The sequence below is a fragment of the Gobius niger genome, assembly GCF_951799975.1.
Source record: "Gobius niger genome assembly, chromosome: 4".
Taxonomy (NCBI): Eukaryota; Metazoa; Chordata; class Actinopteri; order Gobiiformes; family Gobiidae; genus Gobius; species Gobius niger.
This window is the reverse complement of record NC_136855.1, coordinates 18708979-18853157: the sequence shown is the minus strand read 5'-3', so window position 1 is coordinate 18853157 and position 144179 is coordinate 18708979. Positions and strand designations below refer to the sequence as shown.

Genomic DNA, 144179 nt, shown 5'->3' with positions numbered 1-144179 from the left:
AATGAGGAAAAACCCTGAAGGAAACGGACTTGTAAAAACGCTGGAGGTCGACGGACATATAACATAGATTGAAGTGTGTCCCTGAGCACTTCCCGTCCATAGGGCAGGGTCTGCTGACTGAGCGGAGCTTTCATACAGTACTGTGCAAAAGCAACGGACCGGGAGGCATAGACGTAATATCAATATACAATGGAGTCCATAAACATCTTTCAAGGCCCTGGTCCGATCCCGCAATGGTCAAGATATAGAACACGGATCTGAGGAAAACTCTGCCAAGTTTTAGTGCCGGAGTTTCAGACTGTGAGCCAGTGGGAGCCCAGTTACCAACTTTGGAGAAGAGATTTGGTTAATCACGAAAAGGTCGGCCATTCATTACTCTGTTCAAGGTCCTGCTAGTCTCAACTCTTTATGAAAGCTCATCTAGAGACGAGTGCTGCAAACGAGCTTCATAAGTATTATGATAAATGCAATTTGTTATTTTATTGACATTGTTTGTTGTCATGTAATGCCTCCCATGTGATCTCTCTTGGTATTTAAAGCAGTACTAAGTAACTTGTTTACCTTAAGAAATCCTTTTCGTAGTCCCTCTGGGGGTAATACAAGTGTTAAATGGATGATTGGGGGTCTTTCATCTCCCCCTGGTGTCTCTGGCCAGAAAACCACACTTGCAACTTTCCTGCCTCCGGGTTAAAGGCCCCAATACACACTGATAGAATCACGAAGAAGAAGCCAACAGGCTAACGGGCAAAAAGCTAACTGCGGGCTAGCATCACTTAATTTACAGCCAGGTTTGAGTGAAAAAAACTATCTCCATTGTGTAATTGGACGTACAATATCCCCCTCTCCCTTTGTCTTTTCTGTCAGCGTAGTATTTACTCTCACGGACAATTAATGAGTAAAAACATCTCTGCGACACCTGCAGTGGCCTCTAGGGGCATGAGTTATTTAGTACTGCTTTAACACACCTGTAGGGTTGCCGCTTTTTACCTCTCTCCATGCCTGAATAAGGGACTTTTACATTTGCCTCCTGTCCAATAGCGTCCATTGGAATCTCCTGCAAGTGTAATATAGTACAAATTTGACCCACGCTTCAATGCCCACCTCCAGACCTTTACCTAGCTATGGGTGAAGCACATCCACACAAAGGGAGACTACGCAAACTCTACATGGTCTCAGTTCCCATTACTGGTCCACCCACGGTTCCAAAACGTTCCAAAACTTAAGTTCTCTCTGTACCCCTGTAAGACCTTTGCACAGCACTGTTATGAAAAAAGGCCTCTTCTTCACCAGCACCAGTAAATGGTTTAAGTATAGTAGTAATGAGCGAGACAGAGTTTACAGTCTGTCAGTTAGCGCGACCCTGCCTCTTAAATCACACGCTTCTTCTTCTTATGTACAGCAATAGAAACAAGGCGGGCCCGTCAAAGCACTGGTAAACAAGATCGTCGCAGCACCAAGCGAGTCAGGTTCGACGGTATGGCACTAAAACCTGTCACGTCTATAACTGAGAGGTTGTGGGCAATATCCTGTCTGCCGGAGATTAACCCTTTAATTACACTGAGGAAGTCGATAGAGGAAGAAAATAACATACATAGATCACCTTTTCCCCCCTGTAAAATACTGGCTAGAGCACAGCAGCCCATAACATCAGCGATAACTCCTAAATAAACTGGAGACACTTGTTCTCCTTTAAAGTACCATTCTTTCCCACTCAAATGCTTCCTGGTATTAACACCATATACAAGAAATAGGGTGCAAAGGGAACATTTCAGACAAATATTAAACGAATGCAAAAGTTACAGGTAACAGGATGTGCAGGTACATACAAGGGACAAGTGTGGGAAACTCACAAAATGGCAAGCAATTACAGTAACGGCAGCGAAGGACACGTGCAACTACAATAATATGACAATGTGTAAAAGGAAAATTGAATGCAGTAAAATGTCTATTCAAGTGTGACAACTTTTTAGCTTTTGCCCATTAAGACTCTATCATTATGACACCACAAAATGAAGTTAGTTAGGGCTGCACAGATACTGAAATATGTTCATATCCATATGGGAAGAAGCCACAGTGTTTTGCAAAATCACTGTGGTCCTTCATTTGATTGAGATTTACACATTTTTCACAATTTAAAGCATAAAGGCAGGGCCAAAATTCGCAATTTAGTTTTATTTATGATTTTCCTAATTTAGTTGTTTTAGTTCTGATTTTGTATTTCTTTAAGTCTTAAAAAACTTACAATAGTGAAATTCCTGGTTTCATTTAATGGAAGCTAAGTGGTAAATGCATCTTTTGTCTTATCGTGCAGCCCTACACGTGTGTTGGAGCTGTAAGTGTCCTCCACTTGAGTCTAGATAAAAAGTCAAACAGCACTGAACATGGGAAACATTAGTCACACAAATGCTTTAAGATGAACGGCTGTAGTTAGTGCACCAGAAAAGGTCGTCCCTAAAGTTCCCCCTCCGTGTTTTGAGTTTCGTCTTCAGTGTAATTCATAGATATCTTTCTGAGTGTACTCTGTTAATTCTCTGTGTGTCCTTCAATGAGACCTGAGGTCAAAGGCAGGATTTGAGGTAGAGTTGAGGTAGTTACCCATAATGCATCTGCAAACTCCTGTATAAGATTGGGACCCAGCGACCAGTCCCGTCCAGCTTCTTGATCAATAGAGAACCACTTCCAGTGGTCAGTGTGGAGGAGGGAGAGGCTGAGCAGCAGCGGGGCTTTTGGAAACAAAGCCAAGTCGAGTGTGAACTGGGAAAGGCCACTCCTTCTTTATAAAAGGAGGCAGAAATATGAATGATTGAAAGCTAAAACACTGCAGTGCCAAATCACGGGTACGAAATACACCGCAGCCAATTCAATTAGGGATAAGCTCATATTTTTGGATAAAGTTTTAGTCTTTTTTTTCTTAAAAATAAAATCTCATCTTTATATCTCATTGGACCAAGATTAATAGAATAATTATTTAGAGTATTTTGGTAAAATTTGTGCTTGGTTTGTTGCTTACATGACATACAGTGTATGTATGGATCCATTCACTCCACTCATCGCCGCTCTCATTCACACACTCATACATACACTGTATGATGCTGGTACATTATTTCATCTTATTTCCAATTGAACACTATTATATGGATCACATCTCATTTCGCAGGAAATACTCCTGACAATAGAAACAGCAATGCAGTGTATCTCCTCTAGTCACAAAGACTAGGTTCAAAATGTGGAAAACTATTAAAAGGCGTAAAATGGAACAGGACAATTAATATTCAACAAATTCCTAGCATACTATAATTCATACAACAGTGTTATCTGTCGGCTTGCATGAGGTACTGACATTGTATCTACAAACACCACTTCATCACCAGCGTGTTCACAAAAGGTGAAGAGGGCTTTTCATTATGCAATAAACAGACAAACACAACAACAGAGACAATATTAACAATGTTATCTGAGGTAGAACATTCAATTCAGCATTTGGAAGTGCTTTATGTTGGACACTCGTTTTGCTTCGAAGAGCAGGAGAAGAGAGACGATTCACGACATCGGAGGTAGTACGGCAACTGGTCTTGTAACTTTTCCTTGTCGAACCGAACTGTTCCTCTGTATTTTAAAATAACCATAAGCACGAGGGAAGCTGTCCCCAGAAGCTTCCCACAAACACATTCATTCCGGCTGAGGTAGGTTTTTGTTGAAGCGCAAGGTTCACACAGCCAAGTTCTATTCCCTGTATGAAGGCCGAGAACTCATAAAAAATGCTGATATTTTGCTGAAGAAATGAAGTCCTGAGAGAAGAGAGTTATTTGAATCCCTGGTAAAAGGTGAGGTCTCGTGTGAGCACGAAGGTTCTTCATTGGTAGGTGAGCGCAGGCAGCAGAGTCTTTGACATCCACATTAGAAGACCAATAACTTATGACATAGAGTTGATAAAGATATATATACTGTATATATATATATATTTATATATATATATATATTTCATAAACTTAAAAGAGAAAATGAAATCATTGTACAAACAAGGGGCGTCTCTTCTGTGTGCTGCCCTTCACCAGAAAATAAAAACAATCAAATAGAAATAAACTGGCCTGCTGTTCACCTGGAGCTCCATGAACCCCAGGCCAAATGCCCCTTCATTACACAGTCCTAGATCCTCTTTACTTTACCATTAAAACTCTTTGCAACAAAAAAAAAAAAACTTCTCGAAAAGGAAACACGTGTTGACCTGAGTGAGAGAGGAGTCTAAGGTGGCACTGTTTTGCACCGTGTGAGTCGGCCTTCATACGAGTTAGCCTTGGTCCTGCCGCACCGCTGGGGCCGCAGGAGGCTGGTGGAAATGGGTCTCTGCTTCTCGCTCCACCGAGAACTCATCCAGGAGGATGGTGGAGAGCTGGGTGTCGTTTGGGGCGGCTGTGTGGTTCAACTGTGCAACACAGGACAAGCAAAAGAGAAGCAGAAAATTGTTTTAAGACGACCCACAGGATCCACAAAATCCAAAACAAAACTGCCAAATAAAACAATATATCACACATTCTTATCTCCAACAATGCAATTCTAATGTTTCGCTCTTTCAGCCTGGCTACAAAGGGATGCTTCTAACTATAGCACTTACCATATGTGTGTCTTGCCCATTTGTTTGGTTGAAAAGTCTCTCTAACTCGTTGCTGTCGACTGTCTTCTTCCCCGCTGCGCTGCCGTTGATCTCCACCTCCCTCCGGGGGGCGCCGTTCAGCCCAGCGGCCCCCTGGGAAGAGGAAGACGACTCGATGGCCGCGGCGTGTCCAGCCTGGGGGGTGGCCTGTACTGTCTTGCACATCATTAACCTGGAAGACCACATGCAAGCACCAGCACTTAGTGAAAATTACACAGGAGGATATTGTTCTTTTACCATCTTAAAAATAGATGCTTTTCGCCCCTCACCTGCCGCGGTAGCTGAACACCAGGAAGAGCACGCAGAAGATGATGCAGGTGACTCCGATGTGGATGCCGATTATGATGCCTGTGGTGGATGTTTTGCTGTGTTCATCCTTCACACAGTCACACGGGTCATCCAGAACTACAAGAGCACAACAAATTGGTCACACAACTCACAGTTGGAGAGAGACAGGGAAGTTGGAGCGGGAGCTATAAAGACAATGTGCTGAGGTGACATTTGATTGGCAGTCCACTATAGTCTGGAGACAGTAGCTCTTTTTTCTTTTTTTTTTTTACAGTGGGATAACTCTATTATTTAGCAACTGGAGCTACGTGTGGGGTCGGGACAAGTCACTGCAGAAACTGGCTTCAGAAAGGAAGTGGGTTTGGCTCCACCAGGCGATGTGTAGTTTTATCAGAGGCACCTGAATTCAGACTTGTATTAACGGTACTGAAAATGAGTTGGTAATGAGTAGGTAATTTGTTTTAGTTTTTTAGCACAGAGCATTGGGCATTAAAGCAGTACTAAGTAACTTGTCCCTTTGTGGGTAATACAAGTGTTAATGGGATGATTGGAGAAAACCACAATTGCAACTTCGCTGCCCTCCGGGTCGGAGGCCCCAAATACACACTAATGGAATCACGAAGGAGAAGCTAACAGGCTAACGGGCAAAGCTAACTGTGCCACTTAAACAGTATTTCCAGCCAAGTTTGAGTGAAAAAACGTATCTCCATTGTGTAAATGGATGTACAATATCCCTCTCTCCCTTTGTCTTTTCTGCCAGTGTAGTATTTACTCTCACGGACAATTAATGAGTAAAAAAACGCAACATGCTATCACACCTGCAGTGGCGCTTATGGCCTCTAGGTACTTTGTACTGCTTGAACTACATTTTTTCTTCTAATCTTAGTTATGCCACTGACTTTTTGTGTGTAAAGGTAATAAGCTAAAAACAAATGCATCCTCAAACAGTGCCCCTTTGTTAAAATCCACATTAGATGTCTTTATTGCGGTCCTAACCCTTTTTGCATACATTGAAAACAAGCACACACAGTGAAAATAACAGAGGGGGGCAAATTACTTCAAACCTTCAATAAAGAGGCTTATAGGGGGTTAGTGTGCGGTTGTGTTCTGTGCAAAGGGAATACCGGATTTCTCCAAGGCTTCCCGGAGTGAAACAAATCGAACAGTGGCGTTCCCATCTCCGTGCTGGTTGTACGCGAGCAGCTTTATCTCGTAGACGAGGGCAGAATCTGGATGAAAGCAAAGGAAGATTATCAGATGTTGTGTTTTGTTTTATACAGAGAAGATCACAGTGGATGATGTTGGGGAGCTTTGATGTCAAATTACCCAGAACATTAGACAAAACAAGCCCCAGTTGAAGGCAACAAAGGACCACATTGTGCACGAGTCGCACAATTGTTGGATACTGACCCAGCTGAGTGATGCTGTAGTGGGTGACGTTGCGCGGGAAGCTGACGGGACCGGTGAAGGCGGGAGAGTGAGCGCGGCGGTAGTAGAGCTTGTATCCCTGGTGCTGTCCGAGTTTGAGGGAGGGGTCCCAGGACGCTTGGACCACGCTGCTGTTCAGGACCTTTGTGTAGAGGGAGGGAGGCGCTGGCACTGCACACAAGCACAAGCACGGGATAAGCACAAATTAATTCAATGCTTGGCGCGAGAACTACGCCACACAGCCAAAGCGGGAAAGAAACAGCTTTGCGGGGAAGTCAAGATGGTGTGATGAAATTGCTGAAAGAATCCCTTTAACATATTTAAAATGGGTTGGAAAAACACTGTTTGTAAAGCGTAAGATGTAAACCTGCCTAATGTATAAGGTATTCGGTATTTTGGATACATTTTCTTGCAATAAACTGCTATAAAATACTAAAATACTTTGCAGCAACATCTAATGCCACTTGCAGTATGTTATTTTCAGACAGAACAGGCACGTACAAATCACTTAAATGGATAAATTGCCCAATGTATGAATAATTTCAGGCTTGACTGTACGGAGCAAACCGGGTTGATAAAACAACATGGCGATGGGACGTCTAACAGCAAACACGGGAGCTATTATCTCCTTCTGAAGCGTGAATTACGACTCACTTTGGCTCAATGTTGCATATAAACTGCGACAAACGGTTTCATGCAACGGCCGGGTGGTGTATAAATACAAGCGCATTCCCGGCAGTGGCGGGGATGCAGGCTGCGCAAATAGATGTGTTTGTAGCTCACCCTCCCCGTGCGTGCTCTCCGTGACACTCTCTGATGGTTTGCTGGCCCCATGGGAGGTGTAGGCCTTGACGTAGAAGGTGTAGCTGGTGGAGGGCTCCAGATCCCTGATGATCTGCTGAAGCGTCACCTTGCTGACCGCCTCCTCGTACTCCATCTCGGCCGGGTCTGACGGAGAGATGATGGAGGAGGAGGAGGAAAGAGACGGGACGCGGTTAGATCGAGGGCGCGGGATGAGAGGAATAAAAATGGAAAACAGGTTACAGGAGAAGGGTAGTGCTTCAAAGCCGCGAGACGCCCGATGAAGGGTAAAGCCAATATATACGATCCGTTTCTGTCATTATTTTATGGTTATGGCCTATTCCACTGGTTTTATCGGAGCATCTCTCTTAGGTAATAGCTAATCCAGTTTGGCCCTGGGAGCAGAGCGGTGACTGCGGAGGAAGATGAAGGTGGTAAAAATGGGAGTAACGTTGAATGCATTAGAGCGTTTTATTGCTCTTAATCCAAAGACACCCAACTATAACTACAGCCTTTCTCCGGCTCTTAAGGCATCGGGCCATGGCATCTTGGAAAGGTAATTACAGCAGATCCTATTGGTTGCCCCCTCGGGTCCTTAATTAGCCATCTGACAGAGGTACAGAGGAGAGAAGCAGCTGGCACACAGGGACTGCCTCTGTCACACTCTCACAACAAGCGCCGGAGCAAACATCCTGCTGCAAACTGACACAATCTGGGGCTCTCAGGAAACAAGCAGCAAACACAACACAGAAATCACCCAAGACACAACACATGGCCAGAGATGTATAGATATAATAGGGGCTATGTATCAATCCAGGTTCATGCAAGTTACATCGAAGGCTTTTTAACCTCTTAACCCCCGCCTGAACCGAGCACATTTTCTCTAGTTTGGCAAAAAGCTTTAAAAAAAAAAAAAAAAACATCAAATGAGTGACAAAAACAAGGATGAAAAGGGCAAAAAAATAGTGACAAAAACGTAGCAAAAACAGGACAAAAAAGCAACAAAATCAGCAATAAAAAGCAACGAAACAACAAAAAAAGAGACGAAAGCGCAACCAAAACGCATAAAAATGTGAAAAAAATGAAAACAAAGTTCCAATCACTTTTGCAAGTCTTAGCTTTCAAATGAGACGTTGTACTGTTGCTCTCCAGTGGAGAAGCTTTTAGATTTGAGTAAAGCCGAACTGACTTGGTTCAGGGTGGGGGGGTAAGAGGTTAATGCCATTTTATGCTCAAATACAATGTTCTTCATGCCACAAACGCAAAAAAAGTGGCAGTTTGCACTAAATGCAAACAAGTGAGTAAGTAAATAAATAAGGTGACAAAGATGTGCTCGGTGCCATATCTACGAATAGCCGAAACAAGAAGTAAATGAAAAAGCCCATAGTAATGTTACACTGTGTACATGTTCAGGTGCTTTAAGTGTTTACCTGCAGTCCGGCGGATGTGCAGAACGTATCCGATGATGTCTGGCGTGTTTTGCTGAGGCTCCTTCCAGGACACCAGGATGGAGGAGGGGGACAACGCCTCCGCCTGGACCTCACTGGGCACACCGGGCAGCCCATCCGCCCACAACACCGTCAACCGCGCGCTGGCCTGCGTGGAGCCCGCGCTGTTCTCGGCAATGCACTGGTATATGGCCTCGTCCTCCTGGCTGATGCTATATATGCTCAACGTACTGTGGAGGCAGAGAGGTGAGAAGAAAGGGATGAAACTGGGTTAGTTCTTGTGATGAGGGAACATACCGTATGGAGCACACATGATACGTACAAGAAGTCATAGCAAATTCACAACTCACAATATCCTATTGAACTAAACCTCCAGGGAACAACAGTGATCGGACTCTGGTAAAGTTACAGACAGCCGATATATCCTTTAACCTTCACATGTGGTGGCAAAGGCCATGTGAAATGTTATAGCAATAATACTGTCAGAGAAAATTACCAGCGCGGACACAAAAGAACTTCAGTGTGGCTGCATTCACTATGCCATCAAGTAATATGCTGTATTGGATCTGCATAGTTGAGACGGCTTCATAGAAATAGCTTTAATTTTTAATTATTGCAATGGCATTGAATCAATAGAATGCATAGGGTCCTTGTCATACATACCGGATGAATCCGAGTTCAGGAATAGTGATAAGTACCGGTTACAAAAAAAAAAAAAAAAGCCTGGCACGTCTCGCATTTTCCTATGTCTAACTGCGTGTGTCAGTCATCTGCTTATAAAAGATATTAACTCCCAGGAAATAGACACAGTTTCAGCCGCCTACACAAAAATAACAGCATTTCTTCAGTCTTCTTCCTGTCTTTGGAAAAACCACAGCTCAACTCTTGTCTCTGTCCCCATTTACCTATGGCTTTGACTCCCACATTGCTGTCTACATCGACACAACAAACAGAACCCGAGCAATGCCCGCATTCCATAAATAAATATATGTGTGTGTGTTTATTGAGTAGGAGTTATTAGCCGAATGCATAGGCTGTTTTCATCCTAAGGCAGAAGGAAAATAAAACATTTAATATACTATGAAAATGAGGCCCGAAGGTGCCTCATTTTCATACTTTTTCCACGCCATTTTTGAAAAACCAAGGCCATGGCTCCTGAATTTCAAGCGCACAAAATATGCAACATAAACATAATGAACACCTGGGGAGTTAAGCCCATATCGCAGCACAGTGAACCAGCGCCTGAGACCTTGTGTTTCGAAATCTTATGCAAAACTAAGGTGCACACAGTCAATTGCCCCGGAGTTAAGCGTACCCCGCAGCATTAGGCTAATCTGTCACAAGCCATTTCGACAAAACCCGTCAAAAGCATTGCCATTCTCTCTGACTGACAGCTCCCATCTGCAGTGTATTCAATCAAAATGCATGAAAGCGAGGCACTGTGGGTGCATAGGGGGAAATTAATTTAGAGACTCCTGTAGATGATCCCCATTTGATGTTTTCATATGAAATTCGTTTTTTTTTTTATGTGTAAAAAACATTGAGAAATATCCAATTTAAGGATAAAGTCAGATCTATGGTTATTTTTGTTGACATGTTAGATTGTTCAGAGGGGATTTTGGATAGCTTCTTCTTTTTGGGAGGGTTAAAACCAGAACATTTTCCGTCTGCAGGTCTATAGGTCTAAAGAGTTTAAAAATGTTCAAATTAAGTTTTTTCCCTTACATGTTCCATCCATGTCTTTGTAGAATGAGCCCAGACCTGTTCACCACAACTGCCTCAAAAATCCTGCACTGTCACTCAAAAAGTTCTTAATTCGGGTCCGAAGTGCCGTCATGCACGAGCTTAATATAGAATCTGCAGTTACGCGTAAGACCTGATGTGGCAGTAGCGAGTATAAAAATGACCAGCTTACATCTAGTCCCTTTAAGGGGAGAAGTTGTTGCTTTTTAAGGATGCATTTGGAGAAAATTGCCCTTAAAGTTAAAACTGTCCTTAAGGAAACATTGAATCTATGCAATATTTAAGCAACTTATTGGGAAGATCAGGCAGCTTATTTGTCTGTAGGTGAAATATATACGTTTTTCCTGCCTTGTCTCCCTCAGAAACGCCAAAATAAAAAGCGTGCAATTTCTCGAAAGGCAGAGTCCACCCGTCTGGACCTGTGAAATGGGACATGGGGAAGTGGCAAATCAACACAGACAGCACGAGTGACCCCAGAACAGTCATGAGGGTGCAGCGTGTTAGGATGGATTTGTACGGACAAGGGGGACTCTCCATGTGGGTCAGTGGGGAGCGAATCATTCCATTTCCCTTTTGCAAAATTGATGCGCGGGTTACAATTACCCCCGTCTCTAATCTGGGTCAGCGTCCAGGCAAGTGCATATAGGTTCGAAGAAGCCATTATTCTCGATATACAGTAGGCCAGGTGGATTCAATCTGGATAATTATCGGCTCTTCCCCCCCTTCCCCCCAGAGAGACTGACTTTTGACCCTTGAGGCGGCTGTGGTGTGCCCCTTTGCCTCAGTCACTCCGGCTCGCCTGACAGCCTTTCAGGAGCGGGATAGATGGAGTGTTTGCAGGCAGGTAGCCGTTACGGACGCTCACCGCGCACAAAAGCAGCCCTCAGGGATCGACCGGCCTCAATGCCCCCGGGCCTCATCAGAGGAACAGGAAGAGGAATTCCAGGACAGTGTTTTTTAGAGGCATGTCCAGTGTGTGTGTGGAGGTTCACTCAGGGAACTTCATAAAAGATTCCACATCTGCTGTCAGGCCTTCGTTACAGATACAGATACACAGAAGCCAAGGAGCGTGACGCCAGGGGGTATTGATCACGGATTCTGCAGCCAGACTCTGCAGTCGCTAATACAAGTCGAAAACGCTGAAGTTCAAAGATTGAAACGTTTACCGGCTTCTGCTAATGAACAGCTCAACGGTCTCACATCAGCAGCCACCGAGGAAGAAAAGGAGGAAAGTAAGATACGAATGTGTGCCAAGTCATTTCCTCATCACTGCAACTTGAAACATGCGACACAGTTTAACTACTCTCTTTACAGTAAGGAAACTTGTTAAGTTTAAAGTACTGTATGTACAACGGAAAACTGAAAGTAGGGCTCTACAAATGACCAGAAAAACGTAATTAAGTGGCAAAGAGGTTCCATTCCTGGGCTGCTTGGTGCCGTTCTGTGAGAAGTTTTTACAGCGGCATGCGTTTTTCCTTAAAGGTCCTCTCAGGGGGATGAAAAAAAAAGTCTACTCATGGACCCGTAAGTGCTGTCCTGGTGGATTTAAACAACCTTGATTTAACTTTTTTTTCTTGAGACCCACAGAAGCCCTGATCGCTGTCGACTGATAACGTGCGTGTCCTGCTGCTCTGCTTTTTGTCAGAACTCTTCACAATACGTTCAAATGTATGCGCCCCGTCTTACACATATGTGCAGTGTTTTTGTTTCACTGAGGTAAATCCTTAGAGATAAGGCGTCCCTAGCAGTTTGGTGCATAAATTCCCCTTTAGAGTTTAAAAAAAAAAAAAAAAGCGACACAGAGGCGCACACAGAAGCCGTTTTAAACAGACAGTGTGTTCCTGAGAGATAGTGCGCTCTGCATAGGAAACCTTGCAGCGGGGTATTATTTTGTTCACTCTACATAAATATTTAACAGCTGAGCGTGGCCACCAAAGATCTTTACAATGTGCAAAGGGGAACAAAGGCGAAAGAGAGTGAATGGTAGGAGAAATTGAAATTTGGGAAGGGTCGGTAGCTTGAGCGCACGGATTTCTTTGCTGGTCTTAAAAGCGTCGGGCCAAGCTGTCCGGTGCTGACAGGTTGACACCATCATTTTGTCATCAGTTCAAGGTCATTTGCCAGATTGATGGATCGGGCCCAGGGCCAAGGGAGTGGCTCTCGGAGGGGCCAGGTCTGTTGTTCAGCTGCCGACACCGTGTTTACACGCCGTTGTCTCAGGGCAGAGCGGCCAACCCCCTCCGCTGCCATCCTGCGCCAGCCTGGCCGTTCTGGGGTGTTCAGATTTGAGAGAAAAGAGAAAAACGTGGGGACAAAGGAGGGGAACAGGAGAGGGAGAGGGAAGGAGTGTGTGTGGAGTGGGAATGGGGGGGGGGGTTGGCTGTCTGTGGCCTGAGAGGAGGGACGGGCCCAGGGATATGACTGATTACTGCAGGGGTCATAGGTCAAGGCCAATGCCCAGGCGGAGGGGGCAGGATGGGGGGATATGAGGCACCCACTGAGGGGCTGCGCTGAAAGAAAGAAAAGGAACAAAAAGAAGCTCTTTTCAAAGGATTTTGGATGAAATGTCTAGTTTTGCGGCAGCTTTAGATGCTGCCCATTAATTATTAAAAACCCCGACAAGGTTCTATAGAAAAGTGACGCTATTGGTTTTCTCGCAGTTCTAATAAAGATTAATTAATACATGCCATGACAACGGGCAGAAATAAATCATCAAACGCACAAGATTGTATATGACTGATGGGAAAATAATTCATCCTTTGTCTTTGTAAGAATGAACATGAATGATAAATACTCTCACATGGGTGCCAATCAGTGAGTTGTGTGATCTGTCTTTTTTTTTTTTTTACTCTAACACTAGTAGAGCCAACAAATTCCCTTATGATTCAATATGGCAGTATTTATTACAGCACAGAACTTTACTTCAGCTCAGCTCTGACTTCTCTGTTATTATTTACAGTCTTATCACTTGCTTCTCCTTTACCTGCAAAAGCAGTGATGCGGCACGGCTCATTTTTCCCTCATTGTTTCCCCCAGTCCTCTTGTGCCCCGATATTAAATCTCATACATGTTTTATTGTTTGGTCCAAATTAGAAAAGTGCTCATTAAATGCTTTCTCAACAGCGCGAGTCACCACCAGGGACGGTTTAAATGCTCATATAACAATTAATCAGCGGCAGCACCACATTAAGAATAATACAAACACGCTGGCTCCTGCTCTTACAATCACAACAAAGTAACGTGAGATCACAGCTGCCGCGTGCTCCGACGTTACATGTGCCTGTTTAAAAAAAAACTCAAAAAACAAGCCGAACGCCTCAGTAATAAGCTTCAAATAGCCACCGTAGCATGTTTTTCACACGCCTGCTCAGCAAAGCCTCCGGTAATGAATGGCCGAGCAATAATGGCAACAGGGTGCGAGGCGAGTGTCGGCATTGGCTGGAGACGTGGGAGCATCTACGAGGAGCCACATGTGTATATATAGGAGCAGCCAATCAGGTCATCTCTGCCACTGTTACCAGGTGAATAACCATGTGCCATGTGTGTGCAGACCCGCTGCAAACAAGAGTGGGAGAGGCTAGGACGGGATTTGAAATGGCAACGGTGAGGCCATGATGACAACAAGCCAGTGTGTTTGTGCCAGTTCAAAGCCCGGATAAACTGCGGCTCCTTGAGGAGTTCTGGCTGGCTACAGTATCCTCTGAATGCCTCTGTGTGTGAAAACAATGAAAAGTAATGGCACACAAAAAGGTTTTTCTTCAATCCCTGTGTCCATTCACTATGCAGTAGATGTATATAAAAAGGTGTTCTGCTTTAGTGTGAATTGTCGTATTTGATTATGTAGGTGTACTAAATGAATGATGGCCTGTTGCGCGGCTCCGGCCTGAGCAGCATTGTGATTAATGCGTGTGCATGCATGTGTGAGAATGAAATGTACAATCGATCCCCCTCTTCCTTCCTGCCCCTGTCCGATGTGCTCTTGAAGGTCAGCTGCGTGAGAGATGACCGCTCCCACCAACCTGAGAGTGTGCGCTGTCCCTAACACGCACAAACACGGGCTCATTAGCATCCCGCGCACCTTCATGTATGTATTTTTAAGAGCGGGATTATTGGGCTGCCGGGAGCTTCCTGAATATTATTTGCATGTCATTATACTTTTGTTTTGGCATGGTTCAGGAGGTGAAAAACGCCCCATGCCACATCAGTCTATATATTTAACAACCTGCACCACATTTGAATAAAAACACTATTAAGTTGAAAGGTTTTCTGTGCTAGAAGCTCTTGACTAGAATTTTCCAAGCTCGGGCCGTAACCTCCAAAAATCACCAACAACTCAGGACTAAAAAATGTGGCACAACAATGAATATTTATTTGAAAACATTACATCAATATTGAATTACACTCAGATTTCTTGTTGACGGGCTATGTTAATGAGCATGCAGGAGACTCATGCATGTAAATTGTAAGTTTGTTCTTTAAAGTGAGACATGTGCTCCCATTAGATGTGCTCTTGTCACTGTATAGGACTCTGTTTGAGCCTCATTTGAGTTATTGTAATATTATATGGAATAATACATACCCTACATATACTGAGAAACTAAGAGCTACTTCATGGTCCACACGTAACTCTCATACAAATCTCTCTTCCACAGACTAAAGCTTCCTGAATGTAACTTTTACCACAATGCATGTTCAATGTTGTCAACAGGTTAAACATTAGATTGTGTGAACTCATTCCATAAAACTCACCTTCTCACACACACACCACACTAGGCATAAGCTGCTCCTAAAAGGTAAATATAGGAACCTAACCAGTGCTAGGTTTAGTGTATCTTACAGTGGAATCAGCTGGATATTAAATTAAAACAATCTGCCTCATTATCTATATTTAAAAAGACACTAAAGCAACAACCACTGGAGAGATACAAACCCGTGGGATCTGCGTCTGACGTTTAAACCCCTTTCTCTTGGTATATGGATCAAATTCAAATTGAGGTACAAAGGTAGAGGTAACTGTGTTCTCTAAATACCCTCAAATTAAACAACGGTTGACCTGGCATCTAAAGTTGGACCCCCCGCCCCAACTTTAGGAACTCCTGCTCTGAACTTTCTAAAAACAAGTGGTTTCAAAGCGCCGATCTATTGAGTTCAGATAAACACTCAGCAAACATCCAAGAATGATCGTTTCAACATTTCACATATTGACTGGCCATGACATTTTCAGTGAAGCCCCGCCTACAGGTATTATTGTCTATCTCTGTAAACACACATCAACAACAATAAGCCTTGAGCCACGATGCATTTATCACAATGTGGCCTCATAGCATTGGGAAAGTATGAGAGTGAATCATCTTGATAGACCTTTCAAGAATGCCCATCAGTCTGTAATGTTATCTTTAGTGTAACGGCCGTCCACCAGCAGCATCAAGCTGTACAAATCACATCATGCCAGTCTCTGGGAAAGAATAGTGTATCATAGACATTGGAACTTGTTGGACTGATATCATTAACAGACAAATGTTCAATATTGGATCTTTGAGTTCAGGGTAAATCCTTTAGTTGGGCTGTATTAGACGAATGTGTTTTCCCTTGAGAGGAGCCATATGGTACAGAATCTTTATTACAAAATACAGAGACGATAGTGACTGTCCACTTTGTTTATTAACCTCTTAACCCCTACATGAACCGAGCACAGTTTCTCCACTTTGGCATAACCCAAATCTAAAAGCCACAAAAATTTGATGAAAAAGTGACGAAAATCGGACAAAAAAGCAACAAAAAATGACAAAAACACAGCAAAAAAGCGATTAAAAAAGACACAATAAAAACTTGTGATATAAACGCGGCAATAGAGTGACAAAGACACGACTAAGGAGTGAGGAAAAAGCAACAAAAAATCAACAAGAGAGCCACAAAAGAGCGACAAAAAGGTGACAAAAATGCGATGAAAATGTGACCAAAACAAGACAAAAAAAATATGAAAACGCGACCAAAAATGCAACAAAAAAAACCTTACAATTGGTTGTGGAGGTCGTAGCTTTCAAATGAAGCGTCACACTGGCCAAAAGGCGGCAAGCTCCAGTCGAGAGGCTTGTAGATTTGGGCAACGCCGAACTGGAGAAAATGCGCTCAGTTAAAGAGTAAGAGGTTAAGTGAATTGGGGACATTCAATAAAGATCAGCACTTTGGACTTTTCTTCATATTGGTTAAGGCACAAGATTTATTTGGTCTTTATTGAAAGAGAAATTTAGATTTTTTTTTCTAACCCATTGTACATGTTTTAGTGGTAGGGGCATCTAGAGAAACCTATCCAAACACTGAGAGAACTTCTGGTCGCTCTAAATGCTGCAGTAGTCGTAGTACTAGTAGTGATTTCAAATAATATTGCTGTTTTGTGAAGCCGACTTAGCGTTGCACACCTTTGACCGCGCAGATAATCACACATAATGCACACAAAGAGGTGATAATGAATCACGTTGTAATGTCCACCATTCTCTTCTCCAAACTGCATTTGCTCGTCTACTGTAACCCACTTTACGGGCTAATTAGCTAATGGTAGATCCTCGCGCCGGTGGCCTGTCTCTTAAACCAATCACAGGCCACGATTCTTGATGCATGAGGTCCATATCATAACGGGTCGCACTGCATTAATGGCGTGGAGTGGAAGCGCGGTGATGTTCAGACTACTCACTCCATCTTCCTCGCCGCCTCGTTTGTCAATCCTGCAGACTCATCATTTCTCTTTTGAACATCTCTCCCTCGCTCTGTTTTTTAATAGCTTCGTCTGGCCTCTCATTTGTTTTGTCTCTGCCTTTGTTAGCGCATCGCTTCATCTCTTGGACTAATCTAAACTAGCAGTGGTGGGAGGGGAGATGCTGCATGTGAGTGATGTCGGTGTCTCCCTTCCCTTCACTCAGAGCGCCCGGGTGCAACTATTGATTTTCCAAGTGCATAATTTTATATATCAACTTCACATCTCGCTTTTGTGAATAATAACACTCACAAATAGTTCGCTACGAGGGTCAACAGGAAAAAATTACTTTGGGAGTACTGTAGTGATGACAGATGCTGAAAAAGACAGTTGAGCTTATATTGTGATCTTTGTCCAGTATATGCCATTTAATTTTTGCTTCAGTCCCAAGCACGAAGGAAAAATAGGATGAGGAAGTGCATCTGATTCAAATACTGCATTTACAAATCATTGCACCAAGAAGCCAAACACAAAAACGACAACACTATTTTAATGTGATGTATTTCTGTACCGTATTTTCCGGACTTTAATTCACTCTGGAGTATAAGTCGCACCAGCCTTGGCAACTAACTGGGCATGGAGGCGTAACTGCACCGTTGACAACCCTCTCCCGGCATCACGTTGTTCAAGCTCTCATTTGCGAACTCATTCCTCTCGCTGTGGCCATTGAGCTTCTAGCTCCCGATTAGCTTTTTTGTTATCTTCATTGCAGTAAGAATAACCTCTCCTCTCTCGGTCCCTCACAAGTTTCGTGATTACTCTACTTTTTTTTCCTGCTGCTTGATTACCGTTTTTTGAATCTTCCGTGGTACAGGAGTAGCAAATACTGGTACACAAGCCTAGAGCGCCCTCAAGTCCCACCTGAGTAAACTGTGCTTACACCTAAAAGGACCACATTTCAAATATCATTTCAAACAAGCCAAAAGATGAAAAGGGAACATGAATGAAAAAAATATGTTAACCTTAATCAAACTATTGGTAAGACACGCTCAAATTCAGAGCATAACACAATGACCATGGACATAATGTTTTTGTGTATATGCAACCTTTTAGTCCCACAAAAGACATTGCACAAGCTTCAAATACCTTGGTCAACGCCACATATACAACTACAATAACACCTTAACCATGTTAGTTGCTAACAAAGTGCACCACTGGTTTGCGGCCCCTGCACCACATCACATTCCTGTTGACTGTCAGGGGAAAACATCCAACATCACGTCAATAGCCGGCATCGCACAAAAGGCTGTTTTAAACTTGGGCTCAGGTTATTGCAGCATAATAGCAGCAGCAGCAGCAGCAGCAGCAGCAGAGCATGCATGTGCTTTAGGAGGAAGTCGGGAAAAGACTAAATTGAACATTTGATGATGCCGATGAAGAGATCAAAGCTGCAGCGATTAGCTCTGACATCCATGTTAGAGGCAGAGGTCCAGGCCGAGGAGGAGGAAGCAAGAGCGCAAGGAGAGAAAGTGCACTAATGATGTGGAAATGTCTTCGATTAAATCATGAAATTCTTTCTTCAAGTAAACCTCTGCTCTGTTCTGCATGCATGACGTAATCTACTACATCCTCTGGTATATGGACCCAATATGAAATCCAAAGTCTTCGTTCTATATGAATATTTGTGGTTATTTCCTTCCTGTGTCTCTTTTCTTTCTCAAAACTGTGTATATTTAAAATCCTTACTTGCAAATACCCTTTCTTGCTACCAGACTACCGTTTGATTTTAGTAGTTGTTGGACAGTTGGAATTGTTGCTTCAGACTGTATCTGTCCAAAAAGCAACGTTTTGCTGAGGTTTTCATTTTCTTGGGAGATTTGATTTACTTTCTCAATATAGGACATTTTAAATCTGTTATTACTTGACGGCTGAAACTGCGTGACAACAACATTATGTAATCCCATTGAAGGCCTCAGTCTCTTTTTGCCTGGTAAAGACCTTCAGTTGTCATGCATCATGAGTGATGATTACCTGTTGTTGTTCCTGAGTTTGACGTGTCCTCCCGGCTCCAGGATCTGTCCGTTCTTGAGCCAGGTGAGCTGTGGCTCGGGCTCGCCCTGGGCCTGGCAGGTGAAGATGGCCGTCGTGCCCACCGGCCGCGCGACGGACTGAGGGGGATGGATAAACTCTGCTGGAGCTACAAGAGACATACGGACAAAAAAAACCCCACAGGTTAGCATTACAATCTTTACACTAGAAAATTCAGCTAAAGCTCCAAAAAAGAAGCATCGAGAGTGGCTTGGGGTTCACCAGCCACCTCCAACACCTCACTGCAGGACTGGGAAATCAGTTGAAATTGCTATCTCAGCTTTGATCAATCTCAATTACCGCCATAGAGCTTGTTAATCATCAGATCTACACAGGCAATTCTTTAGCAGTGTAAAAAGTAAGTGCTAAAGGTGCTTAGATAAAACTGTATTGATAAATTACACCAACAGAATGAATGTAAATATGATGAGGAAAACATATAGAGAGTGTGATCAGTCCTACAGCTGTGGTCGATTAGCAACATTAGCTTCTTTGTGGGGAAAGATTTAGTAACAACAGCAGGTACTTCATTGCAGCGATACCAGCATTGACAAAGTAATTAGACAGGCTACATCGGGTGAAGTTTAATTCGTCGTTGCGCACTTTTATTCGAGCTGACGGACAAAAGACCAACCGTATCATCTTCTTTGTACTCATTATTGTCCCAGAGGTTATCGCCGATATGATAAGCTGAATTATGCATGCCCGCATTAGCCATGGAAATGTGTTATGTTAATTAATATATCTCTAAAATAATCGCTACTGGAGGGCAGAGAGAGGAGGTGCTGGCGCTGTCACACACCATGAGGAAGCTTGGCCAAAATCCTGTGAATATAGTCGTTGGCTCTGGACAGGAGCCAGTCAGCCGCAGCATCTCCAGCCTAATTGTGAAATTACGGCTTCAACACAGATGCTGCTCGGAAAATGCACTTCTCATCGGGGGCGGCTAAGAAGAACCAAGAGCGAGAGATGTTTTTCAACGTGCTTGCAGCGCGCTAACAACAAGTATCAGGAGAATACTTCTTCTGCTATGTTGAAATTGAATCTAATTTAGTGTATGGGCCAATACATGGTCTGAGTAATTGGCGCCGTGCAGATGTCTGTATATACTTCCCATGGTCTTTCACCGGTCTTCCTTCATATATGCCACTCTGACCTCAGCGTGCTCAAACTACTTCCTTCCTTCCTTTTCTCTTTCTGTTCTGAAATAGTAACCTTTCACCTTATTGACGATTGTTACATCATATAAGACTCAAAGAAAACCTCTGATAGGACTGACCTCTCTTACAACATGCAACAGTATTACCCACAAGTCTCCAAGGCCAGTCTAGCTGTTGCTGCTGTGATTCTCAACTGGTGGAGCTTTGGGACCTTTAACGGTAAACTTATCAAAAGCAATCCAAATAAAACGGATAAATGTAACAAAAGAGCGACAAAAAAGCAAGGAAAAAGATCAATTTATATCAGTTTTGCAGGTCTTAGCTTATAAATGAGGCGTTACACTGGCCTATACGCACTTCAGTCAAGAAGTTTTTAGATTTGGGTAAAGCCGAACTGGACAAAATGTGCTCGGTTGAGGCTATATAGACAGAGATGGTGTCACAGGACAGTGCACAGGTGTCAACGCAGTAGAAAAGGATATTGTTTACCTTTAACCAAACAAGTGATATGTTTCAACACTGTTATTTGGGAGTCCTATTGTTAGTATTCTATCCTAAAATAGATAAATTAGCAGTTGCTTTTAAATCTAAATGTATGTGTAGTAATCATTTTATAACGTGGACTATACTTTGATACTTTAACAGTAAAATAAACACAATTGTTGTTGAGATTTTTGCATGAACACAATATTATAAAGCTAGTTTTGGACAGACTTGGAGAGCACCTCTTTTCTCCAACCAATCAGATCTTATCTCTCAAACAAGTTACTTCTGTGGACAGCTTGATCAATTCGTCACATGATTTCTTGTTTGCTCCCGTGTCCTTCTTCATCCATTGCGCCCCGAAGACAAAATGGCCCCTGACACTTTTCCGATGTAAGCGTTTGGGCCGTCCCCGTGAATCCAGTGCTGCGGCCCGCGGGCGCATGAATGGAGGGTGCTGACACTGTGTGATGGCTCGTTCATTTATCTCCCTCTTTATTCTCATTTTCTCAGCGTGCCTTTCTGTTCTTTGAGGCCTGTCTCAAAGGTGAAGGTCACGGGGAGCTAGGGGGAGGATATTGATTTGCACCTGTAAGGCTCTGGGTTAGATCAGCAGCCCAGTCCATCCATCTTGCTCTCGTTTTTTTCTCTTTTGGCACAAACACACACTCGACTCCGCCCACTGCTTTTGTTTCCCCCACGTCTGGTTTTGGTACCCCATATAGGAACAAAAATGAAGAGTGCTGAACCTAATTGATTTGCTGTAGCTTTACGTTTAGGGTGATGCTTGACGATTTCATAAGTCTTTCTAGTTTTACACACAGGTGGGTGTCTTTTTCAGGTTGGAAGTAACTTACAAACTTCCGTCTTGTGTTCAGACAGTTTTAGAGAGAATACTTTTAGGGTCGGTATTGCTTTTAAACCACTGCTTTCTGTCTCACTTCCAGTGCAAACAACTTTTTCATCCACATATTGGTTCCCTATACCATATGCGAATTAACTGTACAGCCTTTGTCTAGAAACGTCAATAACCAAAACAAAGACATTAGCACCTAATTAACATCGGTGGTGTGTCCTCTTTGTGACCGCTCGGGAGGAGGGCCCTGTCTGTGAGTTGATGGGCAGATAAAATGAACTATTGATCAGCATCGCTGCTGTTCTGGGCTGAGGCAAAGCTGTGGCCCCTCTGATCAATATGAGAGAAAATCAGTCGCCCGAGATTTCCGTCCTGGTGACAATTAATGCACGGGGCCACCCACACCTGAGTCCACGCACATGTCAGAACCAATCTGTCTGCTTAGAGTGATTCATCAAAGATCAGGTCTACACGTGGGAGATGTGCAGCACGGGCTACGTAGTAAAGCTCGACTAATGGGCTCGATAAGGCCAGGCTAAAAAAGATTCTTGGGTGGTGTTTGGATTTTTATTTCATTGTGTGTTTGTAACAGAATGGATTTATTCTTGACTCAGGGTTACAGGTCAATGTTTGGTCGAGTAAAATAGATCTAATCCGGACTAACTGACCACAAAAAAGCTGTATAAAGCTTTCATTACTGTGTCGCACATTGACCACTGATACAACATGAGCTTTTTACATAACACAACGTGACAATGTTCCACTGCAGTTAATTTATTCATTCACCTTCCTCTGCTTATTCTGGACAAAGGTCGCAAATACCTGGAGGATTTACAGCCCTGGACATTAGTTATACAGTCATTAATATTTAACTAAGCTCGCAGAGTACAGATATCATAAAGTAAAACTGGAGTTAATATTGAGCATGTTCTTAATTTTATGTCGCAGTTCTGTTATTCTTTCGGCCTGAAACTATCACTTACCGTATACGAAGAATAAATCACCCTGACCTTTACATCATCTTTGGATAAAGATATTCCCAAAGCAAGAAGGAAAACGTCCCAAACTTACATTATTTTAATACCCTGCCCTTTCGCAGGCAGTAATTCAGAGAAGACATAAAGTAGGTTAAATTTATGCAAAACCTCAGGTTTGTCAGATCTACACCTCCCACCGCTTCAGAGTGAAGAACTACACTGAATTTGATCACCACCCACATGACACAAAAAAAGTTGTAAAGTTTGCCAAATAGAAGTAAATAAAAAAAAGTTGACTGAACTATGAGTGCAGTTGAAGACAGAAACTGGCAGAGTGTCAGCTTTTTCATGGTGAAAAAGAATCCTCAAGATGTTCTGGCCACTCACAAAAATAATCAGGGCTTTCATCTGCCATCAGTTGATCTAAAAGTTCAAATTTTATTCAAAACATTGTAAGTTTCCAAAGGACACAATTTGATACATTTTCTTAAAAGAGAAAAGAGACTTTTGGGCTGAGCGTTAGAGCAGTTTTAAAGTGTAAATCCTGCTCACTGTTTCTTTCTCTTTATATAATGTAAATGCATGTGAAACGTACATTGAGTAGAATTGAACAGAGAACTCATTAAAAGATGTTAATTGGTGAATAAAAGTAAATCTCATGTCCCCAAATATCACACAGTCTGGCACATTTGAAACCAGCTATTAAGGTACTGATTCAGTACCTTAATGCACTTTATGTATTGTGTAGTTGTTGTCCTTGCCTGTTTTGTCTGTAATATACTGCTGTGTGTTTTGGCTTATGTGTTTTATATTTTGTAAGTTCTTGTCTTGTTTTTTACGTCATGGAACTGCAGATGGAAATTAGCCTTGAGCTAAATCCGGCATATTTGCAGCACTAGCTGTCTGTTCATTAATATGCACTGTCCCATTCAAATAAATTAATAAATTAAATGACATGAAATGAGCTGTCCATTATTTGAAAATAAAGCCATTCTTTGGGACTCACCTTGAACCACCAGTCGTCCCTGAGCGGTACGGCGCACTCTGGTCCCCGGTTTATTGGCGGCGCACACATACACCCCTGAGTGCTGGACCCCTACGTCTGAGATCATCAGGTTCCCTGTGCCCAACACCTGGATCCCCTCCACTCCGATGGGACGGCCGTCTATCCCAGAACAGAGAGATATGTGGAATATGAGCAGAGAATGACAGAGGGCAAGAGAAAGTGTGTGGGGGTAAACATGTACTGTACTGAGTGCAAACCTGGGCTGCCCAACAAAAATGGGTGAACAGACGGATTTGGACTGAGGGACTGTTGTATCATTTAGGGAGTCAGACAGGTGAGGCTGTGGTCAGTGGATTGATATACTGTAATGATGCATATAGGGTGGGCAGGTTTGTCTGTGTGGTTCAAACCGATACAGATGAGTTTGTTTTGTTGGCTAAACTAATGTTAATTCCAGTTCTAACACATACGTTTATATACCGTTATGCATGAAAGGAGTACTACAAAGGCATGGGTACTCAAAGGTGAAAACTTAATTTGACAAAGCATGACAATATAGTAAAATTATTGTCTTTTTCTTGTATGACATCATGGAACACAACATAGCATTTCTTTTAATACTGTGCAACATCCCTGCAAAAGACTGAAGTGGTCTAAACTGAAAAACAAACAGTGTGGAGGTAGATTGCTTTCTTCCAGTAACAGTACACAGGAGATTCTTGAGCAGTCACTGGAGACTGCAGACTATACTATACCTGCTACTTCTAATCTTTTATCTCCTCACACAATCCTGGCCATGCCTGTACTTACATGATAAACTCACACTTTCCTCTGCTTCCTATCTGCCATCGCACGCCCAACAATGACTTTGGTCTGCTTTTGATATTAGCTGTGGGGCCATGGGGGCAATTTAATCCCATCTATGACTTCCATGCGCCTCTGCGAGCTCTGTTGGCCGTGATTGGGGAGATTTCTGGACTCTGCCGTGGGCACGCTTTTATGCCCTACACCGTGATGCATGATAATATGGCCCTATATATGATGCGCACTGAGTTGAAAGGATGCCAAAGCTGTAACATAATGTACGCTTTTTGATATTGGGACTATCTGCTGAAAGGATTAATAGGTGGACAAAAACTAAGTAGTTGTCAACAGAGCAGAAGCAAATGAAAGAATGACACAAGGAGTCCAGCAAACCATTCAGTAGTGGGCTATGTCTTTAAAGCAGCTATACCTGTTTTTTTTTCTCTTTTTGCAAGGTAAAATTATTTTTGCCCCATAAAAGCATAAAAAATCAGCCTGATGCGTGAAGTTTGCGCCATATTATGATACGTTGATGTTCTGTATGGTCAACCCAAATAGTCAATATGTGACGCCAAAGGACGGCCGTGACGATAAAAATACCCTTTTCGTCACATTTTGACTAAAAAGGTTCAAAATTAGGTATCGTCTCTTTAACTTGCATCGGGTGTTGATTTATAAAATACTATCTACTCATTAATGAATTTACATTTTGTTTGTATTTCGTGTAGTTTTATCTTACTCTGCTTTAAACAAAGTTAAGGAGTCTAAAATTGCAGGTGACCTAAAGTACCACCAGAGCTTTAATCTGTTATAATCTTAATTGTCTTTATTTGCACATCTGTATAAACCTTTTTAATCTTAATCTTTTCTCCCCAAGGAAACATTTGTGAACCTTTTGACAATGGAAAGGAAAATTATTATCATTCTAATTTAATTCAATTCAATTCAAACAAAAGAAAAGAATAATAAAGAACATATTTAGTAACAATGGAAATGGAAAACAATGCTGCTGGCAGAACTGATCATAGATTATTTAACGTGAATAAGATGACGTCACTCAGGAACCACAATGGTCTTTATCAAATGTCTTGTTTTGACGAGAAACAGTTCAAAACTTAAGATGAAGGAGCCTCATCGGAGCGTTCTTTTAGCATGATTCACAAGACAGCCATTAAATCCTTTCGGCACGATCAATAAAGGTGAACGTCAGTCAGTGCAGACGAGCCAGGCTGAGCCCAGAGCTTTTGTCTCGTGTGAGAAATATTGCAGATTGGTCCGACAGCTTGTAATCTGCAGTGATAGATTATGAAGACGCACATATTCGTAATTAATCATGACAAATTATTGAGGTGAAATAAATCACATCTTGTTGGCAGCAAAGTGGCTTTCATTGTCTGCCATCTTTGTGTTTTATTGAAATGTACGCATTATCTCTGACACTAACTAAGGCGAGGCAGGGAGGAGGCGACAGAGGGGAAGTCTTTGTCTGAACAAAAGTGGGTTTGTTCTTTTCTGGCCTTTTTTTAAGAATATTTTCTCATCCTTCTCTAAGCTTTATCCATTTCTCAGAGTCGGGCCCTGCTAATTAACTTAGTGTCAGAAAAGAAGGAGCGCGAGCTAGCAGGGCGGCTGCGCCACTCAATGAATGGCGGCAAACAAACTGTGGCATTAAGAAGTGACTGATGTGAAACTATCAGATTCATTATGCAGCTTAGCCAGGCCTCCCTGCCGTAATCTAATTCATACAAATCCCATCGTGTTAGCTTTTCATTCTAGCAACGTTGTGTAAGGCAATACCCCCAATCTGATTATGCCTTACTGCAGGGGGAGGGGTGGCAATTTACATTCGGTGCAGCAAATAAGATTGGATAATAGGTAAAGAAAATAGATAGTAGATTGAAAAATTGGTCACGACAGACTTTGAGTGATAGTTGAGAAAACGCAGGGAAACTCATTGTATCTGTCTCCACTCCTTGTGGCAATTACTCTGCAGTGGATTTAACTTCATGAGCGGATGAAGCATGAATTTATCAACACACTGGCAAATGCAATGTTGAACCCCAAAGCCTAATGCTGAGACCAACGGATACTGAATGTGATCCACAAATGTGTTTAATGTAGAAAAGCCCAGTAATTACAGAGAGATTGTCTAAAAACTAGGCCAAAGCAGCAAATTAAAAGATAAATTCCACCTGAACATAACATATGTAAATTTCTTGGGCACAGTGCATGACACCAAGTCGATGATAGGCTCAAGCAGCACGTGCATACTGTAGTGGAAATGACCCTGAATGGAAATGAGAAGTCACATGCATGGACGCTTGCTGTGGCGGTGCGAGCCCCTCTTAAAAAACAACCCCCACGAAACACACGCACTAAATGTAAAAGACCTTCATACATGTGGTGGTATATGCACTTTTTTTTACTTTGTATTTTAATCCAACACACAAGTTCAATCTCTTTGGGATTGTTGGAGTGCATTATGAAAGCTTTTAGTCCGTCTGTGCAGACTGAAGAGAAGAAAGATGACAAGCCCTGAATTATGGCAAATCACAGAGCAATCATTTTGCATTATATATAATAGAGATTGTTGAGTACGTGAGTCACATTGTATTTTCCCGCAGTAGACGTAGTTTATAGGATATACTATATAACAATACTGTAGAGGTGTCAACACTGACTTCATTTAGAAGCATATCAACCTAATAGTAAGATGAGCGAACAAGTCCATTACATTTAAAACAATGCATTTATCAAACAAGCTTGGCATTATCATTTACGTGCCATTTCTTAATTGTGGCCTCAGTAATATTCTTGGATAATGTTTAATATGTTGAAAAAGAGGCGTTAAAAGGTCTTTCTTATCGTTTTTACCAGCCATTGAGTTAATACTAAGCCATAATAACATGCGCTGATGTTTAGCTCCAGGACTAATCGTGGTGGATGATAATTGCCATATATTGTGAGCCCTTTAAAGGATTTACAATACTTTTAAACACCCTAGTATTGGTATAAAGCATTTTAGAAATTAGAATGCACACACTATTAGGACACATACTCTCGAAGGGGAGTGGGGGGAGTTTTGAAATAAAGTGATACTAAAAATTACCCGCCAGCTGCAGACCCTGTCATCATTTGTAAACATTGGAGATGTTGTGCGGGGTTTAACCTGAGGCAGTTGTTGTCATAGTAGCGATAAATTGTTGTTGGATATATCAGATAATTCATTTACAGCCTGAATGTTGTTTCCCCTATCCACCTAAACACACAACAGGACCACATTTTAAAGCTGATGTCACTGTTGATGTACGCAGGGAAAACGGGGTATCGGCAACAAATGGTTTGCAATTCGGGCAATTTGAGCTCTGAAATGATCGAAACAAGTCTGATGACACTTCTCTGAACTTTGAAAAACCACATTAGATTTCCAGTATTACTCAAACATGCAAGAGAGGAATTGTTTTTCATGAGGAGCCACATTGAGACACGGGTAAATGATCCCTTTAAGATATAACGTCCTAATACTGTATACATTAACTGGTCATACCTAGCCTGCTCCAGGACACGATGGGCCGCGGGTACCCCGTTGCGATGCACTCCAGGATGGCCGTTTGGTGCACGGTGAGGGTGAGGTTCTCCGGGCCGACCAGGATCATGGGCTCTTTGTAAACGGACGACTGGGAGGCTGTAGACGAGAGAGGCAGTGGACAGCAGCGGTGAGTTTGGTGCAGGGCATGCTTTAATTGGATTTCTCCACAGTGCATTAACTCAATGTACTGTATCTCCGCCATCGGACAGGCCAACAATGAAAAGCTGTAAAAATGCTGTAGCAGATAAAGCGAGAAGAATGGGGCCTGGCTGTATTCTTATCATGAAGGCAGGAAAACAGAAGAGGTTGGAGGCTGATTCACACATGCTTTTTACTGTTAATGAATGGCACTGTATGCGCGCTTTATGGAGATGTGGCTTTTATTCTCTGCTTTTACTGAGCGTACCTGAAATGGTAAGGAGTGCCTCTGTGCTGTGTTTGACTCCAGCGCTGTTATGGGCCACGCAGCAGAACTCCCCACTGTCCTCCTCACTGACCCCAGTGATCTGCAGCACTCCTGTGGGCAGCAGCGTGTACCTGCACAACAGACACAGCCATTTCCAAAGATGCAGTCAGTGTGGTGTCATTGTTCAAGTTTCCTTCTATTGTTGCACTCTTTGGAAAACGTACTGAAGCCAGATTTTTTCACGGACTGCAAATGCACAGTTTAAAAACAAAAAAACTCAAGGATTGAAAGTGAATATCAATACACTACTGTGAGGGGGAAAGAAAACAATGGTGTCTGAGATAGGCAGGAGTCTGGATGTCTCTGTTGCTCGTCATATTGATATACAAAGATACTAAGAAGTTTTTTAATAACTGTACGTTTTTTAACCTCATAACTCCCACATGAACCGAAAACATTTTCTCCAGTTTGGCATTACCCAAATCTAAACAAAAAAGAGCGACAAAAACACAATAAAAAAGCAACGAACACACCTGACTAAAGAGTGATGAAAAAAGCGACAAAAAACGTGCTGGAAATAGGGCTGTCACAACTTATCGTTCAGTAAATAACAGATAAGCAATATATTTTTTGGCTCGATATTTATCGTCTGTACATTAATTAGCACTTCCCCTTAATTTATTCTTTGTAAAACTTTGATTTTTATCTGATAAATTGAGTTACATTATATTTCATGTTTATTGCACCTTGTGTGGTGTTTTAGGATATGATGAAGTGCTTTTAGAACAAAGGTTTACTGTCATTTTTATGCCTGAGAGTTGACAGTATCAAGTATCGTTAGAGTCAATAATATCATTTATCGCGATACTTTCCTGCCTCAATATATCCAACTTCAAATTGTTTATCGTGACAGGCTTAGCTGGCAAAGCAACAAAAAAAATCTACAAGAAAGCCACAGAGGAACCACAAAAAGGTGATAAAAATGCGTTGAAAAAGTGAACAAAACACAACAGAAACGCCTTAAAAAAAGGACAAAAAAAGCTCCGATCAGTTTTGTTGGTCTTATCTTTCAAATGAGGCGTTACTCTGATCTATCTGCTGTAAGCTCCAGTTGAGAAGCTTTTAGATTTGGATAGAGCTGTCACGATTATAACGATATTGACTTATCGTTCAATAAATAACAGATAAACGATGCATTTTTGGCCTCGATATTTATCGTCTGTACATTTATTAGCATTCCCCCCCTGTTTTACGGGGGGGGGGGGGGGACTTAGATTTTTAACTGATAAATTGAGTTACATTGCATTTCATGTTTATTGCACCTTGTGTGGTATTTTAGGATATGATAATGCACTTTTAGAACAAAGGTTTACTGTCAATTTTATGCCTGAGAGTTGACAGTATCTAGTATCGTTAGAGTCAATAATATCGTTTATCGCGATACTTTCCTAATATATCGAACTTCAAATTTCTTATCATGACAGGCCTAGATTTGTATGAACTAGAGAAAATGCATTTAGTTAAGAGGTTAAATACTGTCGTCAAACCAAACACATGACAAAAACTCGTCAGAACAAAAGTTATGTGCAATGTTCTTATGTGGATTGTGCAAAACTGACTCAGAATACAGCAAGTAATGAGCAACTATGTGAAACTAATATTCATATAAATTAACAAAACGTTGTTACAATTGCGTGTTATTAAAAAAAGGCAAGAGATCACTATGTTCAGTGTCTTCCCAATGACAACATTTCCTTGAAAGTCCATCTCTTCAGTGCTGAGACAAACTTCTGACAAAGGTCTGAACTCTGGACCCACCTCTGGTCACTGGTGTCCACTGGCTGTCCGTCTTTCTCCCAGCTGATGACAGGCTCTGGCAGCCCGTGGATCTGGCACTGAAACCGCGCTACTCCTGCCTCCTCTGCACGCACCGACTCTGGCTGGACGTGGAAGTCTGCCATGGCTGCAAGTTAAGAAGAGAGAAGAGGTGTTTTTTTAGGTCAAAAAAATACGATCACAGCAACGTGGTGATCTCAAAGCCTTCCTGCCCATGCAAAACATCTATAAATATAAGCCTGAAACTATGTATATAAAGAAAGCCCCCAACAAGTTTATCGTGCCCTCAAACATATATTAATTTTGTCAGCGGGGGACCAGTAAAATAGCTTTGCTTGGACACAGTTTGAGGCGCGCGTGTGTGCATTTATTACCATACATTACACAAGAAAGTGGAGATAAGGGATGATGATTCCCAGCATGTGAATACTGACTGGCTAAAATGAGGTTGGTTAAAAATCGCTGTATAGACTGCTCACGCGGAGCTCCAGTAATGGTTCTTGAAATAAAGTGTGACTCTCATCTCTGGAAGTGCACGCTGCTCTGTTAACTCGCCCCTACATTCAGCAGATAAATGAGTCTACACAGAGCGATGCCAATGAGAACACACTAAGGCCTGCGTAGAGTTATTGCCTGTAAAAAAAAAAATACTCCATTTGTTGTTTGCAAATAAAACCTTCCCTAAATAACCTCCCGATAGTGAGGTCGGATCCAATCTTGGGGGTGTTGGAGTGGAAGTGCATTAGCAGTTGTGTTTTACAGCACGTATTCTTCAGATATAAAGCCATATCGGGTGTGAATATCTCTACAGAAAAAGGCGTTTGTGGTGGCAGTAAGTGATGCTCTGAGACAAAACGCAGACTGAGATTGAGATCAAAAGAACGTGAAACAGAGAGATGCATGGCAGTGATTTAGACAAGCTAATCTCTATGCCTGTCACAACAATTACAACATCAATCTGTCATTCAATGTAGATGAACAATGATTTGGATGCTCAGCATTTATCATATACCTTTACTTGTACTATTGGAACTTTTGTTACTTTTGTTAGGGTTGAATATTCTTGGTTTCTTATTTTCTACTGAGGTAAATAGTGTTTTACCATAGCCTCCTACTTAATATAACACTCGAATGGTTTGGACTGCTGCTATGTGTATATAGAAAACTGTTCAGTGTCATGGGGGTGAGAGCTGGTTCTGACAATCTTGCTGTGGTTTCTCCCCACTCTTCACCCTGAACTGTACTACTCAATAAAACTTTTGATTGTTTATTGTCCATTTTCCTTCAGCATTATATCAAACTTCAGAATATGCTAATTGTGTCAGACTGTGTCCAGGTCAGAGAAAGCTATGGTTTGACTTGAAAATTAAGGCTTCAACACAATAAAGCACCTCTGCACAGATCGTGTCCTATGTGCCTAGTTTTGTCACACTTATAGTGCAACTTGGATGCAATGTGTGTTGAATATTCTCAGATGTGAATCGGCCTGGAACCCATTTGAATCAAGATGTGCAGAAAAACAGCAACACACAAATTAGTGTTCAGCACCTCAAGCTTCAAAAATAAAATGTGTTGATGATGCTGTATTAAAAAATGAAATACTAAAAGACTTGGCCCAGTATTCTCAATTTAACACAAACTACAGTTGTTTTCTGAATAAATCACAACTTTTAGATTTAGAGATGAATTTAAAAAAATGCACATTATTTCATCCCCTGGCAAAACAGTGCATTGTGAGTATGTTCTCCTTGGCTCAATGCACTTATGATGCATGAACACATTCAATCCGCCATCACTAACAATGACAACAATAGAGATGTGGCATGCATACTATCTCACGGTCACACCACGCGCCCCTTTTTGAAGTGCTAGCTCGATGTACATATATGCACACAACACATGTATATATAGCCATGTAGCGGTAACTGTATTTGAATAGCGAGCCTCATCCAGCTGCACTTCACATATAGTATCCAGCCCCGTGCAACAAAGACGGCATCTGAGGTGGAGCCCACGACAAACTCAATTAGTGAGAGGGCTTTTCTTCCGGCATAGTTCCCGTATACGTTTTTCAACTCAAGTGTACTTATTTAAATGTCAACTATAATTAAATGGACGAAGGAGGACTTATCTGAACACAGTTAGCATAACAAGAAAGATGGGCCCCTTATTATGTGATAACCTCATGTTCTTCCCAGTAGCCAGGCATGAGATGAGGCAGCATGACCCAAAGCGTATTTACAACTAATACATCTCTATGTCCTTGCTGTTTTCCCGGCTTGCGATGTATGTGCATACACTTGATCATTGTATTATTGTCACAAACACGCTCTGCCTTGTGTTTGCAGGGTGCTTCTGAATCTTTTGGTGTCATTAATGATTTGATGCTGAGTTGTATGTTGGAAAGCACAGTCAATAAGATGAGGTATGATGTGAACAATCAGGTGACATTCTACTTGCAATACAAGGCGATTACTTTTCTGGAACAGGAAAGCACCACTGTCTAACATCGTAATGATTCCACCCTGGTTCCTAATGAGAGGTGTGGCATTCGCCACCGCGACATGACCTTAGCCCTGACTGGAAATCAGGAGTGTGATGAAAATTTAACCACGCTAATTCATCGTCTTCCTGTTTCCAGGCTCACACTGAACACCTATATACATCCAATTAGAGTTCTGTCTGCACATATAACATCATCTGAAACCATCTCAAATCTAACACGAGAATTTCCTGATAGAAGGCCACACTTTATGAGTCTCAGTGGAGCATTTCAGTTTAAGTGCTCATCTCAAGGGCCCCCTTTTTCCACATGGGACTCAAGAGTCTAACCATTAGGAGTTTTAGGCCGGTCACAGTCTATTGGAACAGCATTGCAAAGTTGACCATATTTTATAAGTCAACAGCACATCCTGAACTTGACACAAGAAGTGCTTCCCTGCTGCAACAAACCCAAAAACCCCAAACCACAACTTAGCAAGTTGTGATTATACTGAGACGTGAGCATAATAGGAAGAAGACGATGCTTTGCATGTTTTTCTTTGCTCCTGTAGGTGTTGGCAGGGATCCTCTCAGTCTTACAGCAGCACAAAGCCTGGGGCAGACTCTTGCCGAGCCAAAGCCCTGAAGGCATCCAAAGAATCTTCTATAACAAAATGTACAGAAACCAGCGACTAATGTCATCAAAGCACAGCGCTGTCCTGGAATACAGTTGTAAATTAAGACACACACATGCATGAGTGCACACATGCGAGGCTGTGCACGCTGCTGTTTGTACACCCCCGTCAACAGAGTACTGGGGACAAGCAGCGAGAGCCAGAAATGCACTTGAATGCTGTACAACAAAGGAGTTAAAAAGAGGACCAGTACCCACAGGAGCTTTCTTAAGCATCTTTGCCAAGTAGTCATGGTGTCCATCGACAGCCCCTCTAACGGGCCCCACCCCTGGCACTCATGCATAAAACATGGCCCCACTAAGAGGCCCACACCCCTGCTTCTATCGACATACACATCCACAGAGACAATTGAAAAAATTACAATGGGTTTACTTATGCAGATAAACACATAGAGAGGCCGCTGAAGTTGTAATGCAGCGTGTAAAGGAAAATAGCTTTTAGTAATCTGCTTTGTGCACCTGCTTCTTGCTGTTAAGGGGTTATAGAGTTTAAAGTGATGGTCAGAGCTCATGCACATACAAACACATGCAAAAGAGCTGCTTCAACAGAATCTCTGAGCTAAATCGATGCAGCTTGCTGGTGTTGGAGGAAAAGGCGGACACACATGAGGCACTATCACTCATCCACACAGTCCGCTGCAACACGCTGCTTTTCTATTGTTTTTCACTCTTCCTTTACACGCCGCTGACAGACAATCACACATGATTAAAGACTGTCCACTAGCAGCATGACGCTGCTGGCTTAAATGGAGCAGGTCTAATTACTGCAATAAGGGAGCGAAAGGCTGGAGTGCATACTAAAAAGAAATCCATACAGAAGTGCACAGCGAGGCTGTGCACCACATGTTTGATGCTTCCTCAGTGACAAGCACAAAAGAAGAATGAGCGATGTAGTAATATGAGGGAAGGTCAGAGACAGCAAATGTGCAGCGTGGTGATTTAAACAGAGAGCTGTGCTGTAAATCAGCCACTGTCACAACTCTGGGCATTTAATAAGAGCCAACAAGTGAGATGCACTTCCCATTATGTGCAACCGAAACATGATAAACCAACTGCACCTACTCTGTTCACGTGTATCTCTCGCCCTCGAGTCTCTGGGAGACACAAGGCTGAAATATTCAAGCGTGTATGCATTTACAGTTGCTGATTATTGGATTTGAGACCAGTCAATATCGATGAGTCTTCCCATCCTTCAATTCCACACCACTGCTCATGTACAACAGACCCGCTCCCTTCCACAATCTCATCTCTACCACAGCTCACATGTATCTAATGAAGAACTGTAGATTATACGGTGATTACTTGAATGACCCTCTCTGAATTATTTTTTGCCTAATAGCTCCAAAGTAATGATCCTTTTCTTTATAGCTTTGTTAAACACACTCCCACACACATACATGAACCCGCGAATAATTAACAATCAAGATAATGTCTGTGACAACTCTGCCTTCTCAAATGAAACCAGTCGAGTGGCGAGCCCCTTTTCTTATTTTCCTCCTCTAAGTGCACTCACACACGGATGTTGTTCTGCGCCGTGGATGATTCATTGATATGACAGAGGTAATGATGCCAGGAGAAGGGCCACATATCCCGCAGCAGCATTCAAACCTGCTGCAATTGTGGATAGCTCCAGTAACCCCATGTTCTAATGTCATTGCCCCCCATATCCCCCTATAGGACACTAGCCCCCCCCACCCCCCTCCTAACACTCCCCCCAGTGCATTTCAACCGTTTTCTCTCTTTGCCCCTTAGGCCCCGCCCCCCGCGAGCCCTCTCAAGCCTTTGATATCATTAGGCACATGTTGTTCAAACAGTGGTGATGATTGCCGGGACCACCCCACCCCCAGAGCTACCATTCCCCATCCCCTGTGTCGCGGTAAACCAGTAACATACAGATAGCGGCCCATAAATAATAAAGATGCCCCGCACAGTGCTGTGCGTTTTTCCGGCGTGTAGAGCGCGCTCTTCAACTGGCTTTAAACAGGCATCACCTAAAATAGCGAGCTCTGTACCGGGACTCTTGAGATGGCATTTTAATGCAGATGTGATATTTTATTGGCTCCTTGCTTGCCTCTAGCCTCCCACCCCCCCCCCCCCCCCCCCCCCACTCAAGCAGCCCATATCCAAGCCATGGGCACTTGTGTGATCAATCTCCTGCTTGGTGGTGCGTGATGCTTATTACCTACGATACAGGAAGGGCTCCGAATGCATACGGCATCCCCTGTCTTTCCCTTGACACACTCTGATTCGCTTCTTTTGAAGCTTTGGCACATCAACACCTCACTGTGTCACTGCCTTAGCGGCACATCTGGGGCGTGCAGGGCTCAGGTGGCTGACGTACACAGGGAAATAGGGACAGCGTTGGCCTTGTCAACCAGCGCCTGTGATAATTTCTATTGAAAAAGACGCACAGCCAAAATGTGGGTATATTCAGTACAATAAAAAGGGTTAATACTATCTCTAAAAGCACGCACTATCAAACATACAGTCCCGCGAGGGCAAAACCCTTTTCGGCGTGACCAACAGGCAGATATAGGCTGAAGTGCATTCTTCACCCAGAGCAATTGTACAGAAGCATTACCATTACTCGGCTGCCCAATAACATATCAAGGTCTTAAGGCATAAATGAACACAATGCAAGTGCTCAAATCATTGCCACTTTCTACATCTTTTCAAGGCCTTCCACAAGTGAGAAATCCGCCTTGGATCAATAAAATTTGCAGCATCCGATCTACCCCACTGCCCGATGTCGGTTTAAAAATAACACGCTCAGAAGACGAGCGCTCCGCAAGACTCTGTAAGATTATTCCAATGCATATTTCATGTCTTCTCAGAAATCATATTCCCAAACACTGGCCGGAGCCATGCACGACGCGCGTCATAGTGGTGATCTTTCTGCGTCACGACAAATGGTGTATTATCCCACACAGATCAGCTAAATGTCAACCAAAGGACACGGACAATCTGCCGACTTCAATTAATGACCCGCTTCTTCTTTTGAATACATTTCCACTGTTTTCCACCACCTCGCCTCCCCATTGCCCCCCAGGCCGACAATTTCACTTCCCGCTCAAGACAGTTTTGCACCCCATGTTGTTCTAATAGGGCCTTTCGCTCTGGCTAGTTTGCATTAGGCTTTGTGGCTAAGTAACTGTCCTTAGTATATTGAGTTGATCAATACGGGAGAGACTGTGCACTCAGTTAAATATAGAAAGATTGATGGGTCTTATTAGGGCGCCTTGTCGGGGCAGGGAAGGGAACACGCCGCAATGGTTACTGCTCACAAAAATGCTTCATATTCTTTCCTCGTTTACAGGCGCAGTAAAGGAAATTGTCCCTTTGAGCAACACTAAAAGCATTATTTCCTGACTGTCAAAGCGTTCACACAAAAACGGGTTGTTTTTAATTTGAATTGGTTATTGGAGATGCTGCAAGTTGACAACTGGCTCCCGGCAAAGGTTCAGACATACCTGGGCATACTTCTAATTATAAAGACATTTTGGAGTAATTGCTTTTTATAAAATATGGCTTCAGGGTGTAGTCAATAGAAACAAATTGCCCTCCATTGTAGTATTCTGAATCTTACAATCACAAACAAGCCCCTGAGAGCTGTCCTGCACTGCATTTTAGCATACCTTATCAGTCATTGCTTGTGAAAAAAAGCTTGTTTGCTAGATTAATAGTTAGTCATAAAAAACTATTACTACTCTGCATATTAACAACCTGGTTTTCACTTGTAGAGCTAATCTTCTATAAAATATTGGCATGCAATTTGAATTCCAATATCTTATTATTTCTGGATATTAACATCAAATTAGTAAGCAACACTAAAGAGATGTGCAACAGTGCCCCCAAAGTCTCCTTGCCGCAATACTCCCAACCACTTACCCCCCCCAGTGCCCCCTCCCCTTTCCCCGCCCTGGGACCCCTCTCTGCTCCGGCCCTGTGCCCCGCATCTCGACACTAAAGCCCCAGACAGTCACTTCAGCATGCACTCCCTAATTAAAGAGGGGGGCTATTAAAGCACAACAGATGCTGAAAATTAAGGGATTATTTAAATGACTCACAGCCTGGGATTGTGGGTAAGATTAAAGAAAGTGTGAGATCGAGGCCAGGACAAAAGAGAGAGGATGTGCTAAAAATAACAGGTGAATTAGGTTGACCAAACTCACTTACACAAGTTTTATTTTGATGTAACTGCGATGAGTAACTGTGGCTTTTTAATCAGCCAAATAAATGTGCCTACGAATCAAACAAAGTCGAGAGTTCATGTGTGAGAACAAAAAGCATAGGTTTTTGTATCATGTAGCGTTCGACTGCATACTCATTAAACAACTTCAAACCACTTATTTAAATCAGAGCATTGGCTTAACCACACTCAGTGGGGACTCTCTCTTCTTCACCTTTCCAAATAGAGGATTTTCGCAAACGTCCTGTCAGATCCCTCGCCCCACGCAGAAACACAGATGTCTTTCTTTTAGACAGCAGGTGTGCCAGGGACTTTAAATGCAAGTGCTTTTGTTAGCGTCGCGCTCACATGTCCAGCCCTTTGGCCCATCGCGGTCTCATGAGGGCTCATCCTGTGTGCATAATATGCCGCTAAAGGACACACCCAAAGGGCGGCCATACAAGGTCCAACGCACAGTACGCTAATGTTATCTTTCAAAACCACTAAGAGAAACCGCAGCTCAGACCACACAGAAACAACTCAGAGGTCAATGTCGAGCAGCTACTGGCTCCTCTGACTGCTCCTGGTCCTGCAGCCAAAATACTGGAGTCTAAACTGAGGCAGCGCTGCCAAAGGGACTGCCCTGTTGCACTATAGGCACTATAGTCATTAACACTGAAGGGTGAAAAGAACAACTTAATCATTTGTGTAACATTTAGATGGTGACAATAAGCAACATTTAGTCAATGATCTCCAATCCACCCACAAGAGGTCAGAAGCAGTGTGTCAGTCTGAAACCCAGAAAGATGGAGGAGCTTATCATGTACAATTAAACAGTCGTTATGTTCTGTTGATGACACAATGTCGAGGTAAAAATAAATAAGCAAAAAAAATGTTTCCTTAAGCGCCATAAAAAATGACTCTTACAAACCATTTCAAGCCCTGACAAAATGCTCAGGTCTTCATGAGACATTTGCTACAAGGTTCTTGACACCCCTTCATTTTCTCACCTCCGGCTCCCACCCGACCCACAATGCCGCGCTCCTTTTGCCCAGGAGTCACAAATCTAATTATTATCACAAATACCTCCGCATGCATTCAAATGAGACGCTGTTCCCATTACGTTACATGGGCTTACATCAACCTAAATTATGTTCCTTCACTGTACAGACAAAGAGACCAACCTCCCGCCGTGTCAGCTCTTCCCAAAATATATAAGAGCATTTAGCAACATCTGGCGTTAAATCAAACATGTATATTCAAATGGAAATGCTATTAAATACTTGTCGTGCAGGTCTCCGCCTCTTGTTTTGTTAGAGCTAAACTAACTGAGGCGCGCAGACAGCAGTGACACTGAAAAACAACCGCGACGGACATTTGGCATCACAATTCTACCCATTTCTCCGCACATTACTTCCCCCTCATTAGCAGACAACAGTTTGGAAGAGGCCACCTTGAGGACCTCGTAAAAGTCAACTTCAATTTTTATTTTAGTTTTCTCCTGAGGAGATTTTGTGCAACTTCACCATCAATTTTTAAGTATATTTGCATCCTCTACAGTTGTGAAGGTTGTCTGGAGTTTGACTTTGACCGTGGTTAGGAGCAGGATTGGGGGGATCCCAGACGAGATGGATGACCCCACATCTGGCGCTCCCATGGGACGGGTGAAAGACGCGAGGCGAGGCGGGGCGGGACGGTGCGCTCCAGTGCATCTCACAGCACCCTGAAAACACAACGCTCCAAATGTCCCAAACGGCTGTGTAAATCTCTGCTCAGTCTGGCCCACATGTGAGAGGACAGAGGGTGGTCCTCAGATGGACAGCCCTGTCTCGTACCCAACAAAACTCAGAATCAAGGTCAATGCCAAGTATGTGGTGGCTTTACAAACACAACCTCATCATGACACAAACTGTGAACTGCTAGAACTATAACTTCTGAAGAAGAACTTGGGTTTCTGTCGTCAAAACCGCTAAATATTCTGTAATTAATTATTTACTGTATTCATGTTACTGACACATTAACCAATACAAATTTTAAAATGTAAAATGCAGGAGTTATCATTCACATAAAAGCATTTGAATAGCATGCTAAATATATTACTGTTGATTACATACATTGTTTTGGCCACTGTAAATCTATGTACAGAGGGAGGACAATGTATGTGAACACGTTCTGCCTAAATGTGGTCTGATCTTCATCAAATCAAAAAGAATGATTTAACAGTGTCTAAACTGTGTTTAAACTAATATCACCCAAATATTTACATTATACCATATTTTTATGGGCCATAACATGTAAACATTCACAGGACAGGTAGGAAAAAGTAAGTGAACCCAGGAATCTCGCTGAACTGCAGCAGTTCTGTAAAGCCAAAAGGTTAAATTATAACATTTGATACAGAACTCTATTGCACACTTTGTATTAAATTTGAACAAAGCATACAGTTGTTAGAAATAGCTAGATATACTGTATATCTATATTTTTTAATATTCATCCAATTTCTACTGCTGAAAAAATGCCAATGTGACCTCGTACCACCGAAGTAAACATAAAACTGACAAATCATTATCTGCCATTGTTAAAAACAAACTTTGTTGATATTATGTTTGTCAAGAACAAAAGGAAAACTGTAGAACTTTAAGTTACAAAATTCTCTCTGTCAAAATATTAGCATCTTGGTTCAAGAGTAGTAATGCCGCTCTGCAGTCAGCTCACATGTCAAGACATCCAAGAGGTCAGAAAGGTCTGCGAAAGACATTCTGTTTTAAATTCTTTTCACCTTTTCAGAGATTTACAGTACATTCATGGCTGACATTATTATGCGTCTTGTGTCAAAGTTTGGTCTTAAACAGCTGGATGCATGGTTGATTTACATACAGCGCTGTACGACACATAAATCTATTGAAGAAGGCCTTGAATGGACTATAATTACAGTTTTATACCCTCGATGTCTATTGAGCCAAACACAGAAGCAGAGTCCCATTTGCTGCTTTCTCAAATGTTGGCAGTAAATGCAGATATCTATCTCTACTGAATAGCACTGTTCTCTGCTTATCCGCTTCATGCAGGCCAACTGTCACTTCAGCCTGCTTCCCCCAGTCCCTTTTTGTCTGCTGGCCTTGCACCCTGATCCTAATCTGAAATAAGCACGAACTGTCAATTACTGCCTTTAAAATGAAAATGTATCCATTAGTGCACTGTCACTGGACTTTTACAGTAAATAGAAACAACGAGGAGAACCATAACCTGCCCTCAATGCCTCACGTATACACGTATACACGTATACACGTATATACGTATATACGTGTATAGCACAGTCTATTGTGGACTAGATAATCTTTTAGAAGGCAGCATAATGCATCTATAGTATAGATTTTGCACAAATACATGCTTGAATAATTCCTGTTGGTGTGAATTAAAATTGATAAACACAGGTGAATCATAAATCATGGGAAAATACAATAATCTGATAAATGTCAATGTTTTTCCATTTGACTAAATGTAAGAGAAACTCATTCATCATGCAGAACTAGTAACTAGTGTCGTCCCTGCAATGCAAAATTCCTTCATTTGCTTTGAATAATTGTAGGATAGTCAGTATCCCAGGAGAAAAGAATATTAGACTCATTTTGGACAAATATTAAGTATTAAAGCAGAACTCATGCCCCTAGAGGCCATAAGCGCCACTGCAGGTGTCGTAGCCTGTTGTGTTTTTTTTTACTCATTAATTGTCCGTGAGAGTAAATACTACACTGACGGAAAAGACAAAGGGAGGAAGGGGATTTTGTATATTGTGCCACAACCCAATTACACAATGGAGATCATTTTTTTCAATCAAACTTGGCTGTAAATACTGCTAAAGTGGCGCTAGCCCACAGTTAGCTTTGCACGTTAGCTTCTTCTTCGGGATTCTATTAGTGTGTATTGCACCTCTGACCTGGAGGCAGGGAAGTTGCAATTGTGGTTCTCTTGCCAGACACCAAGGGAGATTAAATCATCCCATTAACACTTGTATTACCCCCAGAGGGACTACGAAAAGGATTTATTAAGGTTAACAAGTTACGCAGCTCTTCTTTAACACACACCAAGCACATCCAGTGGCATTAACATAACAAGAATACAAAACCCAATGCAGAGGGGATATTTTGTTTGAAAAATGGCAAATGGCAGGATTGTGATATTTTGCAAGAATTCAAATAGTTATTGATTCAGTTGTGATTAATTGTGCAATCTTACATTCTACTTCACCTTATCTTAACATTGGACTGAGAGAGAAATCTTTAAAAATGCAAAGAGCTGGATGCAAAGTAGAAGTCTGTCTGTACTGGATCTGTGTCAGACTGTATGAGTTTTGCTTCAAATTCGACCAAAATAGATTGACTTTTCCACAATATTAAAACTGATATGCAAATGCTCCACCTGTAATTCCCATGTGGCGTTACAGAGAAAACACATTTGACAGTCAAGTGAAGGAACTGCGGTCATTGAGTAACACAGCGCATTAAGCCGCAGAGAGCTTAATTCATTTTTTTAAAGAAATGATCCATGTCACTCGGAAAGCAGTCTCCACTCAAACACGTGGACACACTTATTCACGCTCCACGGCTTAAACATGGTGCAGGTATGGACCCGCTCGCCAGCACCACTGACATGCACAAAAATGAGTTTCGCTTCGTCCCATCCACCACACGGAGGATCACTCAGGGCCCTCTCTGCCCCATCAGCTCCTCTGACAGCAGTAATGAGTTTCTTCTCGGTGCAAGCCAACTGGCACCCACTCAAGGGAATTTTTCAGCCTGAATTGCGGCCATTAATCACAATCCCGGGCAACCCTGTGCCATCGCATGTGTGGCAAACAGACATTGGTTCGCGGGGGGCAATGAGGACCGTCGCATAGCAAAGGAGGAGTGTATGCATCTCAGTAGAGACTAAGCGCTGATGAGGTAGGCCTGGGAAGAACCATAAAACATGTAATAAGGCTTAATAAAGGTTCTTACTGGGAGGTTAGTGTAGGACTGGGATCACCATTCAGAGGAGCAGAAAGGGAAGACCGCAGCAGATGCGCTAATCTGTAAATATGAGCTTAGTTAGTATGAAGAGAGCGGCTGGGACATCAATCACCAGCAACGACATGGAGGGAGACGCAGCAGCCAGAAGAGATGCAGCTTTAAGAAAGAGAGCTGTTGAATAAATCCAGGGGCTGCCTGCGCTGAAAGCTCACCGTATTCAATTCAGAGTAGGGCTGCTTGATTTGGGGGGAATCAAAACATTGTGTTTATGTTGCGCAATTGACGCTTTAAAATCAAGATTCAGCAGTATTATTTATAAGATTGGAATATCACAAGCATTTCCGAAAATGTTTGTAGAAGTCTAATCTACACAGTCAGCCGGTTATTCTCATTTTCAAATATTTGCAGTCCATGCAATTTGTTAATAGTTATCATTCTAATTACAATTTCTATTCAATTGCAATTCCAAATGCTAGCGCCCAAAGTTCTCTGTTTGTTTACAAGTATATCTAAATGCTATACACTTTTATTTTTGCTTTGCCATTTTGTAACAAGATGTCAATTTTGATTACATTCTCAGAAATGTTCAGCACAGGCATCAGGAACATGTTTTCAAATATCATTATCATTATCATGGAGGTAAATGACTTGTCCTAATAGATACTACTTTAACGGCTGAAGAGCAACTCTGTGACATGGGCATATTTTTTCATGGATGTAGGGTCCTCTCTTTCATCCCCAGTGCTTTGTTAGGTAAGGTAAGAAAAAAAGAAGAAGCTAACTCTAGAGACAGGACAGACAGACATGACTAATGAAGTTATGAGAGAATTAACAGCTAAACAATACTCCAAAGTCAGAGGGCAAAAACTGCCTTAATTTCAGACGGGACATTGTTTAGTGGATGTCCCGTCTTTGGACAGCTGGGAGCTCCAGCTTAGTCCCCCTATTCTTTGCCTCCCTCAAACCCTCTATTGATGCAACCAGCTGACTGTGGTCACCAGGGATATTACTGCCCCACACTGATCTAAGACCCCCTCGATACCCCACCCCTGTACCAAAATCATGATAATATGCAGCAAGCAGCATCCCCCCACTTCTTTCGTAGGCACATGTGCACTTGCCTCAGCCACGCCCACTGTTACCACAGTCCTCGCTGCGATATAGTGCAAATAAAGCCGCAGCAGGAGGAGATAGGGAAGGCCGTGTCACAAGCACTTAGCGTGACATGACAGTGGGTAAGAAATGAAAGCCCTTTGTCTCAGCTGCCTTTACCTACACCGCGCTGGAGGACAAAGAATGCACTGTTTACTAGGATTCATCAGATAGCGAAACACTGTAGACTTGAGTAAAGCCAGATAAACATCATTTAGGGGCAGGACGCCATAGTATAATGTGGAGGTGACTTATTATATTCTAAGGACATACACATACATGGTTGAGGATAAACAATACTGTGCAAGATGCAGTTTATGAACATGCACATTTGTCTTACTGACGTCTTTTTCTAGTGAACGCAAGAACAGTAGGTCAATAAGTTACTTTTCCATTGTACATTAAAATTCAGAGCGGTTGCATGGAGCATAAAGTCACTTCATTTTAAATATTAACATGCAGGGTTAGCCGATGCACATGAGGCCAAGTCAGGGCAAATCCAGGCGATATATGATTAGTTCACTTTGTGCCCTTTTATCACTTTAGGTTGGAAAAAACTATGGCATTGGATGTTTTTCATATTACAGCAAACTCCTGCTACTACTAGGTCCCAAATTACCAAAGAATAAAAAATGACCAAAGAATAATAAAGATAAACACTAACAAATCAATGGGGGTGTGATGAACGCTGTTTGAAATCTGAATAGCTCATAACAGTTTCATTGAAGGTTTATGGGTGCAAGATTGAACCCAGAAGTCCAATATTCAAAAAACAGAGAACACAAATCAAAATGCTTCAACAGCAGAAGAAAGGGTTCTCCAAACATGCGTGAAACAAAGCGAAATACTACTTGCTGCGGTTTTATGAAGGAGCAACATTACAACATGCCCACTATAAGTCAAGCATACAATATCTGAAGTTTTATTCCTTAAGTAAACATACTGTATATGTAATCACATCCTCCCTGGAGCCTGTATTGTCTGTTTAAATGGCCCTTATCCTTGACTCTGCCCTCGGTCTAACCAGTAGTTCTGCTGTCAGTTCGTCAGTTCTTTCCGCTGCGAGGGAGGAGAACCACTACACACTGTCAGACATAAGCACATATCACACGCTGCTCCAACCTGCCATAAGCCCGCTAACCCTCTAAAACTGTCTCCCCACTCACAAATAATGCCCACGCCGCCAAACGGAGAGGGCTATTACACTACTCGCATCATGTTTCATCTTTTCACGCCCGGGCAATGAAATGGTACGCCTTATACGACTTACTAACACCAGCGCTTCCATGAAGAAACACACATAAAAGTGATGCAAGACCGTGGCGAGACGGATGTCACAAATTCTTTATATGATTATCAGATAAACAGATCTTTGCAGCTTTGGGAGGAGGCGACGTGAAGGGCCACAAACACAAGCGTTTCACTGTATTGCAAATAGGCAAGCTGGCTCACCACCATATCTGGCCAATGCAAGTCTGACAAATAAAACCGAAATGAAACCAGGTCTGAAGGAAGACAAAATGAATAAAGTAAAATTTTCTAAAAGTAATAAACAATGTCTAAAGTCATAGTAAAGAATAAATAATGTATGCAAATTTGGTCAAAATTTAAGCTGAGGCAGGCACTAAACAGACCAGAACCTAAAAGAAAAAAAAAGATGAAATAAGGACAAAACAAGAAGACAATAAAGACCCGAGTAAATGCCTGTGCACCACCAGTATCTCCACAACCCGCAGCTTGAGAAGCACTGGCTGAACGCATGCTTTCCTAAAGGTCTTCAGTGAGATGTGTCGAGGGACACAGTGGCAGTTTTACCGGCAGATTGTGCAGTCGGTGACCGTGCAGAGGTTTGTGCCACAGCGCTCAAGCCCTGCGTCTGTCCGGGCTTATTTGATGTTAACCTTAGGTAATGTTCATGTTACAGTGATGAATTACGAGGTGCAGGTCAGGGGAGCACTTTTCTGGCAGGTTCTAATGGCAGAGGCGTGCTTCTTGGAGCCGAGCGAGCCCGTCCGCGACGTCACTTTCCGCGTTTGGAGCTGCCTGTCGAAAAAGCTGCCCTTGAAACAAAGCCCGCGGGGGTCGCGGGGTCAAAGCACAGCATCGGAATGGAATGTTCCTTCCTGGTTCAAGGTCCAGCCTCTAGAGCCAGAGAGGCCCAGAGAGATCACAAGAGACCACCGCCACATGCTCCATGGCTCTGGAGAGCTCTGCCTCTGCACATTTATCCCGTTGGAGTTTACTTACCGTGCAGCCCCTTCCTTCCTCTAAATCGCCACAGTTATGAGCCTCCGCGGGGTCATCTGAACAGTGTGGGGAAGCATGCCACATTGAGCGAGGATTCACAGTTGTAGCTAAGAGCACATGTTGGCACAGCGCACAGTGACAAATGTGTTACTAGAGTCTCAGCCATTATGCGCATCCTGGCATAGAGTCAACAACCTCTTCTGCAGGGTCAACAACATTCTTTCAAAGGGATTTTTCTTCATTAAGTGTTTAAAATGTGCTGAGTGCCAATGTTCATGTTTCAAGAAGGCTATTAAATCATTTGTCACCATGTTCTATCACAAAGCAAAACTAAAAAATACACATAAACCAAAAATACATGAGGCAAATTCAAGTAAAATATGAGTAATGAGTCAGCGTTATATGCTAAGTGCTGCTGTTTGTGTTTCCTACCTAAATACAGTATCATGTTCTCAAGTTATTTTGGCTCCTGCAAGTGATGTTTCCGACTCTTTTTGTTCCTCAAATTATTGCTCATGCTTCAGTTTCATTGATGGCTTTAGTCGACTTTAAGGTCGTGGTTTACATCTGAATCTGCGTTGTATTTTTAGAAATGCCACAGTGCGCGACAGTCTATTGTGCCAAATGTGTCACGAGCGTCACAGCCATTTTGAGCATTTTGGCGTAAACTCAACCAGACTGTCAGGGTTGTCGCCTCTCAAAGGGCACATCTTCATACAATATAATGAGCGCATTTGTTTGGGATCAGAAAGGCCACATGAAGTGGTTCAAAGGGTAACCCTATAGCACAGAGAAAGCCACACAAAAAAGTTCAATACTGTGCAGCCCTAAAATAGTGTAGTATCTGTTTCGCCAAGGTTTTGGTGGCAATGTGTTTCCCTAACTATGGACATTGCACACAGGTTGTCAGGAAGAAATTGGCCTTCCCTGAGATGTTTTATCCAACACTAGCAGCAACCTCTTCTAATTGGTTCCTGTGGAAGTTATTCCATCCCCAGAGGCTTCTCTCACACACAGATCTAAGCCGTTAACCCCAAACAGTTAAGTTTCTATCTGACAGCTATTGAAAAAAGAAGTCGCAATTATTTTCAAGTTTTGTATATTTTATTAATTGGCTGTATATATATATCTAATAGGATTTATGCTCACTGGAGGAAAGTAAAGGCCTGGCCAATGCTCGTTAGTCTAATGCTCTCATGCATGACACTTCTAACTTGATCCAATATTGAGGTCGCCCCTTTATTTACATTTGAATTGTATTAACATATTTAACTGTAGGCAAAAAAGGCTCAACGCTAGTCACATTCATAGCACCGGGAAGCCTTGAGGAGAATCCGTTTTGACAGAGACAAATTCCCGTCCTCCATGAGCGACTCAAAATGTGCTTATTTGGCTCTTGTGCGGGTAACTTGCTGCGTGGCGCGTTTGGAAAAGGGCAGGTTGCAGCGCTACCTTATTTCACTGTTAAAGCCAAGGTCACTGCCACTGCCCCGGGGCCAACAGACTGGGGGGATGGGATGGAAGGGGTCCCACCAAGAAGGAGTGCAGGGGGGGGGGGATGGGGGCCCTGGGAGAGGAGCATAAAACAAGGGGAGTGGTATTCTGCACTAATGCACATAGAAAGGTCACAGTTTCCCAGATAAGCCTAGCCTCTTCCACCGATGAGCCCCCGCGACCTATGACCCTGGTGTTTTCGAGTTAGCGCGAGAGTACAAAGGGGGGGAAGGAATGGAACGCTGAAGCCAGTGCTGACAGAAAAAAGTGGACCCCCACCCGGACGAGACGCGCCGGTCAGGAAGAACAAGCGCTACAGGCCCCGGTCACAAAACAGAGCCACCAGATTGTGCACATCTCCACAGCCCCTGCCTGTTCCCAGCCACTCTACCGGGCCACATTTCGCCACTAACAATAGGCTGGAGAAGAGGGCGCATGTACACACACACACACACACGCACACATACACGCACACATACACGCACACACACACACGCACACACACACGATGTAGAGAGGAGCGAGAGGTGGCTGGGGGCCCAACGGACCACTGCGGCCTGCCCATCACTGACTGCTCTTTGTCTCTGACTCTTCTGCTTATTGGCCACCAGAGAAAGATTTCCTGATCCCTGCTTAAACAAAATGGAAAACTGGACACCCACACAGAGGCCCAGTGTGTGACTCTGAATAACTTCGCCCAAGATAACATAATCCTGGTTTTCATTTATGCAGCAGCGAGCAGTAAATCTGATCAGCATAGAAAATGTTTGTTTGTAGCTACCTTAACTTTAAACTATTCAACAAAGCTCTTAAAGTTATCTGTATATCAACTATAATATACTACTAGACCTTTTATTTTATTATTCATATCTATAAAAAGCTGCTAGCAATTTCAACTGGTAAGTTTACTGTGAATGTAAGTTCTGAGCTGAACCAAGGGCTAACCAGTACTTGACCAAGAACTACGGTAAATTTCATCATCTTTCATTACATAGCCAGAAGCTCTAACAACCTTTTGAGCCAGTCTGGAAAATAGAGCGGTCTGTGTTACCTCAAAGGACCTATACACCCAGTCAATTTGTGAACTCCTGCATACTAGAAAACAGATAACACTTTCCAATCGTTAAATCGTCTTGTACTACGTATGCCCATCACTGTTCTGTGTAGCTCTTTTTTTCAACATGTCTGCCATAGGACAAGACAGGAAGTGGTGGAGTTTTGGTGCCTTTTTATAGGTGGACGATGCGGACCCTGTAAAGGCTTTTAACTGCACAATCTGGCTATAAAGGCTGTGTTAAGTTTAGTGAAGCGCGGTGACGGGGCAGCACCGAGCTCTGCAGCCAAGCCACAACATAAGCCATAGGAACACACAACATGCACACAAACACCCAAATCCCACATGTTTCCACTGACCTGCAGATTAACTTCTATAGTCCACCATACTTAAGACTCCATGATGTATGTACACATTGCTAATCCCTCCGCAAGACGAAGGGATAATTGCAATCGTAAAACATGGAACATACTAAATACTTGGCACTTTGGATTTGCGTAAAGCAGCCTGGTTAATAGGAGGGCGGATTGTAAAGGCAAACTCCAGACTGGTCCGCCCCGTCCCCACCTTTGGTCTTGGCCTCTGCTCCGGCTTCTTTCACCTTTCGCCTCTATTACTGAAGAATTCCTCCAAGGAGTCCTAAAAGCAGCACAAGGAATTTTTGGCCCCCTTTTCATTTGTTTGTTCGAGAATAGCTCGGGTGGTCCAGGGACATTCGGAGGACCAGCTCACAAGCACTCTCAGACTTTATTATTAAGACTCTTCTATGGGCACCAAATGTGGACAAATCCGTGCAACACAACCAAACTACACTGTACTCCCGAGCCTTAACGGACACTTGTTGCAGACCCTTTAATGTTTATCTGATGGTTAAGACTGTGCAAGTGCCACCATAATCAAAGGCTGGCAAATAATGCATTATTTAAACACTGAATTGAATTGAATGCAGTGTAAAAGATGCTGACTGGAGTAATATTGGTAGTATGTTCTCAGAGACCATTTGAACGCCAGCCAGATGCCAGATGTTTGTTCTAGCAAATGCACACATGTATGTTTGTGCCAGATAATGCAAACAACATGCACTCATTTACACGTTGATTTAGTCACATACGTAAACCTTTTGCCACTTGTTATTCCTCACGTAGAAGCACAACAAAGCAGATTATGAGCATGTTTGGCGAGAAGACTGTTGCCTGGAGGAACAGGCAAAACGCCGTGCGAGCTGTTCGATATCCTGAATCCAGCTGCTCTTCTTCCCAGCTCTGTTTAGCTGCTTGATTTGCCAAGTGATGCTGTTTACACTAAGGATATTTTTAGTATAATGGTGCCCGTTCTGGCTGGTGCAGCAGCATCCCCCTTATCTGAAGCCTCTCTGCTGAAGCCAGCTGCCTGTTGGAGCACAGCACATGGCTCATGTCCTGTCACCACCACGGGGCCTGCAGCACAGCGCTTTGGTTTCAATTCAATCTCGATTTTTAGAGATAAAAGCAATACAGGTAGTGTCAGATCAAAGCGCAAACATGATTCTTGTGCCTATAATGACCATCAACAGTGCAGCTCGCAGCTTGTTAGTGTGTGGTAATGGTATTATAAATTAATGAAGAGGCAGTTCATCCATCAGTTATTTATATAATGAGGACGCCTCAGTGTGTCTGAATGGAACATCATTAAACAATGTGTCCTCAAGTGAAAGCCATTGTCACAGTGTAATAAGAATAATCAGTAATGTAAGACAAAAGGCCTACTATGAGCCGCCCCGCAATGCCTTTCCACTGCTTCAAGGTCAATCACATGTCAGCATCAGGATAAACAGACATATCCACAGGAGACTGGAGAGAGGACATGTGCGCTGTTTGTCAATGCAAATATGCAGAGTTTTCATTAGGGATTTCACTGCTGTTTATCCAGCTCCTTTCGCACACGTGCCAACAGTGGCAAAGACACAGGTCTCCATTCACTCTTGAAAACACAACAAAAATAACCAAATAATCCTTCCAAATAAAGCAGAACGTTTGTGTAGGCAGCATCACGTGACTATTAGTTGGGCAGGTGTGCAGTAATTACACAGCACAGCTTCCTGGTGCCTTCTGGATGTGAAAAGATGAATAAATAAATGCATGTTAAAAAGTAAACATGTTATGCTGCTCAACAGATGGAGAATCTGACCACACACTTGTAATAAGTACTCTGAAATACACCTGACTTCACCTCGAAGACGTTTATTGGTAACTGTGCCAAAGACAAACGTGATCTTTAAGTTTTGAGGGAAACGTAGAGAGACAATGATTGATGTAATTTTAGGTTAGAACGAGCGGACGAGCTTAGAGTGTGAGTGCGGAGCATGGGGGGCGGGACTTGGCGCGCAGACAAAGGGAGGCAAAAGGGTTTGTGAAGATGTAAGAGCACCGCCCATGAGGCCACGAGAGGGGCGTCCCAGGGGTCATAGGGGTAAAGGGTAACTATACTGCCAATAGCCAACGATACAGAGGTGCTAGAAATCTCTGGGCCTGATCACACAACTTTAAGATCAAATATTTCTAATTACTACTTTGCTACGGTCTGAAAATGGTCACCTTGAAAGCAAACACCTTTTGCTTTTCCTTGTTAATATGTCAAACTCTCGTCAAAAACATACTGGGTGGCTTTTTCTAATCCAGTCTATCTTCACCCATTTTTTATTTTTGCTTTGGCAGATTTGCACGTTTGCAAAGTTAATTGTTGCATCACTGGACACTGGTCACCTTCTAAGTGCAACTACATTTGTATAAGCAGGTTGTATTTTCTGTACATTATTCTAACTTAAGTTATGCTACAAAATGATGAAGACTAAGGGGTCTAGAGTGCCTGCAAAGCCCACTAATGAGTAAGAAAATCACCATCACATGGGAACACGCATTTTTAAATAGTTTCTGATTTCCACAACGCTAAATTGGCCTCAAAAGAGAGCACAATTTCCTGCCTTGTAATGGGAAAGTCATGTGAAGAAGCCGTTCTCTAAATTCATCTTTAGCTTTCCCGCCTCACATCTCGTGCCATAAGCGGGAGTCATTTCCATTAGGACCCGTGAGAGGGGTTAAATTCACACAAACGAGAGGCATGTGTTTATGGTCGGACATTTTTACTAGCATCCTCCATCTTCCTCCTGTTCCATCCCTTACAGCCCCCTGGGTCCCTCGATTTCATTAAAGTCTCATTCAGAAGCTCGCCATTACAATACTGTACAATTTGCCGTGACAACATGAAGACTAAACAAGGAGGCAATCATCATTCATCAGACTACATACTGATGCGGAGGAAACGGCTGAACCGAGGCGCACACAATGACGTCCCGGCCGCAGCACAGTCGTTTCATTGACTCCACCTTTTTTGTATCTCACTTCATCTTGTGTTTGCAATTCTTTCTTCTTCTTTTTTGTTTTACCCGTCAAATGTTTCCCTGAGCTCAATTGCTGTCTCCCTTTTATAAACGGGGGGGAAATATATTATTTATTAACAAAGCATCAGCACTTTCCAATTAATTGCAGACAAAAAAGACAAAAGCAAGTCATTTCAATTGATCCTAAAAAGCTATTTTGTAACAGGGCGGCCTTTGTGGAGCGTTGCTTGGTGACGCTGTTGTAGTGAAAGTGAGGGGGGGGAGGGGAGCGAGCGCGAGCCGGAGCTGGGTCCACTGTAGCCGCCTTGTCAGTCACCTACATGATGAAAAGCTTCCTGGACCTAAGCTAATAAGGTACTGGAGAGAAAAGTGAGCTGAGGAAATGAGGAGAAAACACCAGATAGATAATATTTAGAAGAAGGGAGGGGGGAGGAGAGGAGAATTCTTTGACAGCAGGCCACCGATTTAGAGGGTCAACGGGGAGTCGGCCACAACACTAGCCCCCAGTGGCGAGCTCACACAAACGCTTGTCACGCTAAAATAAAAAGTGAATTTATGGAAGGGGGCAGGATAAGAAGGTGCTTGGGTCTTCAGAGAGGGCAATAAAGGGGATTCTTAATCACAGCACAGTTCAAGTGCGGGGGGAGGGGAGGGAGGGGGCAACAAATGCTGTAAAAAAAAACAAAAAAGACGACATAAACAAACACTGTATACGTTTAAATTCTTTTCCGGGAAATCATCAGCTTTGGGCTCATTTTATCGATGAGACAACTTGATTCAGAATAATTTATGTTCTCTAGTGAGGAAGCCAGGAAGATAAAACATTACACAAATTGCCCAAACGCCTTTAGCTTATTTCAAAAACAAGGGCAATTCAAAGGCTGGTATGAAAAAATTATAAACTGAAAAAATAGAGAAATTATGGCTGCAGGGCAACAGAAATTGAACAGCTAAAATCTCTGAGAGAGTTTACAATAAAGCAATGCATCATACTATAAATCAAATACCAAATAGTTCTCAAATCAGTAAGGCATCAGTCTTTATTGACAGTCCTGAAAGTGGCGCCCACAGTGATGTCATTACAAGGCAATTAGGGCCAATACAGGGACATTTTACAGTCACAAGTTCATATCTCATGAGCCCCTTTGAAGGGTCTCTGGGGAATTGTTGCAGCTCCTCGCAGAGATGAAGCCCAGACTCCATTAAGAAAAAACGTATCATTGTATCATTATAACAAGGGGTCCGCTCAATGCCCCACCAAAAATACTACCCTAAGGGTCAAAGGCCAGAGGTCAAACTGTGATATTCAGTAATCTGTCAGGCCTTAGCTGATCGATACAAGGAGCACAGCGGATCAATGGGAACAGTCAAAGACAATCATTGCAATGTGGATGAGTTGAACTTGGACTAAGAGTAAAATAAGAGAAGCAAAGTTCAGTTCTGGATAGAAATGAGGCTAAAAATAAATCAAAGTTGACAATACACACTCACACTCTATTGGAAATCCAATTGAGAAAATACTCAATATTGCAGAATAGGGGTGTAACAGTACATGGGAAACACTGAGCCGTTTCAGTTCAGCATCAGTTCGGTCCTCTTATAAACCGCTTCAGTACAATTTTGGTCCATTTATTTAGTAGCGCTAGTTTAAGTGCAGCAGAATAATGTTTCCCTCGTTTCACACGGACGCTATTGAGTGACGGACAACTCCTTGGGCTCATTTTGGTGTATTGATAATTTTGCAGCTTTACCTTTTGAGTGGTGGCAGACAGTGATTATAGTAATTCCTTTTTCAACTTTCCAAAGTAAAGCAAAGTATCTAAAAACACTTCAAAATTCCAGCGCCTAGATGAAGGTCTGGACTTAATAGAGCTGTGAGAGATGGACATCGTGGGCTTCCACTCGCAAACAACTTATGTGAGGTAAACATTAGCTGTATAGCTAACCAGCCACGGGTGACACATACGGCTTCCCCCGGACGTGCCTTTGTTGTTGTCGCGCACTCTGCCTGTCACTGCTCCTGTCTAATGATACACAGTTTGTTCTGTGTGAATCATTGAGCAAAAGCGTGGTTTAATGCTTTTTATGAAAATGTTTGAAAGATTAGGAAGTTGATTAAAGAAACAATCTATTTTTATGGATACATCTACAGAATCTAAATTGATCTCTTTAAATTATTTTTGTATGTTTTTAAACAATTACATTGTGCAAGCTCATTTGTTTTTTATATACCGTTACGCCTAATGTAGAATGTGGTAGGGAGAGTTTTATATTGATTCCCTATGAACAACTGTGTTAAGGTGGTGGATAGAGCCGACCTTTGAGAGAAAGTCCCTGCAGGGGGTCCTAAAAGGTTGCATGTGTTTGACAACGGCAGCACTGAACAGAAGTGACTTCTCCCCTCGGCCAGTGAGGCGTCGTGCTAACCTCTCTTCCCACTGGGTGGAAAAGCGGTATTGGCTACAACAGCACAGCAGTGTTCTGACTACACACAGCTCAGGAATCAACAGGCTGCACTGAACTATTGTCCGTCACTGTGTAAGAAAATATATAAAAGTGGGGCTCTAGAAAGTCTTAAGTCAGCACTGCACGCAGCAGCCTGATATCAATAAAGCCAGGGCTGCAGAGCGCAGCATGTCCACAGAGAACTGTGAGTCCATGATGACTTTAATTTAGAGATCGCTGAGACAGCCTCTGCATGTGTGTGCTGTGACAAAGAGGAGTACTAAAGCTCACACTGGACTGAGAAGCAGACAGATTGTCTCCTACAACATGGGTCGCCCAGCCTAATGAGCCCTAGCAACAATGCTGGGATGTTGATGCTGAAATAGAATGACTTTAAACTCAAGATATGGTGGTGAAGCCATAGAATATTTTTCTTGATGCCTTTGAAAAAGGCTCCTGGGTGAGTTTAATGCCCTCATATATAACAGTTCAGAGCTCAGCGTGAGTGCTTGTTAATGTGCAGTTCAAAGTCCAGAACTGTTCTGTAGTGGAGCATCACAAGTCCATTACCACAAGGGAAATATTGTCAGATTTTTCTGTGGATACAGCTGCTAACTTAAGCTATTCAACAGTGTACACAGAGCTATGAGCTGCTGACGATAGAGGGATGATGTGTGTTTTAATCTATAATAATACAGCACAGTAACAGTGCTCATGCAGTTATTGTTACTTACTGGCAGCCTGCACCCGTGCTTTGCGGCTCACGACGAGCCCAAAGGAATTCTGGGCCATGCATTCGTAGTCGCCCTCGTCAGACGTCCCATCAGATTTGGTTTTAAGGAAGTGGTTGATGAGTAGGGAGCCATTGATAAAGGTAGTGTGGTGCTGGTCCTGAGATAGCAGCAGGCCGTTGTGTCTCCATGTGGTGCTGATGGGAGGGATGCCCACCACCTGACAGTGCAGCATCAGGGGCTGCTCCTGTACTGCAATGATGTCATTGGGCTCCAGCGTGAAGGACAGCTCCGCTTCACAGCTCACGCCTAAAACACACAAACAAAGTCAAATAAACAAAACAAACCTCATTATTCCATAATATTTTAATAGCCTTTGAAATATAAAGTAAATATAAGAAAACGTCAAACCCAAACAGGCCAGTACAGGAATAAACAAGAGCAGTTATCGAGTTTGAGGAATTGTACACACGCTTGGAAATTATGACATAATACTCAAATCAAATACAGAGAATGATTTTATACTGTCCTTAATAATTAGACTTAAAACTGTGAATAACTGTTATACATTTTGGTCCATAAAAATGCAGAACAACTTCCAACACCGGCAGATGGTCAGGAAGCCTGTGGGAATTGATAAAAATCCCATTTCACTAACCTTATTTACAGCCGTGGTGAAACATAGATCAGTTTGCCCCCATGGATATGTGAAAGAGATCGCATTAAGAGGCAAACTATGAGTCGACAATGATCATGAAAAGTATTTTGAAACCATAACGCCTGCCTGTTTGTAGCAGCACAGGTTAAATGTTTTCTCTGCTTGCCTCTGAACAAACACACTTCATGTCATATCACAGTTCGCTAGCCCTTATACCTAATGAATTAAAAGGCTTGACTGAGCTACCTCCAGGCTACAGTCACAGGGGAATACTGCAAGGTCTATAGATCTATGCACTAGTTATTGAGTGTACCTGTATGTACGCAAGCAAAACCTTATGTAACTGTGACACCAATCTGAGAGTTCCTTATTGAACAAAGCAACACTAAAACGATTTTAATCACCAGAAGTATTAGTTTGATTTCTTATTTGTGGTTTCAGAGGAGCCTGACAATAAAAAGTGGATGCAAACACGTTGACCTAGCTTGGTACTATAAAGAGGGGCTTAGCGGGCTGTGTGCATATCATGTTACAACTGCTGATGGACTAAGCACTACCAGTCGCTGCCCCGGGCCGAGGAATCTGGTGGGACGGGGGGGGGCCAAGGGGAGCAGGGGTCAAAAACGAGGACCTCCAGCTCCATCCCTCAAATTCCTGCCCCAGAAAGACTTGCCCCGCTCTAGGTGCAGACAAGGAGTGCATTGACACACTCCCCTGGATCACAAACGCTCCCTAATGTAAAGGAACATTTCCACTCCGCTCATTTTGATCTGTATCCCTTCATTAGCCTCGCCATTTTTTTTTGTTCTTTTCTTCTTCACTCAGCGAGCAGCAAAATAGCCAGGGGACCAGGGGGGAAAACATCAGGGCTACCACTTAAAGGGAGAGAGGTATTTAACCCTTACGTGACAATGGACAAAAATATTACTAGTACAGCTATATTTGGGAGATGGTAAGCAGGAATGCCTATTGTGGGTATGCAGGTGATGTTACAGCATGGCTTAAAAAGCGAAAAAGGATGATCTATGTTGATCAATTAAATTTTATGTTATTTATTTCTACTGAGTTTGGAGTATTGAGGGTTTTATTCAGAATTATATATATATATTATGTGAGTGCATATCACTGCGACTGAGTGTATAAATGAGCGGCACAATAAAGCACACCTTAAAGGGATATTTATATTGACATAGGGCTTCATTTCCTAGTTATCCAGAGTGTTGTTGATTTCTGGAGATATATATATATATTTTTAATTCATGCAGTCCTTATATTTGAAGTTTAGTGGTGCTAGGCTAGTGCTAGGCTAGTGCATGTCTATGGTAACACGTAGCCTGGATTAAAAACAGTCTGACCCAAGCTCAGTGCACCTGAGGCAAATCACTTATAACACCAGACTACCGATATAAATGTCTGTGTTGACTGAATCATTTTTTAAATATAACCATTTTGCATTGAAAAGAACTTATATTTGAGCACATCAGGTCTCTGGTTGTAAGCTAAGCAGCTGCGGAGTGATCTGCTCGGTTAAAGGATTTACAGTAGTTTGTTTACTTGCGGCCGGCATTACTACACGGAGCTTTGTACAAATCAGATATGATGATATGAACGTTTGGAGGACGACTTAATGATTTTGAAGAGGTTTTTAATGCAGGTTACTAGTTACCATAGTCATGCACTAGCCTAGCACCACTAAACTCTTCAAATAAAAGGACTGCATGAGATTAAAAAAAAAAAATCTCCAGAAATCAACAACACTCTGCATAACTAGGAAATGAGGCCCTATGTCAAAAATCCTGAAATATCCCTTTAACCTTAACCTTAAAATAAAAAAAGCAAAAACAAATTCCATTTGGCTAAAGTTGCCATGCAGTGAAATTGTGACATTTGTTAATAGTTAGATTTATTATTTTAGTTCATGACTGAGTGCTTGCAGCCTAATATATGGCGCAACAAAAGGTCGATAAGGACGATTACCGTAAGAGGAAAGTATCTTGAGTAAAACCTAAAAAGTGAATTGTACAAATCACTGACTTGGAGAAGCAGATTGGTTCATATTGTAGGTGGTTAGATTTAAAAAAAAAAAAAAAAACATGATATAGGAAGAAAGAGTTAATGCTTTTTGCAGCCCTGTTTTCATGTTATTACTGTAATTCCCTGTAAATACCATCTTCATTTCAGATTAGGGTTAGGATTTGTCATTTTACTATGTTGTGAATTTGGTGTGAGATTTCTATTTAATTACAATCATTATGTTTCATGAATTAATTACACTTTAAGGCACCGTGCTTTTGCCATTACTGCATAAAGAAAAAATAGAGAACAGAATTATGACATGACGTAAGACAATGATGAATAATATCAAAGCATCACTTTCTCTGATCCACTATCTGGTGTCTACAGCCTGCACGCGCTTCATTCACATCTTACTGCTATCCCACTTCTTATGTAACCCTGAAAGACTGAAGGTTACGACCAAGCTCACAGGTAATTATTTTTAACACTTTATTCTCTGTCTGAAGAGATATAACAAATAAGCATCCAAAAAGAAAGGTGGCATGTTCAATGTATGCGCGAGAGGTTAAGGCGACTGCTTAAATGGATGTAGACGGAAGCGCACAGCTGCGACGAGAAGACGCGGTGGCCTCGCTCCAGAAAACATGTGTTATTGACGGCGATGTGCTGCCTACATGTTAAGGATTTTCATGGTTGTGGAAGATAGCTGGCATGTGGGATTACGGAAATGGCCAAAGACAAGTGTGGCTCATGCCCTGGCTTACGTCCTGACAGAGGACGGCTGGCTGGCACTGAGGTTTACTGGAGCCACACTGTAGTGAAGCAGAGAGATCACTGAGAGACCCGTGGAGTTCACCAGGGGCATCCTACACAAGAACAAGTGCATGAGTACTAGAGTGAGTGACAGAAGGTGATAATCTACAGATGATATGGTGTAAATACTGTCAAGTTTACACACAGACATCATCTGAGCTACATAGTGAACCTACAAATAAACACTTTGCTAGTGAAGTCTGAAAGTTGCAAGTAATGGAAACTGATGATGTGATTACTCAAGTCACCTTGTATAGCTTTCTGCCATGACCTGCACATACTTGGGGCTTTCCGATTTACACTGATTCACAAAGGACAATTTGGTTTTACTGTCTTGTAGCAAGTAATCTTAAAAACAAAACAAAAAATAAGCCTTTTTAAAACATGTTTAGATCAAATGGGACCAAATATAACCTTCTAATGACACAAACAGACCAAAATAAATAAATACAGCACAAGCATTAATTTTGCTACTGGTGTTTTGTTGTTGTTGTTAGTCTTAACCAAATTATAAACTATTCTTCCTCGGATTTATGCTTTGCTTTGACTACAGTAGACAAATAACCCACTGCAAAAAACAACATTGTCAGCATCTAGCTGAGCATTAGGACCACCTGTGGTATCACTGGCATGTTTGTTTATGTTTTCAGTTTTTATGTCAGTAGCACTTGTGACAAGCTGAATAATTTCCGGTCTTTGTTTCACATCTATAACTCTATAACTCTATAAAACATTGCCGTATTTGATATAGATTTATTTTATTGCCCCTCAGATTTAGCGACGTCTCACTAAAATGATCTGGACAGTATTGCTTATAATACATTCATAAAGTTGCTGATTCTTGAACACTGAAGAAAAGAGTGCCTACACTTTTCTTTCAAGGACATGAAATACAATGAAGCCTCATAAGGAAGACTGAAAATGTCTATATACTGCACCCAGCATCTTTTCTAAGAACTGCAGAATGAAGTGTGAGGCTGTTTAAAATGAAAACCTAGTCTGCACAAAACATGAGTGATGACTATTTATGGGGCAAAGGCCTCGAAAAGTGTCTTTAGAGTGCACCGATAAAGTAGCAAATTTCTCTCTGCATCAAGCTTTCATGGATCAACAGCACCAATATCAATGAGATGTTGAATGGGGGATGCAATTCTCTTTTTTATCAACCTGAGATGTCAAGTTAAAAAGCAATCTCAATTCCACTGAGAGCTGATAACGGCTTCTGTTTGATGAATGATCCGCAGAGAGACTGCATTTAAAACATTTAAATCATGCGGACTTTGAATCACTTCAAAAGCACTAAATCATGTAAGTTTCCAGACAAGTGGACTGGTTAGGTTTGGCTTTTAGAAATGACAATAGTAAAACTTAACATACTATGAACACTAGACATCATAGAATAACAACTTCCCGTCTATTCATTTTTGTCACTCCTGCCTAGTTTAAATGACATGAATGCAGCCACCTATCTGTTCAATCTTACATATTTGAAAACGGCAAAATTGTTCAACTGGGCACAAAGTTGAATGTTTCTCTCTTAAGTCTGCACATGAAACACAGACTTCAAATATCACTAAAAGCTGCTGCATGCAGAATAGAGAATAATTGAATGGTTAAGTTCTTTTTAATAAGGTCTATAGATGATCATATCCATTTGCTGCTTGGCTTTGACACCAAAGCCTGGTCATTGAAAGCACACAGTCCCATCAGATGAGCGCTTTTCTCTCTGAGATTCCTGAATGATCTAGTGCACTTTGACGAGATTGAACTCTTGAGTGTGAGAGATCTTAATGCTGATAGTCCCGCTCTTATTCTCTCTAACTCCGACTTGAATGCCATAAAAGTGCCTTTATCTCTACTGAATCTAATCTCTGAGGAAGATGAGCACTTAAAAGAGATCCATTTTATAAAAAGCGCCTCATAGATTGAAATTATGCCCATCACAAAGCACTGCGCCGAGAAACATGTTATGGGCCACAGTGTACTATCCCTTATGAGATCGGTGGGGGCTTTTGTCAGTCTCTGTGGGCTATACGCTTTTGCAAATACCCAGTACTCTCCTCCTTTCAATTTGAGGGGCCACAAACAGACAGAGAGCACATACAGCACAAGGAATAAAAGATGAAAAATAGAGAGGGACAATAGGGCCAGTGTTGACATTTCATCTGCACAGATTTACACCCCAGCAGGCAATATGAAAGTACTTAGATTAACAAGTACTGTCATCTCAAACAGCTGTGCACTGGTGAGAAAATTCCCATAGCTTATACAGCAAAAATAATGAGTCAACTTCAATATCGTACAAGAAATACAAAAAAAAAAAAAAACATATTGTTTGGTAAAAACTTTTGGGTCTTGGCTGTCTTGAAAAATGATTGCATGCCAATATAATAAGTAGTTGTTTATTTAAATTACTCCATCTGAATATTACAACTACATGCATGTAAGTCAACAGCAGATTACAAAAGCAACCAAACTACACTAAAAGGTCATCTCTAGGGTAGCTCAGTAAAGGGGTGCCTTTAACTAACAAAGATGCATGCACATTTCAGATGGTTTATAACCAGTGGAAATCACCAACTTTACAACTGCCTTTACTACTTCGCACGTGGCTGAACTGTGTTTACTCCAAAAACAGCAAAAGTAGAACTGTGCAGACCCACGTGCGAGTATATCTGTTACGCCCCCTTAGAAACCGTATCTCTCCTCCGGGCTCCATCCAACACAAGGCTTAACCATAACACGTTCCCATCAATGCTCGCGGTGCCCCACTCACTTCAAACGTGCCGCTTGCAGACTATGGGCAGCAGAGGGGCCAAGTTCAGGGTTAGTGGTCAGCAACGCACACTTTTTAGTTCCCCCACTGCATGCACCATGCTCCGGCCAAAACTCTATACCGTCCCACAGACTATAGAGCAGTGTGCCACTTACCTATTAAGGCGTTTAGGAGTATTCCCCAAAAGCAAAACACAAGGCGGCGGTGCCTTGTGGATGCCATCTAAACAAACACCTTGCCACAGAATATCCAAGCGAAACAACGTGTGATTACAAAAAAATAAAAATAAAAGAATACGAGTCGCGTAAAAAGGTAAAGCGCGCGTGTCCAGTTTTGACTTTCACATCTCCAAGCTAACGCGCTACAATTTGGTGGTTCACGGGGGTCGAACAAGCTTTCGCCATTTTAGCCATCTATCAGGAATTTGTCAGCATCCCGCTCTGCCTCGGTCTCCTTCTCACTCTGCTGGTTCCCAAAGCCAGCCTCTACATCCGTCCGCGCCTCTCTCTCTCTCTCTCTCTCTCTCTCTCTCTCTCTCTCTCTCTCTCTCTCTCTCTCTCTCTCTAAATCCCTCTCCCTCTCACACACACTAAATGCACGCTCGGAACAAAAGAGCCGAGTGCTGGCTGGCTATACTTGTACCTTTTTACGCATGAGAAACGTGCAAAAACATTTCTGCTTTCAGCAACATTCTCTCCATCAAGAACAAATGTCATTATTCTTTACAGTAACATTTTAGTGCTTGAATGAAATTCTACAACTGCAAACACGCGGTTCTGTTTATGTTTTAGACGTGATGTGACATGATGTAATAATACTCAACAAACGATGTAATCTGGGGAGTGCGTAAAAACGTGCCAAATTGCGCATAGCATGTCTTTTACAGCTGCGTTATAAGCAAAGCGCTGGTTTTGGTAAATTTAACACTCGTCCGTTTAATGTTATTGAAATGGTCATAAAAGACAGGTTTTAAGTAGGTCTATCAATAACAATCGTTGCAAATGTACCGTAAAATCTAAACGACGTTTATTGGCCTATAAGTAGCCTATCACTCGCATAAAGGCAACCACAATAGCTTGTGTATTTTATTTAAAGCCAATGGTTCAGAACATGTGAACCTGAAATGATAAACAAGTCAACACCCCAACTCTCAATTAAAACAAAGACACGCACTTTTGGTTATACTCGAGCGCCCCCTATCGCTAACCGCCGCGACGTGACACTTTACGCCGTGCTTTTTAACTAATCACCAATTAAGATCATAATTGAGTTAATATGCAGTACAAATCCAAGTGTAATTAGCGACGGTTGTTGCCAAGTCTCCAAGAAAATGCCCGCAGCAGTGGTTAGCTGATTAATTCAGAGTTATAACAGGAGTCTTGGGATTTTCAATAGACTTGACAATCGAGCGAACAAGAACATCCACAGAAAGTGAGAGGAATGAGTGTCTCGGTTTGGAAGACAGCACCACTGAAGGAAAAAAAATAAAAAAAATAATGCATTTCTACAATATAAGATTAAAGTAACTTTAGGCCTACAGGCCAATGTTGTCGCAATTTATATGTTAATGATGGCAACATTTAAAATCCCCATAAATCGAAAGGTTTCAAGGTTATACCATGGAATATTTTCAGGTTCAGGTTTAGGCTACTTTATTTGTAGGCCTAGGTTTGTCTTGCGGCATTTGTTGTTCTGTGTCAAATTGTTGTTTTTTCATCATATTTTACTACTTTAGGAATGCCTTTTAGTTTTAAAGTTTTAATAATTTATTATTCATCTACCAAGTGTTTTGTGATATGTTGCATGATTGCACCAAATAACATTCCTGAACCTGTTCACTAACATCAATTCTGATTCTGATTTGACAGGTTTGGCGTTAGGACAAACAACAGTAATATTTTAAAAACACAAGTGGCTTACAGGTTTTTTCATCAGCTTGTCCCAAACGTAGAGAACTGGACAAGCATCTTAGTATTGTGCAAGATGTCCCTCTAGTGGACATGTTTGTTTACACATGTAAGAATCGTAATTTCTCCACTTGAGAAAATGTATTTTTATTTTGTCAGCGCTAATCACAAAGTGAAACATTACGCACACATTTATAACATTTAGCTGCAATAAGTAAATGAACAAATATTATGTATAATGTAGTATGTTCACTGATTAGTTGCCCACTGACTATCTATAAAGCAGGAGTAGGCAATGTCCAGCTCAGGGGCCAAAACTGGCCCTGCATCATAGAAACTCTGGCCCTCAAGATGATTTTGAGGAATATTATTACACAAATCAGAGATTAAAAAAAAGAAGAAAAAAAAGAGGGAGGGAGGAAGAAGAAGAGAAACTGGGGGTTTCATGATCATACTCCTTTAATTTAGTTCTGTTAGTTTTACTTATTCATCCAGTCATGTAATCGTCCTTCCCCATATGTACTCCACATGTCTCTTCTGTTGTGTTCTGTGTCCTCCTCACATATTTATATATACAATTTATATCTTATATGGCCATTACTTACATTACTATGTAATATTTCTCACTCTCACCATTTGGAATTTCCTAAATTTCTGCCTAAGTTGGTCATAAAATGTGGTCTGATCTTTATTAAAATCACAAGAATGATTAAACAGCTAACACCACCCAAAAATGTACATATTTGTATTGGCCATAAAACGTAAACATTCACAAGAGACAAAGTTTTGTAAAGAGGAATGTTCCAAGATTCATTGTTGTGCATGTTTAATTTGCAAATACAGAAAATGTCTGGATGAAGTTATTGCTGCCAAAAAACAGCAATTTAATACAAGGGTTCACTTACTTATACCACGCTGTTGGGAATGTCTCAGGGTTTTCTGCAAAATATCTTGATAAACTTGTGATTTTTTTTTTTCCATTGATGATATCACGTTGTCTCACATTGTGTGTTCCTCCCAAACTATTCAACTTTGGGATCCATAGAATATATTGCCAGTAGTGCTGTGGAGCATTCAAGTGCTCTTTCACAAACTTCAAACGAGCAGTGTTTTTTTTTAGACAGCAATGGCTTCCTCTGTGGTGTTCTTTATGTTCAATGTGTTACGTATTGTAGATGTGGCAGCAGAGATGTTGGCACATGTCAGTGATTTCTGTAAGTCTTGAGCTGACACTCTAGGGTTCTTTTTTACCTCATTGAATATTCGGCACTATGCTCTTGGAGTCATCTTTACAGGACACTGGTCACTCTGTGGAAGTGAAGCAACAGTGCCAAACTGGCTCCATTTACAGACAATGTTTCTAACCATGGATTTATGGACATCGAGACTTTTAAAGATGGTTCTGTAACCATTTCCACCTTCTTGATCCTCCGACAGCTGTTTTGGGCGAGGCATGGTGCACATCAGACAATACTTCTCAACAAGAGACAGTTCTTAACTAGTGTGTGTTTTTCAGTGGCAAGGGCAGCTTTAAGCCACACCTCAGTGAGTGGACTTCAGGTTGGCTCACACTTGAATCTTAAATGTCTGCATACATTCTCTAACTAGCTCTTTGAGGATTCTTAGCAAGGAGGTGTTCTCACTTATTCCTGTGAATGATTACATCTTACGGCTAATAAAAGCATGATAAAATGTTAATGTTTGTGTGGTATTAGTTTAAGCAGACACCGTTTAGCCGTACTCTTTTTTTATATATAAAGATTGGACCACATTTTATGACCAATTTAGGCAGAAATGTAAGAATTTCCAAAGGTTTTTTGAGCAGTGCAGACAAATAAATAAATAAAGTACAAGCGCTCCTTTCAGTGCCGTCGACAGACTAGCTGGGGCTCGAGGCAACTGGGTTCACATGGGCCACCGGTTTGCCATAAAATAAATGACTTGGAAAAGAAAAGTGTTTGTCCTGTGGTCCGAGGCACCTAAAATCGCTTGCAATGGCTCACAATAGCCACAAGAGGTCCCCGTTGTCAACAGCGTTCAACAGCCTAATTGGTTTTGAGTAAATAGGTGTGTTTGAGATGAGCCAGACGGACGCAGTTTTGACAGCCGACTGCAGACGCACGGTGCATGCCGGTTAGATTTCTGTCCGACTTGCTCCAGACGGGCTCTGATGTCACGGGCACGTGGGGCACGGAAAGATCGTGAGACCCCAACGAGAGCAGCCGACTTGATCAGCCGCTGCATCTCTCCAGAGGCAACTGCAGCGGCTCCACGGCCGCGTGCATGATGGGAAAACTCCCACCTGTCCGTGGCTCACGCTCAGGTGATTGGATACGAGTCTGTGTGATCAGAAACGTGCTCCTCGCCCCCTCCTTTCTCCTCTTTAGATCTGAACAAATAAACTATGACTGAAACTATTAAAGTTATGCATCGCCCCTAAAATAGAGCTCATGTTTGATTCTTTTCAGAACAAACTAATGATTTAAAAGGACGTGTTTTATCTCACAAACTTGAACAAACAAACGAATGGGAAAGTTTCCTCTGATGAAGAATGATGTCTCTGGAGTAAAGGAAACAGAGCAGGAGGTGAATGACTTTTATTTAGGATAAACTTTAAATGAACGCGATATCTGAACGAGACGCTGCGTGATCTGAGGCCAGTCTCGTTGTTCTCTGCATGTGGAGGGTCGGATTGGCTTCAGACTTTTTTTCTCCGCCCCCGTTGCGCCGGCTACTCTCGCCGATCATCCAGGCGAGCCGCAACGGCATCTCAAACACACCTAATAAATTGGCCCATAGAGTTCGGGAATGTGACGTCATATCGCTAAGCATTATGGGATTAGCAGCAATTGTAAACTAATGGAGATTTTGGAAGTTAAAATACTGGAGTTGTTGTTCACATTAAAACACTTGGACACCACAGTGAGTTAGATGTATTTACCAGCAGTAACTCAGCAGCTAACGGAGCTGTTCCACGGCTATTTTCTCCACTTTATAAACTGTTTTTAGCTAATGTTAATCAATAGAAATGTATGCTAACAGCTGCAAAGATGGACGATCTCCATGGTAACTGTAGACTTTCTCAAACTCTATACGAGTTTTTTTTTTTTTTTTTTACAACCACACAGATGAATGTCAGATAAGGTAAAGATCTTCCACATTTTGAACGTTTTTTGCCGCTTATTTAGACCTACTTTATGAGCGTGCAATATAACATTTTGCCGACATAAATGTGCCAGTGCGCCCCTCCCCTTTATACGTGCGGTGTGCCGTGGCAGCAGCACTGGGGCACTGGGGATCCTCTCCGCTAATGTAAATATCATATTCCTCCATGAATACAACATATCTGGACCCATGACCCGCCGGCCCGGGACACATCCTGGACTCCTCGAGACTCTCCGCGTGAGCCGCATCCTCACCACCATCACCACGCGCTTTAGGTAGAAGGAAAGAGGCGTGCTCCGTTTGTCCGCCGCTATGAGGCGAATAACGGGGAAGGCGAAGGATGAAACTTTGATCGAGCTACAAGGCTCCACCGACTCACAGGCCACAGGTATGAATCAATCTTTTCTGTCGAATTCTTCACCTGGACGACGTTTTTACACAAGCTACACCAGCTGACTCATTGATGTTGATCTGTCTTTACAAAGCAACACTTGAGAGGCATATTATTATGACCCACTGTTGTGTCTACATTCCCAGAGGACGGCCCTTATTTGTGCATTTGCTACATGACAATTGAAGGTATTTCCAAATAACACACGTGTCTGGTGTAGGTCTATGTAGCTAATCAGTTGTGTTGGTGTTATGGCATTGAAGCTGCGTGGTGACGTCATGTAGAGGAGGATGAGGGGACAGTATGGGTTAGTCCAGGCCAGGGGTAGACTACTGAAGGTTATTGATGTAGCTATAGTTTAGTGAAGGCCAAACATAAGAGTGTGTGCGTTTTGCTGAGGGGTTCCCAAACTTTTTGTCCACAATCCCCCAAATCACCAGAACAACAACTATTGGTATTTATAATAAATTTGGGTGCACAACTTTTAAAATCTGATGTAAAAATGTCTGTTTTAATAGTATGTTTTTATATTGAACACTGCTTTAAATCAATACATCAAATTCATCAAGTACATCAGCTTAATTGTTGCGAACTTTACAAGTATTGCCTTGAAAACATCCTGCGACCTCTACCTCAGTGTCTGGCGAACCCCCAAGAACAGGGGTCACCAACCTTATTTCAGCTGAGGGCTACTTTAAGAGCATTCAGTTGTTCGAGGGCTACCAGTTAAAAACAAATCCTAAAGACTTAAACGTACACTGTTCACCTATTGGATATTGACCCCATATTATGTTAAGATAGCTTTATTTTAAACTCATACTGAGTCACAAGAACCAAAATAACTGTAATCTTAAGAATTAGATTCAAGAAAATGAAGTGTTTTACACTTTAGGAAAAGTCCCAAGGGCTACTGGACATGCCCCAAAGGGCCCCTGGGTGCCCGCAGGCACCACGTTGGTGACCCCTGCCCAAAAAGTTCCGACTCCCACTTTGGGAACCTCTGGGCTTCATGACTGGATTTCATGCTACATGTCAAAAAAAATAATCTATCTGATATAGTCTATGTAGGTCATCACCCTCAGATGTACATAATTCAAAAAGAAAAAAGTAGCATCAAATCTAAAACATGTCCAATTGTTAGAGATTGTTTTAATATTTGTCTGAGATATACAAAAATCTAAGAGAACATAAAAGTAAACTGACAAATTGAATCATAAGTATGTCATGTGCCCCTAGTGAACAAGCACTTCTTTGTGTTTGCATATCTGTATTTCGCAAAGATAAAGCCCACAATAACATCACAGCTTTAATACTTTATTATAGCACATATGCTGGGGAGCAGAGTTTAGTCAGAGTAAATGTGTAGGGTATTTTCAGCAGAACAGAGGCAGAGGCACAGCAGTTTGCCTATGTATTAGTCTAAACTACTTTGTGCCTGTCGTGTAGGGCAACCTCTCTATTGAGAGACTGCTTCTTCTGCTCATATGAATCCTGCTGTTATTGGGTGTTTTTATGGATTATCTCGAGAGACACCACAAGTTCAATAAAGATGAATAGGCTGCACTTCTTTCCCTCTCGTTGTTTGTTGTGTTGGAGCAGACATGGTCTTTTAGTTGTGCTTAAAACCTCCCACAGGTCTGCTAATAATGCGGTTAAAGTGGGGTTCTGTGCTCTGTACCTGCCGAGTGGGAGTGAATTCATTAGGGACACTTTCACCAGCTTGTGTAATGTAATTGAGACAGCCATTTGTTATGTCTATAGCGTGGATGTGCTTGGAGACTGTAATATGTGGTTTGAGTTGGCCCAGTTTTTTCTCTTTTTTATATTGTGTTGCTGATAAAGAATAAATAGTTTTAGCCACATGTTGGGCAAGTGAGCTGCTTTGCACACTCACGACTCACGACAGCAAGGTCCCAGGTTCAACTTCCATATCATGTGGGCCTTTCCCTGTGGAGTTTGCCCATTCTCTTTGCGCCCGGGGTGTGTTTCCAAGTGCTCTAGTTTTCCCCAGTAACCTAAAACATGCACATTAGGCTACAATTGTAGAATTGTACAATTGTACAATTGTAGTCTGCCACATTGTCCCGGTTTATAGGTGTGCCCCATGTGGTCACTCACTGCTCCTGATAGGTTGCCCTAGCGACATTAAAGGATGGGTCAATAAAGTGTACCTCAACCTATAGACTATTAACCTATAGACTACCGTAGCCTACTTACATTATGTTGCTTCAAGAAAATCTGCTTGATTATCATGCCAAATGCTGCTCTGTGGAGACAGATTACACTGGAAAGTTCTCCATACAAGATGCTGTTTATTTATGTTATATAAAACTAGTGAAGTACAGAAAACTACTTTTAAAATACAATATTTAAAAAATATTTAATATTTAAATAGACTTCCAATCCATACTACCTAGACTTTAAACAGAAGAGAGCCGAGGAAAATCTTTATATGGCTGTTTTTACCCAACACGCATTGTTGTTAAAAGATAATAACAGTAGCAAGGGATTCTTTTTGCACAATTTGCATGTTAAAAATACATGGCTGGTGTTGCAGCTGAGAGAACTCAATGTCTTTTAATTGTCATGCCTTGCTAGGTATACAGCTAACTGACTCGGCTGTGTGCCTATGGCTTCATTAGACGATTATCTTATCTCTGCCCTGTGGCCGCACTACAAAAGGGAAGCTTTGACACTCGAGGAAAAGGTCTTTCCTCACCTTGTTATATTTGGGCCAAGTATTGTTCCCAGCTGCTCTAACGCTGATTTATGGACAGCCTGCACCAGCCCAGTGTAGGGTTAGCATCAACAGATGGACAGCAGCGGTGTTTTTACAGCTTACTTTGGGTGATTCTGAGTCTGCCATTGGGAGACTACATCCAGGCACTTGGCTTGATGTCGTTAGATGTAATTTAATACTGCTGTTTCCATTTAAGGTGATATCTCTTCAGTATTCGCGGCTCATGAAGTCATCCCTCACTGAGTTGAACTGGAGCCAATGGTTTCTATGGAGACAGACCACATGACTGCATTAGGGCTGATAGTGGCGAGATACAAGGATCCAGAGGCTCAAGAGATTTCACCTCACACACAGGAAAGCAATTGTTGATATTTTTGAACTTATATTCATTCAAATCACTTTAATATCCTTGAAAAACCTGAGTGAAGGGCCATTCTGGTACTGCAGGCAGTTAAATAATGATTTATTTATGTTCACGGATACATGACCACTGGCTGCTGCCTCATGCCTGCATTGTAAGACTGCAGCACTACATCTCTTGAAGAAAGCTAATCAGATTAGAGTCAGGCCTTAATAATAGGGCCCCAACACATGTCCTGATAATCAATAAAACTAAATGCTTATTTGAGACATATATATATGAAATAGTATTTAACGCTTAATGTGTTTGCTTCAGCTGTGAACTTGATATTATTCTGAGACACAAGAATTACTGAGCACTACTGAAAAACAAAAGGATTTTCTTTTTCCTGGGGTATTTACTGTTTGTTTGCCATCAGAGAGGACGGGGCCTCAGCTGTAGTCAATATTAGTTAAGTAATACAAAAGAGCATAACAACTTTGTAATTTTAGATCCACATCGCCTTAAATTGTTATAATTCCCTCTTTAGGAACACATCCAGTTGACAGGGAAGGAAACTGTCCTTTTGGTGACACATTGTCCCCACTGTGTACAGTGTACACTTGAGATTAAATGTCTGTGTTTGAGTTCACGGTGAAGTTCTCTGTCACAGACTCCTCACAGGAAGCAAGATAGAGGTGATGGCTTGACATTGGCAACAAGCAATGATCGTGCTCAGGATGTTGTGGTCATATTGTTTTGAAACTTACAACATCACTCTTTCAAATGAAGCCAATGCATCACTTGTATCATTCTGATGTACAACATTGTTCTCAACAGGTAGCTACAAATTTGAAATAGAGAACATTGGAATGGGACTAAAATGAAGGATATTTATAATCTTTTCAGTGTGACAGAGATAAAGAACTTGATGAACACAGCCAGAGCCACTTTTGATTTGTGTGTGTCTGCCATTCACACGGCTCAAATCAGCTCTGCTTTTGCAAAAGCTGCAAATGAACAGAGACACACAGGCAGCTGAGCATTTCAAGTGCCACTTTTGAAAATCTGTTAGACAAAAAGCCGAAGGCTGAGCGTGAAATGTCTGTCCTTACTTGTCTTACTTGCTCCTACTCTACTTGTTTTAAAGATGGTCCGACAGTGTTAACATACCAGATGAACGTGTACTCAGGTAGGCCTCAGGCCAAGTGTAACTCTGCCCATATACAACAATTAATAATGAATGTTCATCTTTTTTTAAATCATACTGAACATTATCACTAGAAACTGGATGTGTTACTCAGTCTGAGCTGCCCGCTACAGCAGGGACTTCTGGTTTTGTCTTATCACAGATGCGTGTCCCTGTGTGCTCTCTCTGCATCTCATCTGATCGTATCTGCAGAGCCTGGCTTCTTTAATATGAAGCGCTGATCTATATGTATGACTGAACAGTGGAGGTGCATGGCTATGATGCATGAACAGCAGTGGGCTTTTACATGTGCTACATGCTAATGTGTCATTCAGGCTCCAGAAACTGAAACTGTTTTATTTTACATTTGTCAGAGATTTGTTACGTCACTGTGGCCAACCATAAAAGAACATGTCTGTGTGAGCGTCTCTGTCTGTCAGATTTGCTTTCACTGCTAAAACAGTTTGGAATGACCGTTATAAATGCACTAAATGGTTGAGAAGTATGGCTGCAGGCAATGAGCGAGAAATCAATTGTTATGTTTTGGTCACCATGGGCATCAGCTGTATAGGTTATGGAAATCTTTCACACTGAGACCTACTCCATGTTGGCTTAATGCTTATAGTTTAGAGATTCTATTATGTTGTTCTCAAACATTGTTACTGGATGTGTATTTTTAGTAGAATAAAACATATCCTGTTTGTGATACTGTACAATGGCTGGATCATAAAGAATGTGCAGGCTGCAGACACATAATCAATAGCTATAAAACCTTGCTCTGACTGGTCGAAGGTTTCATTTAATTGCATTGATGCAGGGGATGTTTCAAAAAGACAGTGAAGCCAATATTTTTTTGCATATGAGCATTTAACAGAACAGAAAAGAAGGTTAAATAAAAATCTCTTTTTTGCCACTTGCATGCATGCGTGATGCATTTCACTAGACTAGTTTATCATTTGCTTCTATGGCCAAATCAAATGCACCTCGAGACTCTGTGGATGTGTTCCCCTTTCTGATCTGATGGTTTATGGTTTAAACAGTGCATACTGCTGTTGTGCTCTAGTGCAAGACACATCAACCATCGTGCCTCCATTGTGTGCACTGGTGTAATGTGCATGTGTTCGTGAGCGTCAGTGAACTGGACAATGGATGAGTCCAGGGCAATGCAATATCCCATACAAACAAATAATTATTGTAATTACAGTATTTATAAGCATAAACACTACTACAAATTACACATATAAAAGATGAACAATTATGAGGACAAACAGATCTCATTCAGTTAAGCTATTATTGTAGCCTCATGCATGTTTAACAGGACTGAACGTGAGGTATAGGTGGCCAGTCAGATCATTGGCCCCTGGTGGGGGAAGGGGTGCTTTAAATTAAAGACCTCTTGTGCATAAACAGTGTTTCTTTCACTGTGTCTGTGAGATGTCCAATATCTGGTAAATAGCCATTGGCTATAGAGCTAGCTGAATTATTTTGAACATAAGCACAAATGAAATTGTTTAGTTATGTAGTACAGCAATTTTTTTTATATGCTTTAGATTACCATAAGGACAAAATCTACATCCAGAATAAAGACCGTATTTAAACCAGGACAGTAAAAGGTCAACATGCCAAACTCAAAATTTTAAACTATGACTAAAAAGCTTGGATCAAGAACTCAATCAGGCCACAATAATGAAGCCGTACATGTGCTAAAACATCTCTTGCTGTTTCCAGTGGGCATAAGAACAGTTTTACCCACGTCATGATTTGTGCATTTCCCAGGTTGCTCTTTCTGTCTCTCTTTCTCACTTTTGGAGCAGAACTCTCACTGCGAGCCTTTTGTTCCTGTTTGCTCTGCCCTTGCTGTGATAACCAACTGTTTACACATGCTGCGAGTCAAAAACCAGGGGAAACTGTTGTGGGGCGAAGTACATCTGCGCAGTCAGTGACTCGTCCCACGCTCCCAATGGAAAAATTACACTGTGATCTCTCTCCTGAGATTCCTCAGCTCCGATACGGCACGGACAAATTCCTCTCTGGTGACTGTAGAAGCATAGCCCGGATACTCCAAAGCTCCACACTGACTGGCTACTGCAGCTGCATTTTTAAAGCACTGTGTAATTAGAGGTGCCCTAGTCCCAGTGCAAATAGAGGGCTTAGAAGGCCGACACATGGAATTGAAGGCCTGTATCTGCATCTTAGCCATAACAATATTTAAAGCCACTTTGCTGAACATTGAAAGACCATTACAAGTTGCTAATGCAAAGGAAACACATTTTGGGTGTTCAAAATGTGGACCTAATGTAAATCTAATGCTTGGCTACTGGTTGTCAATGCTGAAACATGGAGATGAGATGGTGATGTCTCAAGTCTGAGGAGAGGCGTGTCTGCTCGCAATGAAGACACATTTTTAGAAGTTTGTTTCTTTCTTTCTTTAAAGGGACTAGACAAGTTTAAAAATGTTAAAATTCAGTATTATCCCCCCTACATGTTCCAGCCATGTCCTAAGGTGTAGAATGAGCCCAGACCTGTTCACCACAGCTGCGTCTAAAATCCTTTTAGCCCAGAGGCTTGCTTTCCACAGGACAGTTGAGAGTAAAAGTGAGTGAAGAGCAGAGCAACATGCGGCAAACAATTCGAGTGAGGACTCTAAACCCACAACGCCGGTATCAGAACAGCTTTCTATGTACATGTATCAGCTATGCCTTTAAAAATGTATTTTACCAATACATTAAACTACTGGGAGAAGCATGATGGTTTGATGACCCCAGAACAAACTGACTGAGGGTGCAAAAAGAGATCCTCGTCATTAAAATAGATCGCAATGCCACTAAAACTGGGGGTGGAAACATTTTAAAATGAGATTACAAAGCTCCCTTTTGCACACCTGTAGATCCTGTGATGACTCCAGAAATTAAAATGTCAAAAAAAAACTACACTTCTTCTCTTCTTTAAGATGCAGCTCAGACTCCTTCCCTGAGCTCCACCCCCTTTCTCCCTCACTTCAGGCCGTCGCAGCCTCCCCCACAGGAAGTGCCACTCTCCCACCATTCGGGAATAAAAGAGGAGCATAGCGCTGCACATTCCCCTTTGGCAAAGCTCGGCATGCTGGGAAAAGAAAGCAACGCTGTCTGCATTATTGTGGGGCTTTCTTTTTCTCTCTCAGATCCAATTACCAATACTGAGCATCTACTGGTGAACAGAAGGGGTTTACGGGCCTCATGTTGGCTTTGGTATAAAAGCCATGTGGTCCTAAGTTACTGCTTTGACAATTACTCTTAAAGGGATAGTCTCCTCTACGCATACCTGATCATTACAGAGCAAACCACACATACCCTGACTAAGTGTCTGTCGGCCTGACTGTGCTTTGACTGCGTGAGTGAAAAGTGCATCTGAAGAGCACTTTGGTTTTCTTCTACTGATCAATTAAAACAATAATTGCACTGTCAAGAAGACTATTATGAAGTTTTCTAATTTTGTTCTAAAAAAAATCTACACCCAGCTTATACAAAGAGAGACCAAACCTTTTATGAATGTTCAAAAACAGCACAACTCATTGATTCAGAACCATGGGATAATTCTACTATAATTGCGTAGGGTCAAAATTCTTCTACAAGGGCGGTGCAGCGGTTATGGCTCGTGCTTCACAGCTTGACAGTCCCACATTCGATCCCCGTCCCATTAAGGCTTCTCTGTGTGGAGTTTGTTTGTTTGTTTGTTGTCTTTATTTGTATCTTGCCATTGTCATGTATGGCGTGAATGTAAGGTCGACCGATATGGGTTTTTCTAAGGCCGATGTTGATTTTGGGTGATTTTTATTGGCCAATGCCGATATGCACGACTGATAATTTCGGTAATTCCATAATTTCTGCAGATTTTTCCAAATGTCTTGTCTATAATCCTGTGCATGATGCTCCAAAACTGTAAAATGTGTCAGTGTTGAACTGTGACCGCAGGGGGCGCTTTATTTGGGCATAGGGCTGATATATTTATGTTTAGCAGGTATTTAAGAGCTTGTTTGAAAGACTGAAATCTGCAGATTCCAAAACAAAAAACGCAATGTCTCTAGCTCTTATATGGGTCCGAAATTATAAGTAAAAGTCTGCATAAAAATATATAAAATACAATCCGAGGCGTACAAACCTGTAACCGATTTGAAGTTGTGGGCTGGCTTATATTAAAGCTTTTTCCAATGCAAAAAACAGAGCCTCTATTTCTATTTCAGTTCCAGAGATATCAGCCTTTTATCAACTAATGGTCAATATCAGCCGATATTGTTAAATACCCAAATATCGGCCCGATATGACCTCTAGAATGAATAATGACTACAGTATGACTACATTATTCTTACAAGGGAATTGTAGTTTTTCTTTTTTTTCCAAACTGGTAATTTTTTAATGTTTTATTGTTGAGTAAGAATTTATGTCAATACACAATAAATATGTATGATTTTAGTATCAGACTTCTACATACAATAGGCTTAATTGAAAGAGAACAAACATCTTTCTGAAGCGTCTGTATAAAGTTAAACAACGATTATTCGCAAAGTCTAGTTGTGGTAGTTGATAGGACTAAATTCTCAAAAATTGTTCAATAAACAGTTTCTGGTTTTATTGCTTTCAGTCGGTTTATGTCACCCCGGTTGAGTTTCTTTATATACTTTCTGGAGGGATGGGAGTCTTGCTTTCTACAACCCGTGCTGTTCAGCCGTCAAAGCACTTAGTTAACAGTCACAGCATCTGCTTGTCCTTTTAGTGCCAAAACACTGTGGGTAAAAGGCCTTGAGGTTAGATAGGCATTTAGATAGAAACACAATTCAATACTTTGTTGACCCATTTGACAGATTTAAATAAACAGGAACCTTTTAGTTAAATTAAAAGTCTGTGTAATTAAATCAGCAGGATGAAGTGCTTATTTCAAGACACATTTTCATCCAGCTTGAACCTACCACATTCATTCATTCCACGCTCTCTCCGTTTCCTGTCTGCACTGTGCTCGAAATGCTGAAGTGCTAGACAATACTACCAAAATTAGAACTGAGCAAATGCTTTGAATACAAACACTTCCAAGGCAAAATGTATAAATATATCAGGAATGATCTACGCTGTGATAAAAGGAGGAGGAATAAAATAAAACACAGTATGAGCATCATTAGAGCTGGATTTAACGTCAGGAGGATTAAAGAAGTTGGGCTATGTTAAAAGGCCAGTGACACTAATGGTAAAGTTGGTCTATTCCTCTGAGGAAGAAAATGACTCATAAAGCACCAGTACCGTCATTAAAACTGCCTCTGATTGGTCCTGTGGGTTTTCTCTTTTTGTCCTGTACATACAACTGAGAGCAGATATCAGATGAACTCATCAGTTCAGATTTTTAGTCTTGTGCACAGTTGTTTATGTATTAGTTTTATATGATTTGGGAATGTGCAATATACTTATACGCACACATACAAAAACAGGCATTTGCAGCCTATAGAGCCACGCTCCTTAGCCACAACTGTCTAATGAAAGGTGGAGGTCTGGTTTAATCCTGGTTTGGACATGTTTTAGTCCTTGTCTTTTTTGGAGTCAGTCTTTTAAACCTGGTTAAGTACTGGTTTACTCTTGCTTTAGTACTGGTTTAGCCCTCACATTCACTGTTCACTTTTCCCTTTTTTGGAGCACCACCACACACTAAAAGAACCTCAGTCGGGTCTGTCTCACACCAACATGAGAGCGTGGCCCCTGAGCAGTTTTGTTTTCCCAAGGTTTGGCCTCATTTTTCACCCAATCCTCTGTCTTTCTCATCACTCGTATTACCCTAGATAGAAATGCTTTGGTGCATGAAGCGCTGAATAACTTCTTTTTTTATTGTGTTTTTATTGTTGCAGATGAAAATAATGGGAATGGCCTCAGTTCGATGTCTGACGGGACCGAGCCGCCTGGACACATGGAGGTTAGTGTAGCTGAATAACTTGACCGGAAGCTGAACTGTTGTAGGCTGGTATTTGGCTTAAAAGCTTCTGTAGGAGTAAAGCACCTACATTTTTACTGAGTCACCATATCGTCATAATAATCACCATACTTTGGACGAACTGCACGGGGGAGGAGAAATGCTGTGAGTGGTGAAGAAGCTTGATTTGGATTTTGCATATTTTCACTAATCTCTGAGGAACCAAAATCCAATGCGAGTATCAAATTTGCTTAGTCATGTATTAATTGTGCCGGGGCGTTGGAAACTGTTTAACTGACATTTTCCTAAAGAAAAACTCGACAATCACAGGACGTTGGTAGTTGAATGGTGGAGTCTGATAAACGAAGAGGGCGGAGTTAGTCGAGCCACTGAGCGTAAATGTGTCCTTTGCTATTGAATTTATTATTGTATTGCCATTCAAGAGGTGCCTGTGCTACAGTAACTTCAGTAATAATAGATTTAACTTTCAAGCAAAATGTACATGCGGCAAAGCTTGATACATATGTCAGACTTTGAAGACGATAAGTTAATATAATGCCATTCAGTAACTCACTATGAATCTTGCTTTATTTACACTGAACACCCACTATCTGTCAAAAATGTAGAAAAAATTAAGAATATATTAATATCTGCACCCTTTAATTCTGCCTACAACAACAGCAAGTTGTATTAGAAGCATTATTTGTTAAAGCATAATTTTAAATGCTCTACTAAATGCCCTAGTAGTTCATAAAATCTGTACAAATGCCCTAAAATGATACAGTCTGTTGGCCACTTTAATTCCTGTTTCTGTAGCTGTGCATTGCTTTCACTTCCCACAGCTGATCAAATATTTATAATTTTTGTCCCCAGACCGAAAAGCTACGACCAAACAAAGACACAGTGTTCTTCAGGGACGGGCTGAGAAGAATCGATTTCGTTTTGTCTTATGTGGACGACAAAGACGGAGAGAAGAAACAGGTTGGTAAAGAGAAAAAGATAACTCGGAGCTTAGTCAGCATTCTCAGTCAGTGACAATATTACACAACCTGAGTTCACAACAGGAATGAGAAAAGAGGAAATGAATTGAAAACATCATAGTTTCCACAAAGGCAGAGAGCTGAGTGGTAGCATTGAAAAAAAAAAAAGTGTAAAAGAGGAATGGAATTAGTTTTGTCCTCCTTGGGTGCTAGACTTGAGAGTTCATCTTAGTTAATCTTAAACACATAGTTCACATTATTATCAGGTTGCTTGTAATTTCTCTGCTGTTCTCTTCTTGGGCCACTACTGATACAAGCTGACTAATTTCAGACCAAGAAGAGAGCTTGTTTCTTTAGAAGCCCGTGGGAAATGAAGCCATTTTCCTGTTTCCAGCACAGTCATCGCAAGGACAAATGATCAAATGTCCTGCTACCTGCTTACTAACACGTGCCACTAAGAGGAGATAATCTCTTTCTTTCTCTCTTCACCTGCCAGTGGATTTTAAGTGTGCACGATGAGTGTGTTAACGATAATGGATTTCGGGAAGAGGATGGTTGTTATGCAATTATACAGTATCTGAAATATCTTTACCTTCCGCTCACAGCAAATTGTGTATGAATAGGACAGGACACACACAACAGTCAATCAATTCCTAGTTAGATTAGTGTTACTAAGGAACCTGTTACTAAGGAAAAGCTCACAAGATAACTCAATTTCTTGAACCATTACTTTTGCTCTTTTTTTCCACTGCGCGAAATTCTGTTTATACAAGCAACGTCTGTATGAAGTTGATAACTGCTTGAATGTTTGTTGTATTCTTGTGTGCTCAAAAGTGCGCTATTTCATAAAGATTTTCTTCTTCTTTTTTTTTTTTTCTTAACCTACCAGGAAAGGAGAAGAGAGTTTGAGGCCAACCTTGAGAAAATCGGCCTTGAGCTGGAGACCGAAGACAAAAGCGTAAGAAATTCAACAGACCTCTTCCGCCATCTAGTGGATGGCACATGCACTCAGAACATATACCTTAGAAACATCTTAAAGGGATGGGCGGCAGTAGAGGATGATCAGCCTCATCACCATTGTGTGTTAAGACAACCTTTTTGTTTTTACTCTTTTCAGGAGTCAAAGGATCAAAAAACCTACTTCTTAAAGGTCCATGCTCCGTGGGAAGTGCTGGCAAAGTATGCAGAGATCTTACATATCAAGGTCCCCTTCAAGAAGAGTGATATTCCACATAGACGTGACGCCACGTTCGAGTGGCTGTCCTACCCATTCCGGCTGCCAGAGAATATCATGCATCCAGTGCCTGATCACTTCACCTACCCTTTTAACAAGGACAAGATCGACTTCTTTCTCATCGAAGACAAAGATACTTTCTTTCCACCATCAACAAGAAACAGAATTGTATGATTTGTTTTGTTACAGTAATCAAATGCCACTGTTTATTTAATATGTGCACTGAAAAAATGACTGATTGATTGCATACTAGACTCCTTTACCTCTGCGACTTAATTCAGGAAATTCTCAAATGTTTTTATGTTTTACCCATTTGTGTAAGGTGTACTACATCTTGGCTCGGTGTCCGTACCACAAAGAGGACAGGAAAGAGAAGGACAAGACCGGGATCAAGCGCCTGTTAAGTAATGGCACCTACACTACAGCTTTTCCACTTCATGATGTAAGTCGCCTTAACATACAAACTAGTACTATGTGAGTACATTATTCTCAACTATGCCTATGATGATCTCTCTGTAATCATGAATGCTTTTAGTGCCGGTATTGGAAAAGAGGCAGAAATCCTGACTGTGAGAGTGAACGGTTTAACTTATACAATCACTGGGCCAGGTTTCTCTGCTTCTATAAAGAACAGCCGCTCAATCTCATCAGGTAAGTACACAAAAATACTACAGAAATAACAACAAACAACACTCTAAAGCACGCCGGTGAAAATGTGCTCTTGCAGGAAGTACTATGGAGAAAAGATTGGAATATACTTTGCGTGGTTGGGATTTTACACTGAAATGCTGTTTTTTGCTGCTGTTATGGGAGTCATCTGTTTTGTCTATGGGCTCCTCAGTTATGACGACAACATTACAAGGTCAGTAATGAACAGCATAATGTGTGTTTTTTTTGTGATTTGTAAAGTATACAATAGAGTTATTAGACAAGACAAATTATAACAGGAAAACGCTGAAATTAGCTTGAATTAAAAAAAAAAAACGTAAAACATACTTCATGTGTTGCAGTAAAGAAATATGTGATCCGGATAAAGGGGGCACTATCCTCATGTGTCCACTCTGTGACAGAAAGTGTCCTTTCTGGAACCTCAACTCAACGTGCCTCTCTTCCTGGGTAGGGCTGTTTTTTCAGGCCATATCAGCAAAACGTTTTACACTCTTTTTATTCATCATTGTGTCATCTTGTGTGTCACTTCCTTCTTGGCTTGTCTTCCAGCAATCCCATCTGTTTGACAATGAGGGCACTGTCTTCTTTGCCATATTTATGGGAATCTGGGGTAAGCAATGTCAATGAATCTCAATATTCTGTCTAAACTGATGTAGCTGCTTACACTTCGAAGAACTGAAAAGTAGCCACTTATGGTATTATCCGCCATCTGCCTTCATGGGACCATACTAAGAGAGCATAACTGTGGCCCTTCCTTTGAACCTCTCTGGCAGTGACTCTGTTTTTGGAATTCTGGAAGCGGCGTCAGGCGCGGCTAGAGTACGAGTGGGATCTGGTGGACTTTGAGGAGGACCAGCAGCAGCTCCAGACCAGGCCTGAGTTTGAGATTCAGTGCACTGGACGCAGACTCAACAAGATCACACAGGTACAGTGTGATATGAGACAGGTGTAAAATGTCCATTGTTTTCTGTAATTTACTTATCATTCTCAAATATGTTTTATCCGACACTTACCTACTGTGTCAAGCCAGTTTTTTCATCTCGTTCCACAAATGTATGATTCAACGTTCATATTTTAATTTTTCAGGAAATGGAGCCATATCTTCCTTTCACCACAAAGTGCGCTCGTTTCTGCCTCTCCGGTGCCACTGTTCTCTTCTGGGTAAACATTACTTGATGACATTGCAATTATTTTGTATTGTATCTAATATCTCAAATCTGTGTGTCTGTATGCAGATGTCACTGATAGTGGCATGTATCATTGGAGTCATAGCCTATCGTCTGGCGGTGTACGCTGCCTTCGCGAGTATTATCAAAGACCCCTTGAGGAAGATCCAGTTTGTGGGCAGATTTATCACTCCTCAGCTCGCAACGTCTGTCACTGCCTCCTGCATCAACTTCGTCATCATCATGATCCTCAACTTCCTGTATGAGAGGGTGGCTGTGTGGATCACTGATTTGGGTAAAGACCAATAGTTAGAGCTGACAGGAGACAAATGACAACCACAGTATTTAGAGCTTTCAGTTTAGTCTGTCAAAGCTGTCAACCCCAAAAAGTAAACTGAGGAGTAGAATTTTTTTGTGTGCAGAGTTTGCCTGTTCTCTCTGTGTCTGTGTGGTGCCAAGTTTCACCAACCCAAAACATGCACAATCAGGTTAATCCTGCAGATAGGTGCGCCTTTATAGATGTCCTCAGCAGCACTGAACAACAGGGGCAGACTGCAGGGACCATGAACTACATGTTAAACTTAGGCAATAGTTGTCTCACAATCTTTGTCAACTTTTCCAGAAATTCCAAAGACTCATCTGGAGTATGAGAACCGACTCACCACCAAGATGTTCCTGTTTCAGTTTGTGAACTACTACTCGTCCTGCTTCTATGTGGCCTTCTTTAAGGGAAAGTTTGTGGGATATCCTGGACACTACAAATACATGTTCGGTGAAAGCAGCAGTCTGAGAAATGAAGAGGTGGGCGTCTTGCAAGAATGACAACATTTGTCAAAGTGTATTTTGTTTGGTATAAACAAAATAAACGTGTGTGTGTGTGTGTTTTTTTGTGGCAGTGTGACCCTGGAGGGTGCCTGATTGAACTCACTACTCAGCTGGTGATCGTAATGGCAGGAAAACAAATGTGCGGCAACATTCAGGAGGCTCTTCTGCCGTAAGTGATCCCTAACAGTTTAAAGTATAAGAAAATGTATACCAAAAGTGTTTGCTATGTTGTTCAGTTGGTGAATAGTGATAGAGTCCTTTGTGGTTTTTCAGGGTGATGAGAAACTGGTGGAACAGCCGCAGAACGCGACGTCATCCTGAGACACAATACAGTCGATGGGAGCAGGACCATGTGCTTCTGAACTTCAGTCAGCTCGGCCTGTTCTACGAGTATTTGGAGATGGGTCAGAAATCTTTGTTTTGGCCCATTTGCTTCAACTTTTACCATCTTTTAACCTTACTTTTATCTTTGATTACCTACAGTGATCCAGTTTGGCTTCATCACTTTGTTTGTGGCATCTTTCCCATTGGCTCCTCTCCTTGCTCTTTTTAACAACATTCTTGAGATCAGAGTTGATGCATGGAAATTTACTACTCAGTTCAGACGCCCCGTGGCAACAAAGGCCAGGAACATCGGATCATGGCAAGAGATACTCAACGCAGTGGCCATTTTGTCTGTTGTCACCAATGTAAGTACACACACTGTTATCTGTAGCAATGGCTTCATAATTGTCTTTCACTCTCTATAAAGTGATTAGTTAGATCATTAAGCTGGAGCCCCCGATTTTGCTCTGATTGTAAGTGACACCAGGCCTTCCCCTGTCATCACTAGGAGGGGGATTAACAACTCCACTTGCATTTGAATCATTTCAGGAAGACATGTCAATCAAACATGTTTTAATTTTAACGTACATTTTTAACGCACAGGAGAAGCACATGTCTTTAGCAGTCTTTACAAAATCTCTCAAGATTCTTAAGAATTGTGTTGTGTGTTCCTGTTCAGATTCACCCATCAAGTTTTTTCTTTGAAGAGCTGTTCTTTCTTACATATACAGAGTAGGACATTAAGTACAAGCCTCTGCCAAAGCCAGAGAATATTTCTCTTCGCAGAACATATGGATTAAGAAGAAAATGTAATATTTAGATTAGATTGATGGCCTCTATGCTTTTCTATTGTTTATTCCTCAGGCCTTCATCATGGCGTTCACGTCGGACATGATTCCTCGGATGGTCTATCTGTACGCCTACAGTCAGAACTCCTCTATGAGTGGCTACATCAACAACAGTCTGTCAGTGTACCAGATCACTCAGATAAAAAAACCACACATGCCAGAAGAGCGCAGCGGCTGGTTTGACAACTCAACCAACTGCAGGTGCAGGAAAAAAATACAATACTACAGTACGGTATAACGGCATTAACAACTTGTTGGCAGATCGAACAGTGTTCTGCCCAATCGGGCAACAATAAATGTATTGGGTTGAGTTGGGAAACTTTTGTATATACTGGACAGCATTATGTACTATATCATCCCCCCTCACAGTGGGATGATGTTACGTTGTAATTATGGTATAATACACTTGGTATTGCTTAAATTAATGGTGTGGGTGGGGTGACATTAACAGTCAGTATAAAAATCACCAGAATTTGCTTTTAAAACCTATTTTTGTGTTATTTTGTGTGTGTTTTTTAGATACAGAGACTATCGCTATCCTCCAGGTCATGAGCAAGAGTACAAACACACAATGCAGTTCTGGCACATCTTGGCAGCAAAAATGGCCTTTATCATAATTATGGAGGTAAGTTTGACCAATGTTCATGTTTTTTGTGCAAATTTAATAAGCTATTTATTTATTTATTTTTTTCCTGCAGCATGTGGTGTTTGTGGTTAAGTTTTTTGTGGCCTGGATGATCCCGGACGTCCCATCAGGAGTGAAAGCTCGTATTAAAAGAGAACGTTATCTAATCCAAGAATACCTCCATAACTACGAAGTGGAGAGACTTAAAATCCAGCTCAGTGCCAGCTTCATCACAGAGCCGCCGTCAGACATGTCACCTTCATTGGACAAACATGAGACGCTTTCTGAGTGCCTGTAGCCTCCCCGGACTAACCAACAAAGACTTAAATTATTTCATTCTCCATTACTAACACTTACTATGTTCATATTCCTATATTAGGATGTGAGGGTACTTATTGTGTGGTTAGTGTTACTTTTCAGGCTCATACAAGTGCATCTCATAATTATATAGAATATTATGATGGTCATTCATTTCATTAGTTCGGTTCATATTATATTGTATATTCGGTACACAGAATTTGTTTATTTTAAGGAAAATACTTACGTTATGTGATTTTATAATATAACTTCATTACATTTTTTTGCTCTTAGCTTTTTTTAAATTTCCCTTTGTTTTAATAATACAATATTAAAAAGGAGACATATCCAAAAGCTTTTAAACATAACAGTGCTCTTTCATAAAAACGTGTAGTTTTACTTTTACATTCACGCAGATTAGAGTTATAGTATTTTTATCATTCTGGAAGAGGGAGGGGGAGGAAGCTTGATCGATCACTTTTGAAAATTGTGTTCCTGCTCCTGTCATTTTGCAAACGAGAAGGGATTTCTGGTTAAAGGGGGAAGGAAGGGGAGGAATTTGATTTGATCTCTCCTCACTTTGCAAACTTACAGACTATCACTTTAAGACAGATATTCTCCACTTCTGCCGGCTCAGGGTGCTCCAACCAAACATTGAGATGCAAACTAGGGCTGAGTGATATGGACAAAATTTCATATCTCGATATAAGCATTTTTTAGAAAATTATAATCATAATTCAAAAGAGTGCAGTTTTAATGATGAAAATTTGTATCGTTTACATCTTGCTTTTTCGATTTTAATATTTTGAAATGTTCAACAATATATTTTTCTTTTGCGATAATGATATCTTAAATGTTCATATCTCGACATTGATGCAATAACGATATATCTTTCAGCCCTAATGCAAACCAGAGCAATCATTGGTGATCAATAGTCTTTTTCCCACAGAGCAAAACGTAAAACATCAACGTTGAGGTCTCCACAGCATAAGCCACAATTACACATGATATTTCCACTATAATAGATAGAATATAATATTTTTGAGATGCACTTTTATGGGTGAGATTGTCAGAAAGGTGTAGCCAAGGTGAATGAGCCACAGCATTTGTTACGTAATCCCTTTAACCAAATTTAAATTATCAAGATGTATATTGTTCCCTGCACGCAGTTGCTTTAAATGCTTAGAAAATGAAGGACTAAACTGCTGAAAATGAAGCTAAATGTATGTATGTGTATGTACTTGCCCGTTTATGCTGGATCCTTTCCTTATGGTAAAACGGTCATTTTGTGATGATTGATGTCAAACATGATGTAATATACTGTTTTAAGTTTAAATTATTAATGTACAAAGATTGTCATGGAAAAAAAACATTGGGTCCGATCTTGTGTTTTTGAACGCAAGCTACAGCCTAACATTTTGCGCTTAGTAGGAGCGCACTTTGAGATCTCGCAGCTGCTAGACTCAGCATATTTCAGTGGGAAGTATGTGGGGTAAAGAAACACCCATGGCCAATGGCGACGTTATGTACAATAACCATCGAGTTTGTGCTGTCCTTGCGCTATAGGCACAAGATCTGGCCCATTATCGTTTATCTGCTACGATTGAAACTTTTCTAAATAGATTTCCTGGAGATGATATGGCTTCCTAGATTTTCTGTGATTTCTTCATTGTAAAAATGTTCTAAACTGCCCTTTTGAATAACAGTGATTACTCCACCACAAAGATAAAACGATAAGAAACTCACTTTCGCCAGTTACTATCAAGAAGATAAACACATTATTTGTTATTAAATTAGTTTTTATATTATTTGATTGTATTGTTTGCTCAAAACAGCTTTGACGTTTCGTGACACATCTTGAGGTTTCTGTGAAGCAGCTTGTTGGCAGGTTGTACCTTGTACTGTCGCTGGCTATAAGTGTTGATGTAAATGTTTTTACATATATTGAATCTTATATCATATATTGACCTGTGTAACACTTTTATTTGAACTTGATTTGCCCGTTTTTTGCTGGGAGAAAATGCAATTTGAAATTAACTGTGCCAAGTCAAAGGGGTTGGAAGGCACACAGGTGTTTCCTCATTTCAACCCAGCACTGACAGCTCCTCTTGTTTTGTTGTGGTCGTTGGAGCGTTGCATTGTAGTTGTTCTCGCATTGACATCAGCCAGTCTATCAGTGTGAAGGCACCTGTCAGCTATCACGAGGAAGCCCTCATTGTACAAGCGCTAACAGGTTGTTGTTGTTGCTGCTGTTCTTTTAGCTTTTTATTCTGGAGGTGAGGGCTGATTTAATACTGTTTTATGGTTGTTTGTTTTTTTGCTGGCGAGAAGCAAATGTCTGGACATCACCAAACAAGAATAAAAGTAGCTTGACTTTCATTCATATCTCAGGTTATACGACCTGTTAATATAAAGGGCCTTTGCATGTTTTCCAACAAACCAATGCCTTAAATAGCTATTTGTTTACCTATTTGTATCATTTTGTATTGACAAGTTTGAAATATGCATTTATAAAAGTTCTATCAAGATTTGTTGCAGGTGCTACATCACATTGCAATCTTGTGTGTAGAGCATGAAGAAAATGCTATTTGTGTCTGTCCTTTCAAATGTAATTCTTACAGCTGCCAATTGTGAAGTACATGTGGATAATCTGAATAAATTTATGTTTAAAGCTTGCATTTTTTAATTTACTTAACCATTACACAATTCTGCCAAACATATGTGAACATGAATACGTCACCTGGCAAGCTATCAAACTTATACAAACTATAAACCAGAAGAAGACAATTGCATTGTTTGTTTGTTTTTAAAAGCAGCAAATTCTAAGAATTCTATTAATGAGCAGCCAGAGTTGATCAGATAAAGTCTGTTCACACAGAGACTGATGCTAACACTAGCTGGTATGTAGATAGTAGGCAACATACAGAGGATAAACTGCGTTTTTTCAAAAATAATTGTAGAACAATAGCAGCCTGACTAGATAAAAGGAACAGTCAATTTAAGAGGTATTTACAGAGATAAAACCAGTCCTATTGCCAAAATGCTATTCTTTTTCTGGCCACCAGATGGTGTACAGCACCCACAAATAAAAGGGAACTGTAAAGTCTTCAGGATTATTATATTTCTTTTGCCATGCGTTATAAAACATGTAGCTATTTCATTGAGTGAGTGAGTGAGTGAGTGAGTGATTGGTTGATTGATTGATTATTTACATTATTTATTATAATTAGCCTAACGGAGGAACAGTAATATTGAAAACTAGGATTATTGCTAGGAATATAAAGCGAAAAAGTGACATCCTAAACACTCTAGAACCAACAGCACGAGGCAGCTCGTGTGAGGATGCGGTTGCCAAGGGGATGGAGACTGGGAGACGCGTGAATTATTGATGGATTCCTGTGTTGGGGAAAGGAGCTGGATGTTGAAGGAGGAATCCACTCCCGTTCATTTGGTTTCCATAGCACCGCCCTCATGAGAACTGCATCTTTTTTATAGGCTATCTGTCTATAATCACTGCACAATTGCTTATATTGTATAGCCTATCGGCTGCTTACACAAATACAAGCTCAGGCAACTAAAAGAAAAGTCCCAAATACATCTGCAATTCCTTTAGATGAACTTTATCCTGAAATGTATTTTTGCCCTTTTTGAACAGGTTTCTAAATGCCATATTATCATGACTCATGTTCAAATCGTTTATATGAGCTTTTTTGAGAGGACATGGCCCGCATTGTCGCGCATATCGGTCCAGATGTGGCACGCGGAGCTGACCTCGGTGCTGAACACGACGTCAGATGAAACTGCGCGCGCCACGGGAGACACGAGCCCGCCTCACTCCCTCTTTGATTTATTCACGCTTCTCCAAACACCACCGTCTGCTCTGTAAACTTGGCCTTTTCTTGTCTTTACATCGTTATATTTTTTCTCTCATTTCATTGACCACAGACAGTGCCTTTACCATCGCAACATTACATTTCACGGCTTTTGGTTTTGATGCGCTGTGATGCTACTGTATACGCGACGCACGAGATGGGCTGCTGCTGCTGGACGGAGGCACACACCTCGTTAGATTCGCGCTGAACCGAAGGCTTTTTGTTTTGTTTGTTTTTACCTTGCGAATCTCACAGTCTGTTCTTCTTGTCAGATGTGCGTTATAATTTTAAAATAGGGTCGTTATTTTAACCGACCGTTCTGAGTCGGAACATGACCAACAGGCTTTAGATATTTCAGACGAGGCCTGATACACAGCGATAGGACATGGAGTCCGTGAAGAACCGAGCCGCCGCGGGGGTGAAGGAGTTTGCGGGGAAGACCCTGGGCCATGTGTACAGGTAAGAACACGGGGTTCTCGTGGTCTCCTCACCTGACCTCTGTGCGCTACAGCGCAGGAACAATGCATCATTGTGGCTAATTATTCATGAAATGTCAAAAGCGATTCCAAAAGATGCAAAATGCATTACGAGCCAAATACATTTTGCAACGTAATGCATTTCGTTGCATTCTGATTAAAGTGAATTGTGCAATCGCGCATTGGCCTTGATGTCCACGTGTGAGTGTCTGTGCACGTGCAGTTCGTTTGTGTGTAGTGCGTGTGCGCAACTTTGGCACGGTTCTGTTCAGATGACAGTGCCCATAGTTAAACAGCGCTGATCACAGTCCACGTCCAGAAGCGGGCCTCGTAGGTCGACTCAAGCAGGCCTCAAGAGATGTTTGCTTTTCACTTACAATAGCCTTCTTATTCAAGTTAAACCATAGGCTATTTGACACCTCTTACGCAAAGTAATAGCCCCTCTGTTTTCAGGCTACAGCCTATTTAAGAATAACGGTACCATGTGGAAAACATGGAGCGTGTAAACCTTTTTTATTTAATTTACTTTTAGGGCGTTACCGCTTTGCATTGCAACATTTTATACTTGCTATTAAAAAAAAATATTTTTTGCTCCATCATCTGATGTTGCCTAAATCCATTCTTGGTGAAATAGCTTATTAGTAGCCTCCGCTACCAATGTGGCAATATTTCGTGTAATATTTACGCTGGCATCCATTTGGAGACATTTGATATTTGCATTTTGCACACACGTATCTATTTCACTATCGTGTGCAGCAGCAGACAGACAGAGTGACTTTCCTAAAATGGGGAATACTTTGAGGAAAGCCCTGAGAGCGTCTGGAGCCGAGACCTGCTCGGTCCGTGAATGTTAATGAGAGAGAGGGGCTGCTGCAATGCGGTAGAACAACATGGCATATTCCTGTTTGCACTTGCAGGCAGTGTTTTTTGTGCAGAAAAATAACGTGTTTGTGGTTATGACAAAATCTGTTTATGGATTTTGCTTGTGCGCAAGGAGCCTCTTAGTGGCGTTGAGAACCGTTAGACTTTTATTTCGTTAATTCACCCATGAAGCTAAAACATTATTTGGGATTTAGCTCTGTGAATAGAGGAAGCTCTCTCTGGGCCTCTAGTGTATATATATATTTTTTTTTTTTTGGACAACAAAAAAATAAATCTATGGATAGGTGATCACAGTCACTGGAAATGCACAGTACTTTGCCTCCCTCCACAGGGCGATGGAGAAGAAGCAGAAGACAGGAGACGTAATAGAGCTAACAGAAGATGGTCGGCCTAAAGAGGCCGCAGAGAAGAAGCCTCCCATATTTGACTGCACCTGCTTCGGTCTGCCGCGACGCTATATCATCGCCATGATGAGCGGGCTGGGCTTCTGCATCTCCTTCGGTATCCGGTGTAACTTGGGCGTGGCCATAGTGAGCATGGTTAACAACAGCACCATCCATCAAAACGGAAAGATCATCGTCATAGAGGTGTGGCCCGTCTCTGAGCTACTGACGCACACAGCACGTACAGCACGCTTCAACTCTACAGTTTTACCTGAATTTCACAAGCTCACCGGCTCAAATCCACACAGCGTTCAGATTAATCAAGGCCCCCTCATATTAAAACAGGTTGGCCAACAATAAGTCCCCTATTAATTATTTATTTGCATTGATCAATCTAAACAGAAGATCGACCTGCTGGGATCAAATCAAGAACCAACGAGGCCAGGCCAAACAATTACATTTATTTAAAAACAAACAAACAATTTTGGGCCTGTGTGTAAAACATCCATTTTAATTAAATTCTTGACATCACATTGTGTTCGTTGTTGGGGAAATCGGGCAAATTGGCTTGGTTAAAAGGCTTTAAGTATGAACAGGGCTCAGGGGGCTCAGGGCTCAGGGCTCCTTTACGCACACAACGCCGCGTAAAATTCGATAGCCTACGTGACTGGCCTCTTTGATTAAAAAAGGACAAGACTGTAGACTACAGGTGCCAACGTAGAATAAAGATGCCACAGAATAATAATTTTAAAAATCCATGACTGGTTTTGCGTCAACAGAAAGCCAAGTTCAGCTGGGATCCGGAGACAGTGGGCTTGATCCACGGCTCGTTCTTCTGGGGATACATCGTGACGCAGATCCCCGGAGGATATATATGCTCTCGGCTGGCAGCGAACAGGTAGTCTGTGTTTCACGGTTTGAGCATTAAAACACATAGCTTACATTTTAGATATCAAACAACAACCAAGAATGTTGAGTGAAACGTGATTTGAACTAAACAGGATATATTTGAATGGAGGAAGGCCAAGTTCATCTACAGAGAGGCACCAGGCTGGAGACAGTCAGGGCGGGGGCCGCAGACACGCTGTTCCTCGGGGTCTCGGGCTTTGTGCCACCTGTTAATGAGCTCCCGAGGGAGTAGGCTTTAATCTGTCCCGCTCCTAGGGCATGGACACCAGACCCTGTATTCTCGCCAAGGCCATTTATTCACACAAATGTTCAAGCGTGTCCTTCCTGACAGGTCACAATAATATCTAGGCATCAGTCAGAGCAGAGCGAGGTTTTTGCCGAGTCTTACTGACGAAAGTTGTTTAAGCACTTTGGCTAATGGCATCCAGAAGCAGGTAGGCTATAGCTCCTCTCTGCGTGCTGTGTAATAAGTGTTCAAGCCAAAACTCACCACGACCAGTGGGTTAAATTATGGCCTGCTGCTGCCCATATGAGAATCACAACAGGATTTCAGCAGTCCCCGGGATAATGGGATCATGGTCCCCGCTCTCCCTGCGTTCACGGCAAATAGGCCTAATGAAATTAGCTCCAAATGGCCGTAATTATCATATGATTTTGAAAAATGGCCGATTCCATTAAGTATTAATTAAGGCACCCGGTTGACGCAAAGGGTGTGCGTATTTGAGCGCATTTGGTCAGCGTCAATAGGCCTCGCTCAGTATAGGCCTAAAGAGCATACTGTACTGTCTGATTATAGTACTACTACACAATGTTGGGTGGTGTAAGTCACGCGAGGCCCATACAGTTGGGCACTAGAAATTTTACTGTGCAATGATAGGTGATAAAACAATTCTTTAATAGGCCTAGATATTTGTTTCTGACACAATTAACCTTTATTTTACAGGGTTTTTGGTGCAGCAATCATCTTAACGTCAACGCTCAACATGTTCATCCCCTCTGCAGCACGAGTCCATTACGGCTGTGTCATTTGTGTCCGAATATTACAGGGGCTGGTGGAGGTATGTGAATGCTGAACACGTTCACACATAAAAAACAAAACAAAAAAACAATGTGATCTTTCATAGCTACTGCCGCAAGCATATTGAAGTGAAATGTATATTTGTTTAGACTGAAATTGAAGACAACTGTAATCAATATGAGTATCATCACAAAAGGACCATAGATCTGTTGGCAAACAAGAGATGCATTAAAATGACTAACGCGTGACAAATGAAATATTAAACCAATATATACATATTGCATTATTGATTAAAATAAAAAATGTATGTGGCATCATGCTGCTTATCTCAGAGCAGCTCAGGGACAGAGTTTGTTGCACTTATAAATATGTTAATTATGAGAATATTGAATAAGTCAGGCGTCTCACAGACATACTATAAACGTATTGTATTATGGCTTATCTATAGCACAAATCTATAACACAGTTGTTTAGTTTAATAAGTTTTTCTTCTTCTCTGTGATCACTTCAGGGAGTGAGCTACCCAGCATGCCATGGCATCTGGAGTAAATGGGCTCCCCCACTGGAAAGAAGCCGTCTCGCCACCATCTCTTTCTGTGGTAAATGTCGATCCTTTATTCATTCCTACAGTAAAACAATACAATACATACTGTGTTTTGCATCATCAGTTTCTAAGACTCTCAACCCTCTTTTTATTGAAGGTTCTTATGCTGGTGCTGTGATCGCCATGCCCTTGGCCGGGGTCCTGGTTCAGTATACAGGCTGGTCCTCAGTCTTCTATGTTTATGGTAAGAATGTGCATAATCTATGTATGTGTACTACACACTTGTGCTTTGTATTTTCTCTGCTGTGTTTTAAAGATTATGTTGTCCAGTGAAATCCAGTGAAAGGCAAATGGATTTATCCAGGGAGACCATATTGATTTCCTCAATTTGCTGTCAATAATTACCCAACCCGTCTTTCTCTCAGCACTGGATACAGTTAGCTTTCTTTTCTGGATTTAATTTGACATTCAGGAAGGCTCTCATGTATATGGAGTGTTTTCTGTTTGTGAGTAAAAATACATTTTCTTTTTCCTAGGATGCTTTGGCATCTTCTGGTATTGTTTCTGGATATTTGTGTCTTATGAAAGCCCTGCTGACCATCCGTCTATTAGTGATGAGGAACGCTGCTACATAGAGGAGAGCATTGGAGAAAGTGCTTCGCTGGGGGGGCCCACTGAGGTGAGGCCATGAATAGCCTCTGTAAAATGACTTTGTATGGTTCATTTGGACCAGTTTAAAAAAGGTAACAAAGCAGTCCAATGCATCACCAATTCATAAGCATTATAGTAAATGCTAATTTGCACCATAAATGTTTTGAAAAACTCTGGAAAAATTCGCAAGGCTCTTAAATTAACCACATGCGTGTACATTTTGTTGTTGCAGAAATTCAAGACCCCATGGAGAAAGTTCTTCACCTCTATGCCTGTCTATGCAATCATTGTGGCCAACTTCTGTAGGAGCTGGACATTTTACTTGCTGCTTATCAGCCAGCCCGCTTACTTTGAAGAAGTTTTTGGGTTTGAGATTAGCAAGGTAAACATTTAGTATAATCACATTAATATCACAGGGATCATGCAATTATGGGTACTCTAAATAACTTTTGTTTTAGGTTGGCGCACTTTCGGCTCTGCCCCATTTAGTGATGACCATCATAGTGCCCATTGGAGGCCAGCTGGCTGACCACCTGCGCAGCAAGAACATCCTGTCGACCACCACTGTCAGGAAAATGATGAACTGTGGAGGTGAGAGTCTGGACTCGATATCTAATAGATTTCCACACTTTTCATTTTGCCCTGCCGAGAGGTGTTAAAATCCATACTGTTTTTTTGGCACAGAAGCTGTTCAAAACACACTATACGCCAACAGCTTAAAAACACTATTTTAAAATCTGTTCAATAATGGTACTGTGATCATGAACAAACATTGATCTTGTATTTGACACTTTCGTAATTGAGTGCGTTCCACGAATCATCTCTAATTTAATTGGCACAGAGCAATGGCCAACGGCTGTGGGTCTTTTGTGCTGCACTGTTTCAGTGTGTGACCTTCTGTCTGTCTCGTCAGGCTTTGGCATGGAAGCCACGCTGCTGCTGGTGGTTGGATATTCGCACAGTAAAGGGGTGGCCATCTCTTTCCTGGTTCTTGCTGTGGGCTTCAGTGGATTTGCTATATCAGGTCAGTGAAAAAAAAAACACAAATTAAGGTAATTACTTAAAAAATGAAATAAATCAAAGCAGCCCTACCAATTTACATACTTATTTTAGTCTTTAGTCACAGAGAGATGTTCAACAAGAATCAATTATTTTCAATTATACCTATAATTACATGATTTTTATAGTTAAAACATGTATCTTGATCTTCATCACTTCAACAGTCCAATGGCTCATTTACATCGAGTACGTTACGTCCACGGCCCGTTTTACGTACGTTTGCCATAACAATTGGAAATAAACTAAATTAATCTGGTGATTTACAAATGTCCGTCAGGTATCCGTCCTGTCTACGGCTCTACGGCAAGAATATTCTATTTTTGATGGAGGCCGGAGCGTCATCAATAGCTTTTTCTACAGGGCAGTAGTTTGTTACATTTTTCTTGATCGTATATACCTGCACAACAGTAAGCCCAGAGGATTCCAGTCTGAGTTTTTGAGCTGATGATGGTGATCCAATGATCACTGACACATTTTGATCATACATAAAAACATTTTTAAAACTGTCCAGTTGACATTGTACATTGTCTTAAAAAATATTGTACTTGGACTGTTTTTGCGTTAATCCTTCTGCCAGTTTATGTAGCTGCCTGTTTTATCTGTATTTTATATTGTGTCTGGACTCTAGCTAAGTATGCTCATTGTGCACTGTGATTTATATGCACTGCCTGCCCAGGGACTACAGATGAAAATGAGCTTGTAGCTATCTCTGGTCTGTGCCACAAATTTGTTGTGCAATGTTCCTATCTAATACATAAATAAACAATTCAACAGGCAGATCGCAGGATCTGTAGTTGTTCCAAAGACACATACTGAGTGCCCCGCTATCAGGCATGGATCATGTCTGTGTTCCAAATCCTATTTCCTATTGTTCCTGAGCTTTTCTTGTGAAGTGTTTAATAATTCAGTGCTGGCTGTCTCATGGGACTTGCCAGCAGGCTGCTGAAGCCACAGCCAGTGAGGGCACTCCTCATTCAGCCTGTCAGAGAGGCAGAGTGGGGGAGGAGACTCGCCAGAATATGGAGACCATTTCTGTTGCTTTAATGTGTCTCTATATCCTTAAATAAATGAAAATGTCACATTGTTTTACGGATATTAAAAATAAATGTACAGTTTGTAATTATGAACATTCTTTTTGTTAGGTTTCAATGTAAATCACCTGGACATTGCTCCTCGCTATGCCAGTATCCTGATGGGCATATCCAATGGTGTGGGTACACTTTCAGGGATGGTATGTCCTATCATAGTCGGCGCCATGACAAAAAACAAGGTAAATGCTTACATGTTCAACGACATAAAAGATTAAACTTTACATTCAAAAGAATTAAAGTAAGAAGTATAATTAAATGTGTAAAAAGTAACCTATGTATGTAATGAGTAAAGAAAACTGTGAAGTGAATGACTCACCAGAAGCTGCTTGTTGTTTGCTTGTTAAACACTCTTGTTTCCTCTTCCTTAGACCCGAGAGGAATGGCAGTACGTATTCCTGATTGCTTCCCTGGTGCATTACGGAGGTGTGGTGTTCTATGGGATCTTTGCGTCAGGTGAGAAGCAGCCATGGGCCGACCCGGAGCAAACAAGTGAGGAGAAGTGTGGTTTTATCGATGAGGACGAGCTTGCAGAGGAGACCGGGGACATAACTCAGAACTATGGCGCCTTCGGGGGAGCACAGGCTAAGTCATATGGAGCCACCACACAGGTGAATGGAGGCTGGCAGGCCAACTGGGAGAAGACAGAGGAGTACGTCCAGGAAGGAGCCCAGGAAGGGGGCTACAGCTACAGCCAAGACCAAGGATACTCCTAGAAACTAACATGAAAGCACACATCATTAGCACAAGAGTAGACTTATTTTCATGAGTGTGTACCAACATAGTTGTATATCAACGAATGAAAGCTACAAACTACAATCCATTTTTGTGTTGTTTGCACAAACTCAAAAACACTAAAAATGAAGTTGATGTAAAATGGCTAAATCATATTGAGATATATACAATTACATAGCGGTATAACATATCTGATTGGCAGTCTGTAAATGTGTTAATCTGCATATTGATAATAGGTATGTTTATTTGGAGTGCAGTAGTGTAAATGTGAATATTTCCACATCATCAGCGTGGCTATGAAGCCTGAAGGTTACATAGAAACTGTTCATAAGAGCCAAACCTAAGACAGAGATGTGGTTCTTGTGACAGTGCATCATTCAAGCCAGCACATCTAATGTATAATAATGAATATGTCACTGCACAGCATTGTAAACAGAACTAGACGCTCTGTTGGTGTAGAGTGTACTGTACTACCGAATGCACTCGGAGTTGTGTCTTTAAATGCACAATATGGTCTTTTCTTATCACTAGCTTTAGTGTGTAAAACCTCAAACCTTTAACATGGACGGATGTTAAGGTTTGGTGAGTAGCATCTCACCTTGTTATGAGCTATGTTTAACTGTTGAGCACATGAGCAGTGCAGCACATCAAAAGCAAAGTCCCAAAAGTCCACTCCATCTTTGTAACACAGTACCTCTGAATCTATCATGAACACGTCACATGGGGTAGTGCTGCAGTTTGGCATTCTGTCCATGTACTATTGATCTAGCTGTAACAATGCATTGTTATAATATATATATATATATATATAAAGCAAATATAAAGATAGGCTGAAAGCACATATTATATCAATTATATAGATTTCTAGATGATTGTTAGTTACTCTTTATCACCTAAATAGGGGGCTGTGCAATTCAAATTTAATAATTAACCATTCAGTATCTGACTCTTATTATAAATACAGCAAAAGAGATTTTAAAAGATAGATTATAGATACCTCTTTATATCTTGCTTAGTAGCGAAAATGGTTGAAACAATCTCTGTAGAATGACTACAAAATTACACTTGGTAGTTTTGTTTTCAGTCAAAACAGAAAATAATAGTGAATAGAGATGTAGATGCTAATATAAAATAAAATAAAAAATATAATATATGATTCTATTATGCAAAATGCTTCAGAACATATTATGGGACACACTGCTCCAGATTTAAAACATTAATAAAAAGCAAAAGATGAACATTCCCCAAAAGTATTTGAATGTTTACATTTGTCTGTACTTGTGTCTATGTTCATGAACAGACCTCTATTCAGAGACACTAGAGCACAATGGGCAATCACAAAGACTGTGTGCAGTTTGTAGAGTTTGTTGAAATGTTAGCCGCGGATTTGTGAAGTCTGATCTTTACGAGTTGGAATAAGATTGTGCACTTAAGGTCTAAAGGGGGCCAAATGTCATTTTTCACTGTCCGTGGACTCTTTGATTTAGCACTTCACAATATAAATGTGTGTGTATTTATGCATGGAACAAAGTGAAACGTCTATGTCTTATTATGTTTCCTTTCCTTTTTTTTTTCTTCTTTTTACATTGTTTTATTGTATTTTTGTTGGTCTTTGTCTCAGAAACTGTTACTTGTGCTTCAATTTCTTTGCACACTTTACCAAAGGTGTAGAGTACAGCTGGATTTAGTAGGAAGTCCAACAGTGCGAGCGGTCAGTCCGGGATCACCACGAGGACAGAGACGACTCCCAACATTACTCAATGTACAAAGCAATAAACCTATAGTAACAGTTCTGGTCAAACATCACAAATGACTTTTACGTCTTTGAAGCATCTGTTCGAATGTAGTGTTTTAGTGATAAACAAATGTAGAAAAGACACTTGTAAAGATAAAATGTATGTAAAAATAAATAGTAATAGAGCCCTTGACAAAGATCTTTGGCATGAAAATGCAGAGACTTTGCGACAGGGCTGCTCACCAGATGAGAATGATAAAAAGGGCACCGAGATAAAAGCGGTCGCTCTTCTTCATGTTATTGTTTATGTTTGGTGTCGTACCCCTCATGCCCCCTTGACATACGCCCCCTCACCCCCTCTACCATTTGCCATCCCACTTTGGTTTACTACACCTCGAGCTCCTGACTGAACCAAATGTACCCACTGTGCCCCTGCCACGACTTCACACAATCATTTCACTCAGTCCTCAAACAGGCCATGTTTCATTTTCAACAAGTGTGCAACCTAAAAGTAGTTACAAGTTTCCTGTTTTGTGCCTCTGGAGTTACAGTGTGATTTTATGGCTTCTGTTGCTGTGTAATTTGAGAGGTTGTTGATGTCAAGATGAAATACTCTATATCCCTTTTGATATAAAATGACAAAAAAGAAACATCTCGTGCTTGGCTGTTTTGTTGATTTGAGCTGATGAAAAATAATAAACAAGGCTATGCAAGAATAATAGTGGAAGAGCAGAGGAAATGGACATATAATGGCGGCCCTCCTTCGCTGTCAGTAAAATCAATGAGGTTTGTTTCCAGGATTGGCCCGGGCCTATTGGCTACTCTAACCTCTTAATGGAGATGACAGGGCGGAGGAACACTTATTGAGCTATTGAGGTGTCATTTTGATATAGGAGTCAACCCTAAAGCCCCTTGTAAATGTGGTGTAGATGATCTGAGAGATACTGGACAAAATCAACAACGTGAGCTAACGTAATCTAATCTACAGTGGGAACCAGATGTGTACATACACTACATAAAAAGACACATGCATGTGTTTTTAGGTATATAAAAGAACAAAATAAAGGTTCCCCAATGTCGATGGATAATGTGTTCTGTTGAATAATCCAGAAAGGGATTTCATAGCTTATAACCAATAGATCACAAATAAGGTACTCATAAGTGTCAGAGGAGACAATAAAACACGCTTTTATAGTTTAGCATTTGCAAGACTTGGGATCAAATAACATTTAACAAAGTAATCCCATACTATGTTTCACAAAACCTTGGCCTTCTATTGCCCTCTCCTCTTGTTTTATTTGAGTCTAGATTGACTTTATTTCATCCTTTCAAACATATCGACTCCATAGTCTTATTTTGCCATCAGTCAAACAGCCATGATGCCTTAATTCTGGATGTGATGGTGTATGTTTTTCACCCCCGCCTCTTTGGGCTTGTTATTTTGACTCTCGTCTCGGCTCAACTCATTGCGTTTGTTAATTTGACAGGCTCAATAAATGTGTCACCAGCCCGCCCCTAAATGCTATTTTCTCACAGTCAACCAGCCATAACCAGCACCCCGCTCCAGTGAAACCGAGGGAGGTGACCCGTAGCCCTCGCTGTGACCATCAGTCTGCTTATTGCACTGAACCCACACCTCCCTCTCGTACCTCAATCTGATGAGACCCACACCATTCTGTGCAAAGACGTCAGAGCACCACTCCTGAACACCCTTTTAATGTTTCCTTTTGCATCAGCGGGGACAAATATAGCGTGTAGACGACTGAGTGACTGACTGACTGAGTATGCAAATGTTCATAGTCTTACCCTGGGACGTGGGTGTGGGGCAGGTGTGCCGCAGCTTGTGGGGAGTTAAAGAGGAAAGCTGAAATCACTCATTAATGGCTCGGGGGCTGAGCTGCTGGTGTCGTGTTCAGTCCCAAAGGACTATGTGGCTCATAAATAAGGTCCTGATTTGCACAGTGAGGGCCCCTCCTTCCCGCCCAGCCCACTGTCATAAGGTGAGGAGACACACTCATCACAAACAAATCAATTAAAATTACCATTTATTACCAATGTAAAAACTTGAAATTGATCTACTACCATGCATCACAAAACAATGAGTATCAGGAAGTAACATTGGTAGTCTAGACCTTGCAAATACTTCAGCAACGATTAAAGCCAGTCTGTATTTCCCCATAGAATAAAAAAAAGCATGGGCGTTTTCACGGAAAAATAAGGGCCCGCTCTTTACTGTGAGCAGGGGCGCCTCTCCTCAAACCTGAGATTACTAACTTTGCTGGGAGCATCCCTATCTTGTTTCCGTGGAGATTTCGCTGCTTTGCTTTGATTAAGTTACTCAAACATAAGGCTTAAATATATTAGGGTACCCTCCAAAATCCACTGCAAAAATAGCCTTGTTGTGTCCATCTGAGAATTAGGAGATGATGCTTTATTCATCAGAGTTTTACGACGGTTAAGTTGCTCTTATGAAGTAGCATGTTATGTCTTCTACACAGTTGGAGTTTTGTACAGTTCACAGCCAAATATTTCATTTTTGTCTTGGATCTTACCTGATGGATTGTAGAAAAAGGCCTTTTCCTTCACACAATGACACAATGAAAATCACACAATGAATCTTGCTATTCACAAACAAACAATCACAGTGCTTTCTACAGTTTATAGTCATTATTTTTAGTATGTGTTACTAAATGGACAAAGTGTGAAAATTATGTTTTGATTTTGTTTTGCATGCTTTCTCTCTCCTTGTGCAGTCACATAGTTATGCACGTGAGCTGTCCATGGTACTCAATGAAGGATTGCACAAACATGACGACAGAGGCGGGAGTTCAGCCGAAATCCACAGTACACAGAGAAGCATCATGAAGCCCAACCCTTAAAACTCCACCGTCTGTACATCACATTTCTATACGCACGGTGAGTCGACTGTGACTGGTTAGGGTGCAGCGGCAGGTTCCTCCTCCGGCACGAGCGGAGGAGCCTGTGATTGGCTGCACATGCCAGCTCTTACGGCTGGTGTAAATTTAGCACCTCTCTCCCCACCTCCACCTCCTCCTCATGTGCAGCAGCCTCCCACCTTCTCCGCGGGAAGTGCGTCAGACATCGTCAGCGGGGAATCGGGAAGTCACAAGGCCCATCATAAGAAAAGTATTACTACTACAATTTGGCGAATGCATTGTCTTGGGTTACTCCTTCCACTGTTTAATTCACTGTATTATTCATTTACACATTTTGTTATAATTCATTAATTCTTTAATCTAATTTTATGGTGTGTTCTTTGTAAATATCATAATGTTCAAGTACATTACAAGTATTACATCGACACTCAAACATATATCCGACATTAACGTTCAAACTCAAATGTCAAATACTTTTATATTTTTCTCTCTACTCCTACTTGAGTAAATATTCTGGCTACTCTGCCCTTATCTTGTGCTAAAAGCTACTTAACTACTACTGAACTGTGTGATTTCATTAGTATATGTGCTGATATTTTAGACATCAAACAACCTATTAAAGCCCCAGAACTTCAAAACAGTGCTTTAGAAGAAATCCATCCACCTGAGGCACCTATGTAGTGTCCTTGGTCCTCTGCAGCCTCTTAATGCTTGTTGCCAGATGGGAGCGCGTGTGAGGGAGTGCATAGCCGTGTGCTTTGGCTCTGCTCGGGTGGGGGGTATTCTCCAAAAGCCGCGCACGTCAGGCTTCTCTTTGTCCTCTGCTCTGTCACTGATGGCTTCACAGTGGGGCGACGCACACACTCTCCAAAATCTCATTAAAAAGGCGAGAGATGGTGAGATGGGGGAGGGCTTTTATGCAGAATACTGGGAAGCATACAAGACTAGTTCCAAATTCAAAATCTCTGTGTCATTTATTTTATTTTATTGTACACATATATTATTGTTACACCTCATTGATTTTGTGCACTCAGCCATATCTGTCAATCTGATTTCTTCAGTGAGGTGACACGTCCGATAAAGAGGTCCCAAAGCCATGAGACAATACAAGGACAAGCCTATCAGTGTCAGCTCTTTTGTCCAGCGTTTAGAGACAGAGGCTGGCTGCCACTTCTGATCAAGATAAATCGATCATTTACACACACTGTGTTAAACAGTTTGGATCTCAAAGGCAGTCCTCTGTATTTCCAAGTTACACCATTTACCGTAATTGCTATATGAAAGGCACAACATTCAGCCCTCCTCTACAACCTGCAATTTACCCATTAAGGTTCAAATTGCCTAGAAATTACAGGCAATTGCTCTCTATCCACAGCACAATAGCTATAATGGCCTCTCAATTTAGAAAAATAACCAAAGCACCATTTCACCTTTCAGCTTCATGCTCTTGTGAGCATGGCTTAAACATGTTAAGCATACATTGATTTGGTTTAGTGCCATCATGATAGGAAAAGTGCACCCTTGCTGATGAGAAAGCTTGACATAGGGCATATGGGAAACAGTATACGTTCACCAAAATACTATTTCTTTACATTAACAATCAGAAAGATATTAATTCAAGGCTCTGTATGCACGAGGTGTTGACGATATTATCTGATATAATGACATCTTAAAGGGACTATATTTATATACATTTAAAAATGCTCAAATTAAGTATTTTCCTCCCCGTACATGTTCCAGCAATGTCCTAATGTGTAGAATCAGCTCAGACCTGTTCACCACAACTGCCTCTAAAATCCTGCACTGTCACTCAAAAAGGTGTTAATTCGGGTCCGAATTACCGTCATGCACAAGCTGCAGTTACACGTAAGGGGGCAGTAGTAGTAAAAAACCTGTAAAACTCTAGTCACTGCAGCAAATAAATTACTTCCAAAAAAAAACAAAGGACTCAAAACTTTTTTCTTTTTTTATGCAGCTTGTTATGGTAAATATTGAGACCATATTAAATATGGTATCACAGCAGTCTGTACTGTGTGGTGCTCCCGTTGGTCTAGTAACTGCTGATGAGGCTGAAAAAACAGGGGTATGATGGGTATGAATTAGAGATCATTCCTCCACACAGAATCTCTCTGGATCTTTCATATTATATCCATACAGATTAACTCGTTTCCATAGACCATTCTCAGTCATGTGACATTTGGTTGGCAATCAGCTGTTTGGAACTGTGCCTATTTCAGTATAAATTAAAATGGAACCTCAGATGAATGGAAAAATAGCTGATTTGCCAACCAAAATGACAGAGACTGACAATGGTCTATAGGTAATCTCACGTTTTCACGAGGATTGAGGTCAAGGAACTGGGATGTCTAGGGCTCTCAAAATCAAGCGTTGATCAGGAAGAAAAACGTCTCCAAACCATTTCAGTCCGTAGTTGAATGTGGGCATGGGGTTCTTTCCGTTTGGTTTCCTCATTGTTTATGTCAAACCCATTTTTTCTCTCATCTGACCACAGCAAATGATGAAAATTCAATTCTTTAATTCATGGACAAAGTCTTGATACTTTTTGTGTCTGGGCCTTTGTCATGGTGTATCTTCCAAATAGATGATTGTGATGACGGTGAAAACCTGTTGTACTTCAGGATTTCCGGGCCTTACCACCCAAAACACTTGACCAGAGAGAGAATAGGACCACTGGAATCATCCTCCTGACAGTGAGCTAGACAGATGTTCTTGTTCAGGTAATTTCATAAAGAATAAGGCCCGTATGTGACCCCATGAAACTTGAAGTGATAAATGACCAGTTTTCTGTTTCTAGGCACTCCAAAACAACATACAAAATACAGTAAATATTCATGTTTTCAATTCTTTGTGTGAAACTATAAACTGTTTTGAAGCATGCTCACTATTCTTGTAAATATTTTAGGTAGAAATCTAAGAGGAGTGCCAATATTTCTTGAGGGCATGGTATCACGACTTGGCCTCTCTGCCTGAATACCAATGCAGGGTACAGTATTACTGCAGATGAGCTGAACTTTCAATCCCCCCATAAAGGCTTCCCCCTTGTCACTATCAGTCTTCCGCTGCTGATAAGGCCAGAGACAGACTAAAGTGGGCTGAGTGACGGCGGCTTGATGAAGGCGATAAGATAATGTCATGATCTTTCTTTTATCAGCTCTGTGTTGTGTGCACTCTGCTCCTCCCGCGTGCACTGCTCCAGCCTGTCACTGCTGCATGGTGAGTCAGACACTGCAGAGACGCTCCATCTGAATGATATACCGGATGACTCACATGAGTATCGAGCGCTGTCTGTGTTTTCAAACTTTTATACATTTTCCAGGCACGGCACTAGGACATAATATGCATGCGGTTATTTACACATGCGTAGTTTTGAGACAGCTTATTTTCTGTCTTTTTCGGCCATGCACCTTTGCTCCAGACCACACAAACAAGCTGATTTTAATGGTGCCTTGACCGCTTCTGCTCAGGAAGTGTGTAGACTGCAGTAAACCTGTCAATCCAACTGTCCACAGAGGGCATGCCCATTCATCTGCTTGTTCTGTCTGTCAGTCTGTCCCCGACTTGGTATTTAAGCCCGTAAATCACTATTTACATCAATAACTCACAGTCAAACAATAGTCTAGTAACATTCACAAACCCTTAGAATGGAAATGTAAAAAAAGAAAGAGTAACTCAAAAGTAAATTGGCCATGGGTTATAGCCTTCATTACCTTTAGATGCAGTTACTATGACCTTGTCATTTGGGCGTGTGATGTCAATGTGACGTCCAAGCTTGACGTCCACACTCTTTCCATCAGTGTCTGGAGAAATAAACAGAAGAACATTTTATTACACCTCCAACTTTGCCATTGTGATGGAGGGAAAAAAGGCCATGACTAATTTCAAATACATATTGTGTGTTTTTCTTCTGGTTACAAAAAATGACTGCAAGATTAACAAGTGACATTTGATTCAACTTATATTTAGCACTATTTACCATGAAAAGGAGTTTTTTCACTGCTTTCTTTTTTTTTGCAAGGGTTCAAGTGCACAATCTAAACAGTATGTGCTTTACATGTGATAGCACTGATAGTAAAGCTTGTATTCGAATTGAACAGATATAAATCTGATGTTTTAACTTCACCTGGATTTCATGGCCATAATATTACTGCAACATTAGCTTTCAGGTCTATTCAATTAGCTGTGCAGGCCTATTATTTGTGTATGTCCTTGTATTTCCCCCCCTTTTTTTCACCATCTTTTGTTGCTGTCTCGAAAACTGAGATCAGTTGCTATGGAGATCGGATGGATGCTTTGTAAAAAAAAAAAAGAAGGTGGCAAAAGAGAGAAATGTGGTTGTCGGCAGACACTCAGGAGCAAAGAGTAATGGCAGAAAGAGCAAGGCACATTTAGGATTCATGATTTATATTCTCTTTTTGCTGGCAATGAGAAAGAGAAAATTGAAAAGTGAAAGGAAAAACATACGTCTTAACACTATACACACCTGAAATTGAACTCAAGTCTTTGTTCATTATCAAAAATTCACTGGGGCTGTGATCCCCCATGTGTTGACAGGGGTTAAGCGACTGGCCAGTGATAATACAGCTGTTTGAGGCACTCCATCACATGATAATTACATTACACCGCTACTCCATTGCTTCCACTCGCTCCCAGTAATCTAGTTAAAATCACAGTAATCGGAGGCGCGGTGACAGTGAGACGAATGGCACAGAGATACTTCTTTTCAGTGCTGACAAAAAGCCCTCTCAACGCCTGACTCAAGGTTTTGATGTGCATTAGGCTTTTGTTTGGTCGCCGAGGAGCACATAATGGTGCACACAGTTAATGGCTGTGCTTGAGATTCTCATTTGCTTTACTTTAAATATATCAACACATCTCTTTTTAAAAGCTGTACAACAATTGATGAGAATGGCATGATTTGCTCAGTAAAAATAACAGAGGCTTATACGTAGGCTATTTAAAGCAGCAAAACATACAAATATAAAAGAAGTATAATAAAACAAAGATGTATTATAATTTTTGATATTTGATCTAAATTCTACCATAAAAAATGAGGATGGCTTCCCTTCAAACTAGAATCTGTTTTTGTGGAGAAGCAGCTATAATGCCCCCTGGTGGTCATATGTAATTATGCGAAAGTCTAGTCTGATTACAACTAAAACATGAAGAATCTTCTGTTTAAAATAAATATTTTAAAGATAAGGCAATAGACTACCTTATGTTGAGTTATACTTGGTGTTGATTTGTACTCTGGTGTAACTGGGAGGGTGGAATTGACGAGAGGTTTAATTAAAGAAAGAACTGGCCCTGCAGCCAATGACCCCCTGCTCTGCCAGCCCGGCTCAGCTCACCAGCCAACATCAGTCACCAGAGAAACCTATTGAAATATTATTTATTAGTCATTTATATGAATGCCTTACAGCCACACGCCTTCTGACAAGCAGTGACTGAGGCAGCACGTTAATAAGCTTTCAATAAAGAGTCACTGGGCATTATAGCCAAGCAATCATTTTTCAAATAATCACATTTTATTTCCCCTGACTACAATGAATTGTAGAAGGCAAATACTGAAACATTTCAAATTTGACTACATTTCTTTCATTTTTAACCACAGAATAAAACATGCACTTACATTTTTTTTTTTTTTTCCGGGACACTGATACACTTTGTTACGATACAGCATTTCAAAATGAAATCTATTCCAACATGACAGAATGATAAAACACTTGTGAGTCCCTGATGGGCCCGGGTCCTTTTGACCCTGGGGACTCATTTGAGTGGTACACAGCACATGGTGCCCGGTGCTGAATTATCGATTCCCCACCACTGAAGTGGGGAATGGGAGGAGGTGGCGGATTAAGGTTTAGTTGTCTTGGCAACAAGCAACGCCATCTGTCAACTGTGTACTGAACCAAATCGTGTCGCTGGAACATAGTTTTAATTTAATCATTTTGCCATTGCCAGACCTCCTGGTAAAGGGGACGCAGTCATGTGAGCATGGACTTAACAAGGAGGGTGGAGTCATGAAATTGACTACAAAAACCTTTCAGAATGTAGAGCTGGATTTGGCTTTTGCCCATGTGAAAAACAGTGTTCAGTGTGGCTCTTCTTAACAGTAGCGCAGGAGGGGCTATTTATTATCTCGGAAGGGGCCCCTGAGTCATTGTTAGGAGAGTTTAACAGGTCTTTAAATTGTCATCAGCATGTCCGCTATACCATACCAGCTCAAAGGCACATAGTTTAAGCTGCAGAAACAGGAAGTCATTATTCATGTAAAACCACTCACAGACACCTTTGGTCTCTGGCACTTTGTTTAAACATTTGCTGCATTCAGACATTAAACATGTAGGAAATGCTGTGATGATCAAGGATATCCGAATGGGGACATGATTGTCCTGTATGTCTCATGGCCGAGAAAGGGACCCTCAAAAGGCCTGTAGTGAATATGCTAATAATCATAGGAAATGGAGTGGCCCATTGAGATACCGCATCACACGAGTTTGGTATCAACATTTTGTTTGGTGAGTAGTACTAACCTTACCAGTGCAAACAGTGGGCAAGCAGAAAGGTGCTCCATGGAGGAGAGGAGGTGTGTCTCTGATAGAGTATGTGCCTTGAGACTGGGCCGTAAAACCACCAGCACCTGCTGAGCACAAAAGCATAGAGGTTAGAATATGGATGCCAGTCACCAAGGGAATATGATTTACTAGATTTTATAGGACTGAGATTAATTAAGATTAAAACAATTTGTTCGTCGATCAAAACAGGTTTGTTAGATGAGCTAGCATGTGTGTTTCGTTGAGTTTGTTGATCCATTGATTAAGAAAATTATTTAAATGATTTTTATGATTTATCTGTCTTGGATAGATAAATCATTAATGACCAGGGGCAATGAACAAACACACACATAGTCGTTTCGAAATGTGTCTTAAATGCATACTACATGTATTAATTTAGCATTAGCATATCCGTGCGTGTAGTGCTATGCACATGTGAGGTAGGTACTAGCATAATCACACATTACCATTACAGTATATTGGTTACTTACTGGATGTGTCCCATATGGCTTCTAAGTCTTTGTAATGTATTAATTACTCTTTTATCCTTTTTAGGAAGACATACTAACAGGACAAAGTTGTTTCAGTTATGGGATGGCGTTGCTAGGAAACCACAAATAGGCCAATTTTAATTCCTGGAGTCAATGCAAGTTTTGAAGTCTTAGTTGTTCATGTAGGCCGTAATGTTCCTTATTTTCCCCTCACCTCATCAACACAACAGCACAAAGTGTGTGTCTCCTCTGTGCACGAAGCTGCTGGAGTGTAAACTGACACCACAAAGTTGCAGGCCGGGCACAGCTCAGGAGAGTTTTGATTTAGGAGAGACGGCAGCGCGCGCGCTGTAGTAGCTCCATGTGGCGAACCTGAGCAGGACGAACATCTGGCTGAGAGTGAGATGTAGCTCCTGCTCTGGAGGACAAGAAGCCCGTGTCGGAGAAAACCTGGGGAGAGCCAAACGCCGTACGTATTTGCATTTTTACTCAAATTCGGTTATTATTCTTTGATGCGTGTTTATTACATAGCCTTATCAAATAACTTGGATAACTTTGGATTGGAGTTATCAGCTGCAGCTTTGTGGAAGTCCCTTGACTACTTTTATTAAGCGTTTCCAGTCTGAGCTATCATGGACGATAAAAAATAAGAAAACAAAAATGTACGTACAAAAGAATCATTGGCCCATTATGACTACTTTTGTGTTCTTTGTTAAGTTCAGTCAACAATCAATCATGCATTCAGAATAAGGTCAGCATATTTTCTTCTTTCTTCTGTAATGCAGTGTGTGCTCTGTTTAGGTGGTCACAGCGGCAGGTAATAAACCTTTCATTCCAGGTTTATTTTGTCTGGAGGAAGCTGTTGAAAAGCCACAGGGTGACAGTCGCGCAAAGACAAGCTCCAAATGTTCAGCTCAATCCTTCCATTGTTTTATATATTTAGAAGCTGTTACACCACAGTTATAACATACTCTTGAGAGTTCACTTCTGTTGAACTGCACATTCAAAAGTCAACACATCATCCATGCGTGCAGACTGCACAAAACACAACTCGACTGCACAAGTCGTGAAATCTACTTGTGCCCACATTTTTCAGGTCGGCTGGGTTGTAATTTTTAGCTGTTCTCCATAATCTCCAAGATGTGGAGATGTTACAGTTTATTGGGTTGACAATTAAAGGTTGTGAAATACCACTGAAGCAAATCTGACTGTGTGTAGACATTAAAGTAAATGAGGTGAGAAACCAGAGATACATGCATGGGCCTGTGACTGCTCCTCTGTGTGTTTACAGACAGACCGTACACTTTGCTGCAACATAAAGACAGCTACTGTCTGGGAGTGAGGATACTCATGACCTTTGGCTTTTCTTCCCCGCCGCGCCGTCCTGTAACAGAGGTGTGAATATTACACCTGGATGTTTTTTGGAAACAGGGGCTCTCATGTCCTGATGGTCAACCTGTAAACCCACCTCAAACTTGACAAGTAGCCCCCCTTAACCCATGTCGCTGTCTCCATCTTGTATAAGGCCCTTCTTCCAACATCCCGTAAGTCGGACATGGAGCTTCGACGACCCGACTGTTGGGTCCAGAAACAGATGTGTGCTACATTCACACTGGCTTCAAACCTGACCCAGATCCGATCATATTTTGTCACATCATTGCAGAGCTCTAAACTAAAGGGTCAGTACATGGGGGGTCAAACTCATTTTGGGTCTTGGGACGAAACTCAGCTCCCACGGTGGGTCACAGGCCACATGTTTAACATAAACAGCAAAATACAAATACTTTTTCTTTTTCAGTAAATGAATTGTATTGCGCTTTACCAGCCTGTGTCGAAAGTTTCTCAAAGTGCTACATTGTAGTCATTATTCATTCACTCCACCTTGGTGATGGTAAGCTACTATTGTAGCCATCACCGCCCTGGGGCAGACTGACCATTTACCACATGGCTATAATATGTGGTTTGTATCTTGATCTCTTATGTCAGTGCCTTCTGCTGGACACGTGTGGATTTTTTTCCTTTTTTTTTTTATTTTGCTGCCCCCGATGGGCTGGAATGAGCATTCTGGCTATTTCTTAAAAAAAAAATCATAACTCCAAACAGGAATGGGCTAGACGAGAGACTTGCTCTACAAGTTGCGGGCCGGTGTTTGACACATGTGGGTTAGTAGTTTTATACATAAAGCCCTTGAAGACATGATATGTCGTTGTTTGCCAAGGAAATTGTACAACCAAATTGTTGTCTTTTGTGACCATTGAAATTGAAATTTTGAGCCTAGTTGTAATTACTTCGCAGCTTGTCGCCTGATAAAAGCTTTCATACAACAACTAACAAACAGCTTTAACCAATGTTTATAAAGATTAAAGGATGTGAGACAGTAGTTCTTAAACTGTTACTCTGCCATTTATTTTAGTTATATTTTCGACTTTATTTTAGCTCTGTTTTCATTTGGAAAATAATCTCAACTCATACGTATGTTAAGATTAAACTTACCTTAGAATTAGGTGCTGGTAAAGGCCTTTATTGCAGCGTGGCCATTAGATTAAAACATTGCCTACGCATTTCAATAAAGCTGCAATAAAGGCCTTTTACCAGCACCTTTTCTTTGAGTGCCTCAGTTTTGTATCTTTTTAAAGTCAATTGCTGATCCCTGCACTGAAGAGCACCAAAGTTAGATTTTTGAAAAAAACAAGGATATCCAAGCAGCGCTCCTGCATGTTTTAGTTTGCTTACCTTAGAATTAATTTGGTTGTGTAATGATCATTGGTCAAAAAGTTTCCTTTCCTAGTGCTGTGGTATGTCTTACTTCCTCTGTCTTCACGCTGTTTGAGATTTATAATGGCCTCGTTGTTCATTATCTACTGTTGTTCATGAAAAGCAGGCTCGGTATAAAACTGCACTGTACACACCAGCTGTGATGCTGCCAGTGTGGATCCAAACATCTGTTTACCAGGTGCAATTTCAGCTGATTGTGATAGAAGAGCCGCTGCTGCAGACAGTTTTTGTGGGAACGGTAAAAGGAAAAAAGAAAAAACGAAACGAAGCAACTATGTATCTCATCAATATATTAATTAGTAGGGCTGGACAAATTTGAGAAACATATTACTAAACTGTTATTGAATATTGTGAAAAGCACTATGTTTATACATAGAACAATATTGAAATATATGATATGCACACAATAGCTGCAACAGAGGGAGGGAAGGAAGGGGAGAGTTCAGTTGACAGGTGTATCAGCCCTTCAGACTGTTGGACCTGGCCTCGATTGGGACTCCAAAGTCCTTCCCCCTGATGGCAGAACGGAAAAGGTGTGAGAATGGGTTAATGGATCTGAGATGAATTAAACTGTCTAGGTCATTGTTGTTGAGTTATGTCTCTTTAGTCAAAAAAAACAGAATAGTCTTTCCCTGTCCACTGAGAGTCTCGTACACCATTACAGTGACTGATAGATGGATTGTAGGAATTAACCGCTGAATATAATAACTATCATTTTAATCAGAGCTTTTCTGGAAACTTTACATTGCAAATTCATTCTCTCCATACTCCGAGATGGTAAGTTACAATTTTAGTCACAGCTGCCCTGGGGCAAGACACTTCACTCACCTTGCCTGGAGTGTCTGCGTCCATGGTACGTATGAATGAGAGTGTGAATGGGTGACTGTCTCCTTTCTGTGAAGCACGTTGGGCCTAATGAAGGTAGAAAGCGCTATATAAGTTGAGACCATTAATATTTACCATAGAGTCTATGTTAAATGTTAATGGTCTCGCTTCCATTGCCCCCACCTCCATGGCATCAAGGCCATGGACACAACAACAGTCTGCAGGACTGAGGATTCAGTATCACCACTGGGCCAACAATTTTCTCTGGTTTCGACATCTTTTGTTGGTGTCACGGTGGAAGCTAGAAGGTCCCAGGTTTGATTCCCACCTGGATGAGGCCTTTCTGTGTGGAGTTTGCATGTTTTCCCCGCGTCTGTATAGGTTTCCTCTGGGTACTCTGTTTTACCCTACCCCTAATAATACATACTCCCCTGTAAAAGAGATTATTTAACCCTGGTTAAATAAAGCTCAAATAAAAAAAATTAAAATTATTTACAATTCACATGAAAATATGGAACTGTAAATCTCTTTTGAAAGTAGCACCTCGACATAACCTTAACTGTGAAGCTTCTGGCAGGTGCAATGTATTGTGTACCTATTTCTCAGTGCAAGTATTGAGCCAGGCCTAATGTTGTCATTTTAGTTGATAAGCAGCGTATTACAGACAAGCAAGCCTCCACAAGGGGCTAGGGCTTTACGATGGAGTCTGCTTTGGGAACAGGACAAATGAGCCATGCAGGTACCAGGAGACCGGCTCTGGGCTGTTACTGCGAGTCTTATTAAACCCAAGCCTCCAAGTCAGTCAGTCTAATCTCAGTGATTAATGATGCTGTACTTGGGGTACAGTCACAGAAGTGCAAGTGTGAAATGTGCTTTTATGACATGTGGGGAGGCTTTTGAGCTCGTTTGGATCAGAAAAAATTTGCATGTCGTTGCGTACTTAGCTAGACATTTCACCCACCTTGCTTAGGAGCGAATGTGCTACGTACTTAATAGTCTGAGGGCTTTACCCCAGTCTACCAGGGCATTTGTGGCAACAACAGTAGCTTATCACGACTGGGGACTGGGGAGTCATAATGAATGAGATAGTGTCTTGAATGAAATTATATCCTTTACACTTCCAGATCATTTCAACATTCTGAAATTTGGAAATCTCTGTAACCAATGGAGACATGTCTCAGCTGATATAATGACTTATGGTGCCTTTTTGCCACTCCATGTGTTTTCCTTAGGATAGTACATATTTTTATGCTTTGTCATCTATGGATTACTTCAGTTGTTACCAACATCTTGTAAAAAAAAAAAAAAAAATCATATGCATCTTTTAGTATATTTCTAGAATAATAATTAAAAAAAAGCTAACACATTCAATACCAGCCAGGTTTCCTCTGGGTACGCAGAGGTTTGATTCCCACCTGAACGGTGTGTGGAGTTTGCATGTTCTCCCTGTGTCTGTGTAGGTTTCCCCCCCACCACTAAAAACATGTACAATAGGCCTGCGAGTGAGTGAGTGAGTGAGTGAGTGAGTGAGTGAGTGAGTGAGTGAGTGAGTGAGTGAGTGAGTGAGTGAGGGGAAACTGAACACCACCGAGTATGGTGTGAATGTACAATTGTCATGTAAAACGCTTTGTGACTATGTCCATGAAAGGCGTTATGTATATATAAAGTTCTTCTTCTGTATTTGTGATTCCACAGAAGCCGAATCATGGAGAGTGAAGTGGAAGTAAGCTGCAGTCTTGACAGAGCAGAGAGCCCGAGGCAGCTGACAGGACTGGGAATGCACTGTGTCAGTGGCCAAAGATTCAAGCACTCAGGTCCAGGTCTCATCAGCCCGCAGGAGTTCAACCAGTGGCTCCCCTTTCGACATGATGCCAGCCTGCTGCCCATGAAGGAGGATCTGGCCTTGTGGTTGAATAACATCATGGGTGAGGAGTTTTAATAATTATACTTAATATATACTGTACTATTATCATGAACCTAGCTCCACAATCACTTGCTTTACGTGTTTTACACACTGATGAAAAAAAACACAAACCACAAGCAAATTACAAACTATTGTTTGTGTTCCTCATTTGGAGCCAGAACGAGCTACTCTGACCTCCAGTGAAGTATTCTTTTGTATTGTGTTTGTTGATAGTGAGTCTAGTGACTTTTACAAACTGTGCGTGATCAAATTATTACCAACATTATCAAATTGCTTATTGTTGGGATCATCATTAATCAATATTAAGCTGTTGCTACTGCTCATGGGCTCATGACCCAAATGTGGGTCACCGGGGCATTTTCAGTGGGTCAGTGATTCTTGAGAGATTGTTTTGATAGTGTTTGATAGTCAGTCTTACATAGTCAATGCTTGAATGAACAGAACTCAGAGGACACATCCTACTGTGTTTTGATAATACATAAAATATGTTTTCATTAGTTTTTGAAAGAAAAGAAATCTGAGGCACTTCTGGTCTATGCTTTTCCAGTTACTCCTGTTTCCCCTACCACTAATAACATGTACAATAGAGATGAATGATGTGTGTGCGTGAATGAATGGTGGTGGACAGAGAGACTGTTGGCGCAGATGTGTGCAGTTGCAACAGCGCTTTTGTCAGTCTCCCCCAGGGGGAACTGAAGCTACCACCACCGTGTGTAGAGTGAATAAAGAACAAATCTCCGACACTATGTGTTTTGGGTGACTTTTTCCAAAAAATTATTCAACGCCGTTGCCTGCGCATTTCGACTTCATCAGGGCAGCCCTCTTTCCTGCCTCGGATTTCTTTTCTTTGAAAGCTATTTGGCACCATACGTTTGAGGATCCAGTGAGCACCTCGAGCTAATCCTTTTCGTCTGATTTTGTATTCGGTTTAAATTAAAGTTGTTACTGGAATCTCGGCTTGAAAGCATAGGTTGACGGTGTGTTCTAAAGCTACACCATAAGGTGAACCACTGCTTTAAGTTAGTATCATTTAAGTAAATAAAGACACCAGGGCTATTATTCCCGCAACTTCCAGTAAAATGAGACAGAGAAGCACAGTAACCTACTTATTATCTCGGAGCTTTGAAACGCACGTCCCATGCATGGATACGTTTTTGGGACTTCATGTTTAGGGGATGTTTTTACCCCCTTTACTGCGTTGCGAGGTTAAAGTTAAGTGGTGGTTACATGCCTAGACCTGTGTAGAGTGACAAGCCTTTAGACGTTGGCTCTCTGTCTGATGATCATTTGTTTTACAATCACAATTATTCCAGACAGGCTGCAAATCCGTCTGAACAGTGGCTCAGATTGAATCATGTATGTTACAAGTAATCACATTGTAAAATTAACATATGAAATGAAAGGTTGCATAAAGCATTTTTTTCTACGGTGTTTTGACATTTTTAGACATTCCTGTGGCTTTGTGTGGCATTTTGTCAATCTATAAACCTTCTACATGTACAGTATTCACAAAGACCTGTGGGTGACACTTTTCCTTCCCTTACTATTTAACAAATTTATTTTTCTAACCAGGGGCTGTGAGATTTAGCGCAAGCAAATATAATTGCGATTTGAAAGGTCACACTTAACAAATAGTAAAGGCTGCAATTATTTAGGTAATATAAACTTTGCAAACAACATAAGAGATAAGATAAGATAAACCTTTATGGATCTCACAAAGAAGAAATTCACTTGTTACAGTCGGCGTTCAAGAAGATCACTCAGAGTTAATAAAGTGCAGCTGATACAGAGATTATTGCACATGTTACTTTACAGTCTTATTGTACAGTCTGACAGCAGTAGTAGATAGTATCTGTCCCATAAATGCGTGTGATTCTATTATTAGTTTTAACAGTTTATAGTCCTTCTAGATTTAAAGCATGTATTGCAAAACAATTTAAAATTGTAATATCTGTCCAAAAATTGCCCTCATATGTGAATATCTGTTCGATGGGACTACTGTATACAAGTAGTTCCTGGACATAACCTTAACAGTCTATGATGCAATATGTTATGTTAAATAGATTGTGATTAAAAAACAAGAACTTACATCTATTGCATTATTTTATTAACTACTTTGCCTGGGTTCTTTTGTGTATTTCTGTATGCTGCAGGCGTGGACCTCACAGCAGACAGCCTGATGGATCGGCTGGATAATGGAGTTATTCTCTGTCAGCTTGGACACACATTGCAAGACAAGATGATGCAAGCAAACAATAGCAAAGTAAGATAGTAATTTCATGTAACTTAAATCTATATAATTGTTTGGCAGCTTTATTTGTCTGAGTACTGGTATATGTGTCACTTGTCACTTGAGGTGGATGAGTTCAGGCAGTTCATCTAAGTGAGGGGAGTGCAGGTGAAGCGTGTGATCTTAACAATTTTAAAAGAACATGACTATTGACGTCACAGAGAGAGTCTACAGAGACGGGAGAGGTTCACACCACTGAACAGGTAAGGTCTGAGGACAGTGGTTTGAGCTTTGTTGAAATCCTTTCATGTTCCTCTGCAAAGCCTCTTTGGGTTCATGTCGTGTCTGATGCATCTGCGACATTCATTCAAATGGAACATGCTTTGTGTTATTATGAATACTGTCTGTGGGTCATCATGCAGTTTCCCATGGCACAAATAGATTGTGAATGTCCCTTGCATCTGCAGCACTTCATACGAAGGGTCATCCACTGGAGACCAGACGCAACCTCTGGATCATTTTTTGCCAGAGACAACACAGCCAACTTCCTCTACTGGTGTCGGAAAATTGGTGTAGATGAAGCCCATCTGTTTGAGTCTGAGGACTTGGGTAAGTTTAGTCTTGTGAACTACATAATACACTTCACACCACTATTTTGCCTTTTTGTCTCAATGAAAGTGTATTTAAAGTCATGCCAGACACCAGAATAGTCACCAAATGAATGAAATATACATGCCAGAAATGCTCCTAATGATAGGCTAGATATTGGCAGGACTATTTTTGCAGTATTATCAAAATAAAGCCTTTGGAGTAGGAACTTGTGCATTTAAAGGAATAGGCCACCGTTTTTACATACTGAGATATGTTCTTACCTTAGCTTTGACGAGTTCTTTAGGACCTGTCTGATCTTCCCCTGTGCCTTCAATCACGTAAACACAGCGCAGACGGCGTTAGCATTTAGCCTCTCCCTCTCTCCTCTATAGCTCCAAAACAGGTCAAGATAGAAGCTACCAAGCTCTTCCACGTTTTCCCTATTTAAATATGGTTACGTGAAGTGTTACACTACAAAGTATAATACACAAAATTAAACAATGTGGATTTTCTAAGCGGATAAAAGGGGGAACTATATTGCAAGGCGTAATAATACCAGGAGTAGTTCGAAATCCGCGCAGTAATCTTCACTTTACTGTGCGGATGCCAAACTACTCCTGGTATTACTACGCCTTACAATATAGTTCCCCCTTTTATTTAATTTTGTGTAATTATACTTTGTAGTGTAACACTTCACGTAACCATATTTAAATAGGGAAAACGTGGAAGAGCTTGGTAGCTTCTATCTTGACCTGTTTTGGAGCTATAGTGGAGAGAGGGAGAGGCTAAATGCTAACGCCGTCTGCGCTGTGTTTACGTGATTGAAGGCACGGGGGAAGATCAGACAGGTCCTAAAGAACTCGTCAAAGCTAAGGTAAGAACATATCTCGGTATGTAAAAACGGTGGCCTACTCCTTTAAGCCTTATGTTTGGCCCTGTGCAGCATGTTTAGCAAGACACACTGGTCCGCTCAGAGTTAGATCTAAGGAGAGGCAAGCCCTTTTTTGGACCGATAGTGCAACAAATGCTTGTATTTAATAAAATTTCTTGAGTGAAATGACTTTAACTTTCCCAAGAAAGTTTAAGTGTAGTTAAATTGTATTTCTCCTCTTCTTCTGTGCTGCCATGAAGAATGCCTCACAGAGGTGAGTATTCTACATGTGGTTCTTGTATTGTTACAATACAGTTGGCAGTATAGGTCCTGGGGAAAAGCTGGGCCATGCAATACTAATAAAACAATGAGTGTAATTTTTGCTTTTATTATAGTCTCTATACTAATAAAATTACCTGCTAAACCCCCTGAAAACTCTATAACCGAGCGAATGATGTCTACCCCAGCTGTTAATATCTAGTTGAGCCTGTTTGATGTTGTTGAGAGTGCTGTGTCTGCCTCTGCGCTGATGCCTAGATACCGGACCGAAGGCAGAGCAGACACTCGCCCTTATGCCCTCAGCTGTTCGCCCAGAGCCCACACAAGTTTCATCTCAGCTTCAAAGACAGATATACAATAGCCACAGAGCGCATCATGAAACCTGCCCTTTATTCAGTGTCGTCTTTTCAGGCAGACAGACTTTTATCTCCGGAAAACATCTTTTTTTCTCTGAGGCTGACTCACTTTTCATGTCTCACCAACACCCCCCCCTTATTTGTTTGTACTGCACATGTTCTGTGGAAGTCCTACACAAGCAGCCTCGCGAAGTGTGTCTGTGTCTGATAGCGCTGGGACGAATCGTAGCCAGGTAAAGTCTACTACACATCGAAATATCTCTTGTTTTCACATGTGACACCGGTGTAATTTTCCCTGAAATTTGACTTGCAGGTACGGTGTGGAGCCTCCAGGTTTGGTAAAGTTGGAGCGAGAGATTGAGAGGGAGGAGGCTGGCTTATCTCCATTGTCCCCTCGGTCTCCGTCCTTTGCCCTGTCTCCATCTTTCAGTCCACTCCCGCCCTCACCATCACCTCCGCCTGCACCTCCCACCTCATCCTCTCCACCCCCTGCGCCCTTGTCCTTCAGCATCGTCAGACCGCCCGAACCTGAACCAGCTCCTGTCCCCAAGCCTCCAAGCCCACCCCCTCATGTATCTCCTCTCCCACCTCCTAGCCCTGTTACAACGTCTAGCTCAACACAAACTCCACAGTTTATCCCTCTAAGCACAACAACCACACCACCCCTGCTGCCTGCAACAGCTCCACCAGCTCCACGCCAGATCCCAGTACCCAGGGTCTCTACTGCAGTGACCATCAAGTCTCCTCCTGCAACACCAAATGTCACTCCGTCCACTACTCCACGAACCTCCAACAAGTCTACAAAAAGACGGAGCGCGACCACCAACCTTCTAGATGATATAGTATGAACTTACTGGTTAAGATCAATGTTACGTGAACATGTACATTTACTTAATCCACCGTTTGGTTGTTTTAACTTGTAGGTTCGAAACATTGTGGAGGACCCCCCCTGCAGATGTCCCACTCGGTTTCCGGTTGAGAAGCAGCCAAAAGGATGTTATCGCATTGGAGAAAAAGTTCTGTACATTCGTGTAAGTATCTTGACACTGTAAAGCAATTTCAGTCCTCAGTCCCTTCATTTTGCTATTTGGCTCTCTTAACTTAACACAGATATCCCTTTCTCCTAATCTAATGTTCTAATCTAATCACACACCAGCTGCATATTACACATTTCATCAGACTAATCAAACCATCAGGTTGTTGTTAGTCGAGGCTGCAACAAGTGCGCTGCTTTGAGCCGTATGGGTTGGTGCCTCTCTACCTCCCTAAGTCGTGCACCTCCCATATGTGTCATACAAAGGCTCGAGAAATGGCCATCTGGGAGGCTGGGTTGCTTGGCAACCAATGGACGGGATAAGACCGTGCTCACAATGATTATATTCAGTACAGAGACCTTCAACTCATAGTTCAGACCTGAAGGCAAAACAAACATGTCACTGTAAAGATGGTTTTCACAAAGATAAGAATGGTGGAAATGGCAGCTCTTTTGGGACTGGATCTGATTCAACATGAGAAGATTCAGTTCATGTGAAAAAATGATAGTGTGTCATATATACATCATGTAATTTAATGATTAGTCACTCAGTTAGTTACAGAAAGGTTTATTAGGTAAATACTAGTTGTAGCCATTAAACATTAATTGTATTGAAATACATTTTTAACTTTCTCACTAGTAATCTGTGTGTCATTGTCAGTTATGTTGCGACACAGTCGCACCTCTGTTCACCTGACTGACAGACATCTTATTTAGGGGGTTGGTTTGAGGTCAAATAACACCTGCTTCTGTGAACATAATAGGCTCGTAACATAGGAGTGCATGTCTGAACAGCACAAGAGAGACAGCCCATGTTGTTAAAGCCAAAATAGACTTGGACATGTAAAGTTTTTTCTCTAGAATTTTAGCTTTAACCTAAACAATTATACCATTGCATATTGTATATTTTTACTGCCTCTGCTCTACCTCTGTACAAAGCAAACCTCCCATTGTATATTATAGAGTTATTAAATTCCACCCATTACCTCGTTGCACACAACTACCCTCATGCTACCATGCCCCATAAGTGTGTCGCCGGGAGGGAAACGTGTTCTTCAGTGTGTGCAAACCTTTGTAAAGAGCAGAAACTATTGATTACACAGAAGTCATTAGCCAGGGGTTTTTAATAAGACAGCTTGTTAATGAGTGACCCAGGCAGGGCGACCCCTCCCCTCATGCCCCCCACCCACTCCACACTATTCAATCATGCCAGCTCTGGAGTGCACCTCTATTCTTTGTGTTTAAAAGAGGAAGGTTTTTCTTTCTTCTTGTGCCCAATTATGCTCTGCTGCTGCATTGTATGGTGGGGTCTGTCAATAGATGGACATACATTAGATAGCTCTAAAATATATCAAGTCTTAGAACAGTATCAGAGATGAAAGAAGTGCTATTTTGTAACCCAATAGTGCACACACTAATGGTAATAGTAGCAGAGCCTAATGGGCAACATACAGTTTCATGTCCTGAGCTTAACATGATGAGCTAAACGTTGCTTTAAGGGTAGAACAATGCTTTCAAATGTCAAAATATGTTCTTTAAAACATTCATCACTTGTGTGTCAGGTTAAAGACCTTGAAAATGTGTTTGATATTTTCGAGCTTTGAATACCAGTTGACAAAAATCGCTACAAAGTGCCATCATTAACTCTCTTTTGATGGAAATCTTAATATATGATTGGATATTATTTTTAAAAATGTTGACAAATACAAAAAAAAAGTGTGAGCCTTGTTCTAAAGCTCCTGTAACAATGCCAAGGCAGCCCTTTGTTAGGCTTACTGCTGCATTTTCCCACTGATAACTCCCAGCTGTTTTTTCTGTGTTGTGATGTGATGTTGCGGTTTTGTTGTTACTGCACGTTTGGCAAGCTGCACTGTTGAGTCACTCGTGGCTGCAGCTAAACTCTGTCCCCTACTGGCCGTTGCCTGAACTGCCTCGTCTCCGCTCATAGTGCACTCGAGTATTTTTCAAACAGAAACTGGAGCTGGAATCAATGGGAGCTCCAGGGAGGACACAGGGGAATCCAGGCTTTTGTTTATAGGCTGCAGACGTAGGACAGTCCTATGGAGACTTGCTCTAGGGGAGGGGCCGTGCTCCTCACAAATAAGGCAGTCTGGAGGAGGAAGATGGCTCATCGAGATTACTGCACTCACAAACAGGCCTTGTATTCACAGTAAATGGTCCTTCTGAATTACATGTACTCCTGACTGGGGGCTGAATATTTCCCTCTTCTGGTCTAATCTGTTTTGATTTGGAGGCAAATGTATTCATGTTTTCATCCTTTTTAGGGTTAGTCTGTGTTAGGAGCATCTTTAGTCATGTTATTTTAGACTTACTTAATGCTAGAGCAGATTCACACAGTGTTTTGACCTAGTAATGTCCTTTCATAGACCAGATTTCAGATGGTTCTTGGTTTGAAAACTTTGAGAGCTTTACTAAATTGTACTAAACACAGTAGTACACAAGGTTTGCACGATCAAAATCTCAATTTTAGTAGAAGCAAGAAGCACATCGCAAAGACTGCAGTCATTTGGGTATTGCAATATCCAAATTCTATCTGATTCTACTTGTCAAATGTCAGTGTTGGATTAAAAATTAAGTTGCCTTTTTACCAAATGAAAAATATTCATAAACTCTGGCATTTGTTAAATTTAAATCATCTTTATTTTTTGTTATTTTTTTCACAATGAATTCGCCAATTAATATTCAGGGCATGTCTGACAGGCGGCTGGTGTACCCGGGATGTCTGTCTTGACCTCTGTCCGCCTTAACATTTTAATCTGCCCGATGACAGCTGAGATGGGGTTTCCTCTTTTGTCACCAGCCATGAGTGATTGACCCCCCCCTCCCTGTACCACGTCCCGCACACGTGGCACCTCTCACATATTCTTGTATTATCACTTCCTTAATGGCTCTGTAATGAAGGGTTTATTGGAGATAAGGCTGGAGAAGGGGGTGTGGCGGGCGCTGACAGGGGCAACCACAAGCTTAGCAATGCCTTCGGGGAATTTAGATGTCCGCTGGGAGTTGCTGGGCCCGGGCTGAACTCATCTCAATTTCAAGCTTTCATATTGTGGTTGCCATGGCAGCAGTTGGGTGTCCTTTGTGAAGGGATATTGCATGCTTATTTGTTGATGTGTTGATGCAGACATTGCTCTATTGCTGACTACTGTTACCAGATAAACATACAGTGGATTTTGTATTTGGAAAGTGGCCCTTATTAAGCCCTTTGTCAGCGTACAATTGAAGTCTTTGTCTGGCATTGTCGGCGCGTTCGTGCGCCTCTGTGTTCACGTGAGGATTAGTGCTTGATGTGTGCTCAGCTGGTGCCATGAGGTGTTCTTTTCATTTGTTTTAATGAGTATTTGACAAAGCGTTCCAAGAAAGCACTTGCCTTTCACTGCTAGCACCGAAGCTAGCAGATCTTGTGAATATGACATGACTGTGTAGTGGGGAGCCTATTCTCTATGACGCAATGTGTGATGCTTGTACATTCCCAACTATTGTCACTTTACAAGTATTGTCCATGTTTAGCCGTTTTTGTTGTAATTATCACCAAATGTCGCTTGATAGAAATAATAGAACTCATGCTTTGCAGCAAAGGCAGGCATCAAACCTTCGTCTTCTGGCACTACCCTCTAAGGACAAAAATGTTTCATTCATGGGAGCTGCAAATGCTTTTCTCAAAAGTCTGATGAAGTGCACATACACATGCTTTGCAAACTAAATACAGGCTCTTGATTATGAAAAAAAAAATAATAATAATAAATTCATGTGATGCTTCCCACTTTTTGCAAATCTTCTATGGACTCCTGCCTTCTTTACAGATGCTGAACGAGCGCCACGTGATGGTGCGAGTTGGAGGAGGCTGGGAGACGTTTCTGGGCTACCTGCAGAAACATGACCCGTGTAGAGGGGCGCTGGGCAGGTCTGAAGTCAGAGTGTGTCGGGACAGGGCCAAGACAGCCCCTCTTCAAATGTCTCCAGACAGCTACATGGTGGTTGGGGCCCATTACCAAAATAAGAAGTAGAGACATACTTCCGGCCCTCGTTTAGGCAAGTATTGGACAGATTGTAGTAGTAGAGGGTCAGATATAGAGAAAAATGATATTGTATTACCTCAACTTTGTACTATTTGTATTGATTGTGACGACCTGAGGGTATGTGTCTGTCCTGTATTCTAACTTTCTGTTTTTGGTTACGTAGTCAGATATAATATGCATCATGTAGTAATTAGATTTGTTAGGGGCTGGTAAACATGAACTTTGGATTAAGTAAACATGGATATTGATTGGTTGATGCCACATGGATGGCTATTTTTACATGCATTGACTGCAAGTGTAACAACTCAGGCCTAGTTGTTAAGTTTTGATATACTATATATATATGTTGTCAGTGCATAAACTCTTGACAAAAACATGTTATGCACATTAACTCCAAATATATATTTAAAATTCTTGATGAATAATTGAAATAACTTTATTTTTGTAAGTAATGTCATAGTGTGGGTCAATGTCCATAAACGTTATGTTCCCTTGATGCTTGCTTCAACAGCAACTTGATGTCTGTCCTCTAGGTGGCACTGTGGTCTCAGGGACTACAATCTAAGAGCCGTCAGTTTCATGTGGATCCTGGCAGTAATAGATAATGTATATATTTGAAATGCAACAACAATGTTCACACATGAAACATTACCAGTCCTTAATAATTAGATATTTTATTTCAATAAAATAAATTAATTAAAAATTGACACAGGTTTAAATATTCTGAAAGAAACTAATTGTAAAGAGGTCATGCAAGACTTCTGTTGTCCCCTGAATGTCTGCACTGGGCTGGGACAAAATAGAAAATAATTGTGCTACTAAAACAGGAGCCTCCTTGAATAGAGACATGTTTAGCAGTTTTATTTCACAATACATTTCTCAGATTCTCATCAGATACGGGAAGTTTTGTTTTTAGAACTGAATAATTAATAGAACAAAAACAGCTGACCATACTTTTTTAAGTCAGATTTTTACTGTGTGCTTCCGTTTTTGTCTTTAACCATGATATACCAATAAGGTTAATTTGCTCTCATGCATTGACTCTTCACTTTGAAACTGGGACATGAATATGTGCTGCCTTTTGTCAATAAAACTTTGTAGTTTCTGAAAAAATGTTTTGTTTTTTTTAAAACCAAAAATACACAAAAACACTGACCTGTGCATTTGTGCTTAAGTCTCAACAACACATTTTACTTGCACAATGTACTTTTACTTACAGATTACTGCTTAGAGTAATACTTCTATTACTGTTAATCAGTTTCAAGTGTGAACTTAAAACGTTATAAAAACCAAACACCAAACAGCATTGCATTATGTGAAATGTCGGACATCTGAAAAATACAGCAACTCCAACGTCCATGTGGTGACCATAGATATAAAACAATGTTATGTCTATGGCAGCTGTATTTTCATTCATGTCCATATTACTGGCATAATATCATCACACGAAGAGCATGAATTGACTGACCCTAAACGCACAAGATTACTTTAAACCTCTGTTTAACTCTTTTGTAAACATCACAATAGTGACATGCTCTGCTCCTTTTCCCTCTTAACCAGTGGCTTTTGAAACAACGTTTTTTGAAACACTACTCACACCCAGACTTCATTTTCACTGACCAAGCAAAGTGCAAAGATCCCAAAAGACACTGAAGATTTTATTTAAAACATGCCTTAGTTGTTCTCCTGATCTATAAGGAGCCTCCAGGTCAGTTTATAACTGTATAAAAACCTTTGATCAAATGTCCATTGAGTCATCTCCTGTCTGTTAAAGGCCCTGTACCTGAATTTTATTTTTGTTCTAGTAGTGGAATAAATGAGTTTGTCCGTCAGTATATTGTAAAAGTAGACATTTGCGGAAAACAAAACACATTTGTTTTCCATACATCTAATTTTAAAGCCTTTTGTTGATGGTGAACTAGCAGCTAGTTGGTTTTTCATTACCGCGATGGTATTGCTCCCTGAAAGTTGAGAAATGTGCTTCTAAGCTCATCTGGGATGTTAGAAATGTGTCAGGAATAAGCTAGGACTGAGTTTGGACCACAACTAACTTTAAATATTTTAAATATTACATGCTCCCTCTTTCATTGTTTGTGAACCAAAAAGAAAATAGGTATAGGGCCTTTAATGCCACTGCTCTTTCTCAAATCATGTTTTGTAATTGAGCGATTTCCTTCCATCAATTAAAAAATACATTATCTATCTACTGTAGGTTCATTCAGTTGTGCTTTGCAGTGTGCATCTGTAGTCTCCCTTATATCCATACATTATACAAGTCGCCAGAGTAAACACAAGACACTATAAAATTCTATTATAATAATTACTGGAAGGAGTCTTCCTTTTCCATTTTATTTTATGTCATTTTTTGTTTTGGCCCACCGTATTTTAGTGTTTTAAGTATTAGCTGATTTCTAATAAACATCAGGACACATGCTACAGGCTGAACCAACTAACTCTAAGAAAACCAATGGCATGAAGCACTTTTTTATCTGCTGAACAATACTGGCACTCCTCCCTTTGTCGTCTTTGGCCTCTGACACTGGGGTGGGGATTAGTGACTTTGTGCATGTAGAGGTTTGGATGTCACTTGTGCTTTTATTTTAGTGGGCACATCAACGCTTTATATTATTGTATTGTACTACGGTATATTTGAAGTTAATTGTTGCTTGAGTTCTGAGGTATTAACAGAGACTGTCCACCAGAGCAGAGCTGAGCACGAGCAGTTACATGTTTTGAGCTTAGTCTGATTGTGGCAGTAATGGCTCCGTCTGAGCAGTAGCTTTTCACTGATTGTGATTGAATGCCGTCTTCGCATTTGGTTCAGGGACATGGAGATTATTGGAGCCTAGACTCACACTTTTACGCTGTCGTAAATGTCTCTTCCCACAGCACACTCATACACACATTCTTACTTGAAAATCTACTCTACACAACACTGATGTGGTCTACATGGAGATGTGTCTGTACATACTGAAGCCTGTCCACTCCCAGTGCGCTTCTGCGACTGCAGACATTCACCCGGGGGCTTTGTTTCATATCAATGTATGCTACACTAAAGATAAGCCATGGCCAGTCATCGCCAGAGTATTTTTTCATTATGAACAGTAACACAGCACACAGCACTTGACTGAAAGAGGAATGCTGACAGAAAGCTTTGGCCTGCTGCTCGTCTCCTGTTCAGAGGATTTCTCCCCTGATCCTCCACTGGATAAGGGTGTGTGTATGCATATAGATGCATAATATGCTCCGTGTGTCTGTGTAAGTGGCATATGAAATACAGCACCATTTTGAGACATATTCTCTTCAGAGAACACTGCCAGTTACCATGTCCATTCCAGTCTTGTGCTCTGACAGCCATGTCCCAGTGGTGGGTTTCCTTCTCTGTCAGGCACACTGAACACTGAGGATGAGGATGAGGGCGGTGCGAGACGGTGATGAGACACAAACAGCTGCAGTTACACGTCACGGGTTCGAGGGTGTTGTTTGTGCGTTCAGTGGTCAGTCACTCCTGTCCTGTCACACGGTGCCGTTCTCCTGCCTTGGCTTATGGGTTGTTGTGCGGGCAGGCGTACTGAGGGAGGGGGCCAAGGTACACAGGAAGCCAGCCAGCAACGTGAGGCCTAGACCCCCCCAGGCACAAAACATGGACCAGCCATAGCCATGGCTAATGTCCTCAGGAAGGCCATATATGTAGCGGGGATAGCGCGACAATTCAAAGTTGATTCCTGCCACGCATGTGCAGAGGGAGATGATACAGCATGTTCCTGTGAGCAGACAGCAGTGATTCAGACAGCATCCGTATCATTAATTATGCATGTGCTGAGTGCAGATCGTGAGGCATATGAATAGCAGATACGGCCATTTCCACTGATGGGAAGCCCCCAATTAAAATGAATCACATATTGTATCATGATGTTCTGCATGTACTTGCATAAACGTAAGCCTGTGTTAAGTACATGTGAACATGTTTGTGCTTACCTGTTTATATGTGTAAAACCAGCAACAATTATGCAAAAAAGTCCATCAATAACACTTGAAGTTATATGATAAATGCAGTTTTAACAATATAACACAGCCTTATCACCTGAAGAAAACCTAGGTCCAAATTTAGGAGAACGCAAACATTTTGTAAGGATCTAGATATGTGTTTGTGTGATTTTGCTGTACCTCCCATGAGAAAGAGTAGCCCAGCTACATATTGCATGAGGTCATGCTGCTGGCAGCATCCCAGCACTCCAATGATCCAGCCGAACAGGATGATGGACACCGCCATGCCTACGAAGCCCGCGGTCATCCTCCTCAAGTCTGCAACAGAGCACAATGGTTCAGGTGAAGGGAAAAAACACCGTCTCAACTTGAGTATAAGGCTATAGAGACCTAATTACTAAGCAGCCACAGAGAGTTATTGTACTTGGGTCAAAATAAAGTGAACAAACCCACAAAAAACGAAAAAATATGTAAGTTACACAATCCATGGTGTACTTTTACAACTACTACACTCTCAACTTAAATGGGTAATCAATTTGGTTTCATATGACAGTCATGTCTGAACATTGAGAGTAACCCTGTATAACTTATTGATAATCTTTGATGACATAATCCAAGGTCAGAGTCCGGCACTGCGAGTATAGATGCCTGTCCACACTTCCCAACTGCCTAAAGGGGAGCATTGATCTGTGAAACATGGACTCAGATAACCCAGGCACAAGAAGCAGCAGACCCCTCAGAGGGATGACCTGAGAACCTTTGGTCTAGACTTCAAAATGTGGCTTGTAATTAGTAAGTTATCTGCTGATGAGGCTATTGGGATGCCCATAATAAGAAACATGAGTTCAACTGTGTCAAGATACACTCCTTGAGCCCTGTCAATCTAAGGCAGGGCAGCGGTGTTGGAACTTTAACAGTGGGAGGAAAAAGTGAGTACACCATTTGGAATTTCTTACATTTCTGCCTAAATTGGTCTGATCTTCATTCATTTCATTTCATTTTTTTTATTTGAGCATCTGAGCTCCATAAAGTTCTTCATAGGAGCAGAATTCAGCACAGTAATCAAGCAAAAGAAAGATAAATGCGTAGGTGAATAGCCAAATAGATAAATAAATAACGTGGATATGATGCTCAAAAGAAGTAGGCAGAAGCTTCAGCTTGTTAGAGCCTACCCCCTTTCGTACTTAAGAAATAGATACATTCATTAACTATGCACAAAGAAGATATGACATATAGTCATTTTATCATATTCCAGTGACTATACAATCATCAATATTTATGTTACAACATTCTGCTCTTCATTAAAATCACAAGTATGAGTAAACAGTGACTGCTTAAACTAATACCACCCAAACAATTACATGGTATCATATTATTATTGGCAATAACATGTACGGAATAAGTGAGTACACCCCCTGGCTAAGAGCTAATAAGACAAATTTCTGCAGACATTTAAAAGTCAGTTGTGAGCCAACCTGAAGTCCAATCACTGAAGTGTGGCTTAATGCTGCTCTTGCCACTGAAAAACACTCACTAGTTAAGAATTGTCTCTTGTTGAGAAGCATTGTCTGATGTGCACCATGCCTCGCCTGAGCTCTCTGAAGACCCATGATCAAGAATTGTTGATTTGTATAAAGCTGGAAATGGTTGCAGAACCACCTCTAAAAGTCTTGATGATCATAAATCCACGGTTAGAAAAATAGTCTATAAATGGAGACAGTTTGGCACCGTGGCTTCACTTCCAAGGAGTGGCCACCCTGTAAAGATGACTCCGAGGGCACAGCGCAGAATATTCAATGATTCCACTGCAGGGAGCCATGGTGTGGGAGATAACGTGCAATCGTCAATGTAAAAATTAATTCTCAAGTTTATTAAGATATTTTGCAGAAAAGCTTGAGGCCATCTGTCCAACAGCTGAAGCTCAAAAGAGGATGGAGCTACAACAAGACAATGACCCAAAGCACAAAAGTAAATCAACTTCAGGATGGTTTCAGGAGAATAAAATATACGTTCTGGAATAGCCCCAAGTCCTGACCTAAACCTGATTTAGATGCTGTGGCATGACCTCAAGAAAGTCATTCACACCAGACATCCCAGATCTTGCTGAACTACAACAGTTTTGTAAAGAGGAATGGTCCAGGATTCATCATGATTGTCTAATCAGCAACTATAGCAGCGGTTAGTGCTCTCGCTTCACAGCTAGAAGGTCCGGGTTCGATTCCCACCTGCACGGAGCCTTTCTGTGTGGAGTTTGCATGTTCTCCCCGTGTCTGCGTATGTTTCCTCCGGGCACTCCGGTTTCCCCTACCACTAAAAACATGCACAATAGGCCAGGATGAATGATGTGTGAGTGAATGTATGGTGGTGGTCAGAGGGTCCGTTGGCACAGACGTGTGTAGTCGCGAAAGCGCTTCTGTCAGTCTCCCCCAGGGGAAACTGAAGCTACAAACGTAGCTTTCCACCACCAAGTATGGAGTGAATGTACAATTGTCTCATGTAAAGCGCTTTGTGACCATGTCTGTGAAAGGCGCTATATAAATAAAGATCTTCTTCTTCTTCTTCTTCTATAGGAAACGTCTGGATAAAGTTATTGCTGCCAAGGAGGGTCAACCCGCTATTAAATCTAAGGGTGTGCTCACTTATTCCACGCTGTCCTGTGAATGTTATGCCCAATGTTATAAAAATATGATAGATGTGAATGTTTGGGTGGTATTAGTTTAAGCAGACACTGTTTACTTATTCTTGTGATTTTAACAAAGAATTTTTTTTTTTATTATTATTAACAAATCAGACCACATTTTATGAGCAATTTAGGCAGAACTACTCACTTTGTCCTCTCACTGTATCTTCAAGGGCCACATACTAAAACCTATTTGACCAGGGAGTCACTCACCGATGGAGAGGCGTTCCAGCTCAATATGAGACAAAATTGAATGTCCAATTTAACATTCCCTTTAACAACATGTTTTAACTCCTTTGGTTTGTTTGGTATGAATATGGGCTGAATAATTAATAAGTCTTGCATTGTGTAGGTTTTACTGGATCATTCAGACGCCAGCCAGGCTTGGAATCTTGAAGGTGAAGTTTCAAAACAAATGTTGAAGTTAAAAATGTAAATAGAAAACGTTTGCATTTGGCGTCTAAGTCATCATCCCTGATCTACAGTAAGTATCTGCTTCCTCCAGTGATGAGAGTAATATTTTCATCATATTATTTTGAGATCATCAAATGCCCTTCCTCAAGTAAACCTCTATGTGTATTTGCACCTTGGACGAGCCCTTCTGTAGCATATTAGAGCCAGACAGCTAAATCAAACTGAAAAACATATTCTTCTAGTATTCAGATGCTCACGGAGAAAACAGATTGAAAAAAATCATTCCTTTGGGTTTGAGCAGATGTGAAAAACACTCACGGAGCGCGTGCCACTCGTCCTGCCGTATGGTCTTGGTGATGTTGGTGGGTAAATTCCTCGGAAGGATGGACGAAGTGTAGTGATATTTGACTGGAGTACACCTCTGAATTATTCCTGAAAGAAAGATGGACAAACTGGTCATTCGAGCACAACAGTACAGTACAAAATATATTATAACCCACGATATGATGTTGGAAGATAATAGAAAATATCCTACGATACAATTATGCAAGAGGGTTGTGAATTTAGTAATGTAATAGTTACACCCCTAAAGGAGATACAGCGCAAGTACAGTAAGTACAGTAAGTTATATGTATTTCCCTCAAATATTAAGGGAGTCCTAAAATATACATTACTTGTTCATCGTTATTTTATGTTTTCCATTTTGAACTCATGTGAGTATATGTGCAGTATGTTAAACAAATAAAAGACTCATGTTTAAATTAAACGTGTACCTCAGATCCCCTTTACCTCAGATCACTTTAATTTAGAATAAACAGACAATAGTTATTAATGTGAGATCCCACACTTTATCAGTATGACAATATTGCATGAAATATCACATAAATCACAAAACCACTGCGCCCTTAAAACAAAACATTACTGATGCATTAGTTGCTTCTCTCTGATTTAACTGCGCATCACAAATTAGCAGTGTCTCTTTACCACTTGAAACTGAAACACAGACATTTCCTTTTAAAGAGATGCTGTCATAACACTGGGACATCAGCTATGATCATGTTTACAACAAATGAGCAGAAATCAACCAAATTCAGCTGCTACACAGACTATAGTTGAGAAAAGTGTCCCCATAGACACACAATAGCTTTTGTTGGTCTCTGATCACTGGTTTGTAAATGTTATGTCCGATGTCTTTCTCATTTATGTATTGTAAAATTCTGATTCACATTTGCTAAGCTCTTAAAATTGTTTACACATGCACAGCATTGGCTTCATAATTTACAGTGAGCACAAACTGTAGAGCAATGAATCTTGGCTTCCATTCAAATGTTGAGAATAACTTTTTTGTATCAAAAAAGTGTCTGAGCAGAGTCTAGATTAGGAAACCAGGTACATTTCATCATTTCATAGGTTAGAACTTGAAATATATGATCAGCTTTAAACAACTACTGCCACTGGGTTTGTGACACTTCTCCCACCTTGCTTTTGTTTGAGAGGCCGTAGGAGGAACAGACTGGTGGTCACATGTCTGGAGTCTGCCACTAGGCAGCTAAGACAGATGTAGCTCACCACTGAGACCTCTGTGAGTTTGAAAAGTGCTACAATTAAACTTATTTAGGACAATTTAAATAGTCTGGCTAATCAGACCCGCTTCCTTTCTGCACAAAAGACGACTTCTCTGTCATGGCATGTAAAAAATCTGCCATTGCATCTCACCTTTGAAAGAAAATTGTAGCCCAAGGCTTTCTGGTGTGGTGTGCTTACATGCATGAGTCCAATGTGTGTTCATTAACATGCAAATAAACTAAATAAATACAATTTGATTATTAAACTGAGTTATAAATATTTAAAACCTTATAAGTATAACACAGTGACAGTTCACAGAGTTTGCTCATACTTTAAGCTTAATGCTGCAACTCGGCATCTAGACTTAGATGAACAATACAGACACAGAGCCAGACAGAGCAATTTCTAAAGTGTTTCAAATAAGTATTATTAAGTGTTCTTTTCCTTCAGTGGTTATTTGCTTCTGGCAAGCTAATGCTCGCTTCCCTGACAACTTAGACTGAAACAGATTCATAATTTCCTCCAGAAGTTATTAAACATCCTCAGACAATTTATACATAATGTCTTGTCTGGTGATGTCAAGCACATCAGAATCTGCTTTGGTTATGTGCAGAGGTGTTAATGGTGCTGCCTCACAAAAATAATCTTTCCTAAATGAAATCTGCCACACTTTAACTCCCTCCCACCATCCACGCATGTTTAATGCTGAGTCTTACAGTTTTCTCAACTGAAATGACATTCACTGTGCCAAGTCACCAGCTGACTGACCTCACAGCTCAGAAACAGACTCCTTTGTCAAAGCGTTGAACACAATTTACACACATTTCCCCAAACTCTACTTTGTCAAAGCATTTGGTGCCTTTTCCGTTCTTTGAATACATGTTAATCACATCTCACTTAAAGCCAAAAGTGAACGCATCATCTGGGCTAATTCCCTGTTAATTTCATATTTTACAATATATTTCTTTGAATTCCCATAGCATTTGCAACCCTATGCAGTTGAGGGCTGGCCCATGGCAACATTTACAAAGATGTTTGTTGCAAATCCAAGCGTGGACGACTCTGTCACATTCCTGCTATAAAGATTTAGAAAGTAAGTAAATTTATTTCTGAAGCGCTTTTCACAGATAAAATCACAAAGTGCTGTACAAGAGAAGAGATAAAAACAAACAATATAAAAATGTAAACATGAGTAACATTAACTTTAGTTTTTTGGTTTCTTTTTGAAAGACACTAGGTAGAAACAAACAAAGCTGCATGATGCGTCTCTTATTGGGATGTTGTTGTTCCCAGGCGTGACAACATCCCAATAAGAGACGCATCATGCACGTCGGGAGACGCCTCTGACGAAGACGGAAGTAGTTCCTTGTCCGTCGAAACGCGTAAGGTATTTGAACAGCTTTGTTTGTTTCTACCTAGTGTCTTTCAAAAAGAAACCAAAAAACTAAAGTTTAATACTCAAGAAGACAAATAAAAGAATGAGTAACATTAAAGTGACACTAGTGAAAACCCATCAACCAAGAGCTTTCTTAAATAAACATGTCTTCAGATCCTTTTTAAAAGAGTCAAGAGTCGTCCAGAAGCAGAGACAGGGGCAGTCTCTTGGGTCTTATATTGAGTCTTGGGGACTATAAGCAGGTTCTGGCCAGGGGACTGAAGAGTGTGGCCAGAGGAGTACGGGCTCACAAAGGTCCAGGATGTACTGTGGGGCCTGACTGTTTAAGGCTCTGAAAGTCAGCACTTAATTCTTAAAATCAATCCTGAATTTTAAAGGGAGCCGATGGAGAGCCAACAAGACTGGAGTGATATGAGACCTTTGGGGGGCACCTGTTAAAAGTCTAGCAGAACACTTTGAGCAACAACAGTTTAAGGTTGCGTCTCAGAATACGAGCGGACGTCATGAAACAGAAAGCGCCCACAGAGAAAGCAAACGTTCTACCTCCTAACTTCCGGGTAGAAAAGAAAACAACTCAAATTTCATAACAAATGAGTGTTGCATTTTGTCAGAGGTAAAATATTTGCCTAAAGGTGAAGGTGTACAACAGCATGATATGGGCTCTTTAAAGGAAATGTGTGCTGTATCCGAAACATTATCCCTAAATTGAGAAACAAAAAATGCTATTGCTTTAGAGCGAATGAACTGAAGGTTTCCCTCTGTGAGTCGTGCAACTGCTGGCCCACCTAAGGCCCATAGTCGCTTGGCTTTGCTCGGTTTAACTGTGTCACCTTATGTGCATAACAGTAACGCCTTTACAAATGTTATGGCTGTGCACAGCAGAAAGTTGGAGAAAATTACCAAACTCACTGAAGTAAAGCCAAAGTTGTTATCCACTGAAAACAGACAGGTTCAATTTGATTTGATGTGTTGAATATAATACACTCCATCTAGATTAAGCTAAACGGAAAATGGTTTTCCAGATCAATGTCAAAGATGCAATATGACTGTTAGAGACAAATTATCTATAGCAATGTGTGGACAAAATTTGAAGACGCTGCACCAATGAAATGCACTTCATGTGTTCTTAATAAATGCATAGTAATTATATGATTGGAAATTGCATTGTGCTGTCGTTTAAAAACAACATTTAGACCAGGAAAACGTTACAAAGAGCCCATGCAATATCAGCCAATGTGCTAATTTGTCCGACACAGAGTGAGGCCTGTGCTGTGAAAAGAGCAGCTGCACTAGTTCTTGTCTGCGCTACTAAATATTCGAAGTATTCTGTGAAAGCCTTTTAGCCACCACTTCACTGTCATTCACATTGACAGGATATGGCTGGGAGCTGCCACAAAACATATGGAGGACACCAGCCATTATGTCACACTGTGTGGAGGGCTCCCAGCCTCACAGACAGGAGAGGGGGGTGAGAATATGCACTCAGGACCAAATCTGTTAAAAATGGGGATGATACAATCTGCAGGCTGTGTTTGTCTTGTGACCAGGATAATTATTAAGTAGTTCACCGAGATTGAGATATGTTGTTCATATGGTCAAAAAGAGGCAGGCAAATACAGGTAAAACGTGTGGGCACCTTCATCACAACTGGAATAGGGAACGAGCAGGGAGACTGTCTTAAAATGCCATTATAAAAACATACTGCTCGTGGTGCTAAACATCTGTTACAAGCCAGGTGAGCTTAAGCACATCAAGAGCTTCGTGTTTTGGAGCGGCCTGTATAGGTGAGCGCAGCACCATGGCCTGCTGTCTGGCTGCTAGCGCCAGGGCTGTTTACCTTTGTAGATAAGGTCTTCCGTCTCCAGGTCGAAGCCCTCCCGGTGACACTTCCTCCAAAGGCCCAGGATGGTGGAGTTGAACTGCCGGCTGCAGTGGGACTCCATGGCGGATGAGGCTGGCACAAAGTGGCGCTTAACCCTGCGGAGCGGAGCCACATCTGGGCCTCTGTCTTTCCTCTCCAGCGCGCTCTTTGGGGGCATCTTGAGGGGGAGGTTGGGGTTGGAGATGTAGATGTATCCCGGGTCGTATCGCTTGTTGGCATAGTTCTTACATCTCTCTCGGTGTCGCCTTGCGTCCGTCTCGTACCAGTAGTCGGTGCATATTGCCATGGCGAGCAACCCCAGCGCGCACACGGCCAAGAAGAGCCCCGCGCTGGTTAACATTTTCATAGCGGCCATCTTCCTCCTCCACTCGATGGAGAGCCCGAACAGTCGCAAGAAGCAGAAGCAGGTTTCGTCTCCGTGGCAGTGCTCGTGGTACCGCGTGAAATCAATCACGACGGCACTCACAGCCTGTCGCAGCTGCGGGCTGGAGACATGGTTGAGCCGAGCCAGCGTCGTCTTTTGTTGTGGTGAGCCTCTGGATGCTATGTTGTTGCCACCATCTGTTATGGTACAGGAGCAGAGCGCGCGAGGGGGAGGGGGAGGGGGGCCGGAGGATGCTGAGAGCAGGAATGTAGCGGCGCTGTCTCTCCTCCGGGATGCTGCGGGCCGAGGACCAGGCTGAGGGGGAGTGGTCATTTGTGAAGCCTCACTGCTCACTTCCAGACCACACGGCCAAACTATTAGACCATGTGTCGGGGGGGGGGGGACATTACTTTGACAGAGAAGGTATGTTGGAGAAGTTGGCCCCAATTAGCTAATGTATCAGCACAATCAGTGGATATTCACAGAAACAACACTTGTTTAGCACGGAGACATTAAGGCACGTGTGTGTGTTTAGATGTTTTTCACCGGTACCACAATAATTCTAACATGTTGTGTGTAATGTGACAGAACACAGCTTTCCAAATGGTGAAAGTTGATGCAGAGGTATGCACATAAATACTTACATTTTGAGAAACAATGGACGACACGTTAATGCTGATTTACAGACAACATTCCGGTCGTTATGGCAACAGAAATCTGCCCTGCCTTTTCCCCGGGACAGCCTCTGTGTAGCCTCTGGTCCCATGTGACACTCAAAACTGTTCAGATCAAACCCCTCCCCAGTGGAGAACAGGGCCCTGCCTCAGCACCTTTTACTGTCTAATCGATATCTCCGGGTGCTAATGACCACTAGTCCAGTAACAGTGTGCCTGTCCAGCTCATAACACAGCCTAAACAGTAAAGAATACAAAGTTATTGTTCGTGGACATCAAGATGAAACAGAATGACTTCACGCTGTGATGTGGTGTTCATTTATTTCAAGGTAAAGCGAATAAGGCAATGCTCACAACTACTTTATATCGTTATGGTGTGTTTTGGGAATATTTTTTTTTACAGAAATATACATCAAAGCAAAATATTATTTCTAGATTCTTCTTTACTATATCCAAACATGTTCATTCATTTATAAAAAGATACAATTATTGCTTAAGTAACTCTGCTAACTACAGACTGTATATCATACAGTTACTGTCAATGGGAACTGAAGACAGAAATGTGCTGTTTTTGGCACCTTTTGGTTGACGATAAAAACAGGCGATGCTCGTGTCCTTTTCAATAAATACAGCAGCTGCATGGAAATACAAACATTTACATTATAAATATCTCAAATAAAAAGTAAAAGGCCATTCGCAGGTGCAGTAACCAGAGTGACGTGCCGCTGCCTGTGATGTGCAAAACAGATTGTCAGTTTTTGGTAACAGCCGTTCATATAATTCCCTCGTTTTCAAAATTTGGCACATTTTTTCTTAGAGTCCATTAAGTTCATAAAGTGCCAACTTCAGTCATGTAACATTAATTGTGGAGTGTAGTATTTCTACATTGAATATAGGAAAGTAAGAAAGACGAGCTTGCAGGTTTATACAATGGCTGACAGAAGAGCCATCACAGCCACACCGGAGAATATGAGCAGGATCTGGAGCATTGATTGCCTGTAAAACGAGAAAAACGTACAATTAATCAAATTATTGGGTCTAAAATGCTCGTCAAGCCTTTGAATTAGACTCATATTTCAAATGGCCGTATTATGTGAAAACTTTCGAGTTTTTTTTCTTCTTTTTTTTCTACCTATGTACAATGTTGTTCCCTAATAAACAACATACAAAAAAACATTCATCTTCCATCTCAGCACATACAAAACACTAATATAAAATCTAATAGAGCTGATGTCCGACAGCAGCTACAGCTGCAGAGCCGGAGAAGCGTCAGACTTTGTTTTGATGGTGGAGCGAAGGGGAGGAGGGTCTTAAAGGGACAGGAGATTCTCAGTTCATGTTGAACTGGAAACTTCGGATTACATTTATTGCATTTTCTAGCTAGCAAAAAGGTAAGACACCCATCACTGTTCAAGATTTAGGAACACAGGTGACAGGCTATTTGCGTTTTTAAAAAGAGAGAAACATAAAAAGTCGTTCTTTGTTTTTGACATCTGAGAAAACCTGATCCATTTTTCACACAATAGCTAAAGGTACACGCCCAAAACAGCTCTGTCCACTTCGCCATCCTCATTTCATCTACACTTTAAGCCACTTTAATAGAGAGAAAATGTTTATTTAAAATCTATTTGCATAAACGTACAACCTTAAACTGGACTCCTGCAGCAGATCGGGAAGCACATTGACTAAAGCAATGTAGAGAAACCCTCCAGAAGTGAAAGGTAATATCCAGGAGGATGTGTCATCTGTAAACACAAAGGGAGATTTCGCGATTGTAACAGGTACCAAGGAGCTGAAAGTTTCCCGTTTCAATAACAAAAGTTTAAACTGTACCTGTTCCTTTCGGGGACTGTGTGCATAGGGCGACACACGCCCCCAAGATCCCGACCAGGGCTGTGGATAGCTGCATGCGTGCGGCACTCCAGCGATCAAATCCGGCGCGCAGCAAAATGGCAAAGTCTCCCACCTGCGGATCATGACATTTATTACAACACAGGACTAGACACACACAGCAGCTTATGTTTACACGGAGGTGAACGAGCTCAAACTTTTACTCAAACTATGTCAACACTAAAGCCAGAGGAGACCGCACAGTTATTAGAAAACATTTGTCTGGCTCACCTCATGAGGGATTTCATGAAGCAGGATGGCAAAGGTGGTGAGGAAGCCAACCTGTAAGAGGAGTCATCAAAATGAAAATGTATGCAAATCGGAAACAGAGTGAGCAGCACCCGTCAGTGTTGAACGGAGAGTGCATGAGGACAATCAACAACAGGCTATAAAAACTCTAAGTATTATTCATGCATTAACAACATATAAATAATCATGTGGAGATCAAAACATTAGCACTGTATGAAGCACCTCAGTCTAGCCTTTATTTGTGAGCTCATGTGTTGATAAGCCCGTCTGAAATAACGAGTTGGCGTTTGTCATTTAGTCTCACATTTTATATATAAAAAAAAAACCATAACAAAACCAAACAATAAACAAAGTAAACGGGGCCATATATGGACTACAGTTCCTACAAAATATGCAGTTGAATCCATGATAAATTCTTTCTGGAGTTATCAAGCATCTAAACCATAGAATTCACAGAAATGTCTTTAGCTATTGGAGCCTGTTCCTACAAACGTGCCCATTCTTTCCCATACAAATGAACAGGGAAGACAGGTGCAATACTAACGTATGGGGAGGTATGGTTTGTCCTTTTCATGGCATTTATATAATTTGTGTGATTTCTTTATCATTAACATCTTAGTGGCCACTGGATGTGTATCCAGCCCCACAAAAAGCAAAAACTGAAATTGATTAGCTCACTTTTATACGCTAATTGGTATCAGAAGTAAAATCTCAAATGGTGTTGCTGTACATTCATTAATGATTTCTAACGAGGCTTTGACCTCACCATCTGGATCGTTCATAATTTGCTATGATTGATGGCTAATGCTAAGGGCAATAGGAAAACTCTGAAAAGTCTCCTGGACTAGCCGTCTCCTTTTTATTTCTATGGTCTAAACCAGTGGTTCTCAACCTGGGGGCTGGGACCCCCAAGGGGGTCGCAAGACAAATTTGGGGGGTTGCCAGATCATGTAGATAAAATATACATATTTTTGCATTAGTATGTAATATAATATTTCATTGGAGCATGTGTGTGCTTTTTTACCAGAGTGCCATAATTTTCTTAATTTGATGAATTTTCTTTTAACCATTTGTTTTTTCTTTGTTTTTTTATGAATTGTGTAGGCTAATGTTCCCATTCCTCACGGTGTGACCTGGGCGGGGGGTTATAAAGGGGGTCGTGGCTCCAAAAGGTTGAGAACCACCACACCTATGTGGCTATTGTTGACAGTGTACCACCATGGTTACTGACCTTCGAGTGGCGTTGATAAAAATAAAACAGTCAAATGTTGAATCTACATGTTATTGGCGTTTACAGCATTTTATAGTGTTCTGTCATCATATACATACTTGAGGTTGTGTGAGCGAGTTTTTTCATTCATCTATATTCAGTCCATATTCTTTCAAATACAAGTAAGCATATAATTACACTGGTTTTAGAGTTGACAAGTCTAATATGTGAAAGTGTGTGTGGTGCTTCACTTGGAGCTGCTAAACATGAACGACTGGTGTGAGGTCTTGTACATTAGTTATAGACATGTGCGTAGATAACTTCCTCTCTGGCACGTGGACCCACGCTTCACGCTGCTCGCCTTATGTCTCTCCAGCTGGACTCTCTCCTTAGCCACACCACTAAAAAACAGTCATCTACCAAAGTAAGGCATTACTTTGCACTTTTTTCCCGATGACTGTTAGCGTATTTGAAAGGATTACATCTGAAAAGCTATAGAAAATGCATTCATTATTAGTCACATAGAAACTGATTTCCAATTATGAATGTGTTGTATCCAAGACTAAAAATAAAACTACAACTGGTCTACTTTATTCAGCCAAATGCTCAGAGTGTGCTGCCAAGCCATCACATGGGAGGTGTTGTGCACGTTTCAATCTTACACATGGCTGCACTGAGACTAAATTGCTTGTGTTGGTCTTTTGAAAAATGTACATGCAGGAGATCAAATAAATTACGACAAAATCCTGCCAACTGTAATTAATTCAGGTTCTTCAATACCTTCGCTCAGAAAGACAAGGCAAAGCAAGTCACACGCCAGATAAAAGTAATAATAATAAAGTACACGCAGTTTTCTTACCTTTTTGCTAACCAAGAAACTTCCGCCTACAGCCAGGCCATGAGTGAAGTTGTCTATGCAGTTTGCCAACAGGTTTAAATATCCACTTGTCTGGAAAAAATAAATAAATAAAAAGTTGCTTTTCTTTTTTGTGGGTGTAAGTTTTATTTAAAATTTTGCAAATAAAAAAGACGAAGCAATGCTTTACAAGTATGCAGTGTCAGTTGTGCAATAACAATGGCTCTCTATTGTTAAATCATTATGTAATTACGAGCTCTATTGCAAAAACTTCTTTCTGGATCATCAAAAAATGTTTTTTTTACTAGCATTACCCAATCAGGACAACTCAACATTTGTCAAACAAATCCAAATAATAATTGCGACAAAAATATGAACTGAAATAATCGGTGATTCTTGCAAATTATACAATAAAATCAGCCAAACTTGCATAACCAGCCCACACCAACAACAACGACACATGTTCCTTCACTGTGTTTTTTGTTAGATCTGAAACGTTCAGGATGTACCTTGATTTTCTCAGATGCTTCCTGCAGACTCTGTTGCTTGGAAGATTTCCATGACTCAGTGTGGTGCCCGTTTTGGAGTGACACTTCTGTCTTTCCACTGAAAACCGACTGCTTCTGTGAATAACAGAGGAAAAACAACTCTGAATATCTTTATGGCGCTTCAGGTCACAAGCTAACTTTGAGAAAAGTTGGCACTAAGTGCAAATTGTGAAGACAAGACAATGGTTTGTAAAACAGTAATGCACAATTTTGGACAAATACAACATTTTCAGAAGAGCAATGCCAAAATTGCAAAATTTGCAGTCTTGCTCTTATTCAAGATTCAGTTCACAGTTTATTTCAAACACATCCTGAAACATCTGATGAAAGACCAAAATATGAACTGAACTGAACTGAATTTATCTTGCAATCACAATGTATATATTCAGTGTGTAATCACAAGATTTACCACATTTTAAATTAATTTACTACAGTGTGGCACTAAGCCTCACATGTACGACTTGTTTTTAGATTATATAGAGTAAGTAGAATAGAGTAGGTAATATTGTTCGCTATATTTTTTTATGGAAGAAACCAAAAAAATGCTTAAGACTGAGATTACAATATACTGTAATATCAAAATATTGTCACTATTAATACAAAGCAATCCTGACATTTAGATAAATCAAAGCACATTTCAATGATGTTATTGGTATTGAATCAGTTCACAATATAGATTAAATAGTGAAGCACTGCATTGTTATCACATGGCCAAATGCATAAACAAATGGGAGACCAGTTTGCAATGATTAATTTCTGTCAATTGTATACTTTGGGTTCACATTATAACTTCTGCTGTGGACACTGAAATGGTCAAAGCAGCTGTTTCAAGAGACTAAAAATAGTGACACAGTGGAGAAGCTGAGTGATGGATTTCTCAGAGCAAGGAAGGAGCCGATTATAAAAATAACCAGTCCTTATTTTCAGACATGTAATCAAACCAAAATATAGACTTTAGACCAACATACTCTATGTAGAACAAATGTATAATCATTAATAATGGAAAGTGCCCTGGCTGTGATGCCTGGTGAAAGTGGAACTATGTCTGAACCTGTATTGACTTGTCAGTGTGCTTCAGCACTCAAGTGACCTCAGTTTAGAAAAAGACACACCACTCAAACACTTACAGAGTTGAAATTCAAATCAGATTGTGCTGTAGCACCATCGAGGCCGTCCTCATCTGGAAACATCTTCTCCAACAGTAAAAAGGCCAGCAAACCACCAATTACCCACAAACCCTGCGTTGTGTAGTGGTTTTGTTTACCAGCTACAGGAGCAGAGGAGAGATGTTATTACAACCAGTTTCATTACAAAAATGACATTTACAGAGAAGCAGCAAACGCAAAATCATGATTAAAATTTAATATAAAATGTGTTGAATTCGTTACCTGAGGAGCTGGCCAGCGCCCATGCCTCAGGCAGAAGGTGAAGAAAAACATCTCCAAGAAGACCACCAATGGCAAAACTCAAGAGTTGCTTCAGACGCTGAGATCCAGCTGTGAAGGGAAAGCACTTTTTTTTAAATAACTGTAAACATACATTACACATCTACTGTTAAGCCCTCCATAACAAAAAAGACAGTTAATAAGTCGTGTTGTTTAGGCTATTACATTTTTACCTTCAGTTTTGAGAGCTGCACCTGCCTCGATGGGAATGACAAGTAATGGAAAGATGCCACTGAGGCCCACAGCGATGGAGCCAAGCAGAGACAGGAGCAGGACAGGAACCTCCTCAGAGCTGAAAAGGTCCAGTGCAGCCTGCAGCCAGTCCATGAGGCTGGAACTCGGGCCTGTGGCAGTAGCTGTGGCTTGAGCCATCTCTGTTTGGATCATTCTCTGACTGCTGGATGCGCCCCGGGACGTCACCATCAACAACAACACTGGGACCAGCACCACAGCCAGGGCCCAGCTGGGCTTACTACTGCTTCTGTCTTTCATCCAGCCCATGGTCCAAAATGCAAGAGTATCCAGCAATGCTGCATGGAAAATATACAGACAGGCAAAGCTCTTCAAGTCGTGCACTCAGTATTTCCTCTTGTTATTACACCATAATAACACCATAATTGCTCCAGATATTCCTGACAGTATGATTGATATGATATGACCATGCAATAAAACAACACTGTGGTGTCATTCAACTATGACAGAAGTTGCTCTATCCAGACAGATCTAGAGAAAACTTTCAAATTTAGTCTCACAACCTCCTCATGAACTCGTGTCTAGTTTAGGATAAAATTTGTCGGAAATATTGGGTACATTTTGTCCATAAGGTCTGGCAAAATACGGTTCGATTACTATCAAAATACTTTAGTTTAGAACAATTTCTGAATAAAATAAAACTTCTCTGTCCAGCAGTGAGCAACTTTTTCCCAAATAAGCAAGCAAGTAACTCAAACTCAAGCAACTAAAACATAATGTTATTAACAATCGAGAGTTAAAAGCACATTTTAATGACATTACGGAGAAGCTGCTACATTTACCTAAAGTTAGCCACCGTTAGCCCCCGGTGCACGTAGGCACGCACGGCTAGCGTTAGCAGCACGTAAACACTGCAGATTGAAGCTAATGCTCACTAGACTAAACATTTTGATGCTAACCTAAGAGCTGCACAAACGGAACAAAACATTAAAACGGGAATGTCAACTAAAACATATAAATACCATGTGTTTCCGACTGTCCCTGCACCAGTGTGTCCCTGCCATCCAGGCCGATGATGAAACGAGGCTTGGCGGCTGAGTTTGAGCTGGATCCCAGCTGCCCAGGCTAACGCAGGAATCACAGCTGCAGACTGGGCTTTCCCAAACAGCCACGTATCAGGATCATGGAGGAAAACAGAGAGCGAGCCCGGCCCACAAACGCCCCAGGCAGGACTTTCTAGAAAAGATGCAGGCAGACTACACAGAGACAGACTCATGATACGCTTCTTATGCCTCGTAGGATGTTGTCATAGGCTGCCTTAGGACTCTGCAGAGGATGTCCCAGGACCCTAACTTAGGTGTATAATTACATAGTAAGTTAATAGTAAAAGGGGAAAGGGTACACTTAAACCACATAACCTTTACTGACCAACATGTAGCCGGAAATGTGTATTGATATTCCTCCTTGAACTCTGTTTTGTGCATTTCCTATAATTTAAGTAATTGTATTTTTTAGAGTAGTTTTTACTTCTATGAAGTAGTATTAACGTATCTGTACGTTTCTTTGAGCTACTCGTTTTACAGTGTGTAAATCTCTAAGTGACAAAACTTCATGTTGACACATAGAGGTAGCTTGTGTTTCATGTACTTTATTCTTCAGAGAATTAAAAAACAGGGGATATTTTCCAGGCATTTCCTTTAGAACTACCAGGGTTTTTACATAATTTCTTGTTTTGTTTCTCTTATATCGCTTGAGTAAACGACTACTTCTTCTTGAGTCAAAGTAAAGTGACTGTTACTTGATTATTTTTGTCAAGGTGATGGTGAAAGTATTGAACATTTATTTGTGGATTGTCCTTTTGTTTGCACTTTTTGGTCTGATGTACAGAACTACCTCACAAGAATAATTGGTGTTAGTATTACATTGACAAAAAATCATATTTTACTGACCTTTGATAATACCACCTTCGCTTCAGATGAAACATTTATAATAAATTTATTTATAATACTTGCAAAATATTATATCCACAAAATGAAATGGTGCGAAAAAATACCCTCATGGTTCCACTTTAAAGAATCTGATTTAAAAATGTATTTGGCCTCGCTTGAGAAAATGAATGTAAGTAATAAAAAACGAATTAAATCCATCACTCTTCTTGAAAAATACAATCTTATTGTGAATTAGCAGACCCCTGTGTTTTTGTTGTTTTGTCTTATAGATTGTTTATTTGAATATGAACATGTTTCATCTATGTGTAGGATGATTTTGCTTGAAAATTAGTAAGTTGTATAACTTTGCTCTGATGTAAAAAAAAAAAAAAAAACTATTTAGAACACGGTCTAAAGCTGGCGAAAGATGGTGTCGCGTCTGCTGCTGTCTTGTTGGATCTGTAAATGAAATATATATCCGTAAACCGTAAACAAACTACAAGCTATGAATAGCACATCATTGTCTTGCTGTCCCTCCTCGTTCCGTGATTGGTTCCCAAATCCATGCCAAGATTTCGGCCATGGTCCCCAGGCTGCTGTGAAGTTCGGAATAATTCGAGCGCACAGCAGCATGGGTATTCCCAGGCGAGGAGACCGTAGCACCA

General features: G+C 41.3%; 6 protein-coding genes across 6 annotated transcripts; 3 read left to right on the top strand and 3 right to left on the bottom strand.

Moving 5' to 3' along the window:
- Nucleotides 1-2183: 2183 nt before the first annotated feature.
- igdcc3 (immunoglobulin superfamily, DCC subclass, member 3) lies at nucleotides 2184-61818 on the bottom strand. Its single transcript, XM_079555851.1, has 14 exons — nucleotides 61525-61818; nucleotides 55110-55415; nucleotides 30238-30382; nucleotides 28420-28550; nucleotides 27972-28109; nucleotides 23621-23779; nucleotides 19082-19247; nucleotides 8599-8846; nucleotides 7151-7315; nucleotides 6350-6538; nucleotides 6064-6168; nucleotides 4921-5056; nucleotides 4613-4823; nucleotides 2184-4423 (listed from the first exon to the last, which is right to left on the bottom strand). Exons 1-14 carry the CDS (start codon nucleotides 61589-61591, stop codon nucleotides 4289-4291), a joined length of 2301 nt encoding a protein of 766 aa, XP_079411977.1. The 5' UTR covers nucleotides 61592-61818; the 3' UTR covers nucleotides 2184-4288.
- Nucleotides 61819-66532: 4714 nt separating this feature from the next.
- On the top strand, nucleotides 66533-84312 carry ano5b (anoctamin 5b). The gene is made up of 20 exons (XM_079555587.1): nucleotides 66533-66829; nucleotides 76965-77029; nucleotides 77900-78007; nucleotides 78896-78964; nucleotides 79124-79408; nucleotides 79563-79682; nucleotides 79776-79891; nucleotides 79968-80102; nucleotides 80251-80356; nucleotides 80459-80519; nucleotides 80683-80834; nucleotides 80996-81070; nucleotides 81145-81370; nucleotides 81698-81876; nucleotides 81972-82069; nucleotides 82174-82304; nucleotides 82384-82589; nucleotides 83089-83273; nucleotides 83592-83697; nucleotides 83771-84312. Exons 1-20 carry the CDS (start codon nucleotides 66754-66756, stop codon nucleotides 83993-83995), a joined length of 2724 nt encoding a protein of 907 aa, XP_079411713.1. The 5' UTR covers nucleotides 66533-66753; the 3' UTR covers nucleotides 83996-84312.
- A 3459-nt stretch (nucleotides 84313-87771) lies between these two features.
- On the top strand, nucleotides 87772-96429 carry slc17a6b (solute carrier family 17 member 6b). The gene is made up of 12 exons (XM_079554972.1): nucleotides 87772-88325; nucleotides 89556-89811; nucleotides 90387-90505; nucleotides 91460-91574; nucleotides 92046-92133; nucleotides 92236-92322; nucleotides 92615-92757; nucleotides 92962-93111; nucleotides 93188-93320; nucleotides 93643-93753; nucleotides 94931-95058; nucleotides 95248-96429. The coding sequence occupies exons 1-12, from the start codon at nucleotides 88252-88254 to the stop codon at nucleotides 95590-95592; spliced, it is 1749 nt and encodes a 582-aa protein (XP_079411098.1). The 5' UTR covers nucleotides 87772-88251; the 3' UTR covers nucleotides 95593-96429.
- Nucleotides 96430-107674: 11245 nt separating this feature from the next.
- On the top strand, nucleotides 107675-122326 carry gas2b (growth arrest-specific 2b). Its single transcript, XM_079555829.1, has 8 exons — nucleotides 107675-107778; nucleotides 112605-112834; nucleotides 114987-115096; nucleotides 115531-115672; nucleotides 117330-117393; nucleotides 117474-118002; nucleotides 118084-118191; nucleotides 122018-122326. The coding sequence occupies exons 2-8, from the start codon at nucleotides 112615-112617 to the stop codon at nucleotides 122219-122221; spliced, it is 1377 nt and encodes a 458-aa protein (XP_079411955.1). The 5' UTR covers nucleotides 107675-107778; nucleotides 112605-112614; the 3' UTR covers nucleotides 122222-122326.
- A 565-nt stretch (nucleotides 122327-122891) lies between these two features.
- Nucleotides 122892-134870, bottom strand: tmem276b (transmembrane protein 276b). Its single transcript, XM_079555828.1, has 4 exons — nucleotides 134114-134870; nucleotides 129633-129746; nucleotides 126401-126538; nucleotides 122892-125997 (listed from the first exon to the last, which is right to left on the bottom strand). Exons 1-4 carry the CDS (start codon nucleotides 134853-134855, stop codon nucleotides 125750-125752), a joined length of 1242 nt encoding a protein of 413 aa, XP_079411954.1. The 5' UTR covers nucleotides 134856-134870; the 3' UTR covers nucleotides 122892-125749.
- Nucleotides 134871-135566: 696 nt separating this feature from the next.
- Nucleotides 135567-142868, bottom strand: slc39a13 (solute carrier family 39 member 13). The gene is made up of 10 exons (XM_079555781.1): nucleotides 142609-142868; nucleotides 141568-141924; nucleotides 141338-141445; nucleotides 141077-141216; nucleotides 139911-140024; nucleotides 139405-139494; nucleotides 137318-137368; nucleotides 137030-137162; nucleotides 136842-136941; nucleotides 135567-136192 (listed from the first exon to the last, which is right to left on the bottom strand). The coding sequence occupies exons 2-10, from the start codon at nucleotides 141893-141895 to the stop codon at nucleotides 136120-136122; spliced, it is 1137 nt and encodes a 378-aa protein (XP_079411907.1). The 5' UTR covers nucleotides 141896-141924; nucleotides 142609-142868; the 3' UTR covers nucleotides 135567-136119.
- Between the last annotated feature and the right edge of the window lie 1311 nt (nucleotides 142869-144179).

Excerpts from the sequence above, each read along its gene's own strand:
- ano5b (XM_079555587.1), top strand. The coding sequence starts at position 66,754 with ATGAGGCGAATAACGGGGAAGGCGAAGGATGAAACTTTGATCGAGCTA. Across the intron at positions 77,030-77,899 it reads AGCCGCCTGGACACATGGAG|ACCGAAAAGCTACGACCAAA; the intron begins GTTAGTGTAGCT and ends TTTTGTCCCCAG. Across the intron at positions 80,835-80,995 it reads GACTCAACAAGATCACACAG|GAAATGGAGCCATATCTTCC; the intron begins GTACAGTGTGAT and ends TTAATTTTTCAG.
- igdcc3 (XM_079555851.1), bottom strand. The coding sequence starts at position 61,591 with ATGGCATCCACAAGGCACCGCCGCCTTGTGTTTTGCTTTTGGGGAATA. Across the intron at positions 6,169-6,349 it reads CTACAGCATCACTCAGCTGG|ATTCTGCCCTCGTCTACGAG; the intron begins GTCAGTATCCAA and ends GCTTTCATCCAG. Across the intron at positions 5,057-6,063 it reads GGAAGCCTTGGAGAAATCCG|TTCTGGATGACCCGTGTGAC; the intron begins GTATTCCCTTTG and ends GTGCTCTTGTAG.
- gas2b (XM_079555829.1), top strand. The coding sequence starts at position 112,615 with ATGGAGAGTGAAGTGGAAGTAAGCTGCAGTCTTGACAGAGCAGAGAGC. Across the intron at positions 115,097-115,530 it reads TGCAAGCAAACAATAGCAAA|CACTTCATACGAAGGGTCAT; the intron begins GTAAGATAGTAA and ends TTGCATCTGCAG. Across the intron at positions 117,394-117,473 it reads CTGGGACGAATCGTAGCCAG|GTACGGTGTGGAGCCTCCAG; the intron begins GTAAAGTCTACT and ends TTTGACTTGCAG.
- slc39a13 (XM_079555781.1), bottom strand. The coding sequence starts at position 141,895 with ATGGGCTGGATGAAAGACAGAAGCAGTAGTAAGCCCAGCTGGGCCCTG. Across the intron at positions 139,495-139,910 it reads AAGCATCTGAGAAAATCAAG|ACAAGTGGATATTTAAACCT; the intron begins GTACATCCTGAA and ends TATTTTTTCCAG. Across the intron at positions 136,193-136,841 it reads CTGCAGGAGTCCAGTTTAAG|GCAATCAATGCTCCAGATCC; the intron begins GTTGTACGTTTA and ends CTCGTTTTACAG.
- slc17a6b (XM_079554972.1), top strand. The coding sequence starts at position 88,252 with ATGGAGTCCGTGAAGAACCGAGCCGCCGCGGGGGTGAAGGAGTTTGCG. Across the intron at positions 93,112-93,187 it reads TTGGGTTTGAGATTAGCAAG|GTTGGCGCACTTTCGGCTCT; the intron begins GTAAACATTTAG and ends CTTTTGTTTTAG. Across the intron at positions 95,059-95,247 it reads GCGCCATGACAAAAAACAAG|ACCCGAGAGGAATGGCAGTA; the intron begins GTAAATGCTTAC and ends CCTCTTCCTTAG.
- tmem276b (XM_079555828.1), bottom strand. The coding sequence starts at position 134,855 with ATGACCACTCCCCCTCAGCCTGGTCCTCGGCCCGCAGCATCCCGGAGG. Across the intron at positions 129,747-134,113 it reads GGAAGACCTTATCTACAAAG|GAATAATTCAGAGGTGTACT; the intron begins GTAAACAGCCCT and ends TCTTTCTTTCAG. Across the intron at positions 126,539-129,632 it reads GGACGAGTGGCACGCGCTCC|ACTTGAGGAGGATGACCGCG; the intron begins GTGAGTGTTTTT and ends GCTCTGTTGCAG.